Source organism: Salvelinus namaycush, chromosome 4 (assembly GCF_016432855.1).
Source record: "Salvelinus namaycush isolate Seneca chromosome 4, SaNama_1.0, whole genome shotgun sequence".
Classification (NCBI taxonomy): domain Eukaryota; kingdom Metazoa; phylum Chordata; class Actinopteri; order Salmoniformes; family Salmonidae; genus Salvelinus; species Salvelinus namaycush.
The window spans coordinates 84217440-84343809 of NC_052310.1; the positions used below are offsets into that span (position 1 = coordinate 84217440).

The following is a 126370-nucleotide window of genomic DNA, read 5'->3' on the forward strand; positions in this document are numbered from 1 at the left end:
ATAATAATGTCATCCTTATAATAATGTCATCCATCAACACAATGTCATCCTTAAAATAATGTAATCCTTATAATAATTTCATCCTTATAATGTCATCCTTATAATAATGTCATCCTTATAATAAGGTCATTCTTATAGTAATGTCATGCTTATAATACTATCATCCATCAACACAATGTCATCCTTATAATAATGGCATCCATCAACATAATGTCATCCTCATAATAATGGCATCCTTATAATACTGTCATCCATCAACACAATGTCATCCTTATAATAAGGTCATTCTTATAGTAATTTCATGCTTATAATAATGTCATCCATCAACATAATGTTGTCTTTATAATAATGTCATCCATCACCACAATGTCATCCTTATAATAATGTCAGCCATCAAAACAATGTCAACCTTATAATAATTTCATCCTTATAATGTCATCCTTATAATAATGTCATCCATCAATATAATGTCATCCTTATAATAAGGTAATTCTTATAGTAATGTCATGCTTATAATAATGTCATCCATCACATTAATGTTGTCTTTATAATAATGTCATCCATCAACATAATGTCATCCTTATAATAATGTCATCCTTATCATAATTCCATCATTTTAGTAATGTCATCCTTATAATAATGTCATCCATCAACATAATGTCATCCTTATAATAATGTCAGCCATCAACACAATGTCATCCTTATAATAATTTAATCCTTATAATGTCATCCTTATAATAATGTCATCCATCAACATAATGGCATCCTTATAATAAGGTCATTCTTATAGTAATGTAATGCTTATAATAATGTCATCCATCAACATAATGTCATCCATCAACATAAAATAAAATAGTAACTAACACAAGAGGATTTAAATAAAGCACACAAGAATAGAACTACAGTATATACAGTACAGGGAGTACCAGTACCAGATCAATGTGGAGCTATATACAGGAAGTACCAGATCAGTGTGGAGCTATATACAGGGAGTACCAGTAGCAGATCAATGTGGAGCTATATACAGGAAGTACCAGTACCAGATCAATGTGAAGCTATATACAGGGAGTACCAGATCAGTGTGGAGCTATATACAGGGAGTACCAGATCAGTGTGGAGCTATATACAGGGAGTACCAGTACCAGATCAATGTGGAGCTATATACAGGGAGAACCAGTACCAGATCAATGTGGAGCTATAAACAGGGAGTACCAGTACCAGATCAATGTGGAGCTATATACAGGGAGAACCAGTACCAGATCAATGTGGAGCTATAAACAGGGAGTACCAGTACCAGTGTGTGTGTGTGTGTGTGTTGCCTCTCCCTTCCATCTGTTGTATTGAGGGAGTTGTTAGTTAGTTAGTTAGTTAGTTAATGAAGCATATATTCATCATCGCTCCTCTCTGGTCCTTAGTATATTATAAAGGTTGTGGTTTGACCCAGCATTTTACATGTTTGAGTAATTGTATAGAAATTTCCTTAATCCTTCAGGGTTAAAGAGCTACATCCGTTTACGATATTATAACAACAAACAAGTTACTGCAAACTGTGACACATCAGAGCCTTTCACTGGGGTTATTCAGACCAGTGTTTCAGTCTTGTGTTATGAGACATCAGAGCCTTTGACTGGGGTTATTCAGACCAGTGTTTCAGTCTTGTGTTATGAGACATCAGAACCTTTGACTGGGGTTATTCAGACCAGTGTTTCAGTCTTGTGTTATGAGACATCAGAGCCTTTGACTGGGGTTATTCAGACCAGTGTTTCAGTCTTGTGTTATGAGACATCAGAGCCTTTGACTGGGGTTATTCAGACCAGTGTTTCAGTCTTGTGTTATGAGACATCAGAGCCTTTGACTGGGGTTATTCAGACCAGTGTTTCAGTCTTGTGTTATGAGACATCAGAACCTTTGACTGGGGTTATTCAGACCAGTGTTTCAGTCTTGTGTTATGAGACATCAGAACCTTTGACTGGGGTTATTCAGACCAGTGTTTCAGTCTTGTGTTATGAGACATCAGAACCTTTGACTGGGGTTATTCAGACCAGTGTTTCAGTCTTGTGTTATGAGACATCAGAACCTTTGACTGGGGTTATTCAGACCAGTGTTTCAGTCTTGTGTTATGAGACATCAGAGCCTTTGACTGGGGTTATTCAGACCAGTGTTTCAGTCTTGTGTTATGGGACATCAGAGCCTTTGACTGGGGTTATTCAGACCAGTGTTTCAGTCTTGTGTTATGAGACATCAGAGCCTTTGACTGGGGTTATTCAGACCAGTGTTTCAGTCTTGTGTTATGAGACATCAGAGCCTTTGACTGGGGTTATTCAGACCAGTGTTTCAGTGTGTTATGAGACATCAGAGCCTTTGACTGGGGTTATTCAGACCAGTGTTTCAGTCTTGTGTTATGAGACATCAGAGCCTTTGACTGGGGTTATTCAGACCAGTGTTTCAGTCTTGTGTTATGAGACATCAGAGCCTTTGACTGGGGTTATTCAGACCAGTGTTTCAGTCTTGTGTTATGAGACATCAGAGCCTTTGACTGGGGTTATTCAGACCAGTGTTTCAGTCTTGTGTTATGAGACATCAGAGCCTTTGACTGGGGTAATTCAGACCAGTGTTTCAGTCTTGTGTTATGAGACATCAGAGCCTTTGACTGGGGTTATTCAGACCAGTGTTTCAGTGTGTTATGAGACATCAGAGCCTTTGACTGGGGTTATTCAGACCAGTCAGTGCTTCAGTGTATTCAGAACCTTGGAAATCAGACTGCAGTGAAGCAGTGTAACTAAGGATCGGCCCCTTTCTTTCAATTTTCGTCTAAATGACGTACCCAAATCTCACTGCCTGTAGCTCAGGCCCTGAAGCAAGGATATGCATTTTCTTGGTAGCATTTGAAAGTAAACACTTTGAAGTTTGTGGAAATGTGAAAGGAATGTAGGAAAATGTAAGACATTAGATCTGGTGACAGATAATACAAAGGAAGAAAAAAAACTGTTTTTGTATTTTTCTGTACCATCATCTTTGAAATGCAAGAGAAAGGCCATAATGTATTATTCCAGTCCAGGTACAATTTAGATGTTGGCCACTAGATGGCAGCAGTGTATTTGCAACGTTTTAGACTGATCCAATGAACTATTGCATTTACATTCAAAATTTGGTATAAAGACTGTCCAAATGTGCCTAATTTGTTTATTAATAACTTTTCATCTTCAAAACTGTGCTCTCTCCTCAAACAACAGCATGGTATTATTTCACTGTAATAGCTACTGTAAATTGGATATTGCAGTTAGATTAACAAGAATTTAAGCTTTCAGCCAATATCAGATATGTCTATATCCTGGGAAACGTTCTTGTTGCTTACAACCTCATGCTAATCGCATTAGCCTACATTAGCTCAACCATCCCGCAGGGGACCCACCCATGCTGAAGAAGTTTACGTTTTCAATATGGAACAGAATAGCCTAGTTAGTACTGTATGTACTATTAAGACAGAATGAACAGGTTTTATATCTATGGTATGCACCTCATTCATGTTTTAGTTAGGTTTATGAGTTTCAAAAATATAGAATCACATCATGAACTAGTAGGACTTTCTGTGTGTCCCTTTAAATAGCCCAGCCAGGGGTAGATGTTCACTCCTGACAAAGAAAGAGATAGAGTGAGAGAGAGAGAAATAGAGCGAGAGAGAGAGAGAGAGAGAGAGAGAGAGAGAGAGAGAGAGAGAGAGAGAGAGAGAGAGAGAGAGAGAGAGAGAGAGAGAGAGAGAGAGAGAGAGAGAGAGAGAGAGAGAGAGAGAGAGAGAGAGAGACACTTACTTTGAAGTTAAGAGGCCTCCAGTCTACCTGACTGGAGGCCAACTGGAGGGGAGACTAGAGACTCCGCCTCCATTCCAAATGGCAGCCTATACCCTATAGTGCACTAGGACTCAGAGGGCTCTGGTAAAAAGTAGTGTACTGTTAGGGGATAGGGTGCCATTTGGGATACAGTGAAGTGGCACCAGGTGATTGTCAACCTGCTCATCTCTTTATTGTCCTTCCTGTCTAGTCAACAAACAGGATACAGTCTGAGAGAGCATGGAGGAATACGTTAACTTTATTTAAAGCTGTGCTGATATTTTATGTATGTCACTTTTTAGTTCAATATCAATATCAATCAATTAAAAATTAAAAAATCTTCCTTAATTATGGTATGGAACTATAAACGTTTTATGAGCTTTTTACCATTTTAGCTGGAGCTTATCGATACTCATTCAGCCAATACATCTCTTTGTTTAGGCATGAAGCTGACATATAAAGCACACTATCTTATACATCTTAATAGAATGCTTGTGAATATATCATGAATGCTTTGTGGTTAGAGTACTGTAGTAAATCATTACTGAGATGAGAGAGACCTAATAGGTTTACTATACCTAATCGGCATATTGGTCCCCTTTGAACTCTACAGAAATTGTTCCCCAAAGACCCCCCCCCCCCCCCAACACACACACACACACACACACACGCACACACGTACGCACACGTACGCACACGTACGCACGCGCACACACACACACACACACACACACACACACACACACACACACACACACACACACACACACACACACACACACACACACACACACACACACACACACACACAGGAACGGCAGAGAGAGAAAGCTGTGTATAGGGAAGTGGTTTTCTATTTTTGTGACCTCCATCTCTCTAGCAATTATCACTGTCACCACGGCAACCATTAGGCCAACTCTCACCACAAACAGTATGTTGCAGACCTGGGTTCAAATACTATTTCCAATCAATTCAAATACTTGATCTATGTTTGATTGAGCTTGATTGGCGGATGCCCCCCGTTGATCCCAGTAAATGTACTCTCTGTGGGTGTTCTCTATAGAACAAGGCTCAAACCCCTTCCAATCCTACACTGTTCCTAGATCACTTCCTCTCTCACCCTTCTGCCTGACTATAGAAGAGCAGTCTTCACTAAATTCCAGACCAATAGTAGCGTACACCTGATTTCCAGGGGAGCTTCAAAGAAACACATTGAATTGCTAACCTTTCTAGTGAACGGTAGCAGTAGCCACTGCAGGAAGCTTGGTAGGTGACCTTTCTGCAGCCGAACGATAATGATGATACCAGGAGGATTATTCAAATCCGTTTCAAGGCAAAGAGGTTGAATTGAGACATGTTGGTCAGTGATAATAACAAGCCTATGTCCTCCAAGTAGGCTGCTCTCTCTGCATGTGAACAAACTGATCGTGACATTCTTCCACCTCATAATTGTGTTAAAATGATGTCCAGCTTTTCGGGCACGCTATTGATCATTTATTCAAATGCCCGTATATATTGATTTTTGTGTGGAAAAGTCCTCATCCTCCACCTTCTAATTCAGTTTGAGTAGAAAGCACCCGCCTGGGGTCGTTGAGTTGACTAGCAAGTAAACACTGGCTCACAGAAACACAGAACCAATAGAATAGTCGCAAAAGTGTAATCTCCGCCCATCTGGCACTCCAGGCAGGCTAAAACAAATGCTCAAAGTATTTGAAAGATATTGAATAGTATTTAAACCCAGATTTGATATCTTGCTGCTTTAGTCCCGCATCAACGATTCAATCGATTCGTCTTCCTTTTGACCTGACCAACTGAAGAACTAATGTCTTCTTAGATAGGGAGATGAATACAACACCGTGGCATTGTGTGGTATTTCTGAATTGGCAATGAGCCCGAGAGAGTAGGCAGACTTCAGGCACTTAAATGTTGTTCTCACTTCCCACCAAACTTGTTCTAACAGATATATCTAAAATGAGTCTCCTAAAATGGCAGGGAGCTTAGCAACACACTATTGCAGGCCCCACACTAGCATACCACTTAGCCTTGATGCATTCTATTACAATTTAAAGTTGAACATTTTAGTCATTTAGCAGAAGCTCTTATCCAGAGCGACTTACAATTCATCTTAAATTAGCTAGGTGGGACAACCACTTTTAATGGTCATAGTAAGTACACTTTTCCTCAGTAAAGTAGCTATCAGCTAGTAAGGTCAGAGCTAGTAAGGAAAATAATAAAAAGTAAAGTGTTAGTTATCTATGTATTGGGCTAGCATTGTGATTAGTTATCTATGTAGTGGGCTAGCATTGTGATTAGTGATCTATGTATTGGGCTAGCATTGTGATTAGTTATCTATGTATTGGACTAGCATTTTGATTAGTTATCTATGTATTGGACTAGCATTGTGATTCATTATCTATGTATTGAGCTAGCATTGTGATTCGTTATCTATGTATTGAGCTAGCATTGTGATTAGTTATCTATGTATTGGACTAGCCTTGTGATTAGTTATCTATGTATTGGACTAGCATTGTGATTAGTTATCTATGTATTGGGCTAACATTGTGATTAGTTATCTATGTATTGGACTAGCATTGTGATTAGTTATCTATGTATTGGACTTGCATTGTGATTAGTTATCTATGTATTGGGCTAACATTGTGATTAGTTATCTATGTATTGGGCTAGCATTGTGATTAGTTATCTATGTATTTGGCTAGCATTATGATTAGTTATCTATGTATTGGACTAGCATTGTGATTAATTATCTATGTATTGGACTAGCATTGTGGTTAGTTATCTATGTATTGGACTAGCATTGTGATTCGTTATCTATGTATTGGGCTAGCATTGTGATTAGTTATCTATGTATTGAGCTAGCATTGTGATTAGTTATCTATGTATTGGGCTAGCATTGTGATCAGTTATCTATGTATTGGACTAGCATTTTGATGAGTTATCTATGTATTGGGCTAGCATTGTAAGTGGTATGCTAGCTTCCAAAATGAAATATGCAGGCCTGTGTACTACATCCATATTGACTTCAGTATACAGTATGTACAACTATCTAGCTCTGGGAAAATGTAGCTGTGGCATATTGACTTCAGTATACAGTATGTACAACTATCTAGCTCTGGGAAAATGTAGCTGTGCCATGTTGACTTCAGTATACAGTATGTACAACTATCTAGCTCTGGGAAAATGTAGCTGTGCCATATTGACTTCAGTATACAGTATATACAACTATCTAGCTCTGGGAAAATGTAGCTGTGGCATGTTGACAGGCTTGTTGACAGGGCCAAATAGTCTTCATTGGGGAACTGACTGTGGTAGACTGTGTCAGATCCCAGCGGTTCTAGAGGGCAAAGAGGTTGACCAGGGGCTGTAAAACACAGCATCAACATAACCACACTGCTCCTGCCCTGCCTTGCCTGAATTCCCCTCTCGTTGTCAGTGTTCAACTCTCCAAAGGCCTGCTGAAGGCTAGAGTAACACAGTGGAAACGTAGTGTGAACTAGAGGTCTGTCATCAGACAGCTAGGGGTGTCAGTGGAGGGACTGGTGCCAGATCTGTTAGTGCTGTCTGTAGGAGTCTCAGTGGAGGGACCCTACTGTAGCCCACTATGGCCTGGTGCCAGATATGTTAGTGCTGTCTGTAGGGGTCTCAGTGGAGGGACTGGTGCCAGATCTGTTAGTGCTGTCTGTAGGAGTCTCAGTGGAGGGACCCTACTGTAGCCCACTATAGCCTGGTGCCAGATCTGTTAGTGCTGTCTGTAGGAGTCTCAGTGGAGGGACCCTACTGTAGCCCACTATAGCCTGGTGCCAGATCTGTTAGTGCTGTCTGTAGGAGTCTCAGTGGAGGGACCCTACTGTAGCCCACTATGGCCTGGTGCCAGATATGTTAGTGCTGTCTGTAGGGGTCTCAGTGGAGGGACTGGTGCCAGATCTGTTAGTGCTGTCTGTAGGAGTCTCAGTGGAGGGACCCTACTGTAGCCCACTATAGCCTGGTGCCAGATCTGTTAGTGCTGTCTGTAGGAGTCTCAGTGGAGGGACCCTACTGTAGTCCACTATGGCCTGGTGCCAGATCTGTTAGTGCTGTCTGTAGGGGTCTCAGTGGAGGGACTGGTGCCAGATCTGTTAGTGCTGTCTGTAGGAGTCTCAGTGGAGGGACCCTACTGTAGCCCACTATAGCCTGGTGCCAGATCTGTTAGTGCTGTCTGTAGGAGTCTCAGTGGAGGGACCCTACTGTAGCCCACTATGGCCTGGTGCCAGATATGTTAGTGCTGTCTGTAGGGGTCTCAGTGGAGGGACTGGTGCCAGATCTGTTAGTGCTGTCTGTAGGAGTCTCAGTGGAGGGACCCTACTGTAGTCCACTATGGCCTGGTGCCAGATCTGTTAGTGCTGTCTGTAGGGGTCTCAGTGGAGGGACTGGTGCCAGATATGTTAGTGCTGTCTGTAGGAGTCTCAGTGGAGGGACCCTACTGTAGCCCACTATAGCCTGGTGCCAGATCTGTTAGTGCTGTCTGTAGGAGTCTCAGTGGAGGGACCCTACTGTAGCCCACTATGGCCTGGTGCCAGATATGTTAGTGCTGTCTGTAGGGGTCTCAGTGGAGGGACTGGTGCCAGATCTGTTAGTGCTGTCTGTAGGAGTCTCAGTGGAGGGACCCTACTGTAGCCCACTATAGCCTGGTGCCAGATCTGTTAGTGCTGTCTGTAGGAGTCTCAGTGGAGGGACCCTACTGTAGTCCACTATGGCCTGGTGCCAGATCTGTTAGTGCTGTCTGTAGGGGTCTCAGTGGAGGGACTGGTGCCAGATCTGTTAGTGCTGTCTGTAGGAGTCTCAGTGGAGGGACCCTACTGTAGCCCACTATGACCTGGTGCCAGATCTGTTAGTGCTGTCTGTAGGGGTCTCAGTGGAGGGACCCTACTGTAGTCCACTATGGCCTGGTGCCAGATCTGTTAGTGCTGTCTGTAGGGGTGTAAGTGGATGGACCCTACTGTAGCCCACTATGGCCTGGTGCCAGATCTGTTAGTGCTGTCTGTAGGAGTCTCAGTGGAGGGACTGGTGCCAGATCTGTTAGTGCTGTCTGTAGGGGTCACAGTGGAGGGACTGGTGCCAGATCTGTTAGTGCTGTCTGTAGGAGTCTCAGTGGAGGGACTGGTGCCAGATCTGTTAGTGCTGTCTGTAGGAGTCTCAGTGGAGGGACCCTACTGTAGCCCACTATGGCCTGGTGCCAGATATGTTATTGCTGTCTGTAGGGGTCTCAGTGGAGGGACTGGTGCCAGATCTGTTAGTGCTGTCTGTAGGAGTCTCAGTGGAGGGACCCTACTGTAGCCCACTATAGCCTGGTGCCAGATCTGTTAGTGCTGTCTGTAGGAGTCTCAGTGGAGGGACCCTACTGTAGTCCACTATGGCCTGGTGCCAGATCTGTTAGTGCTGTCTGTAGGGGTCTCAGTGGAGGGACTGGTGCCAGATCTGTTAGTGCTGTCTGTAGGAGTCTCAGTGGAGGGACCCTACTGTAGCCCACTATAGCCTGGTGCCAGATCTGTTAGTGCTGTCTGTAGGAGTCTCAGTGGAGGGACCCTACTGTAGCCCACTATGGCCTGGTGCCAGATATGTTAGTGCTGTCTGTAGGGGTCTCAGTGGAGGGACTGGTGCCAGATCTGTTAGTGCTGTCTGTAGGAGTCTCAGTGGAGGGACCCTACTGTAGCCCACTATAGCCTGGTGCCAGATCTGTTAGTGCTGTCTGTAGGAGTCTCAGTGGAGGGACCCTACTGTAGTCCACTATGGCCTGGTGCCAGATCTGTTAGTGCTGTCTGTAGGGGTCTCAGTGGAGGGACTGGTGCCAGATCTGTTAGTGCTGTCTGTAGGAGTCTCAGTGGAGGGACCCTACTGTAGCCCACTATAGCCTGGTGCCAGATCTGTTAGTGCTGTCTGTAGGAGTCTCAGTGGAGGGACCCTACTGTAGCCCACTATGGCCTGGTGCCAGATCTGTTAGTGCTGTCTGTAGGGGTCTCAGTGGAGGGACTGGTGCCAGATCTGTTAGTGCTGTCTGTAGGAGTCTCAGTGGAGGGACCCTACTGTAGCCCACTATAGCCTGGTGCCAGATCTGTTAGTGCTGTCTGTAGGAGTCTCAGTGGAGGGACCCTACTGTAGTCCACTATGGCCTGGTGCCAGATCTGTTAGTGCTGTCTGTAGGGGTCTCAGTGGAGGGACTGGTGCCAGATCTGTTAGTGCTGTCTGTAGGAGTCTCAGTGGAGGGACCCTACTGTAGCCCACTATGACCTGGTGCCAGATCTGTTAGTGCTGTCTGTAGGGGTCTCAGTGGAGGGACCCTACTGTAGTCCACTATGGCCTGGTGCCAGATCTGTTAGTGCTGTCTGTAGGGGTGTAAGTGGATGGACCCTACTGTAGCCCACTATGGCCTAGTGCCAGATCTGTTAGTGCTGTCTGTAGGAGTCTCAGTGGAGGGACTGGTGCCAGATCTGTTAGTGCTGTCTGTAGGGGTCACAGTGGAGGGACTGGTGCCAGATCTGTTAGTGCTGTCTGTAGGAGTCTCAGTGGAGGGACTGGTGCCAGATCTGTTAGTGCTGTCTGTAGGAGTCTCAGTGGAGGGACCCTACTGTAGCCCACTATGGCCTGGTGCCAGATATGTTAGTGCTGTCTATAGGGGTCTCAGTGGAGGGACTGGTGCCAGATCTGTTAGTGCTGTCTGTAGGAGTCTCAGTGGAGGGACCCTACTGTAGCCCACTATAGCCTGGTGCCAGATCTGTTAGTGCTGTCTGTAGGAGTCTCAGTGGAGGGACCCTACTGTAGTCCACTATGGCCTGGTGCCAGATCTGTTAGTGCTGTCTGTAGGGGTCTCAGTGGAGGGACTGGTGCCAGATCTGTTAGTGCTGTCTGTAGGAGTCTCAGTGGAGGGACTGGTGCCAGATCTGTTAGTGCTGTCTGTAGGGGTCACAGTGGAGGGACTGGTGCCAGATCTGTTAGTGCTGTCTGTAGGAGTCTCAGTGGAGGGACTGGTGCCAGATCTGTTAGTGCTGTCTGTAGGAGTCTCAGTGGAGGGACTGGTGCCAGATATGTTAGTGCTGTCTGTAGGAGTCTCAGTGGAGGGACTGGTGCCAGATCTGTTAGTGCTGTCTGTAGGGGTCTAAGTGGAGAGACTGGTGCCAGATCTGTTAGTGCTGTCTGTAGGATTCTCAGTGGAGGGACTGGTGCCAGATATGTTAGTGCTGTCTGTAGGGGTCTCGGTGGGGGGACTGGTGCCAGATCTGTTAGTGCTGTCTGTAGGATTCTCAGTGGAGGGACTGGTGCCAGATATGTTAGTGCTGTCTGTAGGATTCTCAGTGGAGGGACTGGTGCCAGATATGTTAGTGCTGTCTGTAGGATTCTCAGTGGAGGGACTGGTGCCAGATCTGTTAGTGCTGTCTGTAGTGGTCTCAGTGGAGGGACTGGTGCCAGATCTGTTAGTGCTGTCTGTAGGATTCTCAGTGGAGGGACTGGTGCCAGATATGTTAGTGCTGTCTGTAGGATTCTCAGTGGAGGGACTGGTGCCAGATATGTTAGTGCTGTCTGTAGGAGTATTGGGAAAGATGGCACTAACAGATCAAATAAAATATATTTCTATTTGTCTCATGTTTTGTAAACAACAGGTAGACTAACAGTGCTTACTTACGAATCCCATCCCAACAATGCAGAGTTAAATATAAAGATACAGAATATATATTTTAAATAGAAATAGTGAAACGAGGAAAAAATACACAATGAATAACAATAATGAGTAAAAAATAAAATGGCTACATACAGGGAGTACCAGTACAGTACAGAGTCGATGTGCAGGGGTACGAGGTAATTATGTACATATATGTAGGGGTAAAGTGACTAGGCAACAGGATAGGTAATAGACTGAGCTATAGCAGCAGCGTATGTGGAGCAGTAGCATTAGCAGCAGCGTATGTGGTGGGTGAGCGTGTATGTGTGTGTGTGGTGTCAGTATGCATGTGTGCATGTTATGTGTGTGTGTGGGTGGATGTAGTGTGTGTGTAATGCTTGTTGAGGTGTCAGTGTAAGTATGTGTGAGTGAGTGGGTGGAGTCCAGAGTCAGTGAGAGAGAGTCTGGGACCAGGCTACAAGACAACACAAACAGATCTAGGACCAGGCTACAAGACAACACAAACAGATCTAGGACCAGGCTACAAGAGAACACAAACAGATCTAGGACCAGGCTACAAGACAACACACAGATCTAGGACCAGGCTACAAGACAACACAAACAGATCTAGGACCAAGTTACAAGAAAACACACAGATCTGGGACCAGGCTACAAGACAACACAAACAGATCTAGGACCAGGCTACAAGACAACACAAACAGATCTAGGACGAAGTTACAAGAAAACACACAGATCTGGGACCAGGCTACAAGAAAAAAAAAATATATAATAATAATAATATATAGTACCAGTCAAAAGTTTGGACACACCTGCTCGTTCAAGGGTTTTTCTTTATTTTTACTATTTTCTACATTGTAGAATAATAATCAAAACTATAAAATAACACATATGGAATCATGTAGTAACTAAAAAAGAGTAAAACAAATCTAAATATATTTTGGATTCATCAAAGTTGCCACCCTTTGCCTTGATGACATATTTGAACACTCTTGGCATTCTCTCAACCAGCTTCATGAGGAATGCTTTTCCACAGTCTTGAAGGATTTCCCACTTATGCTGAGCACTTGTTGGCTGCTTTTCTTTCACTCTGTGGTCCAAATCATCCCAAACCATTTCAATTGGGTTGAGGTCGGGTGATTGTGGAGGCCAGGTCATCTGATGCAGCACTCCATCATTCTCCTTCTGAGGTCAAATAGCCCTTATACAGCCTGCAGGTGTGTTTTGGGTCATTGTCCTGTTGAAAAACAAATGATAGACCCACTAATCGCAAACCAGATGGGATGGTGTATCGCTGTAGAATGCTGTGGTAGCCATGCTTGTTAAGTGTGCCTTGAATGTTAAATAAATCACTGACAGTGTCACCAGCAAAGCACCCCCACACCTCCATGCTTCACAGTGGGAAACACACATGCGGAGATCATCCTTTCACCTACTCTGCGTCTCAAAAATCACCAAACCAAAACAAAAAATCTCAAATTTGGACTCATCAGACCAAAGGACAGATTTCCACCGGTCTAATCTCCATTGTTTGTGTTTCTTGGACCAAGCAAGTCTCTTCTTCTTATTGGTGTCCTTTAGTAGTGGTTTCTTTGCACCAATTTGAACTGATTCACACAGTCTCCTCTGAACAGTTGATTTTGAGATGTGTCTGTTACCTCTGTGAAGCATGTATTTGGGCTGCAATTTCTGAGGCTGGTAACTCTAATGAACTTATCCTCTGCAGCAGAGGTAACTCTAATGAACTTATCCTCTGCAGCAGAGGTAACTCTAATGAACTTATCCTCTGCAGCAGAGGTAACTCTAATGAACTTATCCTCTGCAGCAGAGGTAACTCTAATGAACTTATCCTCTGCAGCAGAGGTAACTCTAATGAACTTATCCTCTGCAGCAGAGGTAACTCTAATGAACTTATTCTCTGCAGCAGAGGTAACTCTAATGAACTTATCCTCTGCAGCAGAGGTAACTCTAATGAACTTACCCTCTGCAGCAGAGGTAACTCTAATGAACTTATTCTCTGCAGCAGAGGTAACTCTAATGAACTTATTCTCTGCAGCAGAGGTAACTCTAATGAACTTACCCTCTGCAGCAGAGGTAACTCTAATGAACTTACCCTCTGCAGCAGAGGTAACTCTAATGAACTTATTCTCTGCAGCAGAGGTAACTCTAATGAACTTATCCTCTGCAGCAGAGGTAACTCTAATGAACTTATCCTCTGCAGCAGAGGTAACTCTAATGAACTTATCATCTGCAGCAGAGGTAACTCTAATGAACTTATCCTCTGCAGCAGAGGTAACTCTAATGAACTTATCCTCTGCAGCAGAGGTAACTCTAATGAGCTTATCCTCTGCAGCAGAGGTAACTCTAATGAACTTATCCTCTGCAGCAGAGGTAACTCTGGTCTTCCTTTCCTGTAGCGGTCCTCATGAGAGCCAGTTTCATCATAGCACTTGATGGTTTTTGCGACTGCATTTGAAGAAACTTTAAAAGTTCTTGACATTTTCCCGATTGACTGACCTTCATGTCTTAAAGTAATGATGGACTGTCGTTTCTCTTTGTTTATTTGAGCTGTATACCACCGCTACCTTGTCACAACACAACTGATTGGCTCAAACGCATTAAGAAGGAAAGAAATTCCACAAATTAACTTTTAACAAGGCACACCTGTTAATTGAAATGTATTCCAGGTGACTACCTCATGAAGGTGGTTGAGAGAATGCCAAGAGTGTGCAAAGCTGTCATCAAGGCAAAGGGTGGCTACTTTGACGAATTTCAATTAGAAAATATATTTTGTTTAACATTTTCTGGTTACTACATGATACAATATGCGTTATTTCATAGTTGTGATGTCTTCACTATTATTCTACAATGTAGAAAATAGTAAAATGAACAAAAACCCTGGAATTAGTAGATGTGTCCAAACTTTTGACTGGTACTGTATATACGGAGACTATTTGTACTGTATGTTTACAGTTGAAGTCGGAAGTTTACATACACCTTAGACAAATACATTTAAACTCAGTTTTCACAATTCCTGACATTTAATCCTAGTAAAAAAGCCCTGTCTTAGGTCAGTTAGGATCACCACTTTATTTTAAGAACATGAAATGTCAGAATAATAGCAGAGAGAATTCATTATTTCAGCTTTTATTTCTTTCATCACATTCTCAGTGGGTCAGAAGTTTACATACACTCAATTAGTATTTGGTAGCATTGCCTTTAAATTGTTTAACATGGGTCAAACGTTTCGGGTAGCCGAATAGTGAATTTTGACCCATTCCTCCTGACAGAGCTGGTGTAACTGAGTCAGGTTTGTAGGCCTCCTTGCTCGCACACGCTTTTTCAGTTCTGCCCACAAATGTTCTATAGGATTGAGGTCAGGGCTTTGTGATGGCCACTTCAATACATTGACTTTGTTGTCCTGAAGCCATTTTGCCACAACTTTGGAAGTATGCTTGGGGTCATTGTCCATTTGGAAGACCCATTTGTGACCAATCTTTAACTTCCTGACTGATGTCTTGAGATGTTGCTTCAATATATCCACATCCTTTTCCTACCTCATGATAACATCTATTTTGTGAAGTGGACCAGTCCCTCCTGCTGCAAAGCACCACAACATGATGCTGCCACCCCTGTGCTTCACGGTTAGGATGGTGTTCTTCGGCTTGCAAGCCTCCCCCTTTTTCCTCCAAACATAACGATGGTCATTATGGCCAAACAGTTCTATATTTGTTTCATCAGACCAGAGGACATTTCTCCTAAAAGTACGATCTTTGTCGCCATGTGCAGTTGCAAACCGTAGTCTGGCTTGTTTATGGTGGTTTTGGAGCAGTGGCTTCTTCCTTGCTGAGCGGCCTTTCAGGTTATGTCGATATAGGACTCATTTTACTGTGGATATAGATACTTTTGTACCGGTTTCCTTCAGTATCTTCACAAGCTCCTTTGCTGTTGTTCTGGGAAATATTTGCACTTTTTGCACCAAAGTACGTTCATCTCTAGGAGACAGAACGCATCCCCTTCCTGAGCGGTATGACTGCTGTGTGGTCCCATGGTGTTTATACTTGAGTACTATTGTTTGTACAGATGAACGTGGTACCTTCAAGCGTTTGGAAATTGCTCCCAAGGATGAACCAGACTTGTGGAGATCTACACAAATCTTTCTGAGGTCTTGGCTGATTTCTTTTGATTTTCTCATGATGTCAAGCAAAGAGGCACTGAGTTTGAAGGTAGACCTTGAAATACATCCACATGTACGCCTCCAATTGACTTAAATGATGTCAAATAGCCTATCAGAAGCTTCTAAAGCCATGACATCATTTTCTGGAATTTTCCAAGCTGTTTAAAGGCACAGTCACCTTCGTGTATGTTAACTTCTGACCCACTGGAATTGTGATACAGTGAATTATAAGTGAAATAATCTGCCTGTAAACAATTGTTGGGAAAATTACTTGTGTAACGCACAAAGTAGATGTCCTAACCGACTTGCCAAAATCTATAGTTTGTTAACAAGTAATTTGTGGAGTGGTTGAAAAACGAGTTTTAATGACTCCAACCTAAGTGTATGTAAACTTCCGACTTCAACTGTACATCATGTACCATACATCTCTCCCAACAAGACATCACTAACACAGTATAATATACATCATGTACCATACATCTCCCAACAAGACATCACTAACACAGTATAATATACATCATGTACCATACATCTCCCAACAAGACATCACTAACACAGTATAATATACATCATGTACCATACATCTCCCAACAAGACATCACTAACACAGTATAATATACATCATGTACCATACATCTCCCAACAAGACATCACTAACACAGTATAATATACATTGTGTACCATACATCTCCCAACAAGACATCACTAACACAGTATAATATACATCATGTACCATACATCTCCCAACAAGACATCACTAACACAGTATAATATACATTGTGTACCATACATCTCCCAACAAGACATCACTAACACAGTATAATATACATCATGTACCATACATCTCCCAACAAGACATCACTAACACAGTATAATATACATCATGTACCATACATCTCCCAACAAGACATCACTAACACAGTATAATATACATCATGTACCATACATCTCCCAACAAGACATCACTAACACAGTATAATATACATCGTGTACCATACATCTCCCAACAAGACATCACTAACACAGTATAATATACATTGTGTACCATACATCTCCCAACAAGACATCACTAACACAGTATAATATACATCATGTACCATACATCTCCCAACAAGACATCACTAACACAGTATAATATACATTGTGTACCATACATCTCCCAACAAGACATCACTAACACAGTATAATATACATCATGTACCATACATCTCCCAACAAGACATCACTAACACAGTATAATATACATCATGTACCATACATCTCCCAACAAGACATCACTAACACAGTATAATATACATCATGTACCATACATCTCCCAACAAGACATCACTAACACAGTATAATATACATCATGTACCATACATCTCCCAACAAGACATCACTAACACAGTATAATATACATCGTGTACCATACATCTCCCAACAAGACATCACTAACACAGTATAATATACATTGTGTACCATACATCTCCCAACAAGACATCACTAACACAGTATAATATACATCGTGTACCATACATCTCCCAACAAGACATCACTAACACAGTATAATATACATCATGTACCATACATCTCCCAACAAGACATCACTAACACAGTATAATATACATCATGTACCATACATCTCCCAACAAGACATCACTAACACAGTATAATATACATCATGTACCATACATCTCCCAACAAGACATCACTAACACAGTATAATATACATTGTGTAGTCTTTCTGGTAGGTGAAGAAAACTTTCAAAATAATGATTGAAACTGGAAGACGTTTAGATACCGTGTAGGGTACATCTTGTCAGAGCAATTGAGAATGTACCATGGCAACCTATAAATGTACAACATTTTGTAACAGACTCAGCCGTTAAGGCCATAATGCTTGTAGCTTTATGTTTCGTTTCATGTGATATACAAGAGCCTTACAACACAATTGGCTATTGAAAAGTGGGGGAAAAAGCTGACCCAAAAAGCCAAGATGGACAATGTAATGTAAGTTAATGTGAAACCAATAGGCCTCCAGCAACGTTATGAAAGATTAGCTGTTCATCCATCCACAGTACATGTAATAACAGTCTATCTTTTTTTCAGCTCAGTGAAGTTAGAGATTACTGTGTAGAATACTAGCAATCCTTCCATTCATCAGTTCATCAAACAATAAGGATGTTATACAGTGAAAGGCAACATGTCAAAGTTGTCGAGTTGATTTAACTGGGGGAACCACTAACCCCATGCTGGTCTCTCAAAGGAACAACACAAATGGACCTATTTTTAAGTGTAGTGATCTCAGCCAGCCTGTTTGTGAGTACTGCAAGCTCTGGGGTCTGTAAAAACCACGAAGAAAAAAATTCTGAGCATAGCCTAAAGGTCCCTGTGGTCAGGATGTCTGTTGTAGAAGATGGACGTTGAGTGTGTCTCATAGTGAGAAAGGTATTCTTCAGTCTCTGTCCATCCCAAAGGACCACAACAATAGAATAGAAAACTGGACAAACAAGCATAAACAAACGTGACCTGTGCAGAATATTGAAATATTAAGTCACTTTCTAAGTGTGTTCTGAAACAGAAACAGAAACCTGACTGTACATGTGTATGTGTGTATTGTTTTGTATTGTTAGTATTACTGCACTGTTGGAGCTAGAAATATAAGCATTTCACCTGCAATAAATAACATCTGAAAATATATGTGTATGAACCAATAAACTGTGATTTGATTTGAGCCTTATATTGTTTCCCCTTGTCAGTATTTCCGTCCCACCTTTGACCCCCTATCTCAAATGAAAGATGACCTTCAGTGTCTTATGAAAAACCTATCAAAGAAAGCCTGTGGAAGGAATCGGCTCATTGTTCCAGAACTCAACAGAACCACACAATAATAAAGACCATAAAAGAAGAGTTATTACTGTAGGAACAGTTGTTATTTTCTCCAAGGTGATGCTAGGTAAAGCTAGAGAGTTCTATATAGGCTGTGTTAAAACACAGGAAGCCCAAGTCTCATCTTTTGCCACAACATTGGTCTTTTGAACAATCAATCAGATGTTTAGCCAAAAAATGGGCAAAAGATCAGAATTGGGCTGCCTGTGTAAACACATCCATAGTGCTTGTTATTTCTTCTCGGAGATAGTGGAAAGTTAACATCTTAACACCAGTCTTTTATCTATAGTATGTAGCCCCAGGGATCACCACTGTGTACAGGAGATAGTGGAGAGTTAACATCTTAACACCAGTCTTTTATCTATAGTATGTAGCCCCAGGGATCACCACTGTGTACAGGAGATAGTGGACAGTTAACATCTTAACACCAATCTTTTATCTATAGTATGTAGCCCCAGGGATCACCACTGTGTACAGGAGATAGTGGAGAGTGAACATCTTAACACCAGTCTTTTATCTATAGTATGTAGCCCCAGGGATCACCACTGTGTACAGGAGATAGTGGAGAGTGAACATCTTAACACCAGTCTTTTATCTATAGTATGTAGCCCCAGGGATCACCACTGTGTACAGGAGATAGTGGAGAGTTAACATCTTAACACCAATCTTGTATCTATAGTATGTAGCCCCAGGGATCATCACTGTGTACAGGAGATAGTGGAGAGTGAACATCTTAACACCAGTCTTTTATCTATAGTATGTAGCTCCAGGGATCACCACTGTGTACAGGAGATAGTGGAGAGTGAACATCTTAACACCAGTCTTTTATCTATAGTATGTAGCCCCAGGGATCACCACTGTGTACAGGAGATAGTGGAGAGTGAACATCTTAACACCAGTCTTTTATCTATAGTATGTAGCCCCAGGGATCACCACTGTGTACAGGAGATAGTGGAGAGTTAACATCTTAACACCAGTCTTTTATCTATATTATGTAGCCCCAGGGATCACCACTGTGTACAGGAGATAGTGGAGAGTTAACATCTTAACACCAGTCTTTTATCTATAATATGTAGCCAGGGATCACCACTGTGTACTCAGGAGATAGTGGAAAGTTAACATCTTAACACCAGTCTTTTATCTATAGTATGTAGCCCCAGGGATCACCACTGTGTACAGGAGATAGTGGAGAGTGAACATCTTAACACCAGTCTTTTATCTATAGTATGTAGCCCCAGGGATCACCACTGTGTACAGGAGATAGTGGAGAGTGAACATCTTAACACCAGTCTTTTATCTATAGTATGTAGCCCCAGGGATCACCACTGTGTACAGGAGATAGTGGAGAGTTAACATCTTAACACCAATCTTGTATCTATAGTATGTAGCCCCAGGGATCATCACTGTGTACAGGAGATAGTGGAGAGTGAACATCTTAACACCAGTCTTTTATCTATAGTATGTAGCTCCAGGGATCACCACTGTGTACAGGAGATAGTGGAGAGTGAACATCTTAACACCAGTCTTTTATCTATAGTATGTAGCCCCAGGGATCACCACTGTGTACAGGAGATAGTGGAGAGTGAACATCTTAACACCAGTCTTTTATCTATAGTATGTAGCCCCAGGGATCACCACTGTGTACAGGAGATAGTGGAGAGTTAACATCTTAACACCAGTCTTTTATCTATATTATGTAGCCCCAGGGATCACCACTGTGTACAGGAGATAGTGGAGAGTTAACATCTTAACACCAGTCTTTTATCTATAATATGTAGCCCCAGGGATCACCACTGTGTACTCAGGAGATAGTGGATAGTTAACATCTTAACACCAGTCTTTTATCTATAGTATGTAGCCCCAGGGATCACCACTGTGTACAGGAGATAGTGGAGAGTGAACATCTTAACACCAGTCTTTTATCTATAGTATGTAGCCCCAGGGATCACCACTGTGTACAGGAGATAGTGGAGAGTGAACATCTTAACACCAGTCTTTTATCTATAGTATGTAGCCCCAGGGATCACCACTGTGTACTCAGGAGATAGTGGAGAGTGAACATCTTAACACCAGTCTTTTATCTATAGTATGTAGCCCCAGGGATCACCACTGTGTACAGGAGATAGTGGAGAGTGAACATCTTAACACCAGTCTTTTATCTATAGTATGTAGCCCCAGGGATCACCACTGTGTACAGGAGATAGTGGAGAGTTAACATCTTAACACCAATCTTTTATCTATAATATGTAGCCCCAGGGATCACCACTGTGTACAGGAGATAGTGGAGAGTTAACATCTTAACACCAGTCTTTTATCTATAGTATGTAGCCCCAGGGATCACCACTGTGTACAGGAGATAGTGGAAAGTTAACATCTTAACACCAGTCTTTTATCTATAGTATGTAGCCCCAGGGATCACCACTGTGTACAGGAGATAGTGGAGAGTTAACATCTTAACACCAGTCTTTTATCTATAGTATGTAGCCCCAGGGATCACCACTGTGTACAGGAGAGTGGAGAGTTAACATCTTAACACCAGTCTTTTATCTATAGTATGTAGCCCCAGGGATCACCACTGTGTACAGGAGAGTGGAGAGTGAACATCTTAACACCAGTCTTTTATCTATAGTATGTAGCCCCAGGGATCACCACTGTGTACAGGAGATAGTGGAGAGTTAACATCTTAACACCAGTCTTTTATCTATAGTATGTAGCCCCAGGGATCACCACTGTGTACAGGAGATAGTGGAGAGTTAACATCTTAACACCAGTCTTTTATCTATAGTATGTAGCCCCAGGGATCACCACTGTGTACAGGAGATAGTGGAGAGTTAACATCTTAACACCAGTCTTTTATCTATAGTATGTAGCCCCAGGGATCACCACTGTGTACAGGAGATAGTGGAGAGTGAACATCTTAACACCAGCCTTTTATCTATAGTATGTAGCCCCAGGGATCACCACTGTGTACAGGAGATAGTGGAGAGTGAACATCTTAACACCAGTCTTTTATCTATAGTATGTAGCCCCAGGGATCACCACTGTGTACAGGAGATAGTGGAGAGTGAACATCTTAACACCAGTCTTTTATCTATAGTATGTAGCCCCAGGGATCACCACTGTGTACAGGAGATAGTGGAGAGTTAACATCTTAACACCAATCTTTTATCTATAATATGTAGCCCCAGGGATCACCACTGTGTACAGGAGATAGTGGAGAGTGAACATCTTAACACCAATCTTTTATCTATAGTATGTAGCCCCAGGGATCACCACTGTGTACAGGAGATAGTGGAGAGTTAACATCTTAACACCAGTCTTTTATCTATAGTATGTAGCCCCAGGGATCACCACGGTGTACAGGAGATAGTGGAGAGTTAACATCTTAAAACCAGTCTTTTATCTATAGTATGTAGCCCCAGGGATCACCACTGTGTACAGGAGATAGTGGAGAGTTAACATCTTAACACCAATCTTTTATCTATAATATGTAGCCCCAGGGATCACCACTGTGTACAGGAGATAGTGGAGAGTGAACATCTTAACACCAATCTTTTATCTATAGTATGTAGCCCCAGGGATCACCACTGTGTACAGGAGATAGTGGAGAGTTAACATCTTAACACCAGTCTTTTATCTATAGTATGTAGCCCCAGGGATCACCACTGTGTACAGGAGATAGTGGAGAGTTAACATCTTAAAACCAGTCTTTTATCTATAGTATGTAGCCCCAGGGATCACCACTGTGTACAGGAGATAGTGGAGAGTTAACATCTTAACACCAGTCTTTTATCTATAGTATGTAGCCCCAGGGATCACCACTGTGTACAGGAGATAGTGGAGAGTTAACATCTTAACACCAGTCTTTTATCTATAGTATGTAGCCCCAGGGATCACCACTGTGTACAGGAGATAGTGGAGAGTTAACATCTTAACACCAGTCTTTTATCTATAGTATGTAGCCCCAGGGATCACCACTGTGTACAGGAGATAGTGGAGAGTGAACATCTTAACACCAGTCTAAGCCTACAGCCTGCGATAAGTTTGCACTTTTTTATATATACTGTACTGAAGCCAGCTACATGCCATCTTGTAGGCTAATAATGACCACTGTGACAGATTAAATCAATGCACTGGTATCTAGTGCAGTGATGAAAAGTGCATGGTACACAAAATAAGATGGGCCAGCCTCTTTATTATCAACACTTTTAAAGAGGACACAATAAATATCACTAATGTCTAGTCCTTGAAAAAGAAATGGCAACGCCAACCCCAAGTTGAAGGTCCAAAGCAATCCCTGAATTAACGTTAGAAAGTGATAGATTAACAACGTAAATACAGCAATAATCAATTCAGAATTCATATTTTATTCCAAATTCATAAAGTAAATTGACATGGTGATCAGTAGTCAAGTGATATTATGCTCAGTTCATGTTAAGATAACTTTACAGCAAATCAATCCATCAACGCAATAACAGTTAGTCAAGTTAAGCCCGACCAAACACTACCAAAATCAGGGATAAGAGAATATAGATTTTAACTCAGCAATGTGCATTATCAATATGGTATCAAATACATGTCCATATTTGTTGCTGTAAGTTAACATGCTGAATGTGCTTAAGTTAGTAATCTTAAAAATAATAAATCTGTTAAAGGCTTAAATAAACATTTATCCAGCCATATATTACAGAAATGTACATGACAACAAAAATGTGCTGAGTTAAAATAAGAAACAAAGTAAGCCTGGAATATGTTTCCCCGACAACATCTTCTCTTCTCAGGATCCAAAACATCCAGTATGACAGGGTGAAGGTCGTTTAATAACCCACCGTTTGGTTATCAGCCAAGGATCTTTCTTAGGGTTGCAAAACGTTGGTAACTTTCCCCAAATGACCTGGTTTTTATGTATTTTTATTCTCCATTTGAAGATTCCCAGAATAGTGAGGGAAATAAGCAGGAAATTCAGAATCCTCTCATTTTGGAAAAGATACCAGAATTTTGCAACACTAAATCTTTCTTTTTGGAAACATAAACACATGGAATTGGTGGAGATGACATTTTAAACAACAGGCACATACCCATAGTAATACAAAGAGGGTTGCATCTCAAAATGGTACACTATTCCCTATATAGTGCACTACTTTTGACCAGGGTCTAATAGGGTTTTGGTCAAAAGAAGTGCACTATATATGAAATAGGGTGCCATTTGGGATGCAATAAGGGTTTACATACTGCTTTGAAAAAAGACACCTGACTGAACAAAAAACAAAAAGTTTCCCTAATAGAAAAAAGCAACCTCACAATCACTCTCTCCTGTTATAATAAATCAGTATCAACACAACGGTGTGTAATATGAACCGATCTCAGGCAGAACCAGAAAACAAAAGTTCAAATTCATGTTTTACTGCATTGTATGAACAATCCAAATGTCAAATTATTATGTTACAGCAAACCAGATGTAACAGAAACCAATCCGGTTTAAATGTCTGCTGGTCCATGCAGGTAGCAGACCTGGGTCATATTCATTAGGGCACACTGTTTAAAATAATTTCAAATACTTAAATTGTATTTGATTAAGCTTGCCTTTTGCAGGTGAACCCATAGAAAAGTCCAGAACATGCAAACCCCGCCCACCCGGCACTCCCAGGCAGACTTAAGCAAATGCTCAAAAGTATTTAAAAGACTTCAAATAGTATTTGAACCCAGGTCTGGCAGGCTGTGGTCTTGTCAGTGGACGTATTCGTCTTCACTCATGTCAGAGTCGTCTGCCTCCACCTCTCCTTCGATCACTGATTTCTTCCCCTTACAACATGACACCAACAGGCCGATGAGGAAAACCTACAGGTGGAAAACATGGAACGTATGGAAATAAGTCATGGGCCATCTCTCAATACCCATACTAGCGTACTATAAAAATAGTATGTGAAAAAATAAAGTTTTATAGTAAGTGAAATTTAGAAAATAGTATTCTGAGTGCTTCATCTAATATGTGATTGCATATACTCCAACCATTCGTTCATTTTGGTACAGCAGGTCAATTTATCTGATTATCAGCTGTCGTCAAACACGTGAGTCAGGAAAGACCGGTGAATTCTACTAGATCAAACGCCGAAATGAGTACGCAGATTAAGTAAATGAGTACGCAGTTTAAGTAAATGAGTACGCAGTTTAAGTAAATGAGTATGCAGTTTAAGTAAATGAGTACGCAGATTAAGTAAATGAGTGAGCAGATTAAGTAAATGAGTACGCAGATTAAGTAAATGAGTACGCAGATTAAGTAAATGAGTATGCAGTTTAAGTAAATGAGTACACGGTTTAAGTAGGACGCTAGTATGGGGGTCATCTTTAATGTACAAAAAATGTAATCAATCAATCAATGAATTGCAGCTGTTATTCTAGCAGACTCCGCAGTACTCAGTAAATCTGATCTACCTTTACACTATAAATTGCACTTATAGTTATACCATCGTTGATATTTTTGCAAGAACATTGTCAATCAAATCTTTGAGTTTCCAACACATACCCCGATAAACACCCAGTTACCAAAGTAGTAGATGGTACTGAAGAACCAGAACTTGTGGAGGAAAAGGTACGATCTCGTCACTGTGCATTCGTCTGAAAAAGTGAGAAGACAAAAAAATAGAACATAATTGAGTATTTGCTAACACTGCATTAGTTCGACATCAAGAGATAATCTTAGTTCTCTAAACTTAGTTTAGACTTCAAGTGTTGTGTGTTTGGAACGACAAATGTACACTGCTCAAAAAAATAAAGGGAACACTTAAACAACACAATGTAACTCCAAGTCAATCACACTTCTGTGAAATCAAACTGTCCACTTAGGAAGCAACACTGATTGACAATACATTTCACATGCTGTTGTGCAAATGGAATAGACAACAGGTGGAAATTATAGGCAATTAGCAAGACACCCCCAATAAAGGAGTGGTTCTGCAGGTGGTGACCACAGACCACTTCTCAGTTCCTATGCTTCCTGGCTGATGTTTTGGTCACTTTTGAATGCTGGCGGTGCTTTCACTCTAGTGGTAGCATGAGACGGAGTCTACAACCCACACAAGTGGCTCAGGTAGTGCAGCTCATCCAGGATGGCACATCAATGCGAGCTGTGGCAAGAAGGTTTGCTGTGTCTGTCAGAGTAGTGTCCAGAGCATGGAGGCGCTACCAGGAGACAGGCCAGTACATCAGGAGACGTGGAGGAGGCCGTAGGAGGGCAACAACCCAGCAGCAGGACCGCTACCTCCGCCTTTGTGCAAGGAGGTGCACTGCCAGCGCCCTGCAAAATGACCTCCAGCAGGCCACAAATGTGCATGTGTCTGCTCAAACGGTCAGAAACAGACTCCATGAGGGTGGTATGAGGCCCCGACGTCCACAGGTGGGGGTTGTGCTTACAGCCCAACACCGTGCAGGACGTTTGGCATTTGCCAGAGAACACCAAGATTGGCAAATTCGCCACTGGTGCCCTGTGCTCTTCACAGATGAAAGCAGGTTCACACTGAGCACATGTGACAGACGTGACAGAGTCTGGAGACGCCGTGGAGAACGTTCTGCTGCCTGCAACATCCTCCAGCATGACCGGTTTGGCGATGGGTCAGTCATGGTGTGGGGTGGCATTTCTTTGTGGGGCCGCACAGCCCTCCATGTGCTCGCCAGAGGTAGCCTGACTGCCAATAGGTACCGAGATGAGATCCTCAGACCCCTTGTGAGACCATATGCTGACACATGCACATTTGTGGCCTGCTGGAGGTCATTTTGCAGGGCTCTGGCAGTGCACCTCCTTGCACAAAGGCGGAGGTAGCGGTCCTGCTGCTGGGTTGTTGCCCTCCTATGGCCTCCTCCACGTCTCCTGATGTACTGGCCTGTCTCCTGGTAGCGCCTCCATGCTCTGGACACTACGCTGACAGACACAGCAAACCTTTTTGCCACAGCTCGCATTGATGTGCCATCCTGGATGAACTGCACTACCTGAGCCACTTGTGTGGGTTGTAGACTCCGTCTCATGCTACCACTAGAGTGAGAGCACCGCCAGCATTCAAAAGTGACCAAAACATCAGCCAGGAAGCATAGGAACTGAGAAGTGGTCTGTGGTCACCACCTGCAGAATCACTCCTTTTTTGGGGGTGTCTTGCTAATTGCCTATAATTTCCACCTTTTGTCTATTCCATTTGCACAACAGCATGTGAAATTTATTGTCAATCAGTGTTGCTTCCTAAGTGGACAGTTTGATTTCACAGAAGTGTGATTGACTTGGAGTTACATTGTGTTGTTTAAGTGTTCCCTTTATTTTTTTGAGCAGTGTATATTAAATGACACAAAAACAAACATATGTATATTTGTATGTTTCAACAGCCCAACATGGCCAGCCTTAGGAGTTCACTGAAGTCACTATGGCTGCGTTTACACGGGCAGCCCAATTCTGATCTTTTTTTCAATAATTGGTCTTTTGACCAATCAGATCAGGTCTTTTGAGCAAACAATCAGAATTGGCTTGCCTGTATAAATCCAGCCATTATGTCTTTAAAATGTTAAAGGATCTTATTCTGGCAGCAATTAACGGCATTATACTAACTAGTAGTGACCCAACACTGCCACCATTACAAGGTAGCCCCAAGAGACGCCTCCGACATTAATTACAGGCCCTGCAGCATCTGTTTGATCCATGATGTTAATGCAACAGTTAATGGGATGTAAGTAGGAGCCATTATCAACCAAATGCAGTAAAAAGACCAGTCAGAACAGAAATGAACATCCTAATGGTTGTCATTGAGATTGATATCGTAATGGTTGTAGGTTTCAGAGTACCTTCTTATGCTTTTAGAAAGCAAAGTAACACCAAAAGCAAGGAAATAGGAAAATAAGAATCTAGCATCCTACTGCATGTATTTTAGACGACCATCATACAATGCAACAGTTAATGGAATGTAAGTAAAGCTGAGTGCTTAAACCAAAGAACAGAAAGGCATGTATTTAGCATACTAATGCTTTTAGTACCTTCTTATGAGTCAGAAAGGTGTTGGACATTATAACTCCAAAAGCAGGGAAGGGAGATAAACAGCAGAACTTGGTGTGAATCCAGCATCCTAATGCATTTATATTAGACTACCTTCTTATGTATGAGTCAGTGTGTGAGGGGTTGGAGAACTGGCAAAGTAACAACTAACTACACTGTGTCCACGGGCGATATTCTCCATCCAAGGCGAGGCAGATGGAACAGGTTTGAGTAAATTAAGTTTACATCAAGTGTCACTGGGAGGTTAAGATGAAGCAGTGTGATTGGACCCTGTAAAATGATTTTGGGGGGGCGGGGTGGAACATCTTCAGGCCATTATTATATTTTAATATCTTTGCTTTTAGTCAATGTTATTATTCTAGTTATGAGTTTACTTAAAATGAGAGTTCCTCACTACAGTACGTAGCAATGTATTCCATGAAATGGGAACATGGAGGTATTCACTTGTAGGTTTTGTTTTCCATGTTGAAGAAACGTTGTAAGAAACAACAGGGTGAGTTGGAAGGTTTCAACTGTCAAGGAAAGTCCATAAGAAACACAGAGTGGCAGTGTGTGTACGATTAAGTGTGACAAAGCAATCACTTGCAGTGTGGTCAGGTGCCACAAAGAGGGACTTAGGGAAATTGCAGTTGGCTCAGAACAGGGCAGCATGGCTGGCACTTAAAAGTACACGGAGAGCTAACATTAATAATATGCATGTCAATCTCTCCTGGCTCAAAGTGGAGGAGAGATTGACTTCATCACTACTTGATTTTGTGAGAAGTGTTGACAAGTTGAATGTACCAAGGTGTCCGTCTAAACAACGAGCACACAGCTCAGACACCCATTCATACCCCACAAGACATGCCACCAGAGGATTATTCACAGTCCCCAAGTCCAGAACAGACTATGGGAGGTGCACAGTACTGCATAGAGCCATGACTACATGGAACTCTATTCCACATCTGGTAACTGATGCAAGCAGTAGAATCACCTTATGGAACAGCAGGGACTGTGAAGAAACACACACAAAAGTACAGACACACACATACATTGTAATATTGTTGTATGGTGGTATTAAACATTGTGCATTGTAGATATGTTGTGGTGTAATAATGTCATATGATGTACTGTTTTATATTTTGTTATATATGTAATGTAAGTGCCGTAATGTGTTTGAACCCCAGGAAGAGTAGCTGCTGCCTTGGCAGGAACTAATGGGGATCCATAATAAACCCCAGGAAGAGTAGCTGCTGCCTTGGTAGGAACTACTGAGGATCCATAATAAACCCCAGGAAGAGTAGCTGCTGCCTTGGCAGGAACTAATGGGGATCCATAATAAACCCCAGGAATAGTAGCTGCTGCCTTGGCAGGAACTAATGGGGATCCATAATAAACCCCAGGAAGAGTAGCCGCTGCCTTGGCAGGAACTAATGGGGATCCATAATAAACCCCAGGAAGAGTAGCTGCTGCCTTGGTAGGAACTACTGAGGATCCATAATAAACCCCAGGAAGAGTAGCTGCTGCCTTGGCAGGAACTAATGGGGATCCATAATAAACCCCAGGAATAGTAGCTGCTGCCTTGGTAGGAACTACTGAGGATCCATAATAAACCCCAGGAAGAGTAGCTGCTGCCTTGGCAGGAACACATAGGGATCCATAATAAACCCCAGGAAGAGTAGCTGCTGCCTAGGCAGGAACTAATAGGGATCCATAATAAACCCCAGGAAGAGTAGCTGCTGCCTTGGCAGGAACGAATGGGGATACATAATAAACCCCAGGAAGAGTAGCTGCTGCCTTGGCAGGAACTAATAGGGATCCATAATAAACCCCAGGAAGAGTAGCTGCTGCCTTGGTAGGAACTAATGGGGATCCCTAATAAATACAAATACTTGCATGCAACTGTGTAACTAACGATGGCCCTGTCTTCACTTAAGACTACAATCTGGGATCTGAGAATCTGTTCAATGGTCATTCCAATTGTTGATATGCCCCTATTGATTCTTAATTTAAAAAAATTAAATAAAATGAATTCCTTATGAATTTGCGAGGGGTTACATTTCCCTAGCCCATCCTTTAGCTGTATACCAAAACAAGTAGCAGGGCTACCGTTATGTTGTTTTTCAAATCCAAGAATGGAACTTTAAGTGTCCCTGTCCTGACTGATATGCCTTAGAGGGGCTGTTAACGCCGTAGAGGGGCTAACTGTGTCACGGTAACTGAAAAAGACTACAACTCTTCTTGTAAAGTAGAAAGCTGTGTCACTGTGGATAGGGCTGATCCCTGGATAACTTCCAATGTGAAGTCACAGTCGACAGAATCTTAAACACCACTCATATGTCATAATGTACTGCAGACCTACACGTAATAAACTCAGCAAAAAAGAAACGTCCTCTCACTGTCAACTGCGTTTATTTTCAGCAAACTTAACATGTGTAAATATTTGTATGAACATAACAAGATTCAACAACTGAGACATAAACTGAACAAGTTCCACAGACATGTGACTAACAGAAATTGAATAATGTGTCCCTGAACAAAGGGGGGGTCAAAATCAAAAGTAACAGTCAGTATCTGGTGTGGCCACCAGCTGCATTAAGTACTGCAGTGCATCTCCTCCTCATGGACTGCACCAGATTTGCCAGTTCTTGCTGTGAGATGTTACCCCACTCTTCCACCAAGGCACCTGCAAGTTCCCGGACATTTCTGGGGGGAATGGCCATAGCCCTCACCCTCCGATTCAACAGGTCCCAGACGTGCACAATGGGATTGAGATCCAGGCTCTTCGCTGGCCATGGCAGAACACTGACATTCCTGTCTTGCAGGAAATCACGCACAGAACGAGCAGTATGGCTGGTGGCATTGTCATCCTGGAGGGTCATGTCAAGCTGAGCCTGCAGGAAGGGTACCACATGAGGGAGGAGGATGTCTTACCTGTAACGTACAGCGTTGAGATTGCCTGCAATGACAACAAGCATAGTCCGATGATGCTGTGACACACCGCCCCAGACCATGACGGACCCTCCACCTCCAAATCGATCCCGCTCCAGAATACATTCCTTCGACGATAAACGCGAATCCGACCATCACAACCGGTGAGACAAAACCGCGACTCAGTCAGTAAAGAGCACTTTTTGCCAGTCCTGTCTGCTCCAGTGGTTTGTGCCCATAGGCGACGTTGTTGCCGGTGATGTCTGGTGAGGACCTGCCTTACAACAGGCCTACAAGCCCCGAGTCCAGCCTCTCTCAGCCTATTGCGGACAGTCTGAGCACTGATGGAGGGATTGTGCGTTCCTGGTGTAACTCAGGCGGTTGTTGTTGCCATCTTGTATCTGTCCTGCAGGTGTGATGTTCGGATGTACCGATCCTGTGCAGGTGTTGTTACACGTGGTCTGCCACTGCGAGGACGATCAGCTGTCCGTCCAATCTCCCTGTAGCGCTGTCTTAGGCGTCTCACAGTGAGGACATTGCAATTTATTGCCCTGGCCACATCTGCAGTCCTCATGCCTCCTTGCAGCAAGGCACGTTCACGCAGATGAGCAGGGACCCTGGGAATCTTTCTTTTGGTGTTTTTCAGAGTCAGTAGAAAGGCCTCTTTAGTGTCCTAAATCTTCATAACTGTGACCTTAATTGCCCACCGTCTGTAAGCTGTTATTGTCTTAACGACCGTTCCACAGGTGCATGTTCATTAATTGTTTATGGTTCATTGAACAAGCATGGGAAACAGTGTTTAAACCCTTTCCAATGAAGATCTGTGAAGTTATTTGGATTTTTTTGAATTTTCTTTGAAAGACAGGATCCTAAAAAAGGGACGTTTCTCTTTTTGCTGAGTTTATGTGGTGTTATGTCATATGTACTGCAGCCTTGTATCTTAGCAACAACACATCTCATATGTACTGCAGGCTTGTATCTTAGCAACAACACATCTCATATGTACTGCAGGCTTGTATCTTAGCAACAACACATCTCATATGTAGTGTAAGTATCTACCTAATATAGGATGTTTTAGTCACAGTTAATGTACTGTAAGCTTCCATCTATATAATGTGTTTTAAAGACAGAGAGGTGAGGGACTGGATGGCCATGCCAGCAACTGCTGCTGTTTTCTTTAGAATTTAAACAAATAAAAGAATGACTGACCTTTAAGGAAGAAAACTACAACTTTAACCAACACGATAGAGAAACAGTTTGACTATCATACACTATGTGGCACTAGAATCTGGACAGGAGATTAAGGCGACTTCAAAGTGTCTGCAAAGAAAACAAGATCCAAGTCACAGAAATCCTTTCTAAGGCACCACGAACCAACCATGCAACCCATCTGAGACTGTCACTGCAGCTCTAAAGAAAGTTGTTTATGTGTGTGTGTGTGCAGACAAGGAGAATCCTGGGTAATAGCTGCTCTCCAGTCGCCACAGTGCAACGAAAAAGAAAGACAAGAAAAGAATAGCATTTGAAAAGAAGTGGGTAAACTGTGTAATTCACTTGTCTGCAGGGCTGGAGGGCTGAGGTATCCATGACAGGCTAAGGCTGTTGTCCAAATGGAACTCTAGTCCTTACATTCTAAACTACTTCTGATGAGAACCCTATGGGCCTGGGTCATAAGTAGTGCACTATATAGTAAATACGGTGCAATTTGGGATAGAGCCTAAGAGAGTGGCCAGTCAGTTTCTCTATTCAGCTCTAAATGGAGAGGAGGAGAAAAGAGGAGAGAGAGGAGACAGAGAGATTGGCGGTCAGATTGCCCTTAGGCTTCGGAGTTTTCCTATTCTGTCAGAGTTTGGGGAATCCCCAGTGTTACCTGTTGAGCCGGATGCAGGGAGGGAAAGGTAGGGAGTTTACATGGATAAGAAGGAAATCAAAGGAGTTGTGATGTAATAAATATACTGTAGGGACAGATACTGTTGGGCAGAGGAATGGGTAGATCTAAAGGAGAAGTACAAACAATGTGATTGGAAACAGGCTTTGCCAGTGACTTAAAAAAAAAACCTAACTCTGGAGAGAAAGCGTTCAACAAGGGTCAAGAGATGAGGATGGGATAACATTTGAGGTCCATTCTAAAAGCTGGAGATGCAATATAGTAATTAGACATTAAGCTAAATATGGTGAAATATTTGTTCAATACTGTGCTCGGTCCCTGACATAAAATAAAGAACATAAAATAAAGAAACCAGTGCTTGGAGCCTACTGAAGACGGCTTAGCATGTGTTGTAGCCGTTAGCTACATGTGAAGTATTGTGTTGTAGCAGTTAGCTACATGTGAAGTACTGTAATATAGCGGTTAGCTACGTGTGAAGCATTGTACTGTAGCAGTTAGCTACATGTGAAGTACTGTAATGTAGCAGTTAGCTACATGTGAAGTATTGTGTTGTAGCAGTTCACTACGTGTGAAGTACTGTAATGTAGCAGTTAGCTACATGTGAAGTATTGTATTGTAGCAATTAGCTACATGTGAATTATTGTGTTGTAGCAGTTAGCTACATGTGAAGTACTGTAATGTAGCAGTTAGCTATGTGTGAAGCATTGTGTTGTAGCAGTTAGCTACATGTGAAGTACTGTAATGTAGCAGTTAGCTACATGTGACGTATTGTGTTGTAGCAGTTAGCTACATGTGAAGTATTGTAAGGTAGCAGTTAGCTACGTGTGAAGTATTGCATTGTAGCAGTTAGCTACGTGTGAAGTATTGTAATGTGGCAGTTAGCTACGTGTGAAGTATTGTAATGTAGCAGTTAGCTACGTGTGAAGTATTGTATTGTAGCAGTTAGCTACGTGTGAAGTATTGTATTGTAGCAGTTAGCTACGTGTGAAGTATTGTATTGTAGCAGTTAGCTACGTGTGAAGTATTGTAATAGCAGTTAGCTACGTGTGAAGTATTGTAATGTAGCAGTTAGCTACGTGTGAAGTATTGTAATGTAGCAGTTAGCTACGTGTGAAGTATTGTATTGTAGCAGTTAGCTATGTGTGAAGTGTTGAATTGTAGCAGTTAGCTACGTGTGAAGTATTGAATTGTAGCAGTTAGCTGCGTGTGAAGTATTGAATTGTAGAAGTTAGCTACGTGTGAAGTATTGTATAGTAGCAGTTAGCTACGTGTGAAGTATTGTAGCAGTTATCTACGTGTGAAGTATTGTATTGTAGCAGTTAGCTACATGTGAAGTATTGAATTGTAGCAGTTAGCTACGTGTGAAGTATTGAATTGTAGCAGTTAGCTACGTGTGAAGTATTGTATTGTAGCAGTTAGCTACATGTGAAGTATTGTATTGTAGCAGTTCGCTACGTGTGAAGTATTGTATTGTAGCAGTTAGCTACGTATGAAGTATTGTATTGTAGCAGTTAGATACGTATGAAGTATTGTATTGTAGCAGTTAGCTACGTGTGAAGTATTGTAATGTAGCAGTTAGCTACGTGTGAAGTATTGTAATGTAGCAGTTAGCTACGTGTGAAGTATTGTAATGTAGCAGTTAGCTACGTGTGAAGTATTGTATTGTAGCAGTTAGCTACGTGTGAAGTATTGTATTGTAGCAGTTAGCTACGTGTGAAGTATTGTATTGTAGCAGTTAGCTACGTGTGAAGTATTGTAATGTATCAGTTAGCTACGTGTGAAGTATTGTAATGTAGCAGTTAGCTATGTTTGAAGTACTGTAATGTAGCAGTTAGCTACGTGTGAAGTATTGTAATGTAGCAGTTAGCTACGTGTGAAGTGTTGAATTGTAGCAGTTAGCTACGTGTGAAGTATTGAATTGTAGCAGTTAGCTACGTGTGAAGTATTGAATTGTAGCAGTTAGCTACGTGTGAAGTATTGTATTGTAGCAGTTAGCTACGTGTGAAGTATTGTAGCAGTTAGCTACGTGTGAAGTATTGCATTGTAGCAGTTAGCTACATGTGAAGTATTGAATTGTAGCAGTTAGCTACGTGTGAAGTATTGAATTGTAGCAGTTAGCTACGTGTGAAGTATTGAATTGTAGCAGTTAGCTACGTGTGAAGTATTGTATTGTAGCAGTTAGCTACATGTGAAGTATTGTATTGTAGCAGTTAGCTACGTGTGAAGTATTGTATTGTAGCAGTTAGCTACGTATGAAGTATTGTATTGTAGCAGTTAGCTACGTATGAAGTATTGTATTGTAGCAGTTAGCTACGTTTGAAGTATTGTAATGTAGCAGTTAGCTACGTGTGAAGTATTGTATTGTAGCAGTTAACTATGTGTGAAGTATTGTAATGTAGCAGTTAACTCGTGTGAAGTACTGTAATGTAGCAGTTAACTCGTGTGAAGTACTGTAATGTATCAGTTAGCTACGTGTGAAGTATTGTAATGTAGCAGTTAGCTACGTGTGAAGTATTGTAATGTAGCAGTTAGCCATGTGTGAAGTATTGTAATGTAGCAGTTAGCTACGTGTGAAGTATTGTATTGTAGCAGTTAACTACGTGTGAAGTACTGTAATGTAGCAGTTAGCTACATGTGAAGTATTGTATTGTAGCAATTAGCTACATGTGAATTATTGTGTTGTAGCAGTTAGCTACATGTGAAGTACTGTAATGTAGCAGTTAGCTATGTGTGAAGCATTGTGTTGTAGCAGTTAGCTACATGTGAAGTACTGTAATGTAGCAGTTAGCTACATGTGACGTATTGTGTTGTAGCAGTTAGCTACATGTGAAGTATTGTAAGGTAGCAGTTAGCTATGTGTGAAGTATTGCATTGTAGCAGTTAGCTACGTGTGAAGTATTGTAATGTGGCAGTTAGCTACGTGTGAAGTATTGTAATGTAGCAGTTAGCTACGTGTGAAGTATTGTATTGTAGCAGTTAGCTACGTGTGAAGTATTGTATTGTAGCAGTTAGCTACGTGTGAAGTATTGTATTGTAGCAGTTAGCTACGTGTGAAGTATTGTAATAGCAGTTAGCTACGTGTGAAGTATTGTAATGTAGCAGTTAGCTACGTGTGAAGTATTGTAATGTAGCAGTTAGCTACGTGTGAAGTATTGTATTGTAGCAGTTAGCTATGTGTGAAGTGTTGAATTGTAGCAGTTAGCTACGTGTGAAGTATTGAATTGTAGCAGTTAGCTGCGTGTGAAGTATTGAATTGTAGAAGTTAGCTACGTGTGAAGTATTGTATAGTAGCAGTTAGCTACGTGTGAAGTATTGTAGCAGTTATCTACGTGTGAAGTATTGTATTGTAGCAGTTAGCTACATGTGAAGTATTGAATTGTAGCAGTTAGCTACGTGTGAAGTATTGAATTGTAGCAGTTAGCTACGTGTGAAGTATTGTATTGTAGCAGTTAGCTACATGTGAAGTATTGTATTGTAGCAGTTCGCTACGTGTGAAGTATTGTATTGTAGCAGTTAGCTACGTATGAAGTATTGTATTGTAGCAGTTAGATACGTATGAAGTATTGTATTGTAGCAGTTAGCTACGTGTGAAGTATTGTAATGTAGCAGTTAGCTACGTGTGAAGTATTGTAATGTAGCAGTTAGCTACGTGTGAAGTATTGTAATGTAGCAGTTAGCTACGTGTGAAGTATTGTATTGTAGCAGTTAGCTACGTGTGAAGTATTGTATTGTAGCAGTTAGCTACGTGTGAAGTATTGTATTGTAGCAGTTAGCTACGTGTGAAGTATTGTAATGTATCAGTTAGCTACGTGTGAAGTATTGTAATGTAGCAGTTAGCTATGTTTGAAGTACTGTAATGTAGCAGTTAGCTACGTGTGAAGTATTGTAATGTAGCAGTTAGCTACGTGTGAAGTGTTGAATTGTAGCAGTTAGCTACGTGTGAAGTATTGAATTGTAGCAGTTAGCTACGTGTGAAGTATTGTATTGTAGCAGTTAGCTACGTGTGAAGTATTGTAGCAGTTAGCTACGTGTGAAGTATTGTAGCAGTTAGCTACGTGTGAAGTATTGCATTGTAGCAGTTAGCTACATGTGAAGTATTGCATTGTAGCAGTTAGCTACATGTGAAGTATTGAATTGTAGCAGTTAGCTACGTGTGAAGTATTGAATTGTAGCAGTTAGCTACGTGTGAAGTATTGAATTGTAGCAGTTAGCTACGTGTGAAGTATTGTATTGTAGCAGTTAGCTACATGTGAAGTATTGTATTGTAGCAGTTAGCTACGTGTGAAGTATTGTATTGTAGCAGTTAGCTACGTATGAAGTATTGTATTGTAGCAGTTAGCTACGTATGAAGTATTGTATTGTAGCAGTTAGCTACGTTTGAAGTATTGTAATGTAGCAGTTAGCTACGTGTGAAGTATTGTATTGTAGCAGTTAACTATGTGTGAAGTATTGTAATGTAGCAGTTAACTCGTGTGAAGTACTGTAATGTAGCAGTTAACTCGTGTGAAGTACTGTAATGTATCAGTTAGCTACGTGTGAAGTATTGTAATGTAGCAGTTAGCTACGTGTGAAGTATTGTAATGTAGCAGTTAGCTACGTGTGAAGTATTGTAATGTAGCAGTTAGCTATGTTTGAAGTACTGTAATGTAGCAGTTAGCTACGTGTGAAGTATTGTAATGTAGCAGTTAGCTACGTGTGAAGTATTGTAATGTAGCAGTTAGCTACGTGTGAAGTATTGTAATGTAGCAGTTAGCTACGTGTGAAGTATTGTAATGTAGCAGTTAGCCATGTGTGAAGTATTGTAATGTAGCAGTTAGCTACGTGTGAAGTATTGTATTGTAGCAGTTAACTACGTGTGAAGTATTGTATTGTAGCAGTTAGCTACGTGTGAAGTATTGCATTGTAGCAGTTAGCTACATGTGAAGTACTGTAATGTAGCAGTTAGCTACATGTGAAGTATTGCATTGTAGCAGCTAGCTACATGTGAAGTATTGTAATGTAGCAGTTAACTACGTGTGAAGTATTGTAATGTAGCAGTTAGCTACGTGTGAAGTATTGTAATGTAGCAGTTAGCTACGTGTGAAGTATTGCAATGTAGCAGTTAGCTACGTGTGAAGTATTGCAATGTAGCAGTTAGCTACGTGTGAAGTATTGTAATGTAGCAGTTAGCTACGTGTGAAGTATTGTATTGTAGAAGTTAACTACGTGTGAAGTATTGTATTGTAGCAGTTAGCTACGTGTGAAGTATTGCATTGTAGCAGTTAGCTACGTGTGAAGTATTGTAATGTAGCAGTTAGCTACGTGTGAAGTATTGCATTTTAGCAGTTAGCTACGTGTGAAGTATTGTAATGTAGCAGTTAGCTATGTGTGAAGTATTGTAATGTAGCAGTTAGCTACGTGTGAAGTATTGCATTTTAGCAGTTAGCTACGTGTGAAGTATTGTAATGTAGCAGTTAGCTATGTGTGAAGTATTGTAATGTAGCAGTTAGCTACGTGTGAAGTATTGTATTGTAGCAGTTAACTACGTGTGAAGTATTGTATTGTAGCAGTTAGCTACGTGTTAAGTATTGTAATGTAGCAGTTAGCTACGTGTGAAGTATTGTAATGTAGCAGTTAGCTACGTGTGAAGTATTGCAATGTAGCAGTTAGCTACGTGTGAAGTATTGTAATGTAGCAGTTAGCTACGTGTGAAGTATTTTATTGTAGCAGTTAACTACGTGTGAAGTATTGTATTGTAGCAGTTAGCTACGTGTGAAGTATTGCATTGTAGCAGTTATATACATGTGAAGTATTGTAATGTAGCAGTTAGCTACGTGTGAAGTATTGCATTGTAGCAGTTAGCTACATGTGAAGTATTGTAATGTAGCAGTTAACTACGTGTGAAGTATTGTATTGTAGCAGTTAGCTACGTGTGAAGTATTGTATTGTAGCAGTTAGCTACGTGTGAAGTATTGTATTGTAGTAGTTAGCTACGTGTGAAGTATTGTAATGTATCAGTTAGCTACGTGTGAAGTATTGTAATGTAGCAGTTAGCTATGTTTGAAGTACTGTAATGTAGCAGTTAGCTACGTGTGAAGTATTGTAATGTAGCAGTTAGCTACGTGTGAAGTGTTGAATTGTAGCAGTTAGCTACGTGTGAAGTATTGAATTGTAGCAGTTAGCTACGTGTAAAGTATTGAATTGTAGCAGTTAGCTACGTGTGAAGTATTGTATTGTAGCAGTTAGCTACGTGTGAAGTATTGTAGCAGTTAGCTACGTGTGAAGTATTGCATTGTAGCAGTTAGCTACATGTGAAGTATTGAATTGTAGCAGTTAGCTACGTGTGAAGTATTGAATTGTAGCAGTTAGCTACGTGTGAAGTATTGTATTGTAGCAGTTAGCTACATGTGAAGTATTGTATTGTAGCAGTTAGCTACGTTTGAAGTATTGTAATGTAGCAGTTAGCTACGTGTGAAGTATTGTATTGTAGCAGTTAACTACGTGTGAAGTATTGTAATGTAGCAGTTAACTCGTGTGAAGTACTGTAATGTATCAGTTAGCTACGTGTGAAGTATTGTAATGTAGCAGTTAGCTACGTGTGAAGTATTGTAATGTAGCAGTTAGCTACGTGTGAAGTATTGTAATGTAGCAGTTAGCTATGTTTGAAGTACTGTAATGTAGCAGTTAGCTACGTGTGAAGTATTGTAATGTAGCAGTTAGCTACGTGTGAAGTATTGTAATGTAGCAGTTAGCTACGTGTGAAGTATTGTAATGTAGCAGTTAGCCATGTGTGAAGTATTGTAATGTAGCAGTTAGCTACGTGTGAAGTATTGTATTGTAGCAGTTAACTACGTGTGAAGTATTGTATTGTAGCAGTTAGCTACGTGTGAAGTATTGCATTGTAGCAGTTAGCTACATGTGAAGTACTGTAATGTAGCAGTTAGCTACATGTGAAGTATTGCATTGTAGCAGCTAGCTACATGTGAAGTATTGTAATGTAGCAGTTAACTACGTGTGAAGTATTGTAATGTAGCAGTTAGCTACGTGTGAAGTATTGTAATGTAGCAGTTAGCTACGTGTGAAGTATTGCAATGTAGCAGTTAGCTACGTGTGAAGTATTGCAATGTAGCAGTTAGCTACGTGTGAAGTATTGTAATGTAGCAGTTAGCTACGTGTGAAGTATTGTATTGTAGAAGTTAACTACGTGTGAAGTATTGTATTGTAGCAGTTAGCTACGTGTGAAGTATTGCATTGTAGCAGTTAGCTACGTGTGAAGTATTGTAATGTAGCAGTTAGCTACGTGTGAAGTATTGCATTTTAGCAGTTAGCTACGTGTGAAGTATTGTAATGTAGCAGTTAGCTATGTGTGAAGTATTGTAATGTAGCAGTTAGCTACGTGTGAAGTATTGTATTGTAGCAGTTAACTACGTGTGAAGTATTGTATTGTAGCAGTTAGCTACGTGTGAAGTATTGTAATGTAGCAGTTAGCTACGTTTGAAGTATTGTAATGTAGCAGTTAGCTACGTTTGAAGTACTGTAATGTAGCAGTTAGCTACGTGTGAAGTATTGTAATGTAGCAGTTAGCTACGTGTGGAGTATTGTAATGTAGCAGTTAGCTACGTGTGAAGTATTGTAATGTAGCAGTTAGCTACGTGTGAAGTATTGTATTGTAGCAGTTAACTACGTGTGAAGTATTGTATTGTAGCAGTTAGCTACGTGTGAAGTATTGCATTGTAGCAGTTATATACATGTGAAGTATTGTAATGTAGCAGTTAGCTACGTGTGAAGTATTGCATTGTAGCAGTTAGCTACATGTGAAGTATTGTAATGTAGCAGTTAACTACGTGTGAAGTATTGTATTGTAGCAGTTAGCTACATGTGAAGTATTGTAATGTAGCAGTTAGCTACATGTGAAGTATTGTAATGTAGCAGTTAGCTACGTGTGAAGTATTGCATTGTAGCAGTTAGCTAGGTGTGAAGTATTGCATTGTAGCAGTTAGCTACGTTTGAAGTATTGTATGTAGCAGTTAGCTACGTGTGAAGTATTGTAATGTAGCAGTTAGCTACGTGTGAAGTATTGTAATGCAGCAGTTAGCTACGTGTGAAGTATTGCATTGTAGCAGTTAGCTACGTGTGAAGTATTGTAATGTAGCAGTTAGCTATGTGTGAAGTATTGCATTGTAGCAGTTAGCTACGTGTGAAGTATTGTAATGTAGCAGTTAGCTACGTGTGAAGTATTGTAATGTAGCAGTTAGCTACGTGTGAAGTACTGTATTGTAGCAGTTAACTACGTGTGAAGTATTGTAATGTAGCAGTTAGCTACGTGTGAAGTATTGTAATGCAGCAGTTAGCTACGTGTGAAGTATTGCATTGTAGCAGTTAGCTACGTGTGAAGACACCACTGAGGTTGGTAGAGACAGTCAGGATGACCCCACTGACGTTGGTAGAGACAGTCAGGATGACACCACTGACGTTGGTAGAGACAGTCTGGATGACACCACTGACGTTGGTAGAGACAGTCAGGATGACACCACTGACGTTGGTAGAGACAGTCTGGATGACCCCACTGACGTTGGTAGAGACAGTCTGGATGACCCCACTGACGTTGGTAGAGACAGTCAGGATGACCCCACTGACGTTGGTAGAGACAGTCAGGATGACACCACTGACGTTGGTAGAGACAGTCTGGATGACCCCACTGACGTTGGTAGAGACAGTCAGGACGACACCACTGACGTTGGTAGAGACAGTCAGGACGACCCCACTGACGTTGTTAGAGACAGTCTGGACGACCCCACTGACGTTGGTAGAGACAGTCAGGATGACCCCACTGACGTTGGTAGAGACAGTCAGGATGACCCCACTGACGTTGGTAGAGACAGTCTGGATGACACCACTGACGTTGGTAGAGACAGTCTGGATGACCCCACTGACGTTGGTAGAGACAGGTCTGGATGACACCACTGACGTTGGTAGAGACAGTCAGGACGACCCCACTGACGTTGGTAGAGACAGTCAGGACGACACCACTGACGTTGGTAGAGACAGTCAGGACGACCCCACTGACGTTGTTAGAGACAGTCTGGACGACCCCACTGACGTTGGTAGAGACAGTCTGGATGACACCACTGACGTTGGTAGAGACAGTCAGGACGACCCCACTGACGTTGGTAGAGACAGTCAGGATGACCCCACTGACGTTGGTAGAGACAGTCTGGATGACACCACTGACGTTGGTAGAGACAGTCAGGACGACCCCACTGAGGTTGGTAGAGACAGTCTGGACGACCCCACTGAGGTTGGTAGAGACAGTCAGGACGACCCCACTGACGTTGGTAGAGACAGTCAGGACATCCCACTGAGGTTGGTAGAGATAGTCAGGATGACACCACTGACGTTGGTAGAGACAGTCTGGACATCCCACTGACGTTGGTAGAGACAGTCAGGACATCCCACTGAGGTTGGTAGAGACAGTCTGGATGACCCCACTGACGTTGGTAGAAACAGTCAGGATGACACCACTGATGTTGGTAGAGACAGTCAGGATGACACCGCTGACGTTGGTAGAGACAGTCAGGATGACACCACTGACGTTGGTAGAGACAGTCAGGATGACCCCACTGACGTTGGTAGAGACATTCAGGATGCCATGGAGATGGAGGAGTGTTGTCTGGCTATGTTATGGAGCCATCTGGGGTATTGTGACTGGCCCCGCTGAGCTGCTCCTATCACACTGTTACCTCATACTGCTGCTTCACACTGATCTAGAATCAGGTTCCCCCTCTTTATTCATTATGATTTAAAGGCTATGCTGATCCCAGATCAACACTCCTCCTTTCAGATACTGTGAATAAGAGCCCAGGCATGCGGAGCTGCTCCTATCACACTGATCTCAGACCAGGCATGGGGTTCTGGTAGTGGTTGGTACCGACAGACTGACAGACACTGGGCCGACTCCATCAGGTTATTGTTTAAACCAAAACGTCCCCTATATTGTTTCTAATTAGGAATATTTACAAATGGAAAACATTTCTTAACGTTTAAACTACAATTTTATTATCACAAATTCCATGTGAATTCACAATGCAGCTGTGCTGCTAACAGCAACGGTTTGGGTCTCATGGTGTGTCCCGTTCAGACGGTGAAGCACTGCACCTTTACCAACATTACTGTGCCTCAATTCCACCTTGCAAAGCTGGCATTTCCGTCTCCTTTAACTTCTCAAAGTATTGTCATACTGTTGCTTGCCTTTCTCTGCCATTTCTCCAACTGTTAACGACCTATTAATCGAGTAGACTCCCAAATAATTGATTCCTCGACTACTTGCACATCAACTTCCAATTCTGAGAGTCAAGATTCGATTCCGCTAGGAATCTACTCCTAAGATTCAGATTTTTTGGAACGGAGGACACTGATTAGTTGCCGTACTTCCGAGAACACAAACATAAGGGGGGGCATAGCAACGAGCTAGCGAGGGACGAAGAGAGAAGGGAGGGCAGGTGAGCCACCAGGCAGACAGTCAGAACCGTGTACTAGGCCAATCTATCAGTATAGGCAGGTCAGCCACCAGGCAGACAGTCAGAACCGAGCACTAGGTTTATCTATTAGTATAGGCAGGTCAGCCACCAGGCAGACAGTCAGAACCGTGAACTAGGCATATCTATCAGTATAGGCAGGTCAGCCACCAGGCAGACAGTCAGAACCGTGAACTAGGCCTATCTATCAGTATAGGCAGGTCGGCCAGCAGACAGCCTAGCTATCGGCAATCAAAAGCTGTATCTCACAATGCAATGTCTCGTAATTTCTTGGCTTGCAAGGTCTCGCAACTTCAGTAAAGCAGGGCCTATCATCAATGAATAGGCTAGGACATTCTACAAGCAACCGACCGGAGACTGAACACACACTGGCATCATTAGCAAATAAAAAGAGCAGGCGAGCCAGTGAGAGAGAGAGAAAGAGAGAGGGAGAGAGGGAGAGAGGGAGAGAGGGAGAGAGAGAGAGAGAGAGGGAGAGAGGGAGAGAGAGAGAGAGAGGAGGGGGCAGGCAGAAAGACTGTCTTGGTAATATGTATGTCGCAATGTTTTTCCTTGCATGCCTCGCAAATTCACCAAAGTTCGCCTCTTCCTCTCTGGTTTTATTTAAATGACAACTTTCCCCAGGCCTTTATAGACTATCGTCTAGTTAGGCTTCGGCCTCCACCACCTTCCCTCTCTCTTTGTCCTCCACCACCTTCCATCTCTCTTTGTCCTCCACCACCTTCCATCTCTCTTTGTCCTCCACCACCTTCCCTCTCTCTTTGTCCTGCACCACCTTCCCTCTCTCTTTGTCCTGCACCACCTTCCCTCTCTCTTTGTCCTGCACCACCTTCCCTCTCTCTTTGTCCTGCACCACCTTCCCTCTCTCTTTGTCCTGCACCACCTTCCCTCTCTCTTTGTCCTGCACCACCTTCCCTCTCTCTTTGTCCTGCACCACCTTCCCTATCTCTTTGTCCTGCACCACCGTCCCTCTCTCTTTGTCCTGCACCACCGTCCCTCTCTCTTTGTCCTGCACCACCGTCCCTCTCTCTTTGTCCTCCACCACCGTCCCTCTCTCTTTGTCCTGCACCACCTTCCCTCTCTCTTTGTCCTGCACCACCTTCCCTCTCTCTTTGTCCTCCACCACCTTCCCTCTCTCTTTGTCCTGCACCACCTTCCCTCTCTCTTTGTCCTCCACCACCTTCCCTCTCTCTTTGTCCTCCACCACCTTCCCTCTCTCTTTGTCCTCCACCACCTTCCCTCTCTCTTTGTCCTCCGCCACCTTCCCTCTCTCTTTGTCCTCCACCACCTTCCCTCTCTCTTTGTCCTCCACCACCTACCCTCTCTCTTTGTCCTCCACCACCTTCCCTCTCTCTTTGTCCTCCACCACCTACCCTCTCTCTTTGTCCTCCACCACCTTCCCTCTCTCTTTGTCCTCTACCACCTTTTCTCTCTCTTTGTCCTCCACCACCTACCCTCTCTCTTTGTCCTCCACCACCTTCCCTCTCTCTTTGTCCTCCACCACCTACCCTCTCTCTTTGTCCTCCACCACCTTCCCTCTCTCTTTGTCCTCCACCACCTACCCTCTCTCTTTGTCCTCCACCACCTTCCCTCTCTCTTTGTCCTCTACCACCTTCCCTCTCTCTTTGTCCTCCACCACCTTCCCTCTCTCTTTGTCCTCTACCACCTTCCATCTCTCTTTGTCCTCCACCACCTTCCATCTCTCTTTGTCCTCCACCACCTACCCTCTCTCTTTGTCCTCCACCACCTTCCCTCTCTCTTTGTCCTCCACCACCTACCCTCTCTCTTTGTCCTCCGCCACCTTCCCTCTGTCTTTGTCCTCCGCCACCTTCCCTCTCTCTTTGTTCTGCGCCATCTTCCCTCTCTCTTTGTCCTGCATCACCTTCCATCTCTCGTTGTCCTGCATCACCTTCCCTCTCCCACTCTCCTCCCTTTGTCATATATCCCCCCTCCTCTTCTCCCTCTCTATTTTCCTCCCACTCCCCCTCTTTCTCCTCCTCAGCCACCTCTTCTCCCGGTTATTTTTCCACCACCACTTCGGCCATCTGCAGCACTCCAGCTGCCCTGCTGAATTACAGGGCTCAGAGTCTCCGCCTCCACAGATGGCTCTCTACAGTGGTCTGCCTAAACAAATTACTGTGTACACCCCTGACCCACTTCACCTTGAAATACACCTCTACTGTTCCAGTTCCCTGTGTGTGTGTGTGTGTGTGTGTGTGTGTGTGTGTGTGTGTGTGTGTGTGTGTGTGTGTGTGTGTGTGTGTGTGTGTGTGTGTGTGTTGAGAGAGAGGAAGGTGAGAGCTGGCTGGCTCTCTAACATGACAGTAACCCTCCAGTCTGGACTGAGAGACAGACAAGAAGAGAGTAACCCTCCAGTCTGGACTGGGAGAAAGACAAGATGAGAGTAACCCTCCAGTCTGGACTGAGAGACAGACAAGAAGACAGTAACCCTCCAGTCTAGACTGAGAGACAGACAAGAAGAGAGGAACCCTCCAGTCTGGACTGAGAGACAGACAAGAAGAGAGTAACCCTCCAGTCTGGACTGAGAGACAGACAAGAAGAGAGGAACCCTCTAGTCTGGACTGAGAGACAGACAAGAAGACAGTAACTCTCCAGTCTGGACTGAGAGACAGACAAGAAGAGAGTAACCCTCCAGTCTGGACTGAGAGACAGACAAGAAGACAGTAACTCTCCAGTCTGGACAGAGACAGACAAGAAGACAGTAACCCTCCAGTCTGGACTGAGAGACAGACAAGAAGAGAGGAACCCTCCAGTCTGGACTGAGAGACAGACAAGAAGACAGTAACTCTCCAGTCTGGACAGAGACAGACAAGAAGACAGTAACCCTCCAGTCTGGACTGAGAGACAGACAAGAAGAGAGGAACCCTCCAGTCTGGACTGAGAGACAGACAAGAAGAGAGTAACCCTCCAGTCTGGACTGAGAGACAGACAAGAAGAGAGGAACCCTCCAGTCTGGACTGAGAGACAGACAAGAAGAGAGTAACCCTCCAGTCTGGACTGAGAGACAGACAAGAAGACAGTAACTCTCCAGTCTGGACAGAGACAGACAAGAAGACAGTAACCCTCCAGTCTGGACTGAGAGACAGACAAGAAGAGAGGAACCCTCCAGTCTGGACAGAGACAGACAAGAAGAGAGGAACCCTCCAGTCTGGACTGAGAGACAGACAAGAAGAGAGTAACCCTCCAGTCTGGACTGAGAGACAGACAAGAAGACAGTAACCCTCCAGTCTGGACAGAGACAGACAAGAAGACAGTAACCCTCCAGTCTGGACAGAGACAGACAAGAAGACAGTAACCCTCCAGTCTGGACTGAGAGACAGACAAGAAGAGAGGAACCCTCCAGTCTGGACTGAGAGACAGACAAGAAGAGAGGAACCCTCCAGTCTGGACTGAGAGACAGACAAGAAGAGAGTAACCCTCCAGTCTGGACTGAGAGACAGACAAGAAGAGAGTAACCCTCCAGTCTGGACTGAGAGACAGACAAGAAGAGAGTAACCCTCCAGTCTGGACTGAGAGACAGACAAGAAGAGAGGAACCCTCCAGTCTGGACTGAGAGACAGACAAGAAGAGAGGAACCCTCCAGTCTGGACTGAGAGACAGACAAGAAGAGAGGAACCCTCCAGTCTGGACTGAGAGACAGACAAGAAGACAGTAACCCTCCAGTCTGGACTGAGAGACAGACAAGAAGAGAGGAACCCTCCAGTCTGGACTGAGAGACAGACAAGAAGAGAGTAACCCTCCAGTCTGGACTGAGAGACAGACAAGAAGAGAGTAACCCTCCAGTCTGGACTGAGAGACAGACAAGAAGAGAGTAACCCTCCAGTCTGGACTGAGAGACAGACAAGAAGAGAGTAACCCTCCAGTCTGGACTGAGAGACAGACAAGAAGAGAGGAACCCTCCAGTCTGGACTGAGAGACAGACAAGAAGAGAGTAACCCTCCAGTCTGGACTGAGAGACAGACAAGAAGAGAGTAACCCTCCAGTCTGGACTGAGAGACAGACAAGAAGAGAGTAACCCTCCAGTTTGGACTGAGAGACAGACAAGAAGAGAGTAACCCTCCAGTCTGGACTGAGAGACAGACAAGAAGAGAGTAACCCTCCAGTCTGGACTGAGAGGTAGAATTGAGGTAGTATGTACATGAATGTGTAGTTAAAGTGACTATGCATATATGATAAACAGAGTAGCAGCAGCGTAAAAGAGGGGTTGGGGGGGGCACACAATTCAAATAGTCTGGGTAACCATTTGGTTACCTTTTCAGGAGTCTTATGGCTTGGGGGTAAACAGACAATGTCAAATGTGATATAGCAAAGCACCTGAGTGAGTTCGGAGCGTAATTACGCAGCTACTTTCCCGAAACAGATGACAAAACAACTGGATTCGTTAACCCTTTCATGCCCTGCCTCCAGTCCTCTTACTGATATCTGAACAAGAGAGCCTCGTCGAAATTGCAACAAGCGGTTCTGTGAAAATTGAATTTAAATTATACACCGCACTAGGCTATACACCGCACTGGGCTATACACCGCACTGGGATATACACCGCACTAGGCTATACACCGCACTAGGCTATACACCGCACAAGGCTACACACCGCACTAGGATACACACCGCACTAGGATATACACCGCACTAGGCTATACACCGCACTAGGCTATACACCGCACTAGGCTATACACCGCACTGGGATATACACCGCACTGGGATATACACCGCACTGGGATATACACCGCACTGGGATATACACCGCACTGGGATATACACCGCACTGGGATATACACCGCACTGGGATATACACCGCACTGGGATATACACCGCACTGGGATATACACCGCACTAGGATATACACCGCACTAGGATATACACCGCACTAGGCTATACACCGCACTAGGATATACACCGCACTAGGCTATACACCGCACTAGGATATACACCAGGATATACACCGCACTAGGATATACACCGCACTAGGCTATACACCGCACTAGGATATACACCGCACTAGGATATACACCAGGATATACACCGCACTAGGATATACACCGCACTAGGCTATACACCGCACTAGGCTATACACCGCACTAGGATATACACCGCACTAGGCTATACACCGCACTAGGATATACACCGCACTAGGATATACACCAGGATATACACCGCACTAGGATATACACCGCACTAGGCTATACACCGCACTAGGATATACACCGCACTAGGCTATACACCGCACTAGGATATACACCGCACTAGGATATACACCAGGATATACACCGCACTAGGCTATACACCGCACTAGGCTATACACCGCACTAGGCTATACACCGCACTAGGCTATACACCGCACTGGGCTATACACCGCACTGGGCTATACACCGCACTGGGCTATACACCGCACTGGGCTATACACCGCACTAGGCTATACACCGCACTAGGCTATACACCGCACTAGGATATACACCGCACTAGGCTATACACCGCACTAGGCTATACACCGCACTAGGCTATACACCGCACTAGGATATACACCGCACTAGGCTATACACCCCACTAGAATATACACCGCACTAGGCTATACACCGCACTAGGCTATACACCGCACTAGGCTATACACCGCACTAGGCTATACACCGCACTAGGCTATACACCGCACTAGAATATACACCGCACTAGGCTATACACCGCACTAGGCTATACACCGCACTAGGCTATACACTGCACTAGGCTATACACTGCACTAGGATATACACCGCACTAGGCTATACACCGCACTAGGATATACACCGCACTAGGATATACACTGCATTAGGATATACACCACACTAGGATATACACTGCACTAGGATACACACCGCACTAGGCTATACACCGCACTAGGATATACACCGCACTAGGCTATACACCGCACTAGGATATACACCGCACTAGGATATACACCGCACTAGGCTATACACCGCACTAGGATATACACTGCATTAGGATATACAACACACTAGGATATACACTGCACTAGGATATACACTGCATTAGGATATACAACACACTAGGATATACACTGCACTAGGATATACACTGCACTAGGATATACACTGCATTAGGATATACAACACACTAGGATATACACTGCACTAGGCTATACACTGCATTAGGATATACAACACACTAGGATATACACTGCACTAGGATATACACTGCACTAGGATATACACCGCACTAGGATATACACCGCACTAGGATATACACCAGGATATACACCGCACTAGGATATACACCGCACTAGGATATACACACTGCACTAGGATATACACACTGCACTAGGCTATACACCGCACTAGGATATACACACTGCACTAGGCTATACACCGCACTAGGATATACACCGCACTAGGATATACACCGCACTAGGATATACACCGCACTAGGATATACATTGCCAGTAAGTAAAATAAAACAACCTAGGCATTAAGTCTGATGAGAATTATAATGATGCACAAACATGTGTTTTTTCCTACCACATCCATAGGACATCAATTGACACTGAACTGGGATATACATAACATCAACGCAACATAACATCAATCAATTAAATCCAAGGGGGATTTAAAAACACTGATTCAAATGGATGAATAGGTCAAATAAACCTGTCTATCCTATTACATATGGCAGATTTAGTTACCGTAATCCTAATAGGTTAGCAGCCAAATTGAATTCTGGGTGTGAGAACAGACCTGGGCTCAAATACTATTTGCTCAGCCATAATTACATGTGAAATATATGAATATGTTACAGATCTTTACCTGACTCCCTCATCCACACCTGGCCCTCCACCAGCCTCAATATGTTACAGATCTGTAGCTGACTCCCTCATCCTCACCTGGCCCTCCACCAGCCTCAATATGTTACAGATCTGTAGCTGACTCCCTCATCCTCACCTGGCCCTCCACCATCCTCAATATGTTACAGATCTTTAACTGACTCCTTCATCCTCACCTGGCCCTCCACCAGCCTCAATATGTTACAGATCTGTAGCTGACTCCCTCATCCTCACCTGGCCCTCCACCAGCCTCAATATGTTACAGATCTTTAACTGACTCCCTCATCCTCACCTGGCCCTCCACCATCCTCAATATGTTACAGATCTGTAGCTGACTCCCACATCCTCACCTGGCCCTGCACCAGCCTCAATATGTTACAGATCTTTACCTGACTCCCTCATCCTCACCTGGCCCTCCACCAGCCTCAATATGTTACAGATCTTTACCCGACTCCCTCATCCTCACCTGGCCCTCCACCAGCCTCAATATGTTACAGATCTGTAGCTGACTCCCTCATCCTCACCTGGCCCTCCACCAGCCTCAATATGTTACAGATCTTTAACTGACTCCCTCATCCTCACCTGGCCCTCCACCATCCTCAATATGTTACAGATCTGTAGCTGACTCCCTCATCCTCACCTGGCCCTCCACCAGCCTCAATATGTTACAGATCTGTAGCTGACTCCCTCATCCTCACCTGGCCCTCCACCAGCCTCAATATGTTACAGATCTTTACCTGACTCCCTCATCCTCAACTGGCCCTCCACCAGCCTCAATATGTTACAGATCTTTACCTGACTCCCTCATCCTCACCTGGCTCTCCACCAGCCTCAATATGTTACAGATCTGTAGCTGACTCCCTCATCCTCACCTTGCCCTCCACCAGCCTCAATATGTTACAGATCTTTAACTGACTCCCTCATCCTCACCTGGCCCTCCACCAGCCTCAATATGTTACAGATCTGTAGCTGACTCCCTCATCCTCACCTGGCCCTCCACCAGCCTCAATATGTTACAGATCTGTAGCTGACTCCCTCATCCTCACCTGGCCCTCCACCAGCCTCAATATGTTACAGATCTTTAACTGACTCCCTCATCCTCACCTGGCCCTCCACCAGCCTCAATATGTTACAGATCTGTAGCTGACTCCCTCATCCTCACCTGGCCCTCCACCAGCCTCAATATGTTACAGATCTTTAACTGACTCCCTCCTCCTCACCTGGCCCTCCACAATCCTCAATATGTTACAGATCTGTAGCTGACTCCCTCATCCTCACCTGGCCCTCCACCAGCCTCAATATGTTACAGATCTTTGCCTGACTCCCTCATCCTCACCTGGCCCTCCACCAGCCTCAATATGTTACAGATCTGTAGCTGACTCCCTCATCCTCACCTGGCCCTCCACCAGCCTCAATATGTTACAGATCTTTAACTGACTCCCTCATCCTCACCTGGCCCTCCACCAGCCTCAATATGTTACAGATCTGTAGCTGACTCCCTCATCCTCACCTGGCCCTCCACCAGCCTCAATATGTTACAGATCTTTAACTGACTCCCTCATCCTCACCTGGCCCTCCACAATCCTCAATATGTTACAGATCTGTAGCTGACTCCCTCATCCTCACCTGGCCCTCCACCAGCCTCAATATGTTACAGATCTTTGCCTGACTCCCTCATCCTCACCTGGCCCTCCACCAGCCTCAATATGTTACATATCTTTAACAGACTCCCTCATCCTCACCTGGCCCTCCACCAGCCTCAATATGTTACAGATCTGTAGCTGACTCCCTCATCCTCCACCACACGTTTGAACTGCCACTGGGGAGGAGAGGGACAGAAAACTGGGACCACTCCTAGGCTACATGGTGAAACGGCCCCCTACACCGGTACAGCCTAGCTGTGGTGTGAGGGATTCACCCTGCTGTAGTTTACAGGCTCACTGAGACACAGGAGTAGATCTAACAGAGAAACATACTTATAAAGGCACATCTGATGTTTTCATGTCGGCCATAGATAAGTCTGCCTGAATCCTTGTTGATGTGTGAACAATATGTGCATCCCAAATGTACCCTCTGTATATAGCCTCCACATTGTACCAGTACCCCCTGTATATAGCCTCCACATTGACTCTGTACCGGTACGCCCTGTATATAGCTTCCACATTGACTCTGTACCAGTACCCCCTGTATATAGCCTCCACATTGACTCTGTACCGGTACCCCTGTATATAGCCTCCACATTGACTCTGTACCGGTACCCCTGTATATAGCCTCCACATTGACTCTGTACTGGTACTTCCTGTATATAGCCTCCACATTGACTCTGTACCGGTACTCCCTGTATATAGCCTCCACATTGACTCTGTACCGGTACCCCTGTATATAGCCTCCACATTGACTCTGTACCGGTACCCCCTGTATATAGCCTCCACAATGACTCTGTACCAGTACCCCCTGTATATAGCCTCCACATTGTACCAGTACGCCCTGTATATAGCTTTGCTAATGTTATTTTACTGCTGCTCTAAAATTATAGTGTAACTTTTATTTATCTAGTTTTTCTTTTTCTTTTCTTTTTTTTCTTTTTCTTAAAACTGCATTGTTGGTTAAAGGGCTTGCAAGTAAGCATTTTACAGTAAGGTTGTATTTGGCGCATGTGACAAATAACATTTGATTTGAGGACTAAGATTGTTATTTACCACGATGCTGATGCCCTTCTCCTCCGTTTCATCAACAACACAAAAACAATTACATATGCGCTGGGGGTGAACAGTGGTGATGTTTCACCTGATGCTGACTGAACAGTGGTGCTGTTTCACCTGATGCTGACTGAACAGTGGTGCTGTTTCACCTGATGCTGACTGAACAGTGGTGCTGTTTCACCTGATGCTGACTGAACAGTGGTGCTGTTTCACCTGATGCTGACTGAACAGTGGTGGAGTTTCACCTGATGCTGACTGAACTGTGGTGCTGTTTCACCTGATGCTGACTGAACAGTGGTGCTGTTTCACCTGATGCTGACTGAACAGTGGTGCTGTTTCACCTGATGCTGACTGAACAGTGGTGCTGTTTCACCTGATGCTGACTGAACTGTGGTGCTGTTTCACCTGATGCTGACTGATCTGTGGTGCTGTTTCACCTGATGCTGACTGAACAGTGGTGCTGTTTCACCTGATGCTGACTGAACTGTGGTGCTGTTTCACCTGATGCTGACTGAACTGTGGTGCTGTTTCACCTGATGCTGACTGAACTGTGGTGCTGTTGTATTTGGCGCAAATATTCTTTGATTTGATTCTAGTAGCACTTTACTATCTGAGGGAATGCTATTCTGTTCAGGGAACTGAGCAGGAAAGACCACTTGACTTAATAAACACAGATGTTGCTTGTCAAACTGCCATTTGGGGATAAAGCTCTGGGCTCTGACGGGAGAAAGGAAAGCGTATCAGGATGAAGACCACAGACAGACAGCAGCCTAGCTGTGGTGTGAGGGATTCACCCTGCTGTAGTTTACAGGCTCACTGAGACACAGGAGTAGATCTAACAGAGAAACATACTTATAAAGGCACATCTGATGTTTTCATGTCGGCCATAGATAAGTCTGCCTGAATCCTTGTTGATGTGTGAACAATATGTGCATCCCAAATGGCACCCTATCTCCCTATCTAGTGCACTACTTTTGACCAGGGCCCTATGGGTAGTAGGACCCTATGGGCTCTGGTCAAAAGTAATGGATTAAATAGGGAATAGGGTGTCATTTGGGATGCAGTCAGTGAGTTCTCTGTAATGTCCAGATCAGTGGTCTTCTCGTATGGAGGCTCTGGAATGGACTATGCTCTAGATGACCTCTCCTAGTGATCTCTAGACAATGGAGGCTCTGAGAATGGACTTTGCTCTAGATGACCTCTCCTATTGATCTCTAGACAATGGTGGCTCTGGAATGGACTATGCTCTAGATGACCTCTCCTAGTGATCTCTAGACAATGGAGGCTCTGGAATGGACTATGCTCTAGATGACCTCTCCTAGTGATCTCTAGACAATGGCAGCAAATAATTAGAATTTCTAGAACAGACATTCTCAGTCAAGTTAATATCTGTGATGGGTGGACCGGTGACCATATTGAGTGTACTGTCTAACTGCTATCGTCTGAGTTTTTTTCCTGTTCTAGTAATTCTTTTTTTTTTTAAATAAATTTTATCCCCTTTTCTCCCCAATTTTCATGGTATCCAATCGCTAGTAATTACTATCTTGTCTCATCGCTACAACTCCCGTACGGGCTCGGGAGAGACGAAGGTCGAAAGCCATGCGTCCTCTGAAGCACAACCCAACCAAGCCGCACTGCTTCTTTAACACAGCGCGCCTCCAACCCGGAATCCAGCCGCACCAATGTGTCGGAGGAAACACCGTGCACCTGGCCCCCTTGGTTAGCGCGCACTGCGCCCGGCCCGCCACAGGAGTCGCTGGAGCGCGATGAGACAAGGATATCCCTACCGGCCAAACCCTCCCTAACCCGGACGACGCTAGCCCAATTGTGCATCGCCCCACGGACCTCCCGGTCGCGGCCGGCTGCGACAGAGCCTGGGCACGAACCCAGAGACTCTGGTGGCGCAGTTAGCACTGCGATGCAGTGCCCTAGACCACTGCGCCACCCGGGAGGCCATGTTCTAGTAATTCTACGAAGGAACCAATGGCATGGGTCAGTGTAGAGTTTTAAATAAAACATTTTGTAACGGCAGCCTGATCGCTCCTGTTCATTTTATACATATTTTTTCATCATTAGGTGTTTATTTTTTATTTTTTATGGAATTGTTTCCATTGACTTTGTTTTTTTAATGATACATTTACAAAATCATTTTGATGATCCAAATCAGTTAGCTAGTTAAACTAGCAAGCAGGCAATCTACAGGACTGTTAGTTTGGATTTCCATGACAACGGCTTGAGGGGGAGAGGAGAGAGAGGACTGCAATGCCTCGTAGAAGCGGCAACTGAAGTGTGATGAGATATTCCGACCTTGAACCTTGTGTGGTCACGAGCGCCTTTGTGGCTGCTCGTGAGTAGCATCAGCCAAGTGGGTGCTAAGGACGGAGAACGTGAGGCGACAGCGAGGTCCGTTGCTGAGGCAGCGGACCTCACCGTCTCTCTGACGCCAACTGACTGGCTCCCTCCGAGACCATCAAGGCTTCCTCAACTCTTGAAACAATCTGAACTGCTTCAACTTCCAGAGAAACAATCCATCCTTCAGCTCCCATCCTGACTGACACTTTTACAATTGCTTTTGTTTAAATGAACTTTTTGCATGTTTTTTCTGATATGTTAGATGCTCATGGATTTCAGTTTGTATTGACCACTATATGAGTGTAATAAAAACTTGAAAGAAAAACATGTTATTCTGGCCCTTAGTATCTTCAGATCATGGTGCTGGAAATATCAGAGTTGTGGGGCCACAGAATAAATGAGTAACTGTCATTGTCAACAGTTATGTAAGTGACTGTTAATTATTAGGGAGTGGGTTGTCATTGTTTGCAACAGTCAAAAGCTCAAAGTGAATCTTTAAAATACATTTTTTTAAATTCCTGTACCAATATAGACGTCAAGCAAAACACATGACTCCCACTAATCATAATTTAATTACTCCATTGTTAGGGTCTCCGGATGTATCAATCCGTATTCCGTATTCATAAGCAAACAGACAAGCCTGGGAATAACAGCGCGTCATTTTGACAGGCTAGAGGCAAGATGACACGATGGCCTCCTTTCTCTAAGAACAAAGTGAAGGGAGTCTTGACTGACACATTCTATTGTCATACAATTCAAAAAACAATCCTCTTGATACTGACACAATTATAATTGATTTGTTGGGAAGAGGGATGCTCATATCGCCCTGTAGATTGGCCCACCTGCCTTCTCTGAGGTAGCAATAGATATATATAAAACATCATGTTACTGCAAAAAAAATCAGGCATCAGTCTCCTCAAGCTAAGCACAGTCACTGCAGTCAATGCAGCCTTGTTGTCACATGTTTCCTTTTGCTGTTTGCATTTCTGAAGGAGCATTTTTCTTCCAAAGTTATGATATACAGGTAACTGCCAAAATAAAGGAAACAACAAAATAAAGGAAACACCAACATAAAGAGTCTTAACAGGGCGTTGGGTCACTACGAGCCAGAACAGCTTCAATGCACCTTGGCAAAGATTGTACAAGTGTCTGGAACTCTATTGGAGGGATTTGACACCATTATTCCACGATAATTTCCATAATTTGGTGTTTTGTTGATAGTGGTGGAAAACGCTGTCTGAGGCGCCGCTCCAGAATCTTCCATAAGTGTTGAGATCCGTTGACTGAGACAGCCATGGCATATGGTTTACATCGCTGTCATGCTCATCAAACCATTCAGTGATGGGGGCATTGTCATCCTATGGGGGCATAGCCATGACAGGCAAAATAATGGCCTGCCCAGCATTTTTATACAGTTGAAGTCAGAAGTTTACATAGACTTAGGTTAAACATTTTTTTTTACCTCAATCCCATAGAACATTTGCGGGCAGAACTTAAAAAGCGTGTGCGAGCAAGGAGGCCTACAAATATGACTCAGTTACACCAGCTCTGTCAGGAGGAACGGGCCAAAATTCACCCAACTTATTGTGGGAAGCTTGTGGAAGGCTACCCGAAACGTTTGACCCAAGTTAAACAATTTAAAGGCAATGCTACCAAATACCAATTGAGTGTATGTACACTTCTGACCCACTGGCAATGTGATGAAAGAAATAAAAGCTGAAATAAATAATTCTCTCTGCTATTATTCTGACATTTCACATTCTTAAAATAAAGTGGTGATCCTAACAGGGAATTTTCACTCCAACCCTGTTCCTGGAGAGCGACCCTCCTGTAGGTTAACTCCAACCTTGTTGTTGGTTTATATTTAGGGTTATGTTTATTTTAAAACCATGTTATGTGATATATTTGATATAAGTTACCAAAATTCTGGTAGTTTACTGGTAAACTTTGAAAGTTTCCAGTAATATACCCTCCCTTTGCGACCCTTGGATACATCTTTGATTGACATCTGCATGGCCTCAATTCAGTAAATAATTGATGCAGCTCAATGCCTAACAATGCCCACAAGTTTAGACATTTTTTGGGTCTAACCCAAGAAAATCAATTTTAGACAAACAAAACCTGAATGACAAGCTAAATTGGGGCCTTCGCCTTCCACGTCTGTTTTAATCCTAAAGGTGTTAATTAAGGGACTTTCTCAATCCAAAATAAACGGTCTCAACCCAATAGCAGCAGGGCCAAAATCCCCACCCTCCCCGGCCCAGCCATCTCTCCCCACCACCCCAGGCTGTTCATCTAAACCTGGTGCCACTCACAAGTCTGATAGCACTATTCCCAATAGCACCTAATCAGATTCCTAACAAAGATAAGAAAAGGGGGGAGATGGGGAGGAGGTAAGGAGAGACAGACAGAGAGAGAGATCGGAGAGAGAGAGAGAGAGACACACACTTTTCAAAATAGCTTCCTATCTTTTTGTGAAATCCTCAGTGGCATTAGACCATTAGTGCCATTTCAGACCAGCCTAAGAAACGTTAGTCTCTATTATATGCTGAGTGAGTGAGTAATAGCCGTGGTAATGACCTTAGAGGAGATAATGGAGAAGCTTGGCACTCAGCACCTGCTCACCAACATGTTACAAACCACTACACCCCCGAGGACCGCTTGCCAATCAGTCACAAGTTTGACCTCTAACCCCGCCCCCACCTCCACCTACTGCCTGTCTGTCTGTCAATCTGACGTTGCCATGGCAGCAGCAGGCGTAACATAACGGTTAAGTAGAACGTTTGTTTTTATGTTATAGCAGGTTTTTATGTTAAAATATGCTGCGACTGTATGTGCTGGCAGAATTTCCAGTGGGAAAATTAAATAGTTAATCTGGTTTCATGTAAAAGAGATAAATTGAGAAGTAATATTGAGTTATTGCTACAAAAGGATGACAAGTTCTAAGGCCACTACAGACGTAGGATTTTAATTTGAATCAGTTTGCTACAGCAGGAAAATAACCCTGCAGCAACAGGAAATGTGAATTGTTTTGTGGATTATAATTAATGGACATTTTGAGGGGTTGATACATTTTTCATAAGGGATCAAGCCACATTTAAAAATGGAAATTACAAACTTCAGAATCCTTTTTAAAACACAAATACGCTTCAAGTTTAACATTTCCTTCATAGCAGGAAATTTCTCCTGCAACAGGGTGATTAAATTAATATCCTACATCTGTACATGACAAAATCATATTCACAGTTGCCCATATGTCACAAATCATATTCAGTCGCCCATATGTCACAAATCATATTCAGTCGCCCATATGTCACAAATCATATTCAGTCGCCCATGTCACAAATCATATTCAGTCGCCCATATGTCACAAATCATATTTACAGTCGCCCATATGTCACAAATCATATTCAGTCGCCCATATGTCAGAAATCATATTTACAGTCGCCCATATGTCACAAATCATATTCAGTCGCCCATATGTCACAAATCATATTCAGTCGCCCATATGTCAGAAATCATATTTACAGTCGCCCATATATCACAAATCATATTTACAGTCGCCCACATGTCACAAATCATATTTACAGTCGCCCACATGTCACAAATCATATTTACAGTCGCCCACATGTCACAAATCATATTTACAGTCGCCCACATGTCACAAATCATATTTACAGTCGCCCACATGTCACAAATCAGATATAGATGACATGAACATACGGTAAATTATGACAGGACATTCTGTTTTAAAGCCTGCCATCTCAGTCGAGGATCAACGTCATACGTTAACATGGCCGACTAGGGCCCTATGAGGACATTCTGTTTTAAAGCCTGCCATCTCAGTCGAGGATCAACGTCATACGTTAACATGGCCCACTAGGGCCCTATGAGGACATTCTGTTTTAAAGCCTGCCATCTCAGTCGAGGATCAACGTCATACGTTAACATGACCCACTAGGGCCCTATGAGGACATTCTGTTTTAAAGCCTGCCATCTCAGAACAGGACCAACGTCATACGTTAACATGACCCACTAGGGCCCTATGAGGACATTCTGTTTTAAAGCCTGCCATCTCAGTCGAGGATCAACGTCATACGTTAACATGGCCCACTAGGGCCCTATGAGGACATTCTGTTTTAAAGCCTGCCATCTCAGAACAGGACCAACGTCATACGTTAACATGACCCACTAGGGCCCTATGAGGACATTCTGTTTTAAAGCCTGCCATCTCAGAACAGGACCAACGTCATACGTTAACATGGCCCACTAGGGCCCTATGAGGACATTCTGTTTTAAAGCCTGCCATCTCAGTCGAGGATCAACGTCATACGTTAACATGGCCCACTAGGGCCCTATGAGGACATTCTGTTTTAAAGCCTGCCATCTCAGAACAGGATCAACGTCATACGTTAACATGGCCCACTAGGGCCCTATGAGGACATTCTGTTTTAAAGCTTGCCATCTCAGTCGAGGATCAACGTCATACGTTAACATGGCCCACTAGGGCCCTATGAGGACATTCTGTTTTAAAGCCTGCCATCTCAGAACAGGATCAACGTCATACGTTAACATGACCCACTAGGGCCCTATGAGGACATTCTGTTTTAAAGCCTGCCATCTCAGTCGAGGACCAACGTCATACGTTAACATGACCCACTAGGGCCCTATGAGGACATTCTGTTTTAAAGCCTGCCATCTCAGAACAGGACCAACGTCATACGTTAACATGGCCCACTAGGGCCCTATGAGGACATTCTGTTTTAAAGCCTGCCATCTCAGTCGAGGATCAACGTCATACGTTAACATGGCCCACTAGGGCCCTATGAGGACATTCTGTTTTAAAGCCTGCCATCTCAGAACAGGATCAACGTCATACGTTAACATGGCCCACTAGGGCCCTATGAGGACATTCTGTTTTAAAGCTTGCCATCTCAGTCGAGGATCAACGTCATACGTTAACATGGCCCACTAGGGCCCTATGAGGACATTCTGTTTTAAAGCCTGCCATCTCAGAACAGGATCAACGTCATACGTTAACATGACCCACTAGGGCCCTATGAGGACATTCTGTTTTAAAGCCTGCCATCTCAGTCGAGGATCAACGTCATACGTTAACATGACCCACTAGGGCCCTATGAGGACATTCTGTTTTAAAGCCTGCCATCTCAGAACAGGATCAACGTCATACGTTAACATGGCCCACTAGGGCCCTATGAGGACATTCTGTTTTAAAGCCTGCCATCTCAGTCGAGGATCAACGTCATACGTTAACATGACCCACTAGGGCCCTATGAGGACATTCTGTTTTAAAGCCTGCCATCTCAGAACAGGACCAACCTCATACGTTAACATGACCCACTAGGGCCCTATGAGGACATTCTGTTTTAAAGCCTGCCATCTCAGTCGAGGATCAACGTCATACGTTAACATGACCCACTAGGGCCCTATGAGGACATTCTGTTTTAAAGCCTGCCATCTCAGTCGAGGATCAACGTCATACGTTAACATGACCCACTAGGGCCCTATGAGGACATTCTGTTTTAAAGCCTGCCATCTCAGAACAGGATCAACGTCATACGTTAACATGACCCACTAGGGCCCTATGAGGACATTCTGTTTTAAAGCCTGCCATCTCAGTCGAGGATCAACGTCATACGTTAACATGGCCCACTAGGGCCCTATGAGGACATTCTGTTTTAAAGCCTGCCATCTCAGTCGAGGATCAACGTCATACGTTAACATGGCCCACTAGGGCCCTATGAGGACATTCTGTTTTAAAGCCTGCCATCTCAGTCGAGGATCAACGTCATACGTTAACATGACCCACTAGGGCCCTATGAGGACATTCTGTTTTAAAGCCTGTTATCTCAGTCGAGGATCAACGTCATACGTTAACATGACCCACTAGGGCCCTATGAGGACATTCTGTTTTAAAGCCTGCCATCTCAGTCGAGGATCAACGTCATACGTTAACATGACCCACTAGGGCCCTATGAGGACATTCTGTTTTAAAGCCTGCCATCTCAGAATAGGATCAACGTCATACGTTAACATGACCCACTAGGGCCCTATGAGGACATTCTGTTTTAAAGCCTGCCATCTCAGTCGAGGATCAACGTCATACGTTAACATGGCCCACTAGGGCCCTATGAGGACATTCTGTTTTAAAGCCTGCCATCTCAGTCGAGGATCAACGTCATACGTTAACATGGCCCACTAGGGCCCTATGAGGACATTCTGTTTTAAAGTCTGCCATCTCAGTCGAGGATCAACGTCATACGTTAACATGACCCACTAGGGCCCTATGAGGACATTCTGTTTTAAAGCCTGTTATCTCAGAACAGGATCAACATCATACGTTAACATGACCCACTAGGGCCCTATGAGGACATTCTGTTTTAAAGCCTGCCATCTCAGTCGAGGATCAACGTCATACGTTAACATGGCCCACTAGGGCCCTATGAGGACATTCTGTTTTAAAGCCTGTTATCTCAGAACAGGATCAACGTCATACGTTAACATGACCCACTAGGGCCCTATGAGGACATTCTGTTTTAAAGCCTGCCATCTCAGTCGAGGATCAACGTCATACGTTAACATGACCCACTAGGGCCCTATGAGGACATTCTGTTTTAAAGCCTGTTATCTCAGTCGAGGATCAACGTCATACGTTAACATGACCCACTAGGGCCCTATGAGGACATTCTGTTTTAAAGCCTGCCATCTCAGTCGAGGATCAATGTCATACGTTAACATGACCCACTAGGGCCCTATGAGGACATTCTGTTTTAAAGCCTGTTATCTCAGTCGAGGATCAACGTCATACGTTAACATGACCCACTAGGGCCCTATGAGGACATTCTGTTTTAAAGCCTGCCATCTCAGTCGAGGATCAACGTCATACGTTAACATGACCCACTAGGGCCCTATGAGGACATTCTGTTTTAAAGCCTGCCATCTCAGAACAGGATCAACGTCATACGTTAACATGACCCACTAGGGCCCTATGAGGACATTCTGTTTTAAAGCCTGCCATCTCAGAACAGGATCAACGTCATACGTTAACATGACCCACTAGGGCCCTATGAGGACATTCTGTTTTAAAGCCTGCCATCTCAGAACAGGATCAACGTCATACGTTAACATGACCCACTAGGGCCCTATGAGGACATTCTGTTTTAAAGCCTGCCATCTCAGTCGAGGATCAACGTCATACGTTAACATGACCCACTAGGGCCCTATGAGGATATTCTGTTTTAAAGCCTGCCATCTCAGTCGAGGATCAACGTCATACGTTAACATGACCCACTAGGGCCCTATGAGGACATTCTGTTTTAAAGCCTGCCATCTCAGTCGAGGATCAACGTCATACGTTAACATGACCCACTAGGGCCCTATGAGGACATTCTGTTTTAAAGCCTGCCATCTCAGTCGAGGATCAACGTCATACGTTAACATGACCCACTAGGGCCCTATGAGGACATTCTGTTTTAAAGCCTGCCATCTCAGAACAGGACCAACGTCATACGTTAACATGACCCACTAGGGCCCTATGAGGACATTCTGTTTTAAAGCCTGCCATCTCAGAACAGGACCAACCTCATATGTTAACATGACCCACTAGTCTCTTCTCTGGGTTACGGCTTACATAAAACACATGCTACCTTCTCTCCTGTTCCTGCTCTAACAGAGATGAGTATTTTCTGTATAGAACATGGTAATATGTTCACTTAGCAGACACTTTAATCCAGTGACCTACAGAACTGTCAATAAGGATAGTGACACATATTCAGTATATGTGGCCCATACGGGAAGCGAACCCACAACCCTGGTGTTGCTTGTAAAGCCCAATGCTCCAACCCTGGTGTTGCTAGCTTAGCCCCATGCTCTAACCCTGGTGTTGCTAGCTAAGCCCCATGCTCTAACTCTGGTGTTGCTAGCTAAGCCCCATGCTATAACCCTGGTATTGCTAGCTAAGCCCCATGCTCTAACCCTGGTGTTGCTAGCTAAGCCCCATGCTCCAACCCTGGTGTTGCTAGCTAAGCCCCATGCTCCAACCCTGGTGTTGCTAGCTAAGCCCCATGCTCTAACCCTGGTGTTGCTAGCTAAGCCCCATGCGCCAACCCTGGTGTTGCTAGCTAAGCCCCATGCTCCAACCCTGGTGTTGCTAGCTAAGCCCCTTGCTCTAACCCAGGTGTTGCTAGCTAAGCCCCTTGCTCTAACCCTGGTGTTGCTAGCTAAGCCCCATGCTCCAACCCTGGTGTTGCTAGCTAAGCCCCATGCTCCAACCCTGGTGTTGCTAGCTAAGCCCCATGCTCTAATCCTGGTGTTGCTAGCTAAGCCCCACGCTCCAACCCTGGTGTTGCTAGCTAAGCCCCATGCTCTAACCCTGGTGTTGCTAGCTAAGCCCAGTGCTCTAACCCTGGTGTTGCTAGCTAAGCCCCATGCTCTAACCCTGGTGTTGCTAGCTAAGCCCAATGCTCTAACCCTGGTGTTGCTAGCTAAGCCCAGTGCTCTAACCCTGGTGTTGCTAGCTAAGCCCAATGCTCTAACCCTGGTGTTGCTAGCTAAGCCCCATGATCTAACCCTGGTGTTGCTAGCTAAGCACCATGCTCTAACCCTGGTGTTGCTAGCTAAGCCCCATGCTCTAACGGTGGTGTTGCTAGCTAAGCCCAGTGCTCTAACCCTGGTGTTGCTAGCTAAACCCAGTGCTCTAACCCTGGTGTTGCTAGCTAAGCCCCATGCTCTAACCCTGGTGTTGCTAGCTAAGCCCAATGCTCTAATCCTGGTGTTGCTAGCTAAACCCAATGCTCTAATCCTGGTGTTGCTAGCTAAGCCCAATGCTCTAATCCTGGTGTTGCTAGCTAAGACCAATGCTCTAATCCTGGTGTTGCTAGCTAAGCACCATGCTCTAACTAACACACTGAGTCATCAGAACCACGTAGGAAACTCAGGTACAACAGTCAGTCAACCCCAATCTCACTAAGGGAGAAGAGAGCAGAAAGCATTTCATGTCTCAGTCATTTTGATTTGCAGCTGAATGTATTGAAACACCCCCTGTTTCACCATGGAAGTTTTGCTGGGTGGTAGCCATGGTAACCCACTTGATCTTGCAGAAGCATAGGCTGTAGGGCTCGTGTCTCGCTGTGGCGAGCGAGATACAGGATAATATTATCCATTACTGTAAGACTGGAGAGAGCCATGTTTACTGTTCATTACTGATTTCTTATTTCACTTTTGTTTATTATCTATTTCACTTGCTTTGGCAATGTAAACATGTTTCCCAATAAAGCCTTTTGAATTGAATAAAGCGAAACAGAGAGCGAGAGAGAGAATCATTCTTCTTCGCTGAGCGGGGTCCTCTGTAGCTAAACATGATTCAAATGAACTTCTCAGTGTGATGAAAGTTCCTCTTCTCTGTCAGTTCAGAAGGCAGGTAACAGGTCCTAATAGGAGTGTGGCTAGTCCCCAGGCCTGAGGAACTGCTTTCAAGAGAGAGAGAAGTAGCAAACATTCATTGTTGTTTTGATCATGGTGTTCAAAAGAGATGAGTAGAACCTAATGAATTGATAATGAAAGAGAATTGACATGGACACATCTGAGACAAAATAGTGGATGTGGACGCTGAATTCTAGTTGACATCTTGCTCCTGCATCACTTTGTCAAGAAGACCTATTGGTCTCACAAAGGAAATGCATGTTCATGGAAGAGACAACATGAAGCTGTGATTTAAACCCTCCCTTCCTCTATCTCACAACCAAAAAGACACTGCCACCCTCATGGAAAAGACACATTGAGGGTCTTAAAGGCTTGGATTGATCTGTGCCCCCACACTACACGACACTCTACAGAGCAAAGGGCTGGTACTGACAGGGAGGGGGGGTGTTCAAATCTCTCCCCATTCCAATCACAACCAGACTCTGGCCTAGTCTTTGAAGAGTGGCAACATCATGTCCGTTTCTGGTGGGCAGTGACGGTCCCTCCCAGTCCCATGTGTTGTCTCAGCTGGACACTTCCTAGTCCGTTGTGCTAACGGCTGTTATGCGAGACGGCCAAAAGAGGCCCAGGCTGGTACTGTAATACCCTTTTCACACTACAGCGCCAACCCAAACCATACTGCGCTGGCTCTTACTGTTTCACATTGTCCTTCCCACCACGGTTCAAACCACTACAGTGGATGCATAAATCAGGCCAGCACAGTACAGCTGCACTTGGCTCGCTAGTGTTGAAAGCATATAGGCTGGTCGGAGGAGTCGGTACAAGTTCCGTTGTATAAAAGCCTGGCAGTGTCTCAATAACTTGACATTGGAGATGCTCCCTGGTGAACAGCTAGTGGGCAATGGACGTGGGCATACAGGGAAGGCAGGCAGGGATAACCACAGCCATAAATATACATGCATGTATACTGCTTCTATAGACAGAATGATATGGCTCTGAGGAGAACAGGAGAAATACAACTAGCGGCTCCATATCCTCCTCTTTTGGGCACGCCTTTCCATTCACTCTCCAAACAGGTGTGTAATTCTGAACATCTAAAGGTCATGATCCCTCACGTTCTGATGATACAGTAATATGGGTTGTATCTTTGTGGTGCATCATGGGTGTGTTCATAAAGAGTACATCATTACTGTTCTGCTCTACCATGAGGATGTCCCTGTGCTGCCTAGGTCGAGTGGTGGAAGGATACAGTGGTTGAAGGATGCAGTGGTAGAGGGATACAGTGGTGGAAGGATACAGTACCCACCCACTGCCCGCCCTCAGCATGCTGACCTCAAAGACCTAGCTACCTCCCTCAGCCACTGGCTTTCACTGCCCCCCTCAGCCACTGGCTTTCACTGCCCCCCTCAGCCACTGGCTTTCACTGCCCCCCTCAGCCACTGGCTTTCACTGCCCCCCTCAGCCACTGGCTTTCACTGCCCCCCTCAGCCACTGGCTTTCACTGGCCCCCTCAGCCACTGGCTTTCACTGTCCCCCTCAGCCACTGGCTTTCACTGTCCCCCTCAGCCACTGGCTTTCACTGTCCCCTCACTGTTCACTGTCCCGTCAGCCACTAGATTTCACTGTCCCCTCAGCCACTGGCTTTCACTGTCCACTCAGCCACTGGCTCCCTCAGCCACTGGCTTTCACTGTCCCCTCAGCCACTGGCTTTCACTGTCCCCTCAGCCACTGGCTTTCACTGTCCCCTCAGCCACTGGCTTTCACTGTCCCTTCAATCCACACCTCACTATTTCTCCTGCTAAAACACTTTCCAGTGTAGTGGCCTTTTCACATTATTTCAATCCATTTGTTCGCCCCTTTGGGTTAATAACGTGCTTCAAACTGTAAGCTGTATTTCAAGTATCATGCTCTGATGCACTTACAGGCTACACATTCCCTCCTAAGTAGCTGAAAATGTTACATAAGCCAAGTTGGATGGACATGTTCCGTTAAAATGTTGGTTATTTTCTTAGCTAAGAGCACTGCCATTTCTAAGAGCTGAACCCTGAGAATCATCTCCTCTGTCTGCCCTGTGCATCTCCACTGGTTTGGTCAACATCCAGGGCTTATAGTGTTTGCTCTCTGCAACCAATTTAGCTGGAGGTAGTCAAAAAGGTTTTATACTGTAGCACCTCACACATACAAACACACACACAGCCTCATAATGCAGCATCCCACACATGTCCTCACACACATCCTCCTCACAAATCCCAATCCAGGAGAGAGCAAGTTGTCATCCCATAGTTTAATATACTGTGCAAACGCTACGGTGTGTTGCTCAAATAACATGTCTGAGTACCCACATCCTCCTCACGACCACCTGTCTCAACCAAGGTGTCATTCAACAGCTTCCTGGACTGTGAAAACACTACAAACTGTTTCTATAACATCACGCAAACATGTCTCAATATAGCCACAAATACTGCTCTCCCTGTAAAGTGGTAGTCTTAGCCGGAGTGCAAAATGATAATAAAATACATACATTGAATACATAAACACAACAGTTTGCTAGCTTTCAGTAGCGCCAGTGTCTATAGCTTCATAGTGAGGCACTAACATCTCCCATAGCGTTAGGAGCACCACAGTACATAACCTGATGTGGAGCCAGCTGCTGCTACAGTACATAACCTGATGTGGAGCCAGCTGCTGCTACAGTACATAACCTGATGTGGAGCCAGCTGCTGCTACAGTACATAACCTGATGTGGAGCCAGCTGCTGCTACAGTACATAACCTGATGTGGAGCCAGCTGCTGCTACAGTACATAACCTGATGTGGAGCCAGCTGCTGCTACAGTACATAACCTGATGTGGAGCCAGCTGCTGCTACAGTACATAACCTGATGTGGAGCCAGCTGCTGCTACAGTACATAACCTGATGTGGAGCCAGCCTAGCCAGCTGCTGCTACAGTACATAACCTGATGTGGAGCCAGCCTAGCCAGCTGCTGCTACAGTACATAACCTGATGTGGAGCCAGCTGCTGCTACAGTACATAACCTGATGTGGAGCCAGCTGCTGCTACAGTACATAACCTGATGTGGAGCCAGCTGCTGCTACAGTACATAACCTGATGTGGAGCCAGCCTAGCCAGCTGCTGCTACAGTACATAACCTGATGTGGAGCCAGCCTAGCCAGCTGCTGCTACAGTACATAACCTGATGTGGAGCCAGCTGCTGCTACAGTACATAACCTGATGTGGAGCCAGCTGCTGCTACAGTACATAACCTGATGTGGAGCCAGCCTAGCCAGCTGCTGCTACAGTACATAACCTGATGTGGAGCCAGCCTAGCCAGCTGCTACTACAGTACATAACCTGATGTGGAGCCAGCCTAGCCAGCTGCTGCTACAGTACATAACCTGATGTGGAGCCAGCTGCTGCTACAGTACATAACCTGATGTGGAGCCAGCCTAGCCAGCTGCTGCTACAGTACATAACCTGATGTGGAGCCAGCCTAGCCAGCTGCTACTACAGTACATAACCTGATGTGGAGCCAGCCTAGCCAGCTGCTACTACAGTACATAACCTGATGTGGAGCCAGCCTAGCCAGCTGCTGCTACAGTACATAACCTGATGTGGAGCCAGCCTAGCCAGCTGCTACTACAGTACATAACCTGATGTGGAGCCAGCTGCTGCTACAGTACATAACCTGATGTGGAGCCAGCCTAGCCAGCTGCTACTACAGTACATAACCTGATGTGGAGCCAGCCTAGCCAGCTGCTGCTACAGTACATAACCTGATGTGGAGTCAGCCTAGCCAGCTGCTGCTACAGTACATAACCTGATGTGGAGCCAGCTGCTACTACAGTACATAACCTGATGTGGAGCCAGCCTAACCAGCTGCTGCTACAGTACATAACCTGATGTGGAGTCAGCCTAGCCAGCTGCTGCTACAGTACATAACCTGATGTGGAGCCAGCCTAGCCAGCTGCTGCTACAGTACATAACCTGATGTGGAGCCAGCCTAGCCAGCTGCTGCTACAGTACATAACCTGATGTGGAGCCAGCCTAGCCAGCTGCTGCTACAGTACATAACCTGATGTGGAGCCAGCCTAACCAGCTGCTGCTACAGTACATAACCTGATGTGGAGTCAGCCTAGCCAGCTGCTACTACAGTACATAACCTGATGTGGAGCCAGCTGCTGCTACAGTACATAACCTGATGTGGAGCCAGCCTAGCCAGCTGCTGCTACAGTACATAACCTGATGTGGAGCCAGCCTAGCCAGCTGCTACTACAGTACATAACCTGATGTGGAGCCAGCCTAGCCAGCTGCTACTACAGTACATAACCTGATGTGGAGCCAGCCTAGCCAGCTGCTACTACAGTACATAACCTGATGTGGAGCCAGCCTAGCCAGCTGCTGCTACAGTACATAACCTGATGTGGAGCCAGCCTAGCCAGCTGCTGCTACAGTACATAACCTGATGTGGAGCCAGCCTAGCCAGCTGCTGCTACAGTACATAACCTGATGTGGAGCCAGCCTAGCCAGCTGCTGCTACAGTACATAACCTGATGTGGAGCCAGCCTAGCCAGCTGCTGCTACAGTACATAACCTGATGTGGAGCCAGCCTAGCCAGCTGCTGCTACAGTACATAACCTGATGTGGAGCCAGCCTAGCCAGCTGCTACTACAGTACATAACCTGATGTGGAGCCAGCCTAACCAGCTGCTGCTACAGTACATAACCTGATGTGGAGCCAGCCTAGCTAGCTGCTGCTACAGTACATAACCTGATGTGGAGCCAGCCTAGCCAGCTGCTGCTACAGTACATAACCTTATGTGGAGCCAGCCTAGCCAGCTGCTGCTACAGTACATAACCTGATGTGGAGCCAGCCTAGCCAGCTGCTGCTACAGTACATAACCTGATGTGGAACCAGCCTAGCCAGCTACTACTACAGTACATAACCTGATGTGGAGCCAGCCTAGCCAGCTGCTGCTACAGTACATAACCTGATGTGGAGCCAGCTGCTGCTACAGTACATAACCTGATGTGGAGCCAGCTGCTGCTACAGTACATAACCTGATGTGGAGCCAGCCTAGCCAGCTGCTGCTACAGTACATAACCTGATGTGGAGCCAGCCTAGCCAGCTGCTACTACAGTACATAACCTGATGTGGAGCCAGCCTAGCCAGCTGCTACTACAGTACATAACCTGATGTGGAGCCAGCCTAGCCAGCTGCTACTACAGTACATAACCTGATGTGGAGCCAGCCTAGCCAGCTGCTGCTACAGTACATAACCTGATGTGGAGCCAGCCTAGCCAGCTGCTGCTACAGAACATAACCTGATGTGGAGCCAGCCTAGCCAGCTGCTGCTACAGTACATAACCTGATGTGGAGCCAGCCTAGCCAGCTGCTACTACAGTACATAACCTGATGTGGAGCCAGCCTAGCCAGCTGCTGCTACAGTACATAACCTGATGTGGAGCCAGCCTAGCCAGCTGCTGCTACAGTACATAACCTGATGTGGAGCCAGCCTAGCCAGCTGCTGCTACAGTATATAACCTGATGTGGAGCCAGCCTAGCCAGCTGCTGCTACAGTACATAACCTGATGTGGAGCCAGCCTAGCCAGCTGCTACTACAGTACATAACCTGATGTGGAGCCAGCCTAGCCAGCTGCTGCTACAGTACATAACCTGATGTGGAGCCAGCCTAGCCAGCTGCTGCTACAGTACATAACCTGATGTGGAGCCAGCCTAGCCAGCTGCTGCTACAGTACATAACCTGATGTGGAGCCAGCCTAGCCAGCTGCTGCTACAGTACATAACCTGATGTGGAGCCAGCCTAGCCAGCTGCTGCTACAGTACATAACCTGATGTGGAGCCAGCCTAGCCAGCTGCTGCTACAGTACATAACCTGATGTGGAGTCAGCCTAGCCAGCTGCTGCTACAGTACATAACCTGATGTGGAGTCAGCCTAGCCAGCTGCTGCTACAGTACATAACCTGATGTGGAGCCAGCCTAACCAGCTGCTGCTACAGTACATAACCTGATGTGGAGCCAGCCTAGCCAGCTTCTGCTACAGTACATAACCTGATGTGGAGCCAGCCTAGCCAGCTGCTGCTACAGTACATAACCTGATGTGGAGTCAGCCTAGCCAGCTGCTGCTACAGTACATAACCTGATGTGGAGCCAGCCTAGCCAGCTGCTGCTACAGTACATAACCTGATGTGGAGCCAGCCTAGCCAGCTGCTGCTACAGTACATAACCTGATGTGGAGCCAGCCTAGCCAGCTGCTACTACAGTACATAACCTGATGTGGAGTCAGCCTAGCCAGCTGCTGCTACAGTACATAACCTGATGTGGAGCCAGTCTAGCCAGCTGCTGCTACAGTACATACCTGATGTGGAGCCAGCCTAGCCAGCTGCTGCTACAGTACATAACCTGATGTGGAGCCAGCCTAGCCAGCTGCTGCTACAGTACATAACCTGATGTGGAGCCAGCCTAGCCAGCTGCTACTACAGTACATAACCTGATGTGGAGCCAGCCTAGCCAGCTGCTGCTACAGTACATAACCTGATGTGGAGCCAGCCTAGCCAGCTGCTGCTACAGTACATAACCTGATGTGGAGTCAGCCTAGCCAGCTGCTGCTACAGTACATAACCTGATGTGGAGCCAGCCTAGCCAGCTGCTGCTACAGTACATAACCTGATGTGGAGTCAGCCTAGCCAGCTGCTGCTACAGTACATAACCTGATGTGGAGTCAGCCTAGCCAGCTGCTGCTACAGTACATAACCTGATGTGGAGCCAGCCTAGCCAGCTGCTGCTACAGTACATAACCTGATGTGCAGCCAGCCTAGCCAGCTGCTGCTACAGTACATAACCTGATGTGGAGTCAGCCTAGCCAGCTGCTGCTACAGTACATAACCTGATGTGGAGCCAGCCTAACCAGCTGCTGCTACAGTACATAACCTGATGTGGAGTCAGCCTAGCCAGCTGCTGCTACAGTACATAACCTGATGTGGAGCCAGCCTAACCAGCTGCTGCTACAGTACATAACCTGATGTGGAGTCAGCCTAGCCAGCTGCTGCTACAGTACATAACCTGATGTGGAGCCAGCCTAGCCAGCTGCTACTACAGTACATAACCTGATGTGGAGTCAGCCTAGCCAGCTGCTGCTACAGTACATAACCTGATGTGGAGCCAGCCTAGCCAGCTGCTGCTACAGTACATAACCTGATGTGGAGCCAGCTGCTGCTACAGTACATAACCTGATGTGGAGCCAGCCTAGCCAGCTGCTGCTACAGTACATAACCTGATGTGGAGCCAGCCTAGCCAGCTGCTGCTACAGTACATAACCTGATGTGGAGCCAGCCTAGCCAGCTGCTGCTACAGTACATAACCTGATGTGGAGCCAGCCTAGCCAGCTGCTACTACAGTACATAACCTGATGTGGAGCCAGCCTAGCCAGCTGCTGCTACAGTACATAACCTGATGTGGAGCCAGCCTAGCCAGCTGCTACTACAGTACATAACCTGATGTGGAGCCAGCCTAGCCAGCTGCTGCTACAGTACATAACCTGATGTGGAGTCAGCCTAGCCAGCTGCTGCTACAGTACATAACCTGATGTGGAGCCAGCCTAGCCAGCTGCTGCTACAGTACATAACCTGATGTGGAGTCAGCCTAGCCAGCTGCTGCTACAGTACATAACCTGATGTGGAGTCAGCCTAGCCAGCTGCTGCTACAGTACATAACCTGATGTGGAGCCAGCCTAGCCAGCTGCTGCTACAGTACATAACCTGATGTGGAGCCAGCCTAGCCAGCTGCTGCTACAGTACATAACCTGATGTGGAGTCAGCCTAGCCAGCTGCTGCTACAGTACATAACCTGATGTGGAGCCAGCCTAGCCAGCTGCTGCTACAGTACATAACCTGATGTGGAGTCAGCCTAGCCAGCTGCTGCTACAGTACATAACCTGATGTGGAGCCAGCCTAACCAGCTGCTGCTACAGTACATAACCTGATGTGGAGTCAGCCTAGCCAGCTGCTGCTACAGTACATAACCTGATGTGGAGCCAGCCTAGCCAGCTGCTACTACAGTACATAACCTGATGTGGAGCCAGCCTAACCAGCTGCTGCTACAGTACATAACCTGATGTGGAGTCAGCCTAGCCAGCTGCTACTACAGTACATAACCTGATGTGGAGCCAGCCTAGCCAGCTGCTACTACAGTACATAACCTGATGTGGAGCCAGCTGCTACTACAGTACATAACCTGATGTGGAGCCAGCCTAGCCAGCTGCTGCTACAGTACATAACCTGATGTGGAGCCAGCCTAGCCAGCTGCTACTACAGTACATAACCTGATGTGGAGTCAGCCTAGCCAGCTGCTGCTACAGTACATAACCTGATGTGGAGTCAGCCTAGCCAGCTGCTGCTACAGTACATAACCTGATGTGGAGTCAGCCTAGCCAGCTGCTGCTACAGTACATAACCTGATGTGGAGTCAGCCTAGCCAGCTGCTGCTACAGTACATAACCTGATGTGGAGCCAGCCTAGCCAGCTGCTGCTACAGTACATAACCTGATGTGGAGCCAGCTGCTGCTACAGTACATAACCTGATGTGGAGCCAGCCTAGCCAGCTGCTGCTACAGTACATAACCTGATGTGGAGCCAGCCTAACCAGCTGCTGCTACAGTACATAACCTGATGTGGAGCCAGCCTAGCCAGCTGCTGCTACAGTACATAACCTGATGTGGAGCCAGCCTAGCCAGCTGCTGCTACAGTACATAACCTGATGTGGAGCCAGCCTAGCCAGCTGCTGCTACAGTACATAACCTGATGTGGAGCCAGCCTAGCCAGCTGCTGCTACAGTACATAACCTGATGTGGAGCCAGCCTAACCAGCTGCTGCTACAGTACATAACCTGATGTGGAGTCAGCCTAGCCAGCTGCTGCTACAGTACATAACCTGATGTGGAGCCAGCTGCTGCTACAGTACATAACCTGATGTGGAGCCAGCCTAGCCAGCTGCTGCTACAGTACATAACCTGATGTGGAGTCAGCCTAGCCAGCTGCTGCTACAGTACATAACCTGATGTGGAGCCAGCTGCTGCTACAGTACATAACCTGATGTGGAGCCAGCCTAGCCAGCTGCTGCTACAGTACATAACCTGATGTGGAGCCAGCCTAGCCAGCTGCTACTACAGTACATAACCTGATGTGGAGCCAGCCTAGCCAGCTGCTACTACAGTACATAACCTGATGTGGAGCCAGCCTAGCCAGCTGCTGCTACAGTACATAACCTGATGTGGAGCCAGCCTAGCCAGCTGCTACTACAGTACATAACCTGATGTGGAGCCAGCCTAGCCAGCTGCTACTACAGTACATAACCTGATGTGGAGCCAGCCTAGCCAGCTGCTGCTACAGTACATAACCTGATGTGGAGCCAGCCTAGCCAGCTGCTACTACAGTACATAACCTGATGTGGAGCCAGCCTAGCCAGCTGCTGCTACAGTACATAACCTGATGTGGAGCCAGCCTAGCCAGCTGCTGCTACAGTACATAACCTGATGTGGAGCCAGCCTAGCCAGCTGCTGCTACAGTACATAACCTGATGTGGAGCCAGCCTAGCCAGCTGCTGCTACAGTACATAACCTGATGTGGAGCCAGCTGCTGCTACAGTACATAACCTGATGTGGAGTCAGCCTAGCCAGCTGCTACTACAGTACATAACCTGATGTGGAGCCAGCCTAGCCAGCTGCTGCTACAGTACATAACCTGATGTGGAGCCAGCTGCTACTACAGTACATAACCTGATGTGGAGCCAGCCTAGCCAGCTGCTGCTACAGTACATAACCTGATGTGGAGCCAGCCTAGCCAGCTGCTGCTGGGCAGTGCTACACAACACTTTGCTAACAGTTTGCGTTGTGCTGCTATGGTCTCTTTTTTGTTTGTTTGTGTTTTTGTGTGTGTGTGTGTGTGTGTGTGTGTGTGTGTGTGTGTGTGTGTGTGTGTCTTTATCCAGATACTGCTGGTGGGCGGCGAGGGAGGGATGGTTACAGAGTGTGACCACAGATGGGAGAAGGCCAAACCCACACAAACAGATTGGGAGGCTGTGATATCTGGCAAGCGGAGGGTGAAAAATAGCGTCGGTTTAAACTGTGAAGTCGACTGGAGAAGGATTGATTTGTGGTAACCCCGCAGAGCAACTTCTGTGCAGCAGATTGATGCTTCATTGTGAGAGACAGGAAGCCCGAACTGAATCCAAAATTCACATGTTAGTGAATACAGTATCAAGTCAAACTAGGTCCAAGAGTCACATGATACTGTATTCACTAACAAGTCAAACTGGATCCAAGAGTCACATGATACTGTATTCACTAACAAGTCAAACTGGGTCCAAGAGTCACATGATACTGTATTCACTAACAAGTCAAACTGGGTCCAAGATTCAAATACTATATTCCTCACTAACAAGGGAGATGCATGTTCTGTGCTGCCTCTGTGGCCAATACTTAAGATAATCAATCTCTCTCTCTCTCTCTCACTCACCCAAACATTCAGACATGTAATATATGATCTGTATCCTGACTAGAGGGTGTGTAATAAAGAGATGTAAATGCCTTTCATTCTTTGGTAACGGTGCTGAAGTGGTTGAAATAAACAGGAAACTTCAACCGATTAGACTGATCAACTCCTTTATGTAGCCTTCACTTAAATCATGACAACTGTTCCTGGTGCTGAGAGAAGAACTGTCTTCAATACATTATGAAAGTGTGCTTGCCTCTCTCTCTCTCTCTCTCATTGGTTCACTGAGAGAAGAACTGTCTTCAATACATTATGAAAGCTTGGTTGTCTCTCTCTCTCTCTCGTTGGTTCACTGAGAGAAGAACTGTCTTCAATACATTATGAAAGCTTGGTTGCCTCTCTCTCTCTCTCTCGTTGGTTCACTGAGAGAAGAACTGTCTTCAATACATTATGAAAGCTTGGTTGTCTCTCTCTCTCGTTGGTTCACTGAGAGAAGAACTGTCTTCAATACATTATGAAAGCTTGGTTGCCTCTCTCTCTCTCGTTGGTTCACTGAGAGAAGAACTGTCTTCAATACATTATGAAAGCTTGGTTGTCTCTCTCTCTCTCTCTCGTTGGTTCACTGAGAGAAGAACTGTCTTCAATACATTATGAAAGCTTGGTTGTCTCTCTCTCTCTCGTTGGTTCACTGAGAGAAGAACTGTCTTCAATACATTATGAAAGCTTGGTTGTCTCTCTCTCTCTCGTTGGTTCACTGAGAAGAACTGTCTTCAATACATTATGAAAGTGTGCTTGCCTCTCTCTCTCTCGTTGGTTCACTCAGAGAAGAACTGTCTTCAATACATTATGAAAGCTTGGTTGTCTCTCTCTCTCTCGTTGGTTCACTGAGAGAAGAACTGTCTTCAATACATTATGAAAGTGTGCTTGCCTCTCTCTCTCTCGTTGGTTCACTGAGAGAAGAACTGTCTTCAATACATTATGAAAGCTTGGTTGTCTCTCTCTCTCTCTCATTGGTTCACTGAGAGAAGAACTGTCTTCAATACATTATGAAAGCTTGGTTGTCTCTCTCTCTCTCTCGTTGGTTCACTGAGAGAAGAACTGTCTTCAATACATTATGAAAGCTTGGTTGCCTCTCTCTCTCTCGTTGGTTCACTGAGAGAAGAACTGTCTTCAATACATTATGAAAGCTTGGTTGTCTCTCTCTCTCTCGTTGGTTCACTGAGAGAAGAACTGTCTTCAATACATTATGAAAGCTTGGTTGTCTCTCTCTCGTTCACTGACATATTGACAGTAGCTACATATTCCCAGCTCAGTTTAATTATAATTCCAGCGCTACATATGAGTGCCCTCCTCTGGATGTCTTGGGCCAAAAGGACAACCCAAGTCATCCAAGCATTACATTCCTCGCTCCCTATAAAGGCTTTCTATAGGCCTTCTGTGAATCTGTGAAATCCCAAAACTGCAAACCTTCTGTCAAATTAAGTAATTACATGATTATGTAAAAGGTCTGTTGTTTGAGAAATCATAGATGAATCCGTAATGTAGTGATATGAATACGTACTCATCTGTTATGTAACACCTTCAGGAAGTATTCACACCCCTTGACTTATTAAACACTTTGTTGTGTTACTGCCTGAATTGAAAATTGATTCAATATATATATTTTATACATAATAGCCCATCATGAAAACATGTTTTTAGAAATGTTTGCACATTTATTGAAAATGAAATACAGACATATCTGATTTACATAAGTATTCACACCCCTGAGTCAATACATGTTAGAATCACCATTGGCTGTGATTACAGTGAGTCTTTCTGGGAGAGATTACAGCTGTGAGACTCTAAGAGCTTTGCACACCTGGATTGTGCAATGTTTGTACATTATTATTTTTACAGTTCTTCAAGCTCTGTCAAGTTGGTTGCTGATCATTGCTGGAGAGCCATATTCAAGTCTTGCCATAGATTTTCAAGCCGATTTAAGTCAAAACTGTAACTAGGCCACTCAACGTTGTCTCAGTAAGCAACTCCAATGTATATTTGGCCTTGTGTTTCAGGTTATTGTCCTGCTGAAAGGTTCATTTGTCTCCCAGTGTCTGGTGGAAAGCAGAATGAACAAGGTTTTCTTCTAGGATTTTGCCTGTGCTAAGCTCTATTATTTTCTTTTTTTTAATCCTAAAAAACTCATACCCATAATCTGATGCAGTCACCACCATGCTTAAGAAAATGAGCATTGTACTTTGCCACATTTTTTCTTTGCCACATTTTTTGCCGTTTTACTTGACTTTTTTTGCAAACAGGATGCATGTTTTGGAATATTTTTATTCTGTACAGGCTTCTTTCTTTTCACTCTGTCATTTAGGTTAGTATTGTGGAGTAACTACAATGTTGTTGATCCATCCTCAGTTTTCTCCATTAAACTCTGTAACTGTTTTAAAGTCACCATTGGCCTCATGGTGAAATCCCTGAGCCGTTTCCTTCCTCTCAGGCAGCTGAGTTAGGAAGGACGTCTGTATCTTTGTAGTGACTGGGTGTATTATGCGACACGTGAAGCACATTTTCACTCCTTAACATATTTAGGCTTGCCAGAACAAAGGGGTTGAATCCTTCTTGACTCAAGACATTTCAGCTTTTCATTTGAAATTAATTTGTAGAAATGTCAAAAAACATAATTCTTCTTTGACATTATGGAGTATTGTGTGTAGGCCAAAGACACAAACTCTAAATGTAATCCATTTTAAATTCAGGCTGTAACAACAAAATGTGGGAAAAGTCAAGGGAAGTGAACACTTCCTGAAGGCACTATAAGTCTGGTTACTAATCTATTAGCTAATTACACTGTCACGTGGTACACTAGATTGACCTCAATGACACAAACACACACACACACACTTTGTAGTTAATTACTCGTTTGCTTTTGGACTGACTTTTAACATTCTAATTACTTGTTTTCATTATGCACAAGCTAATATATCAGAGGTCGCAAAATAACAAAAACAACAAATCTACATTAGCTCTAATCTAAAATCATTCTAATTTCAGTTGGTGCAACCCACCCAGTGTGGGTTAACGATAGCCACGACTTCAACTCCACTAGACCACTGTATCCAACCTCTCACCCTGCGAGCCACCTGCACCAGCTCAGAGCTTCTTTCCTTTCAGCCTCTCTGATGGGGGTTTATTTTGTACTGACTAAAAACAGTCAACTGCTGATACACAAATACAGTGATATGGTCTATACATGCATTTTGGATTTGGAGTGAAGAGGTGTCTGACAGTGGTAGACATTACAACTCCAACTTCTCAGAAGTACTGTATCCCCACATCTCTCCCTCTGAGCCACCTTAGTCCCTGAGCACTTCCTCTCAAACGTGGAAAACACATTTCCCTCTTCCAGTCAAAGTGCATGCCCCCCCCCCTACCCCGCAACACACTCACATTTCAGTCCATTCCTTTCCTCATTAGATTTCAACACCTTCCTCTCCATGGTCACCCGGCCTGACAATGTTCTTGGTGAATCTCTATACTCTCCTCCTGTCCTCTAAACATCTCCCTCTCAGAGGCTACCTCCCAAATGGAATCATATTCCCTATATATAACTCAACTCTGGACCTCCAAGCCAGTTCCACTGAGTTTTTTCATTGTTCCCCTCTAAACAGGGACTGATTTAGACCTGGGACACCAGGTGGGTGATTCCCCTCTAATCAGGGACTGATTTAGACCTGGGACACCAGGTGGGTGATTCCCCTCTAATCAGGGACTGATTTAGACCTGGGACACCAGGTGGGTGATTCCCCTCTAATCAGGGACTGATTTAGACCTGGGACACCAGGTGGGTGCAATTCATTATCAGGTAGAACAGAAAACCCCGCAGGCTCCGGACCTCGTAGGGTAACAGTTGAATAGCCCTGCCCTATATAGTGCACTCTCTGTCTAATGTAGTGCACTACGTAAGGAATAGGGTGCCATTTGGGAAACATACACTATCTAAGACAGGCCCGCTCTGCCTGGAGCATTAGGCAGGATGAATAAATGCATGTGATCCAGCTCGCTGGAATAGGAGTGATGCATATTCCCGTTTGTGTCTGCATGGCTGACTTCACCGTAGTAACTGTTGAGGAGGCTAGGAGGCCATGGAATCCATCAGTAAATACTTGTCCTTGATATGAATTCATCTTGGTTGAATAATGAATGATACCGAAGAAGGTCTTGTGTACCACTGTTGGGCATGAGGATAACTCTCCTCTACACCACCATCTCTTTGTTCTGTGTCCAAAATGCCACCCCAGTCCTTATTTAGTGCAATACTTTTGACCAAGGCCCATGGTAGAAAGTAGTGCACTAAATAGGGAATAGGGTGCCATTTGGGACATAGCCCTTTTGTGCGATATTAAACATTGATCATATATTCTAATGTGTTTATTATATATTACACGCTTCCTTCTTTATCTCGAGTCTTCTCTCCTCTGATGGACTGGTAGGTCTCTACGTATGGGAAAAATATAGCATCTTGCTGTACTGCTAGAGATAGTCTTTCTGTGTGTGTGTGTGTGTGTGTGTGTGTGTGTGTGTGTGTGTGTGTGTGTGTGTGTGTGTGTGTGTGTGTGTGTGTGTGTGTCAGTGTACGTGGTGTGTGTAGCTGGCAGTCTTACCTTGAGGTGCGTCGGCATCGCAGGTCTTGGTAGTCCAAGTGGTATTATTCCCTAGTGGCATCGGGCTCTGGTCGAACACACAAAAAAGGCATGTTTCTCTTCTCCATAGCAAACAGAGTATCCAGTACTGTTTGTTTGCTATAATATGAAGGATGTGCACTTAAACTAACTAAGCATACACAGTTTTCCATTCAACTCAACTGCAATCCAGAAAATAAAACATGTATGGTCATCATTGTGTTCCACCAAGGTGTGTAGCTAAGGCAGCTAATGCAGCTATTGAGGCTAATGCGACTAATGAGCCTAATGAGGCTAAGGCAGCTAATGTAGCTAATGTGGCTAATGTAGCTAATGAGGCTAAGGCAGCTAATGTAGTTAATACACTAATGTAGCTAATGAGGCTAAGGCAGCTAATGTAGTTAATACAATAACTGTCCGTTATCATATTTTGTTGTGCTGCCATTTACATTTAAAAGCACATGTTTATCCTTCAACCAATCATGAACCAAAGCCAAGTTTATGTCCATGACAATTGGCCAATACCCCAGACAATACAACAACAACAGCAGGACATAACCATTATGAAGGAGAAACAAAGAACTGGAACAATAGAGAGATTCAAATAAAAAGGAATGGCAGCTGTTTACCAGACCAAAATACATTTCACTGTCAGTACTATACATTATATCCATCAATTTAGAAGGATTTAACCAAACATCACTCCTTCAGGAGGATTCAGGAGGATGGAACCCTCACTCATTTAGGAGGATTCAGGAGGATGGAACCCTCACTCCTTCAGGAGGATTCAGGAGAATATAACCCTCACTCCTTCAGGAGGATTCAGGAGAATGCAACCCTCACTCCTTCAGGAGGATTCAGGAGAATGGAACCCTCACTCCTTCAGGAGGATTCAGGAGAACGTAACCCTCACTCCTTCAGGAGGATTCAGGAGAATGGAACCCTCACTCCTTCAGGAGGATTCAGGAGGATGGAACCCTCAATCCTTCAGGAGGATTCAGGAGAATGGAACCCTCACTCCTTTAGGAGGATTCAGGAGAATGGAACCCTCACTCCTTCAGGAGGATTCAGGAGGATGGAACCCTCACTCATTTAGGAGGATTCAGGAGGATGGAACCCTCACTCCTTCAGGATGATTCAGGAGGATGGAACCCTCACTCCTTCAGGAGGATTCAGGAGAATGGAACCCTCACTCCTTCAGGAGGATTCAGGAGAATGGAACCCTCACTCCTTCAGGAGGATTCAGGAGAATGGAACCCTCACTCCTTCAGGAGGATTCAGGAGAATGGAACCCTCACTCCTTCAGGAGGATTCAGGAGGATGGAACCCTCACTCCTTCAGGAGGATGGAACCCTCACTCCTTCAGGAGGATTCAGGAGAATGGAACCCTCACTCCTTCAGGAGGATTCAGGAGAATGGAACCCTCACTCCTTCAGGAGGATTCAGGAGGATGGAACCCTCACTCCTTTAGGAGGATTCAGGAGAATGTAACACTCACTCCTTCAGAAGGATTCAGGAGGATGGAACCCTCATTCCTTCAGGAGGATTCAGGAGGATGGAACCCTCACTCCTTCAGGAGGATTCAGGAGAATGGAACCCTCACTCCTTCAGGAGGATTCAGGAGAATGGAACCCTCACTCCTTCAGGAGGATTCAGGAGAATGGAACCCTCACTCCTTCAGGAGGATTCAGGAGAATGGAACCCTCACTCCTTCAGGAGGATTCAGGAGGATGGAACCCTCACTCCTTCAGGAGGATGGAACCCTCACTCCTTCAGGAGGATTCAGGAGAATGGAACCCTCACTCCTTCAGGAGGATTCAGGAGAATGGAACCCTCACTCCTTCAGGAGGATTCAGGAGGATGGAACCCTCACTCCTTTAGGAGGATTCAGGAGGATGGAACCCTCACTCCTTCAGGAGGATGGAACCCTCACTCCTTCAGGAGGATTCAGGAGAATGGAACCCTCACTCCTTCAGGAGGATTCAGGAGAATGGAACCCTCACTCCTTCAGGAGGATTCAGGAGGATGGAACCCTCACTCCTTTAGGAGGATTCAGGAGAATGTAACACTCACTCCTTCAGAAGGATTCAGGAGGATGGAACCCTCATTCCTTCAGGAGGATTCAGGAGGATGGAACCCTCACTCCTTCAGGAGGATTCAGGAGAATGTAACCCTCACTCCTTCAGGAGGATTCAGGAGGATGTAACCCTAACTCCTTCAGGAGGATTCAGGAGGATGGAACCCTCACTCCGTTAGGAGGATTCAGGAGGATGGAACCCTCACTCCGTTAGGAGGATTCAGGAGGATGGAACCCTCACTCCTTCAGGAGGATTCAGGAGAATGTAACCCTCACTCCTTCAGGAGGATTCAGGAGGATGTAACCCTAACTCCTTCAGGAGGATCCAGGAGGATGGAACCCTCACTCCGTTAAGAGGATTCAGGAGGATGGAACCCTCACTCCATTAGGAGGATTCAGGAGGATGGAACCCTCACTCCTTCAGGAGGATTCGGGAGGACGGAACCCTCACTCCTTCAGGAGGATTCAGGAGGACGGAACCCTCACTCCTTCAGGAGGATTCAGGAGAACGGAACCCTCACTCCTTCAGGAGGATTCAGGAGAATGGAACCCTCACTCCTTCAGGAGGATGGAACCCTCACTCCTTCAGGAGGATTCAGGAGAATGTAACCCTCACTCCTTTAGGAGGATTCAGGAGAATGGAACCCTCACTCCTTCAGGAGGATTCAGGAGGATGGAACCCTCACTCCTTCAGGATGATTCAGGAGGATGGAACCCTCACTCCTTCAGGAGGATTCAGGAGAATGGAACCCTCAGTCCTTCAGGAGGATTCAGGAGAATGGAACCCTCAGTCCTTCAGGAGGATTCAGGAGAATGGAACCCTCACTCCTTCAGGAGGATTCAGGAGAATGGAACCCTCACTCCTTCAGGAGGATTCAGGAGAATGGAACCCTCAATCATTCAGGAGGATTCAGGAGGATGAAACCCTCACTCATTCAGGAGGATTCAGGAGGATGAAACCCTCACTCATTCAGGAGGATGGAACCCTCACTCATTCAGGAGGATGGAACCCTCAGTCCTTCAGGAGGATTCAGGAGGATGGAACCCTCACTCCTTCAGGAGGATTCAGGAGAATGGAACCCTCACTCCTTTAGGAGGATGGAACCCTCACTCCTTTAGGAGGATTCAGGAGAATGGAAACCTCACTCCTTCAGGAGGATTCAGGAGGTTGTAACCCTCACTCCTTCAGGAGGATTCAGGAGAATGTAACCCTCACTCCTTCAGGAGGATTCAGGAGGATGGAACCCTCACTCCTCACTCCTTCAGAGTTTGTTGGATTTAATCCACCCAAATTGACAGTGAAACCTAAATGGAAGAATGTTAGAGCAGGGCTCAAGTTATAAATCCCCTGGTTCCCTGCTCCAATGGATCAGAAGGAGATGATGGTATTAAGGACAGAGAGAGATGATGAATGAGGCTGGGTATAGAGGTGAACAGTATTGGTGTGCGTGTGTGATGTGGATTTACGCTCATTAAAATATCTTTCCTTAGAGTTCTAACATTATTAATGACTTTCTTTTTTACACAAGATATGACAACACACACACTCTCAACCCCCCCACCACCTCCCCAGACACTCACCCCCCCCCCCCCCCCCCCCCACACACACACACCCTCCCCAGACACCCCCAACCCCTCCCTAGATCCCCCAAACACACCCCCAGCCCCTCCGAGGTCCCCCCACAAACACCCCCACCCCTTCTCCAGATCCCCAAACACACACCCACCCCACACACCCCCACCAGACCCCCCAGACACACCCAGGCCTCCCCACACAGCAGCTCACCTGCAGCAGGTAGTTCTGGCTACCGTACATGACGTACTGCGGGGCCAGGCTGTAGATCATGAAGCTGGTGTGAAGGACAATCAGCAGTAGAATCATGCAGAGGAAGAGGAGGGCCTGGGGACGGGTTCTCTTGGGTCTGATCTTGTACAGCTGTCAGACAACACATTACAGTTAGATTAGTATGTCTGCTGTCAGACAACACATTACAGTTAGATTAGTATGTCTGCTGTCAGACAACACATTACAGTTAGATTAGTATGTCTGCTGTCAGACAACTCATTACAGTTAGATTAGTATGTCTGCTGTCAGACAACACAGTTCAGTTAGATTAGTATGTCTGCTGTCAGACAACACAGTTCAGTTCATGATTACGTCTGCCGTCAGTTAGGTGATTACGTCTGCCGTCAGTTAGGCGATTACTGCCGTCAGTTAGGCGATTACGTCTGCCGTCAGTTAGGCGATTACGTCTGCCGTCAGTCAGGCGATTACGTCTGCCGTCAGTCAGGCGATTACGTCTGCCGTCAGTCAGGCGATTACGTCTGCCGTCAGTTAGGCGATTACGTCTGCCGTCAGTTAGGCGATTACGTCTGCCGTCAGTTAGGCGATTACGTCTGCCGTCAGTTAGATGATTACGTATGCCGTCAGTTAGGCGATTACGTCTGCCGTCAGTTAGGCGATTACGTCTGCCGTCAGTTAGGCGATTACGTCTGCCGTCAGTTAGGCGATTACGTCTGCCGTCAGTTAGGTGATTACGTCGGTTGTCAGCTAGGTGATTACGTCTGTTGTCAGTTAGGTGATTAAGTCTGTTGTCAGTTAGGTGATTACGTCTGCCGTCAGTTAGGCGATTACGTCTGCCGTCAGTTAGGCGATTACGTCTGCCGTCAGTTAGGCGATTACGTCTGTTGTCAGTTAGGTGATTACGTCTGCCGTCAGTTAGGTGATTACGTATGCCGTCAGTTAGGTGATTACGTCTGCCGTCAGTTAGGTGATTACGTCTGCCGTCAGTTAGATGATTACGTCTGCCGTCAGTTAGGTGATTACGTCTGCCGTCAGTTAGGTGATTACGTCTGTTGTCAGTTAGGTGATTACGTCTGTTGTCAGTTAGGTGATTACGTCTGCCGTCAGTTAGGTGATTACGTCTGCCGTCAGTTAGGCGATTACGTCTGCCGTCAGTTAGGCGATTACGTCTGCCGTCAGTTAGGTGATTACGTCTGTTGTCAGTTAGGTGATTACGTCTGTTGTCAGTTAGGTGATTACGTCTGCCGTCAGTTAGGTGATTACGTCTGCCGTCAGTTAGGCGATTACGTCTGCCGTCAGTTAGGCGATTACGTCTGCCGTCAGTTAGGCGATTACGTCTGCCGTCAGTTAGGCGATTACGTCTGCCGTCAGTTAGGCGATTACGTCTGCCGTCAGTTAGGCGATTACGTCTGCCGTCAGTTAGGCGATTACGTCTGCCGTCAGTTAGGCGATTACGTCTGCCGTCAGTTAGGCGATTACGTCTGCCGTCAGTTAGGCGATTACGTCTGCCGTCAGTTAGGCGATTACGTCGGTTGTCAGCTAGGCGATTACGTCTGTTGTCAGTTAGGTGATTAAGTCTGTTGTCAGTTAGGTGATTACGTCTGCCGTCAGTTAGGCGATTACGTCTGCCGTCAGTTAGGCGATTACGTCTGCCGTCAGTTAGGCGATTACGTCTGCCGTCAGTTAGGCGATTACGTCTGTTGTCAGTTAGGTGATTACGTCTGCCGTCAGTTAGGTGATTACGTATGCCGTCAGTTAGGTGATTACGTCTGCCGTCAGTTAGGTGATTACGTCTGCCGTCAGTTAGATGATTACGTCTGCCGTCAGTTAGGTGATTACGTCTGCCGTCAGTTAGGTGATTACGTCTGTTGTCAGTTAGGTGATTACGTCTGTTGTCAGTTAGGTGATTACGTCTGCCGTCAGTTAGGTGATTACGTCTGCCGTCAGTTAGGCGATTACGTCTGCCGTCAGTTAGGCGATTACGTCTGCCGTCAGTTAGGTGATTACGTCTGTTGTCAGTTAGGTGATTACGTCTGTTGTCAGTTAGGTGATTACGTCTGCCGTCAGTTAGGTGATTACGTCTGCCGTCAGTTAGGCGATTACGTCTGCCGTCAGTTAGGCGATTACGTCTGCCGTCAGTTAGGCGATTACGTCTGCCGTCAGTTAGGCGATTACGTCTGCCGTCAGTTAGGCGATTACGTCTGCCGTCAGTTAGGCGATTACGTCTGCCGTCAGTTAGGCGATTACGTCTGCCGTCAGTTAGGCGATTACGTCTGCCGTCAGTTAGGCGATTACGTCTGCCGTCAGTTAGGCGATTACGTCTGCCGTCAGTTAGGCGATTACGTCTGCCGTCAGTTAGGCGATTACGTCTGCCGTCAGTTAGGCGATTACGTCTGCCGTCAGTTAGGAGATTACGTCTGCCGTCAGTTAGGCGATTACGTCTGCCGTCAGTTAGGCGATTACGTCTGCCGTCAGTTAGGCGATTACGTCTGCCGTCAGTTAGGTGATTACGTCTGCCGTCAGTTAGGAGATTACGTCTGTTGTCAGTTAGGCGATTACGTCTGCCGTCAGTTAGGCGATTACGTCTGCCGTCAGTTAGGCGATTAAGTCTGCCGTCAGTTAGGCGATTACGTCTGCCGTCAGTTAGGCGATTACGTCTGCCGTCAGTTAGGCGATTACGTCTGCCGTCAGTTAGGCGATTACGTCTGTTGTCAGTTAGGTGATTATGTCTGCCGTCAGTTAGGTGATTATGTCTGCTGTCAGGTGATTATGTCTGCTGTCAGTTAGGTGATTATGTCTGCTGTCAGTTAGGAGATTACGTCTGCTGTCAGTTAGGAGATTACGTCTGCTGTCAGTTAGGAGATTACGTCTGCTGTCAGTTAGGTGATTACGTCTGTTGTCAGTTAGGTGATTACGTCTGCCGTCAGTTAGATGATTATGTCTGCTGTCAGTTAGATTAGTATGTCTTCCAGCTAGTTAAAAACAACAGAGAATGTCTCCTAGGAAGTTATAGAGAGACAGGAAACATGCAGTTATAGATAGTATGTCTGAAAGATAATCGTGGAGAAACAGCGAAAGCAGGTTCATCTACCACACATAGATGTAGCAATGAGATGAGACATAATGATACAAATCTTCTATTATGTGATTACTCTATGAACGGGCGAGTGTGTGTGTGTGTGCCTGTGCGTGTGTGTGTGTGTGTGTGTGTGTTGTGTGTTGTGTGTTGTGTGTTGTGTGTGTGTGTGTGTGTGGGGAGCTGTCCTGACCCGTATCCAGAAGAACCAGATGCCCATGTTCCTGATGCCGGCCATGGAGGTGAACACAAAGTACATGGTGATGACAGTGATCAGGACATAATCCAACGGGAACACCTGGGAGACATCAGGTCAAAGGTTAGAGAGAGAGAGACACAGAGAGACACAGAGAGACAGAGAGAGACAGAGAGAGAAACAGAGAGACAGTGTGATAGCTCCCAACTCATTCCTCTTCAACAGAGCATCATCCCAATACACACACACACACACACACACACACACACACACACACACACACACACACACACACACACACACACACACACACACACACACACACACACACACACACACACACACACACACACACACACAGAGCTGTGTTGAGATGGGGCAATTAGCAGCATTAGTCTGCTATACTGTAACACTCTGTCCTGGTAGTAGTCTGCTGTACTGTAACACTCTGTCCTGGCAGTAGTCTGCTGTACTGTAACACTCTGTCCTGGTAGTAGTCTGCTGTACTGTAACACTCTGTCCTGGTAGTAGTCTGCTGTACTGTAACACTCTGTCCTGGCAGTAGTCTGCTGTACTGTAACACTCTGTCCTGGTAGTAGTCTGCTATACTGTAACACTCTGTCCTGGCAGTAGTCTGCTGTACTGTAACACTCTGTCCTGGCAGTAGTCTGCTGTACTGTAACACTCTGTCCTGGTAGTAGTCTGCTATACTGTAACACTCTGTCCTGGTAGTAGTCTGCTGTACTGTAACACTCTGTCCTGGTAGTAGTCTGCTGTACTGTAACACTCTGTCCTGGCAGTAGTCTGCTGTACTGTAACACTCTGTCCTGGCAGTAGTCTGCTGTACTGTAACACTCTGTCCTGGTAGTAGTCTGCTGTACTGTAACACTCTGTCCTGGCAGTAGTCTGCTGTACTGTAACACTCTGTCCTGGCAGTAGTCTGCTGTACTGTAACACTCTGTCCTGGCAGTAGTCTGCTGTACTGTAACACTCTGTCCTGGCAGTAGTCTGCTGTACTGTAACACTCTGTCCTGATAGTAGTCTGCTGGACTGTAACACTCTGTCCTGGTAGTAGTCTGCTGTACTGTAACACTCTGTCCTGGTAGTAGTCTGCTGTACTGTAACACTGTCCTGGTAGTAGTCTGCTGTACTGTAACACTCTGTCCTGATAGTAGTCTGCTGTACTGTAACACTCTGTCCTGGTAGTAGTCTGCTGTACTGTAACACTCTGTCCTGGCAGTAGTCTGCTATAGTGTAACACTCTGTCCTGGTAGTAGTCTGCTGTACTGTAACACTCTGTCCTGGTAGTAGTCTGCTGTACTGTAACACTCTGTCCTGGTAGTAGTCTGCTGGACTGTAACACTCTGTCCTGGCATTAGTCTGCTGTACTGTAACACTGTCCTGGTAGTAGTCTGCTGTACTGTAACACTCTGTCCTGGTAGTAGTCTGCTGTACTGTAACACTCTGTCCTGATAGTAGTCTGCTGTACTGTAACACTCTGTCCTGGTAGTAGTCTGCTGTACTGTAACACTCTGTCCTGGCAGTAGTCTGCTGTACTGTAACACTCTGTCCTGGCAGTAGTCTGCTGTACTGTAACACTCTGTCCTGGTAGTAGTCTGCTGTACTGTAACACTCTGTCCTGGTAGTAGTCTGCTGTACTGTAACACTCTGTCCTGGCAGTAGTCTGCTGTACTGTAACACTCTGTCCTGGTAGTAGTCTGCTGTACTGTAACACTCTGTCCTGGCAGTAGTCTGCTGTACTGTAACACTCTGTCCTGGTAGTAGTCTGCTGTACTGTAACACTCTGTCCTGGTAGTAGTCTGCTGTACTGTAACACTCTGTCCTGGTAGTAGTCTGCTGTACTGTAACACTCTGTCCTGGTAGTAGTCTGCTGTACTGTAACACTGTCCTGGCAGTAGTCTGCTGTACTGTAACACTCTGTCCTGGCAGTAGTCTGCTGTACTGTAACACTCTGTCCTGGCAGTAGTCTGCTGTACTGTAACACTCTGTCCTGGCAGTAGTCTGCTGTACTGTAACACTCTGTCCTGGCAGTAGTCTGCTGTACTGTAACACTCTGTCCTGGTAGTAGTCTGCTGTACTGTAACACTCTGTCCTGGTAGTAGTCTGCTGTACTGTAACACTCTGTCCTGGTAGTAGTCTGCTGTACTGTAACACTCTGTCCTGGCAGTAGTCTGCTGTACTGTAACACTCTGTCCTGGTAGTAGTCTGCTGTACTGTAACACTCTGTCCTGGTAGTAGTCTGCTGTACTGTAACACTCTGTCCTGGTAGTAGTCTGCTGTACTGTAACACTCTGTCCTGGTAGTAGTCTGCTGTACTGTAACACTCTGTCCTGGTAGTAGTCTGCTGTACTGTAACACTCTGTCCTGGTAGTAGTCTGCTGTACTGTAACACTCTGTCCTGGCCCATTAATCCTCAGAGGCATAGTCAAGTCAATAGAGAGTGTTGAAATACGAGGTGTGTATGTGTGTCTAGTGGTGTTTCTCCAAAAGCATACTACCGTGCTCCGAGTACGCACATTGGAGCATGGGAGGGTCGGAGTAGGAGTCCAAATCAAAGTATGTGAAACGGAGCACGGAGGGCACTTCTCTAATGTGTACTCCGTGTGTACATATTTTGAAGCATCCATCCATGCAAGCTTCAACAGAAAGTATGCAAAGAAATAGGACGCAACCAACATAGAAAATTACCCCAAAAAAATATTTATAGCAATGGCAGTCATTCTTTGAGCTGAAGCGAGAGAAAATAAACTCAGACTTTGGACTGTAACGTTTCCTATTCACATCTCATATGTTGCCTGACTACAAAATGTTATCTTGATACGTTAATAAATACATGCTGTGTTAATTTTGGAATGTTTACCTGCCTACAATACCCACTGTAGTGTGCGTAGGTCGCAAGCCCATAGTAAGTCAATAGGGCTAACTAGCTACTAGTACTGAAAGCTACCCACGAATAATTGACATTTACCATGCATAACATTAGTTTTAGGTAATTTTTGCTTGTTAAAGTATCTGGGTTAGCTACATTATTATGATTCACATACAGCTAGCTGATAGTTATGAAGTAAAACGTTTGCTTTGTCTACATCTTGTTTGGTCTCTATTGATGCCATTTTCCTGGCTGGAAGAAGGGTCAGTGAATGGGAAGGTGCAGCGTGAGGTAATACAGTAGCGGGAGTGCTGCTCAGCGTGAGGTAATACAGTAGGGGGAGTGCTGCTCAGCGTGAGGTAATACAGTAGGGGGAGTGCTGCTCAGCGTGAGGTAATACAGTAGGGGGAGTGCTGCTCAGCGTGAGGTAATACAGTAGGGGGAGTGCTGCTCAGCGTGAGGTAATACAGTAGGGGGAGTGCTGCTCAGCGTGAGGTAATACAGTAGGGGGAGTGCTGCTCAGCGTGAGGTAATACAGTAGAGGGAGTGCTGCTCGGCGTGAGGTAATACAGTAGGGGGAGTGCTGCTCGGCGTGAGGTAATACAGTAGGGGGAGTGCTGCTCAGCGTGAGGTAATACAGTAGGGGGAGTGCTGCTCAGCGTGAGGTAATACAGTAGGGGGAGTGCTGCTCAGCGTGAGGTAATACAGTAGGGGGAGTGCTGGTCAGCGTGAGGTAATACAGTAGGGGGGGTGCTGCTCAGCGTGAGGTAATACAGTAGGGGGAGTGCTGCTCGGCGTGAGGTAATACAGTAGGGGGAGTGCTGCTCGGCGTGAGGTAATACAGTAGGGGGAGTGCTGCTCAGCGTGAGGTAATACAGTAGAGGGAGTGCTGCTCAGCGTGAGGTAATACAGTAGGGGGAGTGCTGCTCAGCGTGAGGTAATACAGTAGGGGGAGTGCTGCTCGGCGTGAGGTAATACAGTAGGGGGAGTGCTGCTCGGCGTGAGGTAATACAGCAGGGGTAGTGCTTCTCAAATGGAATGTTTCATGTATTTTCCAGAACCTCGCGCTCACAGGAACGTCCTCAGAGAATGCACTCGAAGCATGGTAGTATGGAGCATGGTAGTATGGAGCATGGTAGTATACATAGAGAAACACTGTAGGTGTGTGTGTGTGTGTCTAGGTGTGTGTTCGCTTCAGTGGGTCGCTCAAAAAATAATAATACATTTAAAAGTTTTGTGGGTGGAAAACTCTTTGAAAGTCATGCTGACGGAAAATGACTGTCCAATAAGTTGCTTTGGCTGCACGTCACTGTGGAGGAAATGTTAATGCCTGGCACTTTGGCAGCTTTACACTCATAACTCCTACTGGGCTTGACATGCATTTTAAATAGTAGGATACACTGTGACCTTTACAATTCCCATCATCAGATCCTCCTACAAACCAATCAGGGGCTGGATTATCTCAAATAGCAGCCTATGCTCTATATACAGTTGAAGTCGGAAGTTTACATTCACCTTAGCCAAATACATTTAAACTCAGTTTTTCACAATTCCTGACATTTAATCCGAGTAAAAATTCCCTGTTTTAGGTCAGTTAGGATCACCACTTTATTTTAGGAATGTGAAATGTCAGAATAATAGTAGAGAAAATGATGTATTTCAGCGTTTATTTCTTTTATCACATTAGAAGTGGGTCAGAAGTTTACATACACTCAATTAGTATTTGGTAGCATTGCTCGCACATGCGTTTTCAGTTCTGCCCACACATTTTCTATAGGGTTGAGGACAGGGTTTTGTGATGGCCATTCCAAAACCTTTACTTTGTGTTCCGTAAGCCATTTTGCCACAACTTTGGAAGTTTGTTTGGGGTCATTGTTCATCTGGATGACCCATTTGCGACCAAGCTTTAACTTCCTGACTGATGTCTTGAGATGTTGCTTCAATATATCCACATAATTTTCCATCCTCATGATACCATCTATTTTGTGAAGTGCACCAGTCCCTCCTGCAGAAAAACACCATCACAACATGATGCTGCCACCCCCATGCTTCACGGTTGGGATGGTGTTCTTCGGCTTGCAAGCCTCCCCCTTTTTCCTCCAAACATAACGATGGTCATTATGCCCAAACAGTTCTATTTTTGTTTCATCAGACCAGAGGACATTTCTCCAAAAAGTATGATCTTTGTCCCCATGTGCAGTTGCAAACCGTAGTCTGGCTTTTTTATGGCGGTTTTGGAGCAGTGGCTTCTTCCTTGCTGAGCGGCCTTTCAGGTTATGTCAATATAGGACTCATTCTACTGTGGATATAGATACTTTTGTACCCGTTTCCTCCAGCATCTTCACAAGGTCCTTTGCTGTTGTTCTGGGATTTATTTGCACTATTCGCACCAAAGCACGTTCATCTCTAGGAGACAGAACGCATCTCCTTCCTGAGCGGTATGACGGCTACATGGTCCCATGGTGTTTATACTTGCGTACTATTGTTTGTACAGATGAATGTGGTACCTTCAGGCGTTTGGAAATTACTCCCAAGGATGAACCAGACTTGTGGAGGTCTACAATGTTTTTTTCTGAGTTCTTGGCTGATTTCTTTTGAGTTTCCCATGATGTCAAGCAAAGAGGCACTGAGTTTGAAGGTAGGCCTTGAAATACATCCACAGGTACACCTCCAATTGACTCAAATTATGTCAATTAGCCTATCAGAAGCTTCTAAAGCCATGACATCATTTTCTGGAATTTTCCTAGCTGTTTTAAGGCACAGTCAACTTAGAGTATGTAAACTTCTGACCCACTGGAATTGTGATACAGTGAATTATAAGTGAAATAATCTGTCTGTAAACAATTGTTGGAAATATTACTTGTATCATGTACAAAGTAGATGGCCTAACCGACTTGACAAAACTATAGTTTGTTAACAAGAAATTTGTGGAGTGGTTAAAAAACGACCTAAGTGTATGTAAACTTCCGACTTCAACTGTATATCGACAACTCTCTCTCCCTCCCTCTATCTCTCAAAAGTAGTGCACTATGTTGGGATTAGGAACCCAGGGTTTTGGTCATTCACATCACAGAGAAGACATTATGAATACGCCAGTAATGTGGTGGTGATTATTCTCCTTCGCCATGGGTCCTGGGGGAATAATATATTTTAATTAAAGTATCCTACTCTAATTGCAGAAATCAATGGCCAGGACTTCTCTCTGACTGTGTCCCAAATGGCACCATAGGGATCTTGTCAAAAGTAGTGCACTATATAGGGAATGGAGTGCCATTTGGGACCCATGCTCTCTTTAATACTTCTTGATCTAATTAGCTGATTTGAGAACGATGACGTAGGGTGGCAATGGAACGATTATATACCAAGGCACCGGAACACTTACCATTCCACTACTAACATCAAGTTAAAGTAAAATACATTTAACTACTCATTTAAATCTCTACCGAGCCACTTACCATTCCACAACTAACATCAAGTTAAAATAAAATACATTGAACTACTCATTTAATCTCTACCGAGCCACTTACCATTCCACAACTAACATCAAGTTAAAATAAAATACATTGAACTACTCATTTAATCTCTACCGAGCCACTTACCATTCCACTACTAACATCAAGTTAAAGTAAAATACATTGAACTACTCATTTAAATCTCTACCGAGCCACTTACCATTCCACTACTAACATCAAGTTAAAGTAAAATACATTGAACTACTCATTTAAATCTCTACCGAGCCACTTACCATTCCACTACTAACATCAAGTTAAAGTAAAATACATTGAACTACTCATTTAAATCTCTACCGAGCCACTTACCATTCCACTACTAACATCAAGTTAAAGTAAAATACATTGAACTACTCATTTAAATCTCTACCGAGCCACTTACCATTCCACACTGATGATAAAGTAAGTTCTAAAAGTAATGTAAAATGGCCTGGAAAATGGCATGTACTTAATAATGTATTATTATGGTAAAAGATACTGCTTGACCCCGTGTGACCTGTACTGTTTTAGTAATATAATTCATTATTGTAGATAATACGAGATCAACAAAAATTATGAACATTATCCCACTGAGGCCAATGGCATGGAACATTATCCCACTGAGACCAACGCATGGAACATTATCCCACTGAGGCCAACGGCATGGAACATTATCCCACTGAGGCCAACGGCATGGAACATTATCCCACTGAGGCCAACGGCATGGGACATTATCCCACTGATGCCAACGGCATGGGACATTATCCCACTGAGGCCAACGGCATGGAACATTATCCCACTGAGGCCAACGGCATGGAACATTATCCCACTGAGGCCAACGGCATGGGACATTATCCCACTGAGGCCAACGGCATGGAACATTATCCCACTGAGGTCAACAGCATAGACCATTATCCCACTGAGGCCAACGGCATGGAACATTATCCCACTGAGGCCAACGGCATGGAACATTATCCCACTGAGGCCAACGGCATGGAACATTATCCCACTGAGGCCAACGGCATGGGACATTATCCCACTGAGGCCAACGGCATGGAACATTATCCCACTGAGGTCAACAGCATAGACCATTATCCCACTGAGGCCAACGGCATGGAACATTATCCCACTGAGGTCAACGGCATGGAACATTATCCCACTGAGACCAACGGCATGAAACATTATCCCACTGAGACCAACGGCATGAAACATTATCCCACTGAGGCCAACGGCATGGAACATTATCCCACTGAGGCCAACGGCATGGAACATTATCCCACTGAGGCCAACGGCATGGGACATTATCCCACTGAGACCAACAGCATGGAACATTTTCCCACTGAGACCAACGGCATGGAACATTATCCCACTGAGGTCAACGGCATGGAACATTATCCCACTGAGGCCAACGGCATGGAACATTATCCCACTGAGGCCAACGGCATGAAACATTATCCCACTGAGACCAACGGCATGAAACATTATCCCACTGAGGCCAACGGCATGAAACATTATCCCACTGAGACCAACGGCTTGAAACATTATCCCACTGAGGCCAACGGCATGGAACAGTATCCCACTGAGACCAACGGCATGGAACATTATCCCACTGAGGCCAACGGCATGAAACATTATCCCACTGAGGCCAACGGCATGAAACATTATCCCACTGAGGTCAACGGCATGGAACATTATCCCACTGAGGCCAACGGCATGGAACATTATCCCACTGAGGTCAACGGCATGGAACATTATCCCACTGAGACCAACAGCATGAAACATTATCCCACTGATGCCAAAGGCTTGAAACATTATCCCACTGAGGTCAACGGCATGGAACATTATCCCACTGAGGCCAACGGCATGGAACATTATCCCACTGAGGCCAACGGCATGGGACATTATCCCACTGAGGCCAACGGCATGGAACATTATCCCACTGAGGTCAACAGCATAGACCATTATCCCACTGAGGCCAACGGCATGGAACATTATCCCACTGAGGCCAACGGCATGGAACATTATCCCACTGAGGCCAACGGCATGGAACATTATCCCACTGAGGCCAACGGCATGGGACATTATCCCACTGAGGCCAACGGCATGGAACATTATCCCACTGAGGTCAACAGCATAGACCATTATCCCACTGAGGCCAACGGCATGGAACATTATCCCACTGAGGTCAACGGCATGGAACATTATCCCACTGAGACCAACGGCATGAAACATTATCCCACTGAGACCAACGGCATGAAACATTATCCCACTGAGGCCAACGGCATGGAACATTATCCCACTGAGGCCAACGGCATGGAACATTATCCCACTGAGGCCAACGGCATGGGACATTATCCCACTGAGACCAACAGCATGGAACATTATCCCACTGAGACCAACGGCATGGAACATTATCCCACTGAGGTCAACGGCATGGAACATTATCCCACTGAGGCCAACGGCATGGAACATTATCCCACTGAGGCCAACGGCATGAAACATTATCCCACTGAGACCAACGGCATGAAACATTATCCCACTGAGGCCAACGGCATGAAACATTATCCCACTGAGACCAACGGCTTGAAACATTATCCCACTGAGGCCAACGGCATGGAACAGTATCCCACTGAGACCAACGGCATGGAACATTATCCCACTGAGGCCAACGGCATGAAACATTATCCCACTGAGGCCAACGGCATGAAACATTATCCCACTGAGGTCAACGGCATGGAACATTATCCCACTGAGGCCAACGGCATGGAACATTATCCCACTGAGGTCAACGGCATGGAACATTATCCCACTGAGACCAACAGCATGAAACATTATCCCACTGATGCCAAAGGCTTGAAACATTATCCCACTGAGGTCAACGGCATGGAACATTATCCCACTGAGGTCAACGGCATGGAACATTATCCCACTGAGACCAACGGCATGGAACATTATCCCACTGAGGCCAACGGCATGGAACATTATCCCACTGAGGTCAACGGCATGGAACATTATCCCACTGAGACCAACAGCATGAAACATTATCCCACTGATGCCAAAGGCTTGAAACATTATCCCACTGAGGTCAACGGCATGGAACATTATCCCACTGAGACCAACAGCATGAAACATTATCCCACTGATGCCAAAGGCTTGAAACATTATCCCACTTTAAGGAAAGAGGGGCTTCAGTATACTCACAGGCTGCGCGCAGACACACATGGCATACACATATACACACACAAACACTTAAACCTTTTGTCATTTAGCAGACGTTCTTATTCAGAGCGACTTACAGTAAGTGCATTCATCTACACACACACACACAAACAGTACTCACAGGCTGTAGAGTCAGCAGGAGTTCATTCAGAGGGTTGGTGAGGTTGGTGCCAAACACCATGAAGCCAGAACTGATGCCAGCAGAGTGAAGAGCTTTGTCCAAACTGCAGAACAGAACAGACTAGTTTAGTTCTCTTCCAAGGAAATTATTGTTCATAGGCGCGTACATTCACAGACACAAACCATTTAACATGAGTTAAACAACACGTTACTATAACAGACACAAACCATTTAACATTAACAACACGTTACTATAACAGACACAAACCATTTAACATTAACATCATGTTACTATAACAGACACAAACCATTTAACATTAACATCATGTTACTATAACAGACACAAACCATTTAACATTAGTTAAACAACACGTTACTATAACAGACACAAACCATTTCACATTAGTTAAACAACACGTTACTATAACAGACACAAACCATTTAACATTAACATCATGTTACTATAACAGACACAAACCATTTAACATTAACAACACGTTACTATAACAGACACAAACCATTTAACATTAGTTAAACATCATGTTACTATAACAGACACAAACCATTTAACATTAACAACACGTTACTATAACAGACACAAACCATTTAACATTAGTTAAACATCATGTTACTATAACAGACACAAACCATTTAACATTAACATCATGTTACTATAACAGACACAAACCATTTCACATTAGTTAAACATCATGTTACTATAACAGACACAAACCATTTAACATTAGTTAAACAACACGTTACTATAACAGACACAAACCATTTCACATTAGTTAAACAACACGTTACTATAACAGACACAAACCATTTAACATTAACATCATGTTACTATAACAGACACAAACCATTTAACATTAACAACACGTTACTATAACAGACACAAACCATTTAACATTAGTTAAACATCATGTTACTATAACAGACACAAACCATTTAACATTAACAACACGTTACTATAACAGACACAAACCATTTAACATTAGTTAAACATCATGTTACTATAACAGACACAAACCATTTAACATTAACAACACGTTACTATAACAGACACAAACCATTTAACATTAGTTAAACATCATGTTACTATAACAGACACAAACCATTTAACATTAACATCATGTTACTATAACAGACACAAACCATTTCACATTAGTTAAACAACACGTTACTATAACAGACACAAACCATTTAACATTAACAGTATGTTACTATAACAGACACAAACCATTTAACATTAGTTAAACAACACGTTACTATAACAGACACAAACCATTTCACATTAGTTAAACATCATGTTACTATAACAGACACAAAGCATTTAACATTAACATCATGTTACTATAACAGACACAAACCATTTAACATTAACATCATGTTACTATAACAGACACAAACCATTTCACATTAGTTAAACATCATGTTACTATAACAGACACAAACCATTTAACATTAACATCATGTTACTATAACAGACACAAACCATTTAACATTAACATCATGTTACTATAACAGACACAAACCATTTAACATTAGTTAAACATCATGTTACTATAACAGACACAAACCATTTAACATTAACATCACGTTACTATAACAGACACAAACCATTTAACATTAGTTAAACATCATGTTACTATAACAGACACAAACCATTTAACATTAGTTAAACAACACGTTACTATAACAGACACAAACCATTTAACATTAACATCACGTTACTATAACAGACACAAACCATTTCACATTAACATCACGTTACTATAACAGACACAAACCATTTAACATTAGTTAAACATCATGTTACTATAACAGACACAAAACATTTAACATTAGTTAAACAACACGTTACTATAACAGACACAAACCATTTAACATTAACAGTATGTTACTATAACAGACACAAACCATTTAACATTAGTTAAACAACACGTTACTATAACAGACACAAAACATTTAACATTAGTTAAACAACACGTTACTATAACAGACACAAACCATTTAACATTAACATCATGTTACTATAACAGACACAAACCATTTAACATTAGTTAAACATCCTGTTACTATAACAGACACAAACCATTTAACATTAACAGCATGTTACTATAACAGACACAAACCATTTAACATTAACATCATGTTACTATAACAGACACAAACCATTTAACATTAGTTAAACATCATGTTACTATAACAGACACAAACCATTTAACATTAACATCATGTTACTATAACAGACACAAACCATTTAACATTAGTTAAACAACACGTTACTATAACAGACACAAACCATTTAACATTAGTTAAACAACATGTTACTATAACAGACACAAACCATTTAACATTAGTTAAACAACACGTTACTATAACAGACACAAACCATTTAACATTAAACAACACGTTACTATAACAGACACAAACCATTTAACATTAGTTAAACAACACGTTACTATAACAGACACAAACCATTTCACATTAACATCACGTTACTATAACAGACACAAACCATTTAACATTAGTTAAACATCATGTTACTATAACAGACACAAACCATTTAACATTAACATCATGTTACTATAACAGACACAAACCATTTAACATTAGTTAAACATCATGTTACTATAACAGACACAAACCATTTAACATTAACAACACGTTACTATAACAGACACAAACCATTTAACATTAGTTAAACATCATGTTACTATAACAGACACAAACCATTTAACATTAACAACACGTTACTATAACAGACACAAACCATTTAACATTAACATCACGTTACTATAACAGACACAAACCATTTAACATTAGTTAAACAACATGTTACTATAACAGACACAAACCATTTAACATTAACATCATGTTACTATAACAGACACAAACCATTTAACATTAGTTAAACATCATGTTACTATAACAGACACAAACCATTTAACATTAGTTAAACATCATGTTACTATAACAGACACAAACCATTTAACATTAGTTAAACATCATGTTACTATAACAGACACAAACCATTTAACATTAGTTAAACAACACGTTACTATAACAGACACAAACCATTTAACATTAACATCATGTTACTATAACAGACACAAACCATTTAACATTAGTTAAACAACACGTTACTATAACAGACACAAACCATTTAACATTAGTTAAACAACATGTTACTATAACAGACACAAACCATTTCACATTAGTTAAACAGCATGTTACTATAACAGACAGAAACCATTTAACATTAACATCATGTTACTATAACAGACACAAACCATTTAACATTAGTTAAACAGCATGTTACTATAACAGACACAAACCATTTAACATTAACATCACGTTACTATAACAGACAGAAAACCATTTCACATTAACATCATGTTACTATAACAGACACAAACCATTTAACATTAGTTAAACAGCATGTTACTATAACAGACAGAAACCATTTCACATTAACATCATGTTACTATAACAGACACAAACCATTTAACATTAGTTAAACAACACGTTACTATAACAGACACAAACCATTTAACATTAGTTAAACAACATGTTACTATAACAGACACAAACCATTTAACATTAGTTAAACAACATGTTACTATAACAGACACAAACCATTTAACATTAGTTAAACATCATGTTACTATAACAGACACAAACCATTTAACATTAACATCACGTTACTATAACAGACACAAACCATTTAACATTAGTTAAACATCATGTTACTATAACAGACACAAACCATTTAACATTAGTTAAACATCATGTTACTATAACAGACACAAACCATTTCACATTAGTTAAACAACACGTTACTATAACAGACACAAACCATTTAACATTAACATCATGTTAATATAACAGACACAAACCATTTCACATTAACATCATGTTACTATAACAGACACAAACCATTTAACATTAGTTAAACAACACGTTACTATAACAGACACAAACCATTTAACATTAACATCACGTTACTATAACAGACACAAACCATTTAACATTAACAGCATGTTACTATAACAGACACAAACCATTTAACATTAACATCATGTTACTATAACAGACACAAACCATTTAACATTAGTTAAACAACACGTTACTATAACAGACACAAACCATTTAACATTAACATCATGTTACTATAACAGACACAAACCATTTAACATTAACATCACGTTACTATAACAGACACAAACCATTTAACATTAGTTAAACAACACGTTACTATAACAGACACAAACCATTTAACATTAGTTAAACAACACGTTACTATAACAGACACAAACCATTTAACATTAAACAACACGTTACTATAACAGACACAAACCATTTAACATTAGTTAAACAACACGTTACTATAACAGACACAAACCATTTAACATTAGTTAAACAACACGTTACTATAACAGACACAAACCATTTAACATTAGTTAAACAGCACGTTACTATAACAGACACAAACCATTTAACATTAACATCATGTTACTATAACAGACACAAACCATTTAACATTAGTTAAACATCATGTTACTATAACAGACACAAACCATTTAACATTAACATCATGTTACTATAACAGACACAAACCATTTAACATTAGTTAAACAACACGTTACTATAACAGACACAAACCATTTAACATTAGTTAAACAACACGTTACTATAACAGACACAAACCATTTAACATTAGTTAAACAGCACGTTACTATAACAGACACAAATCATTTAACATTAACATCATGTTACTATAACAGACACAAACCATTTAACATTAGTTAAACAACACGTTACTATAACAGACACAAACCATTTAACATTAGTTAAACATCATGTTACTATAACAGACACAAACCATTTAACATTAACATCATGTTACTATAACAGACACAAACCATTTAACATTAGTTAAACAACACGTTACTATAACAGACACAAACCATTTAACATTAACATCATGTTACTATAACAGACACAAACCATTTAACATTAGTTAAACATCATGTTACTATAACAGACACAAACCATTTAACATTAGTTAAACAGCATGTTACTATAACAGACACAAACCATTTAACATTAACATCATGTTACTATAACAGACACAAACCATTTAACATTAGTTAAACAGCATGTTACTATAACAGACAGAAACCATTTAACATTAACATCATGTTACTATAACAGACACAAACCATTTAACATTAACATCACGTTACTATAACAGACACAAACCATTTCACATTAACATCATGTTACTATAACAGACACAAACCATTTCACATTAACATCATGTTACTATAACAGACACAACCACAGTTTAACCATGCATCATAAATCCATATGAACTTTTATCAGATATGAGATATGACAGCACACTCAAACTTTACTGGCTACACTAACTACAATCACACTGTCAGGACCCTGCAACTTTACTGGCTACACTAACTACAATCACACTGTCAGGACCCTGCAACTTCGCTGGCTACACTAACTACAATCACACTGTCAGGACCCTGCAACTTCTCTGGCTACACTAACTACAATCACACTGTCAGGACCCTGCAACTTTACTGGCTACACTAACTACAATCACACTGTCAGGACCCTGCAACTTCACTGGCTACACTAACTACAATCACACTGTCAGGACCCTGCAACTTTACTGGCTACACTAACTACAATCACACTGTCAGGACCCTGCAACTTCTCTGGCTACACTAACTACAATCACACTGTCAGGACCCTGCAACTTCTCTGGCTACACTAACTACAATCACACTGTCAGGACCCTGCAACTTTACTGGCTACACTAACTACAATCACACTGTCAGGACCCTGCAACTTCACTGGCTACACTAACTACAATCACACTGTCAGGACCCTGCAAATTTACTGGCTACACTAACTACAATCACACTGTCAGGACCCTGCAACTTTACTGGCTACACTAACTACAATCACACTGTCAGGACCCTGCAACTTTACTGGCTACACTAACTACAATCACACTGTCAGGACCCTGCAACTTTACTGGCTACACTAACTACAATCACACTGTCAGGACCCTGCAACTTCTCTGGCTACACTAACTACAATCACACTGTCAGGACCCTGCAACTTTACTGGCTACACTAACTACAATCACACTGTCAGGACCCTGCAACTTTACTGGCTACACTAACTACAATCACACTGTCAGGACCCTGCAACTTTACTGGCTACACTAACTACAATCACACTGTCAGGACCCTGCAACTTTACTGGCTACACTAACTACAATCACACTGTCAGGACCCTGCAACTTCACTGGCTACACTAACTACAATCACACTGTCAGGACCCTGCAACTTCTCTGGCTACACTAACTACAATCACACTGTCAGGACCCTGCAACTTTACTGGCTACACTAACTACAATCACACTGTCAGGACCCTGCAACTTTACTGGCTACACTAACTACAATCACACTGTCAGGACCCTGCAACTTTACTGGCTACACTAACTACAATCACACTGTCAGGACCCTGCAACTTCTCTGGCTACACTAACTACAATCACACTGTCAGGACCCTGCAACTTCTCTGGCTACACTAACTACAATCACACTGTCAGGACCCTGCAACTTCTCTGGCTACAGTAACTACAATCACACTGTCAGGACCCTGCAACTTCTCTGGCTACACTAACTACAATCACACTGTCAGGACCCTGCAACTTCTCTGGCTACACTAACTACAATCACACTGTCAGGACCCTGCAACTTTACTAGCTACACTAACTACAATCACACTGTCAGGACCCTGCAACTTTACTGGCTACACTAACTACAATCACACTGTCAGGACCCTGCAACTTTACTGGCTACACTAACTACAATCACACTGTCAGGACCCTGCAACTTTACTGGCTACACTAACTACAATCACACTGTCAGGACCCTGCAACTTTACTGGCTACACTAACTACAATCACACTGTCAGGACCCTGCAACTTTACTGGCTACACTAACTACAATCACACTGTCAGGACCCTGCAACTTTACTGGCTACACTAACTACAATCACACTGTCAGGACCCTGCAACTTCTCTGGCTACACTAACTACAATCACACTGTCAGGACCCTGCAACTTTACTGGCTACACTAATTACAATCACACTGTCAGGACCCTGCAACTTTACTGGCTACACTAACTACAATCACACTGTCAGGACCCTGCAACTTTACTGGCTACACTAACTACAATCACACTGTCAGGACCCTGCAACTTTACTGGCTACACTAACTACAATCACACTGTCAGGACCCTGCAACTTCTCTGGCTACAGTAACTACAATCACACTGTCAGGACCCTGCAACTTTACTGGCTACACTAACTACAATCACACTGTCAGGACCCTGCAACTTTACTGGCTACACTAACTACAATCACACTGTCAGGACCCTGCAACTTTACTGGCTACACTAACTACAATCACACTGTCAGGACCCTGCAACTTTACTGGCTACACTAACTACAATCACACTGTCAGGACCCTACAACTTTACTGGCTACACTAACTACAATCACACTGTCAGGACCCTGCAACTTTACTGGCTACACTAACTACAATCACACTGTCAGGACCCTGCAACTTTACTGGCTACACTAACTACAATCACACTGTCAGGACCCTGCAACTTCTCTGGCTACACTAACTACAATCACACTGTCAGGACCCTGCAACTTTACTGGCTACACTAACTACAATCACACTGTCAGGACCCTGCAACTTTACTGGCTACACTAACTACAATCACACTGTCAGGACCCTGCAACTTTACTGGCTACACTAACTACAATCACACTGTCAGGACCCTGCAACTTTACTGGCTACACTAACTACAATCACACTGTCAGGACCCTGCAACTTCTCTGGCTACACTAACTACAATCACACTGTCAGGACCCTGCAACTTCACTGGCTACACTAACTACAATTACTAGAGTTGACGTCTGTGTGAGTCATGAGTCTTAGTAACAACACTGTCTGTGTGACTCATGAGTCTTAGTAACAACACTGTCTGTGTGACTCATGAGTCTTAGTAACAACACTGTCTGTGTGACTCATGAGTCTTAGTAACAACACTGTCTTTGTGACTCATGAGTCTTAGTAACAACACTGTCTGTGTGACTCAGGAGTCTTAGTAACAACACTGTCTGTGTGACTCATGAGTCTTAGTAACAACACTGTCTGTGTGACGTGGGCCTGTACTATCTATACTAACTATTACTATCGTACCCAGAGACAGTAATACCTATGTGTTGTAGTAAATAAGAGTGACTCTGCATTACATTTATATGGCAGGTTAGGTGTACATGAGTCTACTTACTTTGAAATGAACAGAGCGACAACAAACAGCAGAGCGAACAGGATGAAGAAAATTCCCAGCAGAATCTGAAGGAGAGACAGAGAGAGAAAGAGAGAGAGGAGAAAGAGAGAGAGAAAGAGAGGGGAGGGAGAGGGAGAGAAAGAGAGAGGAGGGAGAGGGAGAGAAAGAGAGAGGAGGGAGAGGGAGAGAAAGAGAGAGGAGGGAGAGGGAGAGAAAGAGAGAGGAGGGAGAGGGAGAGGGAGAGAGAGGAGGGAGAGAGAGAGAGGAGGGAGAGAGAGAGAGGAGGGAGAGAGAGAGAGGAGGGGGAGGGAGAGGGAGAGAGAGGAGGGAGAGGGAGAGAGAGGAGGGGGAGGGAGAGGGAGAGAGAGGAGGGAGAGAGAGAGAGAGGAGGAAGAGGGAGAGAAAGAGAGGAGGGAGAGAAAGAGAGAGGATGGAGAGGGAGAGAAAGAAAAGAGAGAAAGAGACAGAAAGAGAAAAGGTGAGAGAAAGAGAGAAGATAAAAGAGAGATGTTATGTTGTTGAAGGCATCAGTCACAAGGGAAGTGTTAGGTATTAATATCCTCCATGCTGTAGACTACATGCAGAGGGGACTGAAACGTGTTAGAATGGCAACTCATGGGCCTTCAGACTTTAACCTAAGGGTCATGTCATTTGTCAAAGCATGGCCATATGGACTGGCCGGGCACAGAGCGCGGTCTGCCACTGCTGCCAAAGATGACGGGGAGGCAGGGGAGGCGAAACAGAGGCCCAGACCAGTGTGTGTGTGTGTGTGTGTGTGTGTGTCTGTCTGCTTGCCAGCCTTCCAGTGGCCCTTCTGGCCTCAGGTCAGCTAAAAATGTCACTTACCAACTTTGGCCACCAGGGACAAAATACAGTCAAACACATGTACACACATATGCCAGATACAGACACCCCACAACACACACACACACACACACACCAAACACACGCGCACACAGACACAAATACCATGACATTGCTGAGCCCAATCACATCTGACAGCCTGTGTTAATCTTCTGAGTCTAACTGTGTCTCCTTCAGAAAATGCTGTCTCTCTGTGAACAACATGTAGTATCCCTGTAATAACCACGGCTGTGTCCAACTTGTAGGGTTGCAAAGGGTTGGAAACTTTCCGGGAAATTTTCCATGAGAAGTTAAGCCCGGGTATTTTGCTTAAGTTCATCAAAAAAAAGTTTGCTTATAACAGTGAACCTTTTTTTGTGGGATAAACATAAGGCAATTCTAGGTCTTGTGGTATATTTTGGTTAAACTATCCCCAATTCAATGGAATTGCAACCCTCCGCATGCACAGTGCATTCGTCCATCACATGTACAGCTGACTCTCAAGATCTTGCAAACTAATGAGATGCTATTGAGCCCACGCTACTACACTGTCTGAGCCAAGGACTACATGCTTTCTGGTAAGTTTTTATTACAATACTGGGTGGGGTGAATATTTTATTTTACATACATAATTTTTTTGTTAACTAGTAAATAGTAGCCTACAGCAAAGTGTGTTTAAATAATTTCTAACTTGTTAACAATTTCTGCTAGTTTTGCTACCATGTGGGTTTTAGCTTTATTGAGCCTGCTAACTGAGGAGTGTTAATTCACCTGTTTCAATACTTTTCATTTTAAAACATTTAACTTACAAAAGGAGTTGTTTAATCTAACTGCTTAAATATCTATCTGTACATGGATTTTGTTTTTTTATTTTTTTATTTAAAAAAATCTAATCTTTACATGAAAATGCCACGGGCACTATATGATGTGCGGAGACCTTTCAGTGCAGCTAATGTAGAAGGAAAAGCTGTGTACATTTGCAAATACTGTGGCAAATCATATGTGAAGAATGCAACAAAGATACAGAATCATCTGGCCAAGTGCATAAAGTTCCCTCAGCGCTCACAACAAGCAACCTCTGACAAAAGTCCCTCTACTTCTATTCGATAGCAACAGCTCATGGTCCTCCTAGAATCAGACGCTTTTTTGACTCAATGGAGGAACGTAGTCAGAGAAATGCTAATGAATGTCTTGCTCGAGCTGTGTATGATACTGGTTCACCTCTGTTGCTCACAGGCAATGTGTATTGGAAGAGATTTCTGAATGTCCTTCGCCCAACATACACCCCTCCAACCAGACATGCTTTATCTACTAATTTCCTGGACGCAGAGTTCAACAAAGTTCAAGTGAAGGCCAGGCAAATCATAGAGAAAGCAGACTGTATTGCAATCATCTCTGATGGGTGTTCGTGGGCAAGGAATAATTAACTACATCCTCTCCACCCCTCAACCAGTATTCTACAAGAGCACGGACACAAGGGACAACAGACACACCGGTCTCTACATTGCAGATGAGCTGAAGGCAGTCATCAATGACCTTGACCACAGAAGGTATTTGCACTGGTGACAGACAATGCCGCGAACATGAAGGCTGCTTGGTCTAAAGTGGAGGAGTCCTACCCTCAGATCACACCCATTGGCTGTGCTGCTCATGCATTGAATCTGCTCCTCGGGGACATCATGGCACTGAAAACAATGGATACACTCTACAAGAGAGCCAAGGAAAATGTTAGGTATAGGAAGGGTCATCAAGTTATAGCAACAATCTACCTCACCAAGCAAAGTGAGAAGAATAAGAGCACCACATTCTGTTCTGAAATACATCAAAAAGCGTGAAGACTTCTGCCTGAAGCCCATATACGCTGCAGCGTGCATGTTGGACCCCAAGTATACTGGCAAGAGCATCCTGTCTGGTGCAGAGAATCAACAAGGCCTATGGCGTCATCACTACCATGTCTCGCCACCTTGGCCTGGATGAGGGCAAGGTTCTTGGCAGTCTGGCGAAGTACACTTCCAAGCAAGGGCTTTGGGATGGAGATGCAATATGGCAGTCGTGCCAACATATCACATCAGCCACCTGGTGGAAGGGACTTTGTGGATCTGAGGCTCTTTCCCCTGTTGCCTCCATCATCCTCCAAATCCCACCAACATCAGCTGCCTCAGAGTGCAACTGGTCCTTGTTTGGGAACACACACACCAACGCACGCAACAGGCAGACCAACACAATGGCTGAAAAATTGGTGTCCATCCGGGCAAATTTGAGGCTTTTTGAGCCTGACAACAAGCCATCCTCAACAAGGTTGGAAAGTGACAGTGATGATGAGGCCTCAGAGTCTGATGTTCAAGAGGAGGACATTGAGGAGGTCCAGGGAGAAGACATGGAAGCCTGAGAGGAAGACAACCAAAGCTTTAGTTTCTAGACTATCATTTTACAGATGTATGTTGAAAATGTTTTTGGGAGATGGATCATTTGGGATCATTCAATATTCCCTTTCTTTTGTTGTTCAGTGAAATCATCCCATGTGAAGCGTCAACTCATTTAATTCAAGTTCAATTCGTAACTAAATTGATTTTTTAAATTTCTATTGGAAGGATTTAATAATTATGTCTACTTATGATAAGGTAAAAGGTTTATGCTTCTGTCTCCATATGATATGGCAAATATATCCAATGCAAAATTCAAAAGGCACTCGCACATCTGAGCAATCTTATTTGCAGGTACATGGCAACAATTGAACAAGATGAAGGAAAAAGGAAACGACACACTGCTCTTGATAGTATCACCGATATTTAATAAGCTTACGTATCGGCCACACGGCCTTCGTCAGAGCTTTTGGGATTTTTTGAAAGTTGTACCCTTATGTAGACCTGGCTCCACCCACATCCGTTCTACACATCGAAGGGGGTTGGAGGAAAAGGAAAAACAAATAAGTGCCTCCAAATATAACAATATGCATTTCATAAATATTACAAAAGTGTATAAATAAGGCGTATTGAACACGTCTGTAAAATCTCAATGAGGACATAGCAAGTATATCCAATGCAAAAAAACATTTACATTTAAATGGTATTAATATTCATTTGCATACATTTCCGTTAATTCCCATATATTCCCATTAAATCTCAAGGGATGTTTCCACCTCGGAATATTCCCCAAAAATGTGCAACCCTACCCACATGGAACCCTAATCCACAACATGTAGTATCTCTGTAATAACCACGGCTGTGTCCCACATGGAACCCTAATCCACAACATGTAGTATCTCTGTAATAACCACGGCTGTGTCCCACATGGAACCCTAATACACAACATGTAGTATCTCTGTAATAACCACGGCTGTGTCCCACATGGAACCCTAATCCACAACATGTAGTATCTCTGTAATAACCACGGCTGTGTCCCACATGGAAACCTAATCCACAACATGTAGTATCTCTGTAATAACCACGGCTGTGTCCCACATGGAACCCTAATCCACAACATGTAGTATCTCTGTAATAACCACGGCTGTGTCCCACATGGAACCCTAATCCACAACATGTAGTATCTCTGTAATAACCACGGCTGTGTCCCACATGGAACCCTAATCCACAACATGTAGTATCTCTGTAATAACCACGGCTGTGTCCCACATGGAACCCTAATACACAACATGTAGTATCTCTGTAATAACCACGGCTGTGTCCCACATGGAACCCTAATACACAACATGTAGTATCTCTGTAATAACCACGGCTGTGTCCCACATGGCACCCTAATACACAACATGTAGTATCTCTGTAATAACCACGGCTGTGTCCCACATGTAACCCTAATCCACAACATGTAGTATCTCTGTAATAACCACGGCTGTGTCCCACATGGAACCCTAATCCACAACATGTAGTATCTCTGTAATAACCACGGCTGTGTCCCACATGGAACCCTAATCCACAACATGTAGTATCTCTGTAATAACCACGGCTGTGTCCCACATGGAACCCTAATCCACAACATGTAGTATCTCTGTAATAACCACGGCTGTGTCCCACATGGAACCCTAATACACAACATGTAGTATCTCTGTAATAACCATGGCTGTGTCCCACATGGAACCCTAATCCACAACATGTAGTATCTCTGTAATAACCACGGCTGTGTCCCACATGGAACCCTAATCCCTATATAGTCCACCTCTTTTCAATAGGCCCCAGGGGGAATAGGGGGCCATTTAGGGTGCAGCCCCATCCCTTAGTGCACCAATCTCTCCTTCAGCACTACACTCCTGGTCTGTAGAATGGATTCACCTGTCTGTCTGTGTGTGTCCGTCTGTCTGTGTGTGTCCGTCTGTCTGTCTGTGTGTGTCCGTCTGTCTGTCTGTGTGTGTCCGTCTGTCTGTGTGTGTGTGTCCGTCTGTCTGTGTGTGTGTGTCCGTCTGTGTGTGTCCGTCTGTGTGTGTCCGTCTGTGTGTGTCCGTCTGTGTGTGTCCGTCTGTGTGTGTCCGTCTGTGTGTGTCCGTCCGTCCGTGTGTCTGTGTGTGTCTGTGTGTGTGTGTGTGTGTGTGTGTGTGTGTGTGTGTGTGTGTGTGTGTGTGTGTGTGTGTGTGTGTGTGTGTGACTGTGTGTGTGACTGTGTGTGTGTGTGTGTGTGTGTGTGTGTGTGTGTGTGTGTGTGTGTGTGTGTGTGTGTGTGTGTGTGTGTGTGTGTGTGTGTGTGTGTGTGTGTGTGTGTGCACGTTCAGCCTGCCCTTCCTTTTTCTCAATATATATTGATTGGCAGGGTATTGAAGAGAGATGGCCCTGGCCTATCATTTTTTAATAGAGAGAGAGAAAGAGGTGCCTCCATCCCCTCTGTGATAATGACCAGACAGTATGTGTAGAGATGGCTCGGTCAGAGGGTTCATCTGTCTGGATAAGTCATATAGTCTTTCGTCTGCCTGGATTGCCAGATGGGTGGGGATCGCCATTGTGGGACAAGTGAAATAGTTCCATTGTACCAGACAAGCTCAATCAAGCACAGATAAAGTATTTTAAATTACTTTAAATAGTATTTGAAGCCAGGTCTGCACTGGGATCAGGGCTTTGTCTGTATCAGACAGGAGATAGTACCGGGAGGCTACTGTATGATGGCAATGTTGATATACCGTACTATCTATCTACGTATGTGTGTATGTATGTGTGTGTGTGTCTGTGGGGGGGGGGGGGCAGGGTTGTGCTACAGTACAGAGTGTTTTCATTAGGTGTATCTCAGGTGCCGTGTATTCATATCTTCAAACCGTCCCTAAACCACCACCACAAGGCCTCTGGCCCGGCACAGAGGAGCAGACTAAACCCCACCACAAGGCCTCTGGCCCGGCACAGAGGAGCAGACTAAACCACCACCACAAGGCCTCTGGCCCGGCACAGAGGAGCAGACTAAACCACCACCACAAGGCCTCTGGCCCGGCACAGAGGAGCAGACTAAACCCCACCACAAGGCCTCTGGCCCGGCACAGAGGAGCAGACTAAACCCCACCACAAAGCCTCTGGCCCGGCAGAGAGGAGCAGACTAAACCCCACCACAAGGCCTCTGGTCCGGCACAGAGGAGCAGACTAAACCCCACCACAAGGCCTCTGGCCCGGCAGAGAGGAGCAGACTAAACCCCACCACAAGGCCTCTGGCCCGGCACAGAGGAGCAGACTAAACCTCACCACAAGGCCTCTGGCCCGGCACAGAGGAGCAGACTAAACCCCACCACAAGGCCTCTGGCCCGGCACAGAGGAGCAGACTAAACCCCACCACAAGGCCTCTGGCCCGGCACAGAGGAGCAGACTAAACCCCACCACAAGGCCTCTGGCCCGGCACAGAGGAGCAGACTAAACCTCACCACAAGGCCTCTGGCCCGGCACAGAGGAGCAGACTAAACCTCACCACAAGGCCTCTGGCCCGGCACAGAGGAGCAGACTAAACCCCACCACAAGGCCTCTGGCCCGGCACAGAGGAGCAGACTAAACCCCACCACAAGGCCTCTGGCCCGGCACAGAGGAGCAGACTAAACCCCACCACAAGGCCTCTGGCCCGGCACAGAGGAGCAGACTAAACCTCACCACAAGGCCTCTGGCCCGGCACAGAGGAGCAGACTAAACCCCACCACAAGGCCTTTGGCCCGGCACAGAGGAGCAGACTAAACCCCACCACAAGGCCTCTGGCCCGGCACAGAGGAGCAGACTAAACCCCACCACAAGGCCTCTGGCCCGGCACAGAGGAGCAGACTAAACCACCACCACAAGGCCTCTGGCCCGGCACAGAGGAGCAGACTAAACCCCACCACAAGGCCTCTGGCCCGGCACAGAGGAGCAGACTAAACCCCACCACAAGGCCTCTGGCCCGGCACAGAGGAGCAGACTAAACCCCACCACAAGGCCTCTGGCCCGGCACAGAGGAGCAGACTAAACCCCACCACAAGGCCTTTGGCCCGGCACAGAGGAGCAGACTAAACCCCACCACAAGGCCTCTGGCGCGGCACAGAGGAGCAGACTAAACCACCACCACAAGGCCTCTGGCCTGGCACAGAGGAGCAGACTAAACCCCACCACAAGGCCTCTGGCCCGGCACAGAGGAGCAGACTAAACCCCACCACAAGGCCTTTGGCCCGGCACAGAGGAGCAGACTAAACCCCACCACAAGGCCTCTGGCCCGGCACAGAGGAGCAGACTAAACCCCACCACAAGGCCTCTGGCCCGGCACAGAGGAGCAGACTAAACCCCACCACAAGGCCTCTGGCCCGGCACAGAGGAGCAGACTAAACCCCACCACAAGGCCTCTGGCCCGGCACAGAGGAGCAGACTAAACCCCACCACAAGGCCTCTGGTCCGGCACAGAGGAGCAGACTAAACCCCACCACAAGGCCTCTGGCCCGGCACAGAGGAGCAACAGTAATTCTACAAGCTGAGCTGTATTGCATTATTGACAGCAGCCTCTGAGACACACACAAGGCTGTCATTGTGTTCCTCTTTACATAGTGTTCTATTGGTGTGATGTCACATCTTCCAGGGAACGTTAGCTGCCAGGCAACACAATGTTAGTTACAGGAAGGTAGGCCGACAAGTTACATTATTTAAGTAGGTTTATAAAGACAATATATGTATAGATAGTTTATATTTTTTAGTTTAAGTTTATACATCTGTAACAAACAGTGATTGTTATTTTGGATCCTGCAAAATAGCGAGCTTGTGTTACCGAATAGTGTAGGCATAAATGCTGAATTGTGCGCCATGGAACAAAGACATCTCCGGTGTCCAGACTGAGGCTGTATCGAGGCTATATATCTGAGCATGGACTGGGGCCATCTATGAAACGTTAATGATCACTGCAACATCCCCACACATGCAGATACAGCAGACTACCTGGAGCAAGGAGAAGTGGTTCCTACTCTCCATTCACCTCTACAGACAGACAGACAGACAGACAGACAGACAGACAGACAGACAGACAGACAGACAGACAGACAGACAGACAGACAGACAGACAGCCTGGGTGGCTGAATAATACATCCTGCTGCATTTAGCTGCCTTTCTGTCTGGTGGTCTTCTCATAATGGCACATTCTGATACACCAAGATGAAACCAAGAAGCTCTGTTTCTGTCCAAGATCACCCACCGACATCATACAGACAGGTACAGTATGGACATGCTGGTGGGCAGACATGAGTTGGTGTGAAGGTAAATGTTATTGTCTGAGGTGAAGTTACATGGTTATCAGCTAAGCTAATTAACTAATTATCAACCAATTAGTGAATTAGGTCTCATTAAAGTCTCTCTAGGCTCATTAGGGAAGCAGATGACAGTAAATACACTCAAAATGCAATACAAAAACATCCATCCAAATTAATTAAATCAGATTGAGTTCACTACGGTCACTCACAAACAAGCCTGTCTGTCAATCATCCAAATGTATTTATGAAGCCATTTTAACACCAATACTGGTTACATAATGCTTTCTAATGGCCTAGAACCCTCAACGAGCAGGCAGCAGCACACCGACAGACAGACAAAGGTTGCAGAAAAGTACTGCTGTGACCGACACACAGACAGACACTAAGGCATTAAAGCAACCACAGCAGAAGAGTGTGCAGGGCTCTACGCTGGCCTTTTTAACAAGGAACATGTGTGTGCCAAAATTGAAAAATGGAAGCGCACACAAATACATTTAGGAGCAGAATAAAAAAGATTTGAGGTAATAAAGCTAGAATCCTTCATTTATCTAGGCGCACTGGTGCTCCTCAATACAATGTCCAGGTCGCACAGCTAAATATTTAAGAGCATATGCAGGTAAAATGGTGGCACTGCAGAGCCCTGCTGTGTGAGAGAAACAGAGAAATACCGGTAGGTAACTCTGCTCTGGAAGGATCCCTGCCTGGCACTTGGTGCTCCCAAAGAGAAAACAGACATATAGGTCACAAGAAAAGGTCCTTGATCCCATTCCAGTCAGATTTCACCGCATTGAAGTGATCCAACACGTCGGGTGTAATATAATCTAACACGCCTGGTGTAATATAATATAACACGTCTGGTGTAACATAATCTAACACGTCCGGTGTAATATAATCTACCACGTCCGGTTTAATATAATATAACACGCCCGGTGTAATATAATCTAACACGTCCGGTGTAATATAATCTACATTTACATTTACATTTAAGTCATTTAGCAGACGCTCTTATCCAGAGCGACTTACAAATTGATGCATTCACCTTATGATAACACGCCTGGTGTAATATAATCTAACACGCCTGGTGTAATATAATCTAACACGCCTGGTGTAATATAATCTAACACGCCTGGTGTAATATAATCTAACACGCCCGGTGTAATATAATCTAACACGTCCGGTGTAATATAATCTAACACGTCCGGTGTAATATAATCTAACACGTCCGGTGTAATATAATCTAACACGTCCGGTGTAATATAATCTAACACGTCTGGTGTAATATAATCTAACACGCCTGGTGTAATATATTCTAACACGTCCGGTGTAATATAATCTAACACGCCTGGTGTAATATAATCTAACACGCCTGATGTAATATAATCTAACACGCCTGATGTAATATAATCTAACCGGTCTGGTGTAATATAATCTAACACGTCCGGTATAATATAATCTAACACGTCTGGTGTAATATAATCTAACACGCCTGGTGTAATATAATCTAACACGTCCGGTGTAATATAATCTAACACGCCCGGTGTAATATAATCTAACACGTCCGGTGTAATATAATCTAACACGCCTGGTGTAATATAATCTAACACGTCCGGTGTAATATAATCTAACACGTCCGGTGTAATATAATCTAACACGTCCGGTGTAATATAATCTAACACGTCCGGTGTAATATAATCTAACACGTCGGGTGTAATATAATCTAACACGTCGGGTGTAATATAATCTAACACGCCTGGTGTAATATAATCTAACACGTCCGGTGTAATATAATCTAACACGTCCGGTGTAATATAATCTAACACGCCTGATGTAATATAATCTAACACGTCCGGTGTAATATAATCTAACACGTCTGGTGTAATATAATCTAACACGCCTGGTGTAATATATTCTAACACGTCCGGTGTAATATAATCTAACACGCCTGGTGTAATATAATCTAACACGCCTGATGTAATATAATCTAACACGCCTGATGTAATATAATCTAACCGGTCTGGTGTAATATAATCTAACACGTCCGGTATAATATAATCTAACACGTCTGGTGTAATATAATCTAACACGCCTGGTGTAATATAATCTAACACGTCCGGTGTAATATAATCTAACACGCTCGGTGTAATATAATCTAACACGTCCGGTGTAATATAATCTAACACGCCCGGTGTAATATAATCTAACACGTCCGGTGTAATATAATCTAACACGTCCGGTGTAATATAATCTAACACGTCCGGTGTAATATAATCTAACACGTCCGGTGTAATATAATCTAACACGTCCGGTGTAATATAATCTAACACGTCGGGTGTAATATAATCTAACACGTCGGGTGTAATATAATCTAACACGTCGGGTGTAATATAATCTAACACGCCTGGTGTAATATAATCTAACACGTCCGGTGTAATATAATCTAACACGTCCGGTGTAATATAATCTAACACGCCTGATGTAATATAATCTAACACGTCCGGTGTAATATAATCTAACACGTCTGGTGTAATATAATCTAACACGTCTGGTGTAATATAATCTAACACGTCCGGTGTAATATAATCGAACACGCCTGATGTAATATAATCTAACACGTCGGGTGTAATATAATCTAACACGTCTGGTGTAATATAATCTAACACGTCCGGTGTAATATAATCTAACACGTCCGGTGTAATATAATCTAACACGTCTGGTGTAATATAATCTAACACGTCTGGTGATCAACACACAGCCAATCAGACCCTAACACATGACAGGTGATCAACACACAGCCAATCAGAGACCAACACATGACAGGTGATCAACACACAGCCAATCAGACCCTAACACATGACAGGTGATCAACACACAGCCAAGCAGACACCAACACATGACAGGTGATCAACACACAGCCAAGCAGACACCAACACATGACAGCAGTGGAAACAGAACAGCCAGAAGACTGGTAGGTAGTGTAGCTCTGCTCTGGGGCTCCCTGCTCATCGTTCCTGGCTGGTGCCTGGGAATACAGTAGATATATCTGCCATCTCATTACTGTGTAGATGTGAGTTTTGGGAGTGTCATAAGGACTGGCCCCCCTCGGTTAAAGACACACTGTTACAGAAGCTAGCCGGCTGCTTTAACGTTTCATTAGAGCTTGTGAATAAACAGTGGGCCTGTGGAGATATAAACTGGGAGACGATGAACGGTGGGGAGGATTGTGACACGTGAACCACAGAGAGATACTGAGGTTGGAACACAGAATGAATAACTATATAATATGAAGGTCGTTTTATGCCATTAGGAGTCTGTGCTGTTCAGTGGGCCTGTGGAGATGTAAACTGGGAGAGGATGATAAGTGGGGAGGATTGTGACACGTGAACCAAGAGAGGAAGGTTGGAAGGCTCTCTATTCTATTATCTTCCATTCTACTCTGTGCTGTCCTCAAAATGTGAACCGTTAGAGAATGAACGGTGGGGAGGAGGAGTCTAACACATGAACCATTGTCAAGACAGGTAGGTTGGAAGCATTAGAGCAGTAGGATTCAAGGCCGGGGGGCAACGGGGGATCTGCAGTGGGGTCGCCCCCAAAACAATGTATAATAAGATACATTTTTTTAGAAAGATCATTTGACTGAGTAAATTAATTTATTGGTATTGTTTTCATTTTGATAAGAGATGAAAATGTAATGAATTGAAGGTTGCTGTAAAAATCAACATTTGTGTAATTAGATTTGTGGTGGGGTGGCGATAAATTCAGAAAAGGTTTGAGATAGAACGCAAAGTATTATATTGTATGTTTAATTATTTGGTTTAAAGATAGAAATTGAATGACTATAATATAATGACTCTATGTTACTGTGTTTCTATGGTTCAGAAGTTTTCCCATGCGGTTCTAAAACTGTCTCAAAAAACATTTAGGTGAGAGATAAAGTCTGGTGGACACGGCCTGGTGAACACGGCCTGGTGGACACGGCCTGGTGGACACGGCCTGGTGGACACGGCCTGGTGGACACGGCCTGGTGGACACAGCAATGTTGACTTTATCTTGAATGAATCCCATAGCTAGCATATGGCTGGCTACCTTTCATTTGGACAGGTGTACATGTTTCTTGAACTATTAGATGTTCGGTAGTGACACTTCTTAAAAATACATGAATATTTACCAACTTGCTCCCTCATTTTCTCCAGAATGCTAGCAGACAGACTACTCACCATGTGGCCGTAGTGTGGAGAGGGATGCCATCAAAAGGTGGACAGCATTTTTTTTTGAGAAAGATGTTTAAAAATAAACAAAACTAATAAATAGATCAGCATTGTTAAATGTATTGATAGAACGACTCAAGATGTTGTAACAATATAATAGTGTTAAAAAAAATCTAAAAACATGAATTGCCTATTTTTTAAACAAATTTTACGAGTCAGGGTTTGGGACAGCCACCTCTCAATAGAAATCGGTGTGTAAACAATGCCGTTTAATTGTATTAATGTAACGATATATTTGTTATTGCCTCAGATTTAATTAGACCATATACTGACGTAAATACATTTCCTACGTTTTTTAGGGGTGGTAGTACAGTTTGCACCACTTCTGTAGAAAATACCTACATAGGGAATAGGGAACCATTTGGGATGCACCTTAGATGATGTGTTGACTCATAATCAGTGTGTCTCTTCCTAGTTACTGTATGGAACAGATGACATGATGAGCATAGTCCTTCATCACTGTCAGCTGGGACTGCTGTGTGTGTGTGTGTGTGTGTGTCTTTCCAGTCGGTAAAGAGAGATGACAGTGTTACATTATCAGCACACTTATGTAATATTGATTGTTCAATATCTCTTTAATCTCCAATGTAACACGTAACACTGTATTGGAACCGGTTGAAACTGGAAAATCCATTTAACTTCTCAAAGTGAAAAGTTAAATGACAGACCAGCTTCTGGTTAGATGGGGACCTGAAAGTGTGTGTGTTTCTCACCTTGAGTGGTCTGAGAGCAGATCCAACCTTGGTGCAGCAGTGACTCTCTGCTATCTCCAGGTGCCTTCCCCTCCTCTGGAGCACCTAAAGGACCTCAATGAAAACATTCTCCATGTGTTGTTGTTCCCTAAAGAAGCAGTTAATAAGCCCTGAGAGACACGGGCCTCGTCTGTGCCAGAACGGACCATTCTCTGTTCCATCCTCAGTGTTATTACTTATGCATCTTGTCTTGGATGTCTGTTTTTTTCATTGTTAGATAAACTAATTGAAACAGAGAGAGATGCGTATAAACAGGGCAAGGTGACCGGGGACAATAGTTTGGTTAAACAGTACAAATACGACCTACGCAGATGGATCAAGATGGTGAAACCCAAGTATAGGGACAAAGTAGAGGAGCAATTCAGCGGGTCGGACACAAGGGGCTCCTAACGGTCACGGGGTATAAAAAGAAATTCAGCCACATTGAGGTCACCAACGCCACCCTGACCCTGTGCTGCCAAGGAGAGCCGCCGAGGACAACGTGGTCTACACTGAGGACCTATGGAAGTCATTCCAATCACACCTGTAACCCTGAACATGTGACTATTAAACACTCTGAATCTGAACAACAATCACACCTGTAACCCTGAACATGTGACTATTAAACACTCTGAATCTGAACAACAATCTCACCTGTAACCCTGAACATGTGACTATTAAACACTCTGAATCTGAACAACAATCACACCTGTAACCCTGAACATGTGACTATTAAACACTCTGAATCTGAACAACAATCACACCTGTAACCCTGAACATGTGACTATTAAACACTCTGAATCTGAACAACAATCACACCTGTAACCCTGAACATGTGACTATTAAACACTCTGAATCTGAACAACAATCACACCTGTAACCCTGAACATGTGACTATTAAACACTCTGAATCTGAACAACAATCACACCTGTCACCCTGAACATGTGACTATTAAACACTCTGAATCTGAACAACAATCACACCTGTAACCCTGAACATGTGACTATTAAACACTCTGAATCTGAACAACAATCACACCTGTAACCCTGAACATGTGACTATTAAACACTCTGAATCTGAACAACAATCACACCTGTAACCCTGAACATGTGACTATTAAACACTCTGAATCTGAACAACAATCACACCTGTAACCCTGAACATGTGACTATTAAACACTCTGAATCTGAACAACAATCACACCTGTAACCCTGAACATGTGACTATTAAACACTCTGAATCTGAACAACAATCACACCTGTCACCCTGAACATGTGACTATTAAACACTCTGAATCTGAACAACAATCACACCTGTCACCCTGAACATGTGACTATTAAACACTCTGAATCTGAACAACAATCACACCTGTAACCCTGAACATGTGACTATTAAACACTCTGAATCTGAACAACAATCACACCTGTAACCCTGAACATGTGACTATTAAACACTCTGAATCTGAACAACAATCACACCTGTAACCCTGAACATGTGACTATTAAACACTCTGAATCTGAACAACAATCACACCTGTAACCCTGAACATGTGACTATTAAACACTCTGAATCTGAACAACAATCTCACCTGTAGCTTGTCCTCAAACTCCTGGAGGTTACGACGGTCCCGCGACGACAGAGGACGCCCGTCCTCACACTGGAGACAAACACACAGACAAAGAGGAGGCATGAGAGGACTGTAGGTGTTCTACAGTTTCAACAGTCTGAAGGTATGAGAGGACTGCAGGTGTTCTACAGTTTCAACAGTCTGAAGGTATGAGAGGACTGTAGGTGTTCTACAGTGTCAACAGTCTGAAGGTATGAGAGGACTGCAGGTGTTCTACAGTTTCAACAGTCTGAAGGTATGAGAGGACTGCAGGTGTTCTACAGTTTCAACAGTCTGAAGGTATGAGAGGACTGCAGGTGTTCTACAGTTTCAACAGTCTGAAGGTATGAGAGGACTGCAGGTGTTCTACAGTGTCAACAGTCTGAAGGTATGAGAGGACTGTAGGTGTTCTACAGTTTCAACAGTCTGAAGGTATGAGAGGACTGCAGGTGTTCTACAGTGTCAACAGTCTGAAGGTATGAGAGGACTGCAGGTGTTCTACAGTGTCACTAGTCTGAAGGTATGAGAGGACTGTAGGTGTTCTACAGTTTCAACAGTCTGAAGGTATGAGAGGACTGCAGGTGTTCTACAGTGTCAACAGTCTGAAGGTATGAGAGGACTGTAGGTGTTCTACTGTGTCAACAGTCTGAAGGTATGAGAGGACTGCAGGTGTTCTACAGTGTCACTAGTCTGAAGGTATGAGAGGACTGCAGGTGTTCTACTGTGTCAACAGTCTGAAGGTATGAGAGGACTGCAGGTGTTCCACAGTGTCAACAGTCTGAAGGTATGAGAGGACTGCAGGTGTTCTACAGTGTCAACAGTCTGAAGGTATGAGAGGACTGCAGGTGTTCTACAGTTTCAACAGTCTGAAGGTATGAGAGGACTGCAGGTGTTCTACAGTTTCAACAGTCTGAAGGTATGAGAGGACTGCAGGTGTTCTACAGTGTCAACAGTCTGAAGGTATGAGAGGACTGTAGGTGTTCTACAGTTTCAACAGTCTGAAGGTATGAGAGGACTGCAGGTGTTCTACAGTGTCACTAGTCTGAAGGTATGAGAGGACTGCAGGTGTTCTACAGTTTCAACAGTCTGAAGGTATGAGAGGACTGCAGGTGTTCTACAGTGTCACTAGTCTGAAGGTATGAGAGGACTGTAGGTGTTCTACAGTGTCACTAGTCTGAAGGTATGAGAGGACTGCAGGTGTTCTACAGTTTCAACAGTCTGACTCTGGCTCTGGAGGGAAGGGATTTAATAGAGGAGTGAGGAGACGCCCCTTTCTGTTTTTCTAACACCCTTTGTCACATGTTATAATTATGCAAGCTCAGTAAAGCTCAATCAAGCTTAATTAAATAGAGCATTTGAAATGATTTCCAATAGTATTTGAACCCAGGTCTGGCTGCATGCCACCAGCTCACATCAGCTCTGTGGCATCACCTACAACAGAGACCAATGGCAGACTGGCTATTAGTCATCAACCTCCACATTCCTTACAGCCAGAGGTCATAACCAATTCCATCCCATTCTTACTTAACCCCCCCCACCAAAACAAACCTTTTCACCACAATAGATATGCAGCTGTGTGGTTCTCAGCGTTGGTGATAACTGAGACCCACCTTGGCTTTGATCTTTTCCACCTGGTGTTCAACCTCTTCAATATCTTCAGTGTTCTCCAGACGCTCGTACACCACACTGCGTGTCCCTTTAATCAGGTTCAACGGCAGCACTGACATACCATACGCCTGTAGAGAATGAATAACAACATACGTTATAGTAACATAGTACTACACTGACATACCATACACCTGTAGAGAATGAATAACAACATACGTTATAGTAACATAGTACTACACTGACATACCATACACCTGTAGAGAATGAATAACAACATACGTTATAGTAACATAGTACTACACTGACATACCATACACCTGTAGAGAATGAATAACAACATACGTTATAGTAACATAGTACTACACTGACATACCATACACCTGTAGAGAATGAATAACAACATACGTTATAGTAACATAGTACTACACTGACATACCATACACCTGTAGAGAATGAATAACAACATACGTTATAGTAACATAGTACTACACTGACATACCATACACCTGTAGAGAATGAATAACAACATACGTTATAGTAACATAGTACTACACTGACATACCATACACCTGTAGAGAATGAATAACAACATACGTTATAGTAACATAGTACTACACTGACATACCATACACCTGTAGAGAATGAATAACAACATACGTTATAGTAACATAGTACTACACTGACATACCATACACCTGTAGAGAATGAATAACAACATACGTTATAGTAACATAGTACTACACTGACATACCATACACCTGTAGAGAATGAATAACAACATACGTTATAGTAACATAGTACTACACTGACATACCATACACCTGTAGAGAATGAATAACAACATACGTTATAGTAACATAGTACTACACTGACATACCATACACCTGTAGAGAATGAATAACAACATACGTTATAGTAACATAGTACTACACTGACATACCATACACCTGTAGAGAATGAATAACAACATACGTTATAGTAACATAGTACTACACTGACATACCATACACCTGTAGAGAATGAATAACAACATACGTTATAGTAACATAGTACTACACTGACATACCATACACCTGTAGAGAATGAATAACAACATACGTTATAGTAACATAGTACTACACTGACATACCATACACCTGTAGAGAATGAATAACAACATACGTTATAGTAACATAGTACTACACTGACATACCATACACCTGTAGAGAATGAATAACAACATACGTTATAGTAACATAGTACTACACTGACATACCATACACCTGTAGAGAATGAATAACAACATACGTTATAGTAACATAGTACTACACTGACATACCATACACCTGTAGAGAATGAATAACAACATACGTTATAGTAACATAGTACTACACTGGACATACCATACACCTGTAGAGAATGAATAACAACATACGTTATAGTAACATAGTACTACACTGACATACCATACACCTGTAGAGAATGAATAAAACATACGTTATAGTAACATAGTACTACACTGACATACCATACACCTGTAGAGAATGAATAACAACATACGTATAGTAACATAGTTACTACACGGACATACCATACACCTGTAGAGAATGAATAACAACATACGTTATAGTAACATAGTACTACACTGACATACCATACACCTGTAGAGAATGAATAACAACATACGTTATAGTAACATAGTACTACACTGACATACCATACACCTGTAGAGAATGAATAACAACATACGTTATAGTAACATAGTACTACACTGACATACCATACACCTGTAGAGAATGAATAACAACATACGTTATAGTAACATAGTACTACACTGACATACCATACACCTGTAGAGAATGAATAACAACATACGTTATAGTAACATAGTACTACACTGACATACCATACACCTGTAGAGAATGAATAACAACATACGTTATAGTAACATAGTACTACACTGGACATACCATACACCTGTAGAGAATGAATAACAACATACGTTATAGTAACATAGTACTACACTGACATACCATACACCTGTAGAGAATGAATAACAACATACGTTATAGTAACATAGTACTACACTGACATACCATACACCTGTAGAGAATGAATAACAACATACGTTATAGTAACATAGTACTACACTGACATACCATACACCTGTAGAGAATGAATAACAACATACGTTATAGTAACATAGTACTACACTGACATACCATACACCTGTAGAGAATGAATAACAACATACGTTATAGTAACATAGTACTACACTGACATACCATACACCTGTAGAGAATGAATAACAACATACGTTATAGTAACATAGTACTACACGGACATACCATACACCTGTAGAGAATGAATAACAACATACGTTATAGTAACATAGTACTACACTGACATACCATACACCTGTAGAGAATGAATAACAACATACGTTATAGTAACATAGTACTACACTGACATACCATACACCTGTAGAGAATGAATAACAACATACGTTATAGTAACATAGTACTACACTGACATACCATACACCTGTAGAGAATGAATAACAACATACGTTATAGTAACATAGTACTACACTGACATACCATACACCTGTAGAGAATGAATAACAACATACGTTATAGTAACATAGTACTACACTGACATACCATACACCTGTAGAGAATGAATAACAACATACGTTATAGTAACATAGTACTACACTGACATACCATACACCTGTAGAGAATGAATAACAACATACGTTATAGTAACATAGTACTACACTGACATACCATACACCTGTAGAGAATGAATAACAACATACGTTATAGTAACATAGTACTACACTGACATACCATACACCTGTAGAGAATGAATAACAACATACGTTATAGTAACATAGTACTACACTGACATACCATACACCTGTAGAGAATGAATAACAACATACGTTATAGTAACATAGTACTACACTGACATACCATACACCTGTAGAGAATGAATAACAACATACGTTATAGTAACATAGTACTACACTGACATACCATACACCTGTAGAGAATGAATAACAACATACGTTATAGTAACATAGTACTACACGGACATACCATACACCTGTAGAGAATGAATAACAACATACGTTATAGTAACATAGTACTACACTGACATACCATACACCTGTAGAGAATGAATAACAACATACGTTATAGTAACATAGTACTACACTGACATACCATACACCTGTAGAGAATGAATAACAACATACGTTATAGTAACATAGTACTACACTGACATACCATACACCTGTAGAGAATGAATAACAACATACGTTATAGTAACATAGTACTACACTGACATACCATACACCTGTAGAGAATGAATAACAACATACGTTATAGTAACATAGTACTACACTGACATACCATACACCTGTAGAGAATGAATAACAACATACGTTATAGTAACATAGTACTACACGGACATACCATACACCTGTAGAGAATGAATAACATACGTTATAGTAACATAGTACTACACGGACATACCATACACCTGTAGAGAATGAATAACAACATACGTTATAGTAACATAGTACTACACTGACATACCATACACCTGTAGAGAATGAATAACAACATACGTTATAGTACTATACATATCCCTGTAGGATGATACACATACGTTAGTCACATACTACACGACATACCATACACCTGTAGAGAATGAATAACAACATACGTTAATAGTAACATAGTACTACACTGACATACCATACACCTGTAGAGAAGAATAACAACATACGTTATAGTAACATAGTACTACACTGACATACCATACACCTAGTAGAGAATGAATAACAACATACGTTATAGTAACATAGTGACTACACTGACATAACCATACACCTGTAGAGAATGAATAACACATACGTTATAGTAACATAGTACTACACTGACATACCAATACACCCTGTAGAGAATGAAATCAACATACGTTATAGTAACATAGTACTACACGGACATACCATACACCTGTAGAATGAATAACAACATACGTTATAGTAACATAGTACTACACGGACATACCATACACCTGTAGAGAATGAATAACAACATACGTTATAGTAACATAGTACTACACGGACATACCATACACCTGTAGAGAATGAATAACAACATACGTTATAGTAACATAGTACTACACTGACATACCATACACCTGTAGAGAATGAATAACAACATACGTTATAGTAACATAGTACTACACTGACATACCATACACCTGTAGAGAATGAATAACAACATACGTTATAGTAACATAGTACTACACTGACATACCATACACCTGTAGAGAATGAATAAACAACCATACTTATAGTAACATAGTACTACACTGCATACCATACACCTGTAGAGAATGATAACAACATACGTTATAGTAACATAGTACTACACTGACATAACCATACACCTGTAGAGAATGAATAACAACATACGTTATAGTAACATAGTAACTACACTGACATACCATACACCCCACTGTAGAGAATGAATAACAACATACGTTATAGTAACATAGTACTACACGGACATACCTACACCTGTAGAGAATGAATAACAAACATACGTTATAGTAACATAGTACTACACTGACATACCATACACCTGTAGAGAATGAATAACAAACATACGTTATAGTAACATAGTACTACACTGACATACACACCTTTAGAGAATGAATAGACAACCATACGTTATAGTCCGAGTCTACACTGACATACCATACACCTGTATAGAGTGGAAAATAACAACATACGTTATAGTAACTAGTAACTACACTGACTACCCATCCACTGTAGAGATATGAATAACATACGTTTATAGTAACATAGTACTACACTGACATACCAACACCTGTAAGAAGGATAACACATACGTCCTCATAACATAGTACTACACTTGACATACCAATACACTGTTAGAATGAATAACCATACGTTAACATAG

The 126370-nt window shown here is 43.8% G+C and overlaps 1 protein-coding gene across 1 annotated transcript; it reads right to left on the reverse strand.

The window, feature by feature from the left end:
* Window positions 1–22887: 22887 nt before the first annotated feature.
* On the reverse strand, window positions 22888–121515 carry LOC120046878 (lysosomal cobalamin transport escort protein LMBD1-like). The gene is made up of 10 exons (XM_038992455.1): window positions 121391–121515; window positions 119763–119831; window positions 118156–118239; window positions 104663–104727; window positions 96251–96353; window positions 86530–86634; window positions 83243–83392; window positions 79362–79428; window positions 25065–25156; window positions 22888–24379 (listed from the first exon to the last, which is right to left on the reverse strand). The coding sequence occupies exons 1-10, from the start codon at window positions 121505–121507 to the stop codon at window positions 24269–24271; spliced, it is 963 nt and encodes a 320-aa protein (XP_038848383.1). The 5' UTR covers window positions 121508–121515; the 3' UTR covers window positions 22888–24268.
* Between the last annotated feature and the right edge of the window lie 4855 nt (window positions 121516–126370).

What these genes read in the sequence shown, in the direction of transcription:
- LOC120046878 (XM_038992455.1), bottom strand. Translation starts at nt 121,507, where the DNA reads ATGTCAGTGCTGCCGTTGAACCTGATTAAAGGGACACGCAGTGTGGTG. An exon ending in TGGAAAAGATCAAAGCCAAG is followed by an intron (nt 119,832 to 121,390) that starts GTGGGTCTCAGT and finishes GTTTGTCTCCAG; the next exon opens with TGTGAGGACGGGCGTCCTCT. An exon ending in TCCTGCTGACTCTACAGCCT is followed by an intron (nt 86,635 to 96,250) that starts GTGAGTACTGTT and finishes GATGTCTCCCAG; the next exon opens with GTGTTCCCGTTGGATTATGT.